Source organism: Meles meles, chromosome 7 (genome assembly GCF_922984935.1).
Source record: "Meles meles chromosome 7, mMelMel3.1 paternal haplotype, whole genome shotgun sequence".
NCBI lineage: Eukaryota > Metazoa > Chordata > Mammalia > Carnivora > Mustelidae > Meles > Meles meles.
In genome coordinates, this window is record NC_060072.1 from 141,778,533 (window position 1) to 141,922,711 (window position 144,179).

The 144,179-nt window shown below is 37.9% G+C and overlaps 3 pseudogenes; 2 read left to right on the top strand and 1 right to left on the bottom strand.

Annotated features, from left to right (window-relative positions):
- Nucleotides 1-17,225: 17,225 nt before the first annotated feature.
- Nucleotides 17,226-17,452, top strand: LOC123947716 (annotated as a pseudogene).
- A 43,919-nt stretch (nt 17,453-61,371) lies between these two features.
- Nucleotides 61,372-111,088, top strand: LOC123946528 (annotated as a pseudogene).
- Nucleotides 111,089-112,220: 1,132 nt separating this feature from the next.
- Nucleotides 112,221-112,406, bottom strand: LOC123947700 (annotated as a pseudogene).
- Between the last annotated feature and the right edge of the window lie 31,773 nt (nt 112,407-144,179).

Consider the following 144,179-nt stretch of genomic DNA (forward strand, 5'->3'; position numbering starts at 1 on the left):
GACTACTCAAACTGAAAAATATTGAAAACCAACAAATTCTGAAGTGCATTTGCATAGTTTTAACCACATGCATGCTTTTAAGAGGCCTATGGTATTAGCCTCAATCCTACATACACTCTGTTTTACACACTAAGTCATGATCATGATAATAGAACGGGGCAAATAGGGACATCTGGGTGGCTCAGTCATTATGTGTCTGCCTTCAGCTTGGGTCATGATCCTAGGGTCTTGGAATGGAGTCCTGCATTGGGCTCCCTGGTCTGCAGGAAGCCTGCTTCTCCTTCTCCCACTCCCCCTGCTTGTGTTCCTGCTCTCGCTATCTCTGTCAAATAAATAAATAAAATCTCAAGAAAAAAAAAAGAATGGGGAAAATAAATCTTTCTAAAGTGGACAGCCAAGTATAGGCCTAAACAGTGAGTATAAAGAAGTCTTTGAAGGGTAAATAAATGGAAAATTAGGTGGGAAGGAGCATGCAGAGAGAAAACAGTGCAATCAAAGACTAACTGAAATAATTTTGCCTAATAACTTGAAGGGTAAGAGCTGACTGCTGGCAAGGAATAAGCCAAATGCAGGTGCTACTGGGCAGGACGGAAGATGGCAGAGCCTTCAAGCTGAGGAGAACAAAATAGCTTTGTATAATTCTAAGAGGTGGAGGGAGGCTATGATTATAAAATGCAAATCCTAATGAGACATCCCAATATGATCCTCTTTCAATACTTTAAATTTGCTTCTACCTATAAATATCAGTTTTTAAGACAATGACCAGCAGGCCAAGAGAAACCATCCTCCCTCTCTTTCTAAGCCATGTCTGATTTACCACTCCTTATAATGACAGTGCCTGGAATGGGTCATCTACAAATTCCCATGTAAAATAGACTATGAGTTTCTTGAGGAGAATATTAAAGATGCATGTATCTTCTTGCTTCTCTGTAGATTAAGAAGATTATACTATAAAACATATCAGGGTGCTTGTACATGGGATTTTTTGTATAGTGAGCAAAAAATGCTATATTCTCAGTGACAAAACATCTTTCTTCCCAAATGCATATTATCACAGTATCCAATGAAGATGAATGCATTCAGATACTGCACAAATCAATCTTTTTCTCTGACTGGAATATAGATATGGATAGGATTATATTAGCAAGATCTTAAAAATACGTTTATAATGTGTAGATGAAAACTATGTCAGTCTATTCAATATGAGATTTAAATGTTTTATCAATTCAGTGGAGTAGTTTTAGTCAGTAATTTGATTTAAGCTAAAATTAATTTTCTTTTAAGAAAAATATGAGTTTCCAAGACTTAAATGTTGTATGAATTTCAAATATATCTTACAGAGAAAACAATATATTAATATAAAACCTCACTTAAAAAGTACAACAAATTACACAGAAAAATATAAACTACAGGAAAATAGACACATTGTTTTGGACAATTACAGAAATGTTTTTGTATTAATAACAGTGAAAATCTTTTGGAGTAAACAGGTTTTTTTGTTTCTATGTTATCCCTTATAACAGCATGTTGTAACGCATATTACAAATTGCGCTAATTTCTTTAAAATATTTTAATTTACATTGCAGCCTTAAAATAAAAGCAAGATGTAGAAATAAAGCTGCTTCTGTATAAATACTCAAAAAATTTTAAATTTTCTATCACAAATTTAATTTTTATTACTTGATGCCAAAGAATGATTTCCTTTTGTATTTGAACCATCACTACACATTTTCCATGTTGCAAGTGTTTCCTAAACACAGGATAGACATATATCTTTATGTGTCCGGGATGGTCCTATAGTCCTACTGTCATTATTAGCGGCTCCCCTTTCTGAAGGAGAGCAACTGCATAACAAACTATGTGGGTCAATCAACTTAAATTACACTAACTTGGTGATGCGGACAAATATTTACAAAAGAAATGAGTACAATGATTTGTGTTTACCAATCTGAAAAACAGTAAATTATACATGCTTAATGGTATTACTAGTAATATGAGCTACTGTATGAATGCTGCAGTTTGTAAGCTGCCGTGCTTTGTCCACATTACATCATTATGCTACATATTATTGTCCCTAATTTATAAAGAAGGAAGGTGGAGCTTGAAATGGAAAAGTAACTGCCCCAAGATTATATAACTAGCAAAGACGAGAATAGGAATTTGAAGCCAGTTCTGATTCCAAAGCCCATATTAAACGGATGACTACTGTGAATACCTACAGTAACATTTATATTATAATGAATGAAGGCAGAGGAGAATGGGAAAATGTCATATAGCTATTTCACTTTTCTAAAGTCAAAAGTTTTGTGGTGACGTTAACTACATTATTTTCCGTTTACAGTTTCCATTTCAGCTTCACAGCTAAAACTTAACCTAGGCCCTTTTACGTACGTGCGGTTGGATTCAGCCATGTTCCTCCCATATCTATTTCTCCTTAGGATCAATTCTGACCTCAGGGGTTTATGCAGTGTGAAAACATTCACGGGTGTTTTGTTGAAAACAACACTGCTCGACCTTGATGCATCCTGTGCTAGTTTTCACTGAAATGTGTAATTGTACCTTATGGTCCTTATTAGAAAATGATACCCACAGTATCTAGGTTTACAAATCCTGACATGCCCATTGAAAGAACAGCCCAGCCTTTAAAATCCTCTCTCCATTAGCTTGACAACCTTGAAGATCTATGGCTCTTTTACTCTATCTCTTTGTCTATCTACCTACATATCCATCTATCTTCCTTGTCTTTCTGAACACTAGAAATTAGCTGCTCCAAAATCCACACAGATATGACTGTGCTCAGCAATGCTTTTCTTTCTGCATCCAATGGAGTGATTAATTCCCTACAATCAGCCCTGCTGTAGTGGGATAGGGCACATGTAAAAACTGCCTCCCTCCCCCTCACCGACTCCCAAATGGAAAGCGAATATAATCTCTTCTACTCTTAGATCTCCATATTTTAAGGAATATCTATCATCCTTCTCAGTATCTTCCCAGACCAAAAAGATGGGGGAGTGGCAGAGTTCCCTTTACCATCCACATGGCTTCCAACTTTCTTGTTTCTCTAGCTATTACTCCTTTCCCTCAGCATGGAGCTTCTTGTGTAGAACCCAAAGGCTACATATTTCAACTCTTCCTTCTTGTACTGCCGGATATGTTTTTGAACCTACGAGCACAAAATCTGTCACTTTTTTGTTCCCTCATTTCACAGTATCCCAGAATGGAGATAAGAACAAAAACAAAAATGAAAAAAAAACTTTCATATACAAGTGAATGAAGGGAAAAGCAAATGTTAATGCTAGTTAATATTTAAAAAGTACTACTGTCTCCCAAAGAGGCAAAGTCCTTTATATGGTTGACTATGTTTGTGAATTTAATGAATTAGTAAAAGGATTAAAGAATAATATTAAAATAACATAAAGCAAGAATGGAAAGAAGACAAAAAAGGAAGAAAAACAAGAAAAGTGACAAGTTGATATGAAAAGATAAGAGAATGAGGTTGAAGGGAAAGAAGATAATTAGAATAAGAAATAGGAGAAAAGAGGAAGCAAAAAAAAAAGGATGGAAAAGAAGAACAGAGAGAAGATACAAGAAGTGATGGAAAGGCACAGAAAAGAGAAATAAAAGATGAGGGAATGGGGGAAGAGAAGGAAACCTCAATGAAGAAAAACAAGCAAAAGAGATAAAACGACAAGAAAATAAAGAGAAAATTTTCAGAGGAGAAAAACACTTACTTTTGAAGCATTTTGAAACATTTACTTTTGAAATTCCTAACTGGCACAAACAATGAACATGGAAGCTTGAACCCACTCTCCATGTTCCTTCTGGTGCCCATAGAATGTTTGCAGATTCTCAGCTTTGCAGCCCTCCACTCTAAGTATAAACAGTTGTAGTGTAGATACTACAACTTTTAACCTAAACTGCTGCTCCACAATAGCTAGCTACATTCCCTCTATTTTTTAGTGTCAACTGAATCCCAGACACTTATCTAAAGGGCTTATGTACATTATCTCATTTAATCCTCATAGCAACTGTGAGGGAGACACTATTCTTTTTCCTACTGTACATATTGAGAAATTTGGGCTTAGATGAATAATCAACCTGCCCAAAACGCATAGCAAGCCAACAATGAAGCCAAAACCTCAGATTATCTGCCATCTTAACTGCTTAGTTGCATTCTCTAATTCCCAAATCATTAAACAACCTACGTACTTACCTACCTTTAATTTTATATATGAAAGAGTAATATAATGTTTGATTCAGTCCATGGTTTGGATAATTGTTATAGTTTTCTTTGCTGCTGATTCCCAGTTCAAAGTTCTAATGGTCATAGTACTGATCAATGGAACTCATGCTAATTAAAACAAATCGTAGGTAGCAAACCATGTTTGGGTGTAATTAGGAGGTATTACTTTATAGTCCCAAAGAGAAGTCATGTGATTAATCTGGGCATGACCCAGCATGGCTCCACAAGGGTAAGTATCTTTAACATAATATTGGATGGGAGTAAAGATGTTGCAGACTCCGGAGGCTAAAATGGGGCAATGACAGGAGGATAATTCTTATGCCAGGAATTACAGCTGTTCCTTATTTATCATGAAGAAAGGCACTTGAGGGATTTTAGCCACCCATCCAACATTCTTTTCAACAATGAAGAGATATAAGAAACATTCCTACAGATCAGGTGAAAGAAAAAAAAAAAAAAAAGCCTAGAAGGATCTGCAGTTTTCTCTAAGTTCAGCAGCAATGCTATGAAAACTCCCTCAAAAGTTCATGACCCACCTTAATGTGATTTGTTTTGTTTTGTTCCCTATGTCTTCCAAGATGCTCCAATTTGAATGATATGTTGTTTGCACAACCCTTAGCTCATGACATATGGCTCCTTGAGGCCTGGGATAGCCAAACATTCAGTCAGGAAGTCCTGAATTTACGTTCCAAGCTACCATCGTTGTCACCTTAGCAAGGTCTTTCCAAGCTCTTAAAGGCTCCCTTTCCCCATCTGTAAAATGGGGATAATAGTAGTTATCAACCCACACTGGTCTTTTAAGTATTAACTAAATCTGGCATGTCAAGTACTTGATATACTCAACAGATTTCAGCAATGATAATAAAAGTACTCATCATTCTTATCTGTAGCCCCAGCATTTGTCACAATACCTTGCACAGCAAACTCTGAACAACTCTTTGCTAAATGAATGAATCCTGCCGTTTAGAAGTAAATGTTGCTTATTATATGTACACGGTGTTACTTAAAAATGACAAAGTAATGATATAATATAAAAACAGAAACGATGCTCTCAACGGACATGAAGTTTCATCAGTTTTGGAAAGCAAATGTAATGATTCTTGGTTTAAGTCTTCCTTCAATGTTCTAAAAAAATGAAAATGAATGTGTGAGATGGTGGTAGTTCCAGTAATCTACAAGTTTCCTGGTGTGTATGGAAAGCTTAGAATGAATATTCTAATAAAATTATATGTCAATAATCAGGTCCTTATTTGATCTACTTTCAGTCTGGTCAGAGAATTTTATCAAGAGCTTCTGGAAAATAGCTTTGTTCTTCACCATTCCTCTTTTGACCTAAATCAATGAGCTTACCTAACTCAACATGTTTTATTTCTAATAAACATTTACACATGCATATATATATATATATATAAAACAAACTTATTCTGTTGAACATAAGATTAAATTACACTGCATCAGTCTTCTAACATTGAGAATCAAATGACTACACAATTAAACAGCAAAAACTACTTTAACATTAATGTTGCATCAAACATTCATTTTTTGTTAAGTAATAGAACCTTGTTTATATCTAGTTAAATGAGACATCTCCATTGACTTAAAACTATTTGGACTTTCTTGACTGATTTTGACCTGTAAGAGTCTATGAAATTCCCGATTGAGATGTGAACAAAGCATAACTGAAAATTCAAAGAAAACATCTTTCACCCCACTACTCCCCCTAAGACAGCTGAATATTAGGACTATTTCCAACTGAACTGTTTATTGCAAATTTTAAGGCAGTTTATTTTCTTATTCTTTGGGCAATTTGTCACTCCCCAAATTAGGCTCCTTATTAATCATCTCCGCACATATTACAGTTTTTAAAAGTATACCGTGTTTTTATACTTTATCTTCCATGAATGCGTGTAGTGTTGCATACCCACTAATATATCATCAATATGTCACCATGGCATGTCCTTCATTAGGCCAGAAGTGTGTACTTACTAACTCTGATGATCTGAAAACTGAAACACAGCCTCTTCCAACATGTAACAATTTCAGCATTTGAGGATTAGTAGTTTCACAAAGCTACACTTCCTCAAATTAGAAGACAAAAATTATGCACTGGGAACACTGATAAAAGTGTTTTTGTTGTATATGTTGATTTACTCTGATTCCAGTTTATCAGAAAGATATCTTCTGTACTGTCACAATCAAAAGTCTCAATAGAAGATGAGAGTATGACAAATACTTAGATTTTAATTTTTATTCTGCTGGGAAGATCACGTCACATTATTCACGTCTTTGTTTTCAGTTATAATAATGCATGGAAATACCACCCTTCTCAATTTTTCCATGCAAGGCTTATTTAGTGATGATTAAGTTCCTGGAAGACAGACTGTTTACGGAGTAAAGGCAGTATTGCCAAATATAGGCTGTGGTACTTCACATCTTATAAATTTAACAATGGGCTACTCAATCAAGAAGGAAGAATTTCAGTTATGAAAGGCCATCTGCATTGCAGGCCTCTTAATTGAGCCAACCCCCCCCCACCCTCTGAGGAAAAGACTCTTCCATATAGAGGTTAGTTCTTGGCTAACAAGGTCATCAAATAATGATGCTTGACTAGATTTTCTTGTAATTAAATAACTTAAATGCAAAATAACTGTGGGTCCTTATCAACTGATCAAGAGGGATAGATGGTTTCAGAGCTGTCAGTTTCAAGACTCTGGTGATGGGCTAATTTCTCTGAAGTGTTGATTTGGTTCTTTTCTCTTGTAAGAATGTATAGAATGATAACCCAGCTGTGCCCTAACCATATGTTCAGATTCACACAAAAGTCAAATCAGCTTTCTCTTTCTAAATTACTTCCTCTCTTGATGTATGGACCTTATTTATAACCTCCCTTTGTGCAGCCATAACACTATCACATAGGGCTTAGTTCCTGAAAACCATAGCAATTGCCTGAAAATTGATTTGATGTCTTTTGCCCATCCCTCCCTTTGGTCCCTGAAGACATTTTAATATGAGCCATGACATTATGATGGATGAAATCTGGCATTTTACTGTAGCAATGCTACTCCCATGTGGAAAATAACAGCTTGTTCAAAAGCTGGTCTTCCAGCCAGATTTAGGATATACAGTAAGACACATTTCCAATCTTCCCCCTTTTCTTTCCTTTCAAAGTATCCTTCCCAAACTTCTTTGTGTTATCAGATTCTCTAGGTGTGAGAGGCTGAAGCTGATGTGACATGATGTGAGTGACAAATATGTCACCAAAAGGCAGGGCTAATTATGAATAGAAGACAATGCAGATATCTGAACACAGAATAATTTCCTAATACAAATTCTACTCTGCAAAAATCTTAAATTTCTGCTGATTTGTGAAATAATTACACCTTTTTAAGATACACTGTAAGGCTGAGAAGAAAGTCTCCAATGCCAGTAGAACAGATTGGGGGAAAAACCTCAGGAGCTTATTCTTTAATAAACCATATGTTCTTATTTGTAAATTATAACTTATATTTTTTTAACTTTAATATTAACTACCACAGTGAACTCTTTTAAGGATAATAAATATAACTGTGTTTACAAATTCCCTATCAAAAGAGGAATTTAAGATTTATTTATTTATTCTTTATTTAAGATTCCACTCGATTGTGCAATTCCTATTACTTATATTCAATTTTAGGTATATATCATGGGCCTTGGTGTTTTAAATGTACTGGTTATAGAACATCTCCAAGGATGATTAACTGCAACCACTTTTCTATTGATTCTTTGGCGTTCTGTATAGACCCATGTCCCCTACTAAAGTGGAATGGTCAGGATAAGGAAATTGTGGGAATATACTGTAATTAGAGCAGTAGTATTTGAATGCATGTAACTAGCACTTATATCCTTCACCAATAGAATTCAATATTTATTTGAAGACTTGCAGTGAGTAGATGATTATTACAGCGAAGGAAGGAGCATGCCTGGTGGTGTGTCCTGAATTCAGGGGGCCTGACTCCCCAAGTGTCTCCCCGCTGCCTTTAGTTCTGCTCCATCTCATTAAAGAATAGCTGTGACATTCCCCACTCTTTCATGTTTAAATGATAAAATGAGGCAATCACTGCCAATAAACATATAACCCTGTGAATTATGTAGCCATATTCATGATTTTAATGTTCACTGGATATTGAACTGAAGATCTAGTTCATGACACTGACATTTTGTATCAGTCCAGTTTACTCTGCGTGCATTTATGCGACTTAATACTTTTCAGTTTCACTTTTATTTTGTTCACTTTTTGCAGCTACCTCCTTCAAATTCCTTTGACAACCTGAGAAAGTCTTGCAGCTGAACGTAATATTAATTACATTTCAAAGCAAACCTTTATTCATTTGGGGACAATCTGTGAAACAGAAATCTGTGACTGAAGCTGCTGCCAAGCCAATTACTGCAAAATAACTCAAATATGCCTCGACAGATTGCATTTTTCCTATTGTTAGATTGTTTATTCCGTAGATCAAAAGTCTACATTTGCTTTAATTAAAATGAACTAACTCGCATAGTTAAATATATCAACCATTCCTTGGAACCACATATGGATTTATGTATAGACAGAGTGCAGTAATAAAAATCCTTGGATTTTTTTTTAACTGTGTAATTCTGTTTTTTTTTTCCTAGACGGTTCCAGGCTTACTTTATGTCAAAGCATTCTCTGTATGAACAAACCAGAAAAGGAAGAACTAATCAGCACTGAGGAACAGAAAGCAAGGAAATTATTTAGTGCTCAAAGAAATTCACCCTAGGCACACATCACATTGCATCACACATGCAGAAGAGATTGGCAAACTGCAACAGGTTCAAGGGGATAAGCACTTGACATTCAGATGCTTATCTGAACTTTATCTGAATGATCCAGATTTCTTAGTTCCACAATTCCAGGCTGCGACTTATTGCTATTATTTTCTAAAGCTCTTAAAACACTTTATGAAGTTTGAGAAATGCTCCTCTCTAAGATGAAACAACATCAATCAATGTATTGATCTACAGAAGAATACATTTTTAAATTTTAACAAATGTGATATATATATCATATATATAATAAAACATTTAATAGATTGTCCTTTCATATTTGTGCTTTTGCCACTCTGCCATTCAGAAGTAAAAAGTGGCTTCATAGCTCCAAATATCATCACCTCTTAATTTTTTTCTACCACTATATTTAGCATTAAATATATAAAGAAGTACATTTAAAGTCTATAAAGGATTTGCAAAATAAAATTATTATAGTTGAAAGGCCCTCATTGCTTTAACAATATCTGACAATGATTTCTCAAAGCAGTTTGCTTTGGCAGGACAAAGAATCTCAATGAAACAAGCTCTGTAAAGTTTGAACCTTTTTTTTAAAGATTTTATTTATTTATTTGACAGAGAGAGATCACAGGTAGATAGAGAGGCAGGCAGAGAGAGAGAGAGGGAAGCAGGCTCCCTGCTGAGCAGAGAGCCCGATGCGGGACTCGATCCCAGGACCCCGAGATCATGACCTGAGCCAAAGGCAGCAGCTTAACCCACTGAGCCACCCAGGAGCCCCTAAAGTTTGAACTTTAAACAGGTGTGGCACCAGCCAGGGGAAGAACAATGGAGAGTGTGTGGACAACACAAACTGGGCTAGAAAACCCCAGACTTACTAGCTCCCTCCTCCCAGTACCCTTCCAGGAGCCCTGCCTCACAATCAGGCCTTTCCATTTGCCAGTACAGTAGATGAGAAGGGAAAGTGTTTCCAAACATATACTGCCATGCCTCAACATTGGTGATCAGTGCAGTCCCTGAATTCCTTGGCTGGGGTGAATTTCAATAATCTGTACCCACTTGCTTCATTGTTGCTCTTGCACTTCTATAGACTGTGACAAAGTTACTGGTCCAGGGAAGCCTGGCTTTCTATCCCACTGTTCCACTCTGGGCTGCTTCTCCCTCTGACACCACCGGAGACTCAGGAATCTTCTGTATCCCCATTTAGAATGGGATGATGTGAGTTGGGCCCAGATAGAAAGGGTTGATTCATCTGTATCTCCGCCACTGCTCTGACATATGGCTTAGTCAGCTTGGGCTGCCACAACAAAATACCACAGACTGGGTGGCTTTAACAACAAAAGTTTATTCCTCACAGCTCTGGGGGCTGGGAAGTGCAAGATCAAGGTGCCAGCATGGTTGAGCTCTGGCGAGAACCCTTTTCTTGGCATGCAGATGGTTGCTTTCCTGGTATATCCTCATATGGCAGAGAGAAAGCCAGCTCTGGTTTCTTCTTTATCGCATAAGGGCTCTTAGTTGCGAGCCTTACTCTCATGACTTCATCTAAATGTAATCATTCCCCGAAAGACACACTTCCAAATACCATCACTCTGGGGGTTAGTACTTCAACATATAAATTGGGTGTGTGGGGGGCAGTAACATACAGTCTATAACAAGAGCTTTTTGTGTTCTGATTCCTTCTGACCCCTCACCTTGAGCTACCTTACAAGGAATTTGCTTATTTCCCTTCTGACACCAGTCAAATTTATCTACAGGATCTGTACCCCACCCTTTCTCTCTCTTTGGCCCCTCAAAGTTGGAAAAGGGCGTTAAATCCCACAAGTAAGCAATTTGTACTTTTGAAATCTGTAACTCAAGTCCAAGTATTTCTGACCATGGGCATTGACAGAATTCTGATTCTCAGGGTTCCAGTGATTAATGGACTGTAAGTGATATTCAACAATACAGAATAAAATTCCAAGAAGACTACATCTGGCAGAAGAAATGATGGGACTATCAGCCAACTTGGAAACTTGACAGTATTTTAAATAAAATAACCCTTATTTTATAAAATTGCTAAAGAATGTGAAACATGTTTATCTATACATAACTTTCTCCCTTCACTCTTTAAAAGTCCATGGAATCATTACAGAATCCTGCAGAAAAAATAAAACGTTGAGAAGATTGCATATAATCAGTCTTAGCTTCAGAAAGACTGAGGGATGACCAGTCTAAAATACATATTTACGTATGTATGTGTTTGGCAGCTTTGGGTTTGCACTCCTCAGGTCTCCCTTCAAGAGAGAACCTGCTGCACCAAAAGTAGTTAGCTCACAGCTTCCTGTCGCTGCACACTGGGGATTCACCCCGCGGAGTTCCGGGCATAGGCGTCACTCTTCCCAGGCTGTCCCTCGCCAATGACTATGCTTAGTGGGAGTACTGGAGACAGCCATGCAGGAACTCTTCTTTTTTTTTTTTTTTAAAAAGATTTTATTTATTTATTTGACAGAGAGATCACAAGTAGATAGAGAGGCAGGCAGAGAGAGAGAGGGAAGCAGGTTCCCTGCCGAGCAGAGAGCCTGATGCGGGACTCGATCCCAAGACCCCGAGATCATGACCTGAGCCGAAGGCAGCGGCTTAACCCACTGAGCCACCCAGGCGCCCTGCAGGAACTCTTCTAATGGGCAACCTTTTTCTGGAGCTTACCATCAGCTTGGGAAGAGTTTCTCAGTGTTGTGTTACAGTCTGAGGCTGTTCTTACTCCATCCTCTGTCCTTCCCTCTCTTCTTTCACAGCTCTCAGACCAGCATCGTCACTGGAAGGTTCCTGCTTAACCACTCCTGCTCCTTCTCTGTTTGACTCTTCACAAAGGTATTCCAATGAATCCCTTACACTAACTCATCTTGGCATAGATTTCCAGAAGACCTGAACTGGTGCAATTGTGTATGTGTGTCCACATTATACATTCTCATTTAAGTGCAAACACATATGCATGTGTTGATATATATGTACCAACATATACACACACACGTATATCAGCATATATACACACATTTTCATGGTTTTATATATATGTGTATAGGTATATAGATGTAGTTGCACACATGAAAACATACTTATATAACCCAGCAGGCTACATTTCAAAAGTTAACTGACCTTCTCACACAGATGTGCTAAGAGTATATTAAAGGTAATATGATTTGTCTTTTACTGTCTTGATAAAGATTCTTACTGATATGGAAGCATTCTTATGTGTTTGAGAGTACGTCGTAATATTTATTGGTGGCATGATTGCTTATACTAAGAAAGGCAAAGCCAAAACTAACCTTAAAACTATGGCAAGACTAATATATATATTCCGTTAAAGAACCTGGTATTTGTTCTAGTAGGTAGGAATTCACAAAAATATTAATTTTACAATTTTAAACTGGTATTTGTTGATGTTACAAGGATTCAATCTTCTATGAATAATCTCTTAGAAGAATGTTATCAAGGACTAAGTCCTGCCCTAGAATAAGAACGATATTTATTTTTACCCAAATAGAAGTTGACATTTATCAAATTACCTTAAGAATCTTTCAATACATTTTTCTTGAGCATTGATAGATTTCAGGCTAGTCATGGCATTTTCAGTAAATATTATCTGATGGTATGTTGATGACTATCAAACTTTTGATTAAAAATCCATGATTTTGAAACTACATTATGCTGAAATTCCTGAAACCAGCCAGGACATACAACTCCAAATGAGATATTTGGGGGATATCTTTTAGATATAACATAATTCCATATGATATTTATTTCTGTATTTTAGAATGGAGTTTACTTTAAGCCTAATTTAAAATATTTCCATAACTTGAGGATTGATGTGAGAATCAATTTCCATGATATATTCAGTAGTACATTTTTATATAAATGTAATGAATTAATACAACCTCCTAAATGCATACTATACTTTGCATTCTTTTCTTTAAAAATGTCTCATTTACCTTTTCCTTTTTAACTTATTAAAGTTCAAATTTATAGGACTAAAATAATTTTTATAAAATTCAATTTTATAATCAAAGAGTGCATTAAGCAAAAGCAGCTTTGTTTAAAATCTGAACTTCTCAGGGTTTACTCAGCACTCAATTCAACAGTCATGACTGGAGCCTAGAAAATTCTATTAGTCTTAATCAGAAAAAATGCAGCCCATATGTTGATTAGGAAATATACTTTTTGAACATCATACATTTTAAAAACAAGAAGACAAATATACTTCAGGCTATTTCACACATTTTAAGTGCCAGAAGATCTAAAAGGAACAGGTACTCTTTCAATGCCTGTTGAAGTAGAAATTTAAAAATTTCAGTATTTATATGAAAGTAAATTTGTTATCTTTAGGTCTTTCACTGATGCTGGTATGAAAGGAAAATGTTACATGTTTTCTTCTTCATTCCATTGCGTTATAATGAAAATTAGATTATGTCTACACACTAACAAATGATAAATGACTTGAAAAGAAATGGAGTTAAAGAGATATCTTGAGAGCTGTCCCTCTTTTCCCCTTGCCTCATTATTGACCTTCAGGACTTTAATGTGCTCTTAACTAGCTCTGTGAAGCAGTACGTTGAGGTTTTTTGTTCAAGTGGATGAGGTGAGTTAGCACATGTAGATCATAAAACATTTGCACTTTTTTGAGGGTGAGAAAGAGCATATTTTAAAAGCCGATAAAACCCTAAAACTCTCTCTTCTCATCCTAGACTTCAAACAGTTCTTCAGAAACCAAAATACAAGAAATGTCTAAAGGAAACACAGGGGTATCATATCCCTTAAATTTCTAGTTTTTTGAAGTTATTAGTGTTATGGCAGCCAATCATGGGATATATATTTAGAAGTTATGGAAAAAAATGATCTCATCAGTTTCCTTATCCATGCTTGGAGCATATGCCCTTTGTAGCTAAAGATATTTAGACAAATATCACTCTAATATCTAGAATTATCTCATGATGGCCAAAAGGACAAAGTAGAGTGCATTAAACGAAAATAGCTATGAATCTCTGCCTTTATTTATTTATTTAGTTAGTTAGTTGAAGAGAGTGTGCAAGAGTGAGGGGAGGGGAGAGGAGGAGGGAGAATCTCAGGAAGAACGCACACTCTGTGCATGGAATCTGACATGGGGCTCCACCTCATGACCCTGAAATCATGACCTGAGCTGAAACTAAGACACAGACACTCAACTTACTGAGCCACCAGGTGCCCCACTACTCAACATTTTAAAAAGTGTAGATTCCTCTATCAAACATTATTTAAACACTGTTATGGACCATATGTTTGTGTTACCTCAACATTCATACGTTGAAGTTCTAACCTCCAGGGAGATGGCATTTGGAGAGGTAACCTTTGGGAGATAGTGACGGTTAGATTGAGGTAATGAAGGTGGGGTCCTTATGATGGGATCAGTGCCCTTCTCAGAACATACACCAGAGACCTTGCTCTCTCTCCTGCCCTTTACCATATGAGAATATAGCTAGAAGGTAGACATCTGCAGGACTAGAAGAGAGCACTCAGCAGAAACTAAATAGGCCTTGGTCTCGGATTTCCAGTCTCTAGAACCATGAGAAATAAGTTTCTGTTGTTGAAGCTACCCAGTCTATGGTACTCATTACAGCAGCCAAAACTAATGGGTATAAATACTTTCCCCCCTTTGTTTATCTGTGTATTTTGTTTCCTATTATGCAAACTAAAGAAGAAAACTATATATTCTAAGTTCCAGTTATATTATTACTAATCCTACCACGGTGAAACTTAAAATAATAATCAGTCTGAGTTTAGAAACTTGACAGAACTCTGATTTATATAAGCCTCTAAGAGACAAGAAAAGGAGTAAAGATCAAAAAGGGAGAACATGCATAATCCATATATTATGGTCTTAAAAATCTACCATCCTCATCAAGAAGGCATGCAGTTTTTAGAAGCAACCTTCATGGCAAACTGGTAGAGGCTGAGAAATAGCTCTGCCATCTAATTAGTTTTAATAGAATGATGGATATTTTGGGCCTATCCTCCTCATATCCAAAGGACATTTCCTGGTAGGTCTCCTGGCTTTAGTCTATGGCTACTTTCTCCCCAAGACTACTTCACTAAATACTTGTCTACTAATTAAGTACAAAAGTCCTCCTGAGCTCTGTTCTTGCCAGATTCTTGCTATTTATTTTTTTAAAGATTTTATTTATCTGAGAGAGAGAGTGTGAGTAAGTGAGAGAGAGCACATGCAGGGGGAGTGGTATAGGGAGAGGGAGGAGGAGGCTTCCCACTGAGCAGAGAGCCTGACAACACCAGGCTCTATCCCAGGCCTTGGGATCATGACCTTAGCTGAAGGCAGATGCTTAACTGACTGAGCTACCCAGGTGCCCCAGATTCTTGCTATTTATAGCCCAACGCCCCCCGCCCCCCATAAAAAGCTTAAAATGGCTAAGCAGGAAAAATATATGCCACATTCACTGGTAATATATCATAGATTAACCTAAAACTTAAAACCAGAAGACAGACTTCTACATCGATTGAACAGATGTTTTTCCTCCATAATTCTTAATCTGGAAAATTTGCATTTTTCTTAATATATTTGTTTATATTTATCTTGACATAGTCTAAGCTACATAACTTTAGATTCTTTGTATAAAAGAGAGTAAATACAGTAAAGACTCGCTAAAGAAACAGGTAACTGGCTATTTTGCATGTTGGGTAGACATAGAGTGGGGAGGATTAAGTACAGTTGGATTCACGGCTCACACAGACATTCAGAGCTCTGTTTCCTTCTCTGCTGGTTTCAAATTCCATGTAGCAACAAGATGGCAACAGTATTGTTTAGTTACACTTCTCAGCTCCAAGCCCAGATAGAAATGTTACTTGCACTATTTCAGAGAGACCCGCAAAATTTTCATGATTTATAATCTCTGAAGCAATCGCTGTGGCCCAGGGGCTAGGCTGATCTCATTGATCGAGTGTGAGTGACAGGATTTCTCTGGGTTCTCTGGAACAACAGTGAGTAGAGGGATTTTCAAAAGAGAACCAGCTGTTAAGTAAAAGCGGAGCAAGAGGACACGTATTGGTCACTGAACAAATATTTCCCAGAGTGCAATGCTTCTGGCTGCTTCTTAACCCATACCTTCTTCCTAATAATCCATGAAAACAAATACATCTTCATAATTTGTACCCACTTCTTCCACTAAGGAAGGGATGTTACTTCTCAGTGACGTTTAAGATCCTTGAGTAGAAAAGAGAAGTGTCTCCGGATGCACTTCATACACAGTGGAGGAGAGAGGAGAAAAACCAACGCCACATTTTAGCTAAGAAAAGGAGGAGGGATTCTGGGTTTCTTGGTTCCTCTGGACATCAATAGTGAGAACCCACTGGCAGTAAGAAGAGTTTCTTAGCTTCTTCCAGGGTTTTCCCCACATGCTGCTGCTTCTCAGGGGGCATCTCCCTGGTTCAAGATATTTCCTTGCCATATATAACATAAAATGTGATTGTGGGACATGCAACAGATGGACCCAGAATTACCTTTGGTGCAATAGAGAATTCAGCTGATACCATGGAGAAGCAAAATTGTGGTATGTTAAGACTAACAAGATTATCAGGGTACCTGGGTGGCTCAGAGGGTTAAAGCCTCTGATTTCAGCTTAGGTCATGATCCCAGGGTCCTGGGATCGAGCCCCACATTGGGCTCTCTGCTCTGCAGGGAGCCTGCCTCTTCTCTCTCTCTCTCTGCCTGTGTCTCTGCCTACTTGTGGTCTCTGTCTGACAAATAAATAAATAAAATCTTAAAAAAAAAAAAAAAGACTAACAAGATTATCAACAGGAGTGTTGGCAGGGTGTGGGGAGGAGAAAGAATGGAGACAAAACAATACAAGAGAAAAATGAAAGAGTAAATATTCAACCTGCAATTTATAGAGGGTTCTGAGAAACATTTGGAATGAAAGATATCCAAAAACAGTTGACACAAAATCAATAACCAAATAAATAATTAAAAGAAACTTTCCTATGTTGAAAACAGTTAATATACAAATAAAACATTTTATTGGGTTTGGCAAAACCAGTGGGGAAGAAAAGATACATACATCTATGCATACTGGAAAAAGCTTTGAATTCTAGGAACCTTTCCAATATAACTGGAAGAGAAGCAAAATGGAAGTCCTACATTTCTTTGCGCACAAATGATTTCTTTCTAAGCTTAAACTCTAGCTTTGCGCAGTGGCAGAATCATAGCCAATGAGGTTTACCCGAGGCGCGATTATTGCTAATTGAAAACTTTTCTAATCTTAAACTCTGCTTGTACATAACTGCTTGAGTTGACTTCCTTCACTATTTCCTTTTTGGAAATACTAGCTCAGGTCAATTCAAACAACAGTGGGCATCTTTTCTGATGAGGATGAGATTGTTATTCTTTGAAATCTAAAATGCGATTAGCAATAAAAGTTATGTTAGCATTTCTCTGTAAGTTCATATGCTTGCATCCTTTCTCCAAAATCTGGAAGATGGGAGGATATTAAATATATATACATCAACTATACCTCCCTATATGTACGTGTGTGTGTATATTCATGTATTTACACATACATATGTATATAAATGTAGTTTTACATACATGCTATTTAAAGGAAAAATACAGTTTAGATATTGTATATAATACAGAGTAGGATAAAATTCTTATCAACTATCATACTACATAACAGAATAAAGATGCATTCATTCAAAGGCATAAACAAGAAATGACTTAACAAAAAACAACTGTAATAATCAAAAACTTACTAATGTCAAAGCACTCGTGCTAAATAGAGACAGTGGCACATTATACGGATAGCACAAGAAAATTTCAGGCAGATATCTAAGGTGAAGAATCACTTCTCAATAGCACCCTACGCTACAGGTTTTACCCCAACACTTTGCATAGTCTGGGTAGGCAATATAATTATGTGCTTCTAATATGTGAGAACAGCCATCTGAGACCAGGAAACCAGCCCTGGATAACCTCAATTTAAGTGAATGAGAGGTGGTGGGTAGAAAGCATCCTTCCCAAGGAGGCACATGTGATTTAGAAAAGAAAAAATAAAAAAAATTCCAAGAGCAGGTGGAAGACCCTGCTGCAACATGCAAGGGGAACCTTGATAAAACATATGCACTACTGTACTGCAGGGCTGGTGGAAAGCAAGAGCGCTCTCCCAGGGCCAGAGAGCAAACAAAGCAACAGCATGCGGGGGGCGCCGGGTGGCTCAGTGGGTTAAAGCCTCTGCCTTCCGCTCAGGTCATGATCCCAGGGTCCTGGGATGGAGCCCTGCATCAGGCTCTCTGCTCAGCAGGGGGCCTGCTTCCTCCTCTCTCTCTCTGCCTACTTGCGATCTCTCTGTCCAATAAATAAATAAAGAAAAATCTTAAAAAAAAAACAAAAACAACAGCATGGGCAAGAAAAATAAACAAAATGGAAACACTGAAATGCAGTAACAAAACCCAACAATATGTTGTTTGCAAGAGATAAAACTAAAATACAAGCTAACACATATATTAAATGTAAAAGGACACAAACAGAGAACAATTATCAATCCAAAGTAGGTGTGTCTAATTATCTTCCTTTGAAACAAAATAAATTTAAATATAAAATCCATTATTAAGGGCAAGAGCTCATGCCAACCATTTGAAGTTTCATGACCTAAAATATTCTAAAAACATACAGCAGAAACCAATGTAACTCTAAGAAGAAATGGACAAAACCATCATCATAGTGAGATATTTCAACATCTCTGAAAAATTATCAGAAGGTTAAGTAAACAGAGAAATAAGGATAGTATAGAAAATTTGATTTACTATTAGACTGATTGACCTCATATATATATTTATAATGCTGTATCCAATTATATATACTCCCCCAAGCAAAGCTGGACATTTTCAAATGACCATTTACATGGACACAGAGGAAGCCAATAAATCTCAAAAGAATAGGTACATATGATGACCACACTGAAATTAAGTTGAAAATCAGTAACAAAAATAACACTTAAAAGAAATACAGTTGAGGGGCGCCTGGGTGGCTCAGCGGGTTAAAGCCTCTGCCCTCAGCTCAGGTCATGATCCCGGGGTCCTGGGATCGAGCCCCACATCGGGCTCTCTGCTTGGCTGGGAGCCTGCTTCCTCCTCTCTTTCTCTCTGCCTGCCTCTCTGCCTACTTGTAATCTCTATCTGTCAAATAAATAAATCTTTAAAAAAAAAAAAAAGAAATACAGTTGAGAATTTTAGACCATTTAATGTATAACTTAGGAGTAAATTATCATAAAATAAGTTTTAAAATACTTCCAACTTTAATCATAATAAAAATAGTTCAGATTGAACTTATGAAAACAAAGTCAAAACAGGACTTCAAAGGACATTTAGGGTTCTAAACGTCTACATGGAAAGGAATAAAGGCTGAAAATGAATTAGTTATAATGTTAGTATTTCAACAGAAATACAAAGTGAAAAGAGGGGAAAATAAGAAAAAAATTAAAGAATATAAAACCAACCATGAACACCATTAATCAAGAGAGTAAATAATTGGTGTTTTATAAAGACTAAAAGAATAGACAACTATCTACTGAGATTGATAAGGAAAAAAGGCAAAGATCCAAATAAACAGTTTCAGGGATGAAAAGAAAGGACATGACTGCCGATGCAGAAATCATAAAGACTGAAGGCATTTCCAGCTTCTCGGTAACAGATTATTAGGCAATAATAGCTACTTCTCTTGCTAGAGACAACTAAACGAGCCTGAAAGAAATAAAAATACAAATTGCTAAATAGTATTCCTGTTCTAACAAAATAGTGACAGATTTCTGGGCAGGAATTCAAAGATGATAAGCACTCAAAAAAATGAGGTTTCAATTCCCAGACTATTCCAGGTCAGAAAAGGCAGCTGAAGAGTCTGAGCACCTACTTGCTAATGGCTTGAGGCAATGGGGACAGGGGTGGGCATCCTAGGGCTGTTTAGGGCTAAGAATCCCTCCAAGGCTCTTTGCACTTCTTTTACCTTTGAGTACAACCCAGAGCTGCAGTTTTGACCTGGGACTGTGTATCTCAAGAGGGATCTAAAAGTAAGACCTACTTGATGGACACCAGATGCTGAAGGAATCAGAAATCTTAGAGCTACGTAATAATCTACAGTGGGGGCATTCCATAGCTTATTAGTGAGAGCCACTGAAACTGCCTTGCTTTCACTGTTACAACCTGCAATGCATTTCCTGCACTGGGCTTGTGCTGTAACAGAGTTTCTAGTGCAGATACCTCAAAGTAGAATTAGCAGATTTAAAATTCCATAAAATTCCATAGATAATCCTCAATTTATGATCAGTTTAGGTTTATTTTCATCTATACATGATGTTACTGAATATTGGAAATTTTAAAATATGACAGGATAAAAGTTTCATCTCATGGTTTTGATTTCTGCCTCCTTGATTCCAATGAAGTTTGAGAATATGGTATTTATTTTATTGGTGTTATTCATTGTTTATTGTTTACCTATGCTATTTTTATTTAATTTCCTATTTAAGCATATGTTATTTATTATTGTTTGTTGCCTAGTTATACTATATTTAATTTCCTGTGAATTGACCAATCATATTAAAAGTCTTTTATGACTTTTTTTTTTTAAAGATTTTATTTATTTATTTGACAGAGAGAGATCACAAGTAGATAGAGAGGCAGGCGGAGAGAGAGAGAGGGAAGCAGGCTCCCTGCTGAGCAGAGAGCCCGATGCGGAACTCGATCCCAGGACCCTGAGATCACGACCTGAGCCGAACGAAGGCAGTGGCTTAACCCACTGAGCCACCCAGGCGCCCCACTACAGGTATCACATTTTAAATTATCACACACATACACACTGAACACACAAACACATCAGTCTGTATCATAGGGTCCATTCAGTGCCATTGGGTTAATTATTTCTGTCCAACACCAAATTGTTTATAGTTCTATGATTTTTTAGTGTGTCCAAAAAATAGTCTGGCAAATATATATCATGTCTTCAAGACCACTTTATATAAAGTAGATATACATATCCAACATATACACACAGAATATATATTTTAATACCATATTTTCATAACTAGCTTAAAACAAAAGTACCTACGTGTTTATGTATTTCCTCCTACATTTTTCTTTACCTACAAAACTATCTTAAGCATCACTGGTCTTTTATATTTTTTAGAATAATGTGAATAAATGTGAAACTTTAAACGCATACATGGACACTGGAGTTTTGAATGAAATCACATTCAATAGATACAGTAATTTGGGGAAAATGGACATATTTTGCATTACTAAATTTTCCAATATATGAATCTGGTCTGTTCCTTGATGATTTAAGTCTTCTTTGATTTTTCTCAATAATGCTATGTAAGTTTCTGTGTCAAAGTCTTCTACATATATTGTTGTATTTTATCTTATATTTTTGGGCTCCAATTATAAGTTTTATCTTATATATTTCATACTCTACTTATTTATGAAATACAAAATGCAAATGATTTTTATATTACTTGCTAAACTAACTTATTTTTAATAAGTATATTATTTTTCTGATACAATCATATATACTTGTAAATATGAATATTTTAGTATACTATAAGATCTCTAGAACTTCGATTTTTCTGTTTTATTATACTAACTAGATGGCCAATCAATGTTGAAAAGTAGCAATTAGAGAATACCTCCAGAATGTTGCTAACTTGAATTAAAGTAGTTATTAGTGTTTGCTTTTTGTTTTATGTTATATTTTAGGCATATAAAAAGCTAGAATTTTTTTGTTTTTTAGATTTTTTTTTAAAAACGTTTTATTTATTTATTTGTCAGAAAGGAGAGAGCACAAGCAGGCAGAGTAGCAGGCAGAGGCAGAGGGAGAAGCAGACTCCCCGTCAAGCAAGGAGCCCGACGTGGGACCTGATCCCAGGACCCCGGGATCATGACCTGAGCCAGAGGCAGCGGCTCAACCAATTGAGCCACTCAGGCATCCCCAAAAATCTAGAACTTTCATATATTGTCAAAATTCAATTTTCATACTTATGAAATGTTCCTCAAGCTCAAGTAATGATTTTTTTCCCTTGAATCTTCTTCATTTGGTATTAATGTAGTTAAACCAGTATTTTTAGTTAATGTTTGCAGAATATAATTTTCCATATTTTTAAAAATTTTATTTACTTAAAGAATTTATTTATTCGACAAGGAGAGACACAGTGAGAGAGGGAACCCAAGCAGGGAGAGTGAAAGAGGGAGAAGCAGGCTTCCCACTGAGTGAGGAGCCTGATGTGGAGCTCGACCCCAAGACGCTGGGATCAGGACCTGAGCCGAAGGCAGATGCTTAACGACTGAGCCACCTTGGCGCCCCTCCATATTTTGTATTTCTGTTTTTGATTTTATAGGTTTTCCTTTCAAGAAACACATTATGAGTTTTGGATTTCTGTCCAGCCTGGCAATCTTTATCTTTTAATTAGACCAGTCTCTTTCATTTACAATTAATGTAATAACTGAAATTCATAGGTTTCACTTGAAAAACTAGTTATCCCTGTTCATTTCACTCTTTGAATGGCTTGTGACTTCATATCCCTGGCTGCTCTAAGACTGTCCCTTTATACTTTTCAGTGGTGTAAATAGCATATATAGAACTTTTAAAACCCTAATTGTGATTCATAGGTACTTCTTGGTCCCCGGCTTGGTTTTATTGTGTGTTTGTTTCTCTTGTTTTTCAGTTATACTCTATTGTCTTCTTACATAAATTATTAGCTTTGATTGGGCATTAAACATAGCATATGAGAAACAGAAGAAATATTTTGGGTCCTAGGATGTTTCTCCATAGAGAGCCACACATTTGCAATACTGGCATGCATTTGGTGACATTGACTATCCTCTATCAACTTCATTCCATTTAGGAACTAAAATGATTACAGGCTTCAGTACCTCTTGAGGGCTTGTGTATCTATGGGTCATTTTTATTCCTATTAAATTCCCTTTTGGTATCCCAATCCCAGTCTCCGTAGACCCTTGACACAAATTTTTGTCTCCCTATTCTATGTTGGCTGAGTTGTGTGTGACCTCTCTGCATATGGTCTTGGGAGAGAACCCTAGCTGCTGAACCTCCAAACCTATTCTGAGATCGTATATACTACCTAAAATAATTACTGTATTAATTTCCTACTTATATTTGTCAGAGTTAGCTTCTGTGGTTCTAACTACAAAACCTGACTGAAATCAGTAAATTTCACTGTCTGTCAAGGGGCGCCTGGGTGGCTCGGTGGGTTAAAGCCTCTGCCTTCGGCTCAGGTCATGATCCCGGGGTCCTGGGATCGGGCCCCGCGTCGGGCTCTCTGCTTGGCGGGGAGCCTGCTTCCTCCTCTCTCTCTCTCTCTCTCTCTGCCTGCCTCTCTGCCTACTCGTAATCTCTATCTGTCAAATAAATAAATCTTTAAAAAAAAAATTTTTCACTGTCTGTCAAGAGTCTCTATTTGCTACCATTCATTTTTCCAAATTATTCTGTGAAATTCTCACTTACATTCTCTCCTGTGGACTTTAAAGTCATTTCAGTTAAGTTACAACTTAGAATTCTGACTGAAATTATCAATATGTGTAAGACTGGCATTTTAAATTTTAGCTCTTTTCAGAATGATATTTCTTTCTAATCTTTCATCCACCCACCTTTTTTCTTGTTTTACTCTTGAATAAAGTTTGGTGATTATCTTATTAAATCTTATGCTTTTATTTATTTTGATTAAATCCTATACTTTTTCTTTATTCTTCAATAAACTTTGGTGATTATCTTATTAAATCCTACACTTCTGTTTTGATTTTTTATTTTTGAGGTTGTTAAGGTCTCTTTTCTTCCATTTCCATTTCAAAATGTTTATTGTTATTACAGAAAGTCTAGACTTTTACATACTTATTATGTATGTGTAGGTGATTTATATAAGTCTTTAACTCTAACAAGTGACTGCTTGTTAGTTTTTAATTATGTGTTTTGAATTTTCCATGTCTGCAATCATTCACAGGCTTCTATCTCATTTCAGGTATGTTTGGGGGCAAAAAAAAATATCCCTTTAATTGGCAGGTGTCTCTTCCTGTTTTACTTGAAAAACATACTAATAATGGCAGGTAAGTTTTAAAATATCTAAGTATTTTGAAATTCTATGTTAACTTTTTATTGTAATGATAAATTAAAATGCATTAACAAATACAACAAACTGTTTTAGTGTTGAAACATCTTTCATTTCTAGAATACCCCACCTAGTCATGGTATACTGGCATATTTACTGAATTTGATTTGTTTAAATTTCATTTAAAAGTTTCATCTTTATGTCTACCAATAAAATACAACATTTTTGTGTAACTTTAACATAGCTAAAATTTAGGTACATGATGGACTTAAAAACAAGCTGGGAAACTATCCTTTGTATGCTTAAAACACATAGATATATTAAGTTAAAATAGAAACCAGCTGAAAAACTCTGACAATTTTATCTTATTATTTTTATTGGATTTTCCTTAATCTTCCTAATTTCTACTATAGATAGTTTGTCTGATTTCCTCACTCTTCTTAGGTCAATTTTGCATGTAATATTCTTTGCTGCTACTTTTAACATTTCCTGTATCTGAGATTACGTATCAATTTATATTCCATTTCCTGTTTATTTTGGTTTCTTTTTTTGTTTTGTTTTGTTTTACCAGGTTTGTCAAGTGTTTTTCCACTTTTTTCAAAGACCTAAATTTGATTTTATTATGTTACTACCTTATCTTCTTTTATTTCATCTGAATACTTCATTAATTTTCCCTTTCTTTTATCTTTATATAACATTGTTTTCATGCTATATATAGAAACTTGTCAGTTTTTCTTTTTTTATAATAAAATAATGTCTGTCTCTAAAGTTCCTCTTAACACCGTTTTACTTTTATACTATATATTTTGATATGGTTTAGGTTTTTAGCTAATTTTTGAAAGATTTATAGGTCAATTTTTATTTTCAGTTTGATTCAAGAATTATTGCGGAGGCGAAGCTGATTGTATCTTCTGAGACCCTGCTCCAGCCACCAGGATTAATATAACTTCTGGTAACCCAACATGGAAGGTTGCCAAATTGAAATCTCTCCTCCAGTTCTGGCTCCTCAGTCTCAGGCTTTCCAGGTGCAGAGGGAAATGGGAAAGGAGTGCGGAGAGGGGGTGAAGACGGGCTTCTTTCAGGGGACTGGCAATGTGGTCTTCCTCTGAACCCATTTCTGCCAGCTGTCTCAGGCAGCTTTGCTTTTCTTCAACAGGCTTCCAGACAACAGAAAACCTTCTGTGCTCCCTCCTCCAGATAATACAAGGCCTCGGAAGCACTCTCTTTTAGTCTAACGTTAGGCTTGTTTTATTAGTCACATTGTTTTAGCACAGGGTTGGGAGGGGAAAAGCTTTGTGAAATGCATTCAGCACGCTGTCTTCGGTAACATACATTATTTTTTTCCTGAATATTTTTGGAAACCCTGCTAATTATCACCCCTTCCATTACTGTTGTCTTAACTGAAAGCCTTATTAGCATTGTCTTGGACTGCTGAAATTATTTCTCAGCTGGAGTACCTCTTGCTCGTATCACCCTAAAGCCACTGTGTCCCTCCTACTTTTAAAACACATACGTGAACTTTCCTGCCACAGCTCTCAGTGGTTTGTGCTGCTTACAAGAGCATCATGAAGTCCAAATTCCTCAGGAAGCCACACAGGCCCCTTTCACGCCGGGGCAGCCTGTCATACAATATTATCTGAGACCCCTCAGCTTCACTTTCCCTCCCCCTCAATCCATTTTCACCTCTTTCCTTCACTGGCATCCTTTTTCACAACCCAAAAGATAAAACCTCCAATTAGTTGTTTTTTTCACCTGAGTCACTGTTTAAGATTTTACTTACTCATTTACTTTAATATCAGAATCAGTTATGACAATTGGACATCTTTGATATATTTTTTAATTGGTCTGGAAGATATTTCATGTCAAAGACCATGTCTAATGTTTATACCGAAAAGATTAAGGAAGTTAATTACATTCACAGAAAATTCCAAAAATTTTTAAATTCTAGTTTTCTATTTTGTATTTATTACTTCTTCAAGGTGGCAAAAGTTTAGGGTTATAATATACACCATGAATTATAGGCTAGAGTATAAAACAAAGAACTGGGATTGTTCTTTATCTATGAATGAAATCTTTTTAACTAAAATCACTCTGTAAAAATCCCACCATCAAGAATAATCAGCAGTGATCATCAGCTATTTAACAGTGTAGCTAAGCACAAAAGTAAACTTGTGGCTGCCATAAAATCTAGCAAGTAGGCCTCGTAAAAAGCTTGATTGGCTCCTAGCCAATAAATTAGGCACTTATTTCCATATGGCTCCTGTTGGAAAAAAGATAAACGTGAGAACCCAGCATCTGTGCCTTGGAGTTGCCAAGAACATCTACCGAGTGACCATTCTCTTGGCTTAAATAATAAAACATACTGTAAGGGCGGACGGAAGTAGACCAACTCCTGCACTGCCAGCAGGAGAAGAGGTGTGGGCCAACCTGGTATTATACTACCACATAACAGCCAATTAGTTGTGTAATTATATTTTGCCAATAAGAAGGCAACATTGTTTTTGGAATATGGCAAATTTCATGCATCTCTCCAGCATACTGAAATTTGAGGTAAAGGTGAAAACATCAATTTTCTGTTATTAGTGTTACTGTTAAGAAATAATTGGTGATTTTAGAAGACAACGAGTTAAACATAATGAAATAGCTAGAACAAACCACTATGATGAGTTTTGTACAAGAGGACCAAATACAATGTCAGAGAACTGTCACTGATCAATGGGACTTTAGGATAAAAAGGAAAGGGTGATCTTGTGACTTTGTGTAAGCAAAATCTATTGCCTTTATGTGCATGCAGGAGGGAGGGTGATTTTTTAAATGGGAGAATAATTACTCCTTGTGAAATACGTACCCAGGATAAGGTAACCAACAAAACAGAAGGCAGCAGTTTTATTTTCAAGAAGCATTATATTCATTTACCTTGTTTAATTCAGGAATCATTAAGGCAAAAGAGGATGGTGGCGATAGAGGAGGATGAGATGACAAAAAGTATCATATCTGGGACTCACACAAAAGAACAATCTATCTAAACTGTGAACAGATTGTATTTATGTCATTATATATTTGTGTATATATATAATATATATATTTGTATACATACTGTATCTATATGTTTGTATTAAACTTATATTTATAATACAAATACATATATTTGTATTATATCTGTATTATATTTGTATTTATTATATTTGTATTGTAGTTGTATGTATTATTTGTATAAAATATAGTTGTATTATATTTGTATTTATATATCATAAATATATTTGTATTTATGTTTGTATTGTATCTGTATTTATTATATTTGTATTTATATATGTTTGTATTATATTTGTATAACTGAGTTACTAGAGTAGAAATGAAATTGAGGAGTGATTTAGAGACAGTTTTGCATAAAATCTAGTAAGAAACATTTGTGAGAGTAGGCACATTGAAAGAATCTTAAACTACTTTTCAGGTGCTGTTGGTGTTAGGTTACTCAATGTATAGCTTGTTAACGGACTCTTCCTTCAGGCTACAGCTTGCAAAGTGTGGTCCACAGAATATTGCCTCAAAGGAAGTTAATATACTCCATGAATAAAGGGTTTTTTGCCCACAGAGGTTCTTAGATTTTTTCAGACAGACAAAGTTAAACAAAAGTTTTACTGTAATACTTGCAGAATCTTAATATGTAAAAATTTCTAAGGAGATTGAAGAGGCAGATTTTCCCAAATTTACTTGGCCAGCAATTTTGTCAATGAACCTCTTATAGGAGAAATCTTCCACGAAACAAATTTTAGAAAACACAGTATTGGCACATGCCCATGGGTCCGCATTACTGAACTTTTTCCAGAAATGTCATACAATATTTTCAGTTGTTTTGTGAAAGTTTTTCTGTTTCTCAAGGAAAAACATGACTTTCAAAGGTATATCTAGAAAGCTAATTTTGTTGGCTAACGTAAGAAGTTTAAGTAGACATATTAAGTATAATTGATACATACTATAGTAGTTTCAGGTGTACCACAGGCTGTACCACAAAATGATTTTACAATGTTATACATCAGGCAGTGCTCGCCAGGAATAAAGTAGTAACCATTTTTCACCAGACATTATTACAATACTATTGACTATATCCCTTGTGTATACTTTTCATCTCTGTAACGTTTATTTTATAATTACTCCCTTTGCTCCATCTGTAGCCTGTGACTTCCAGGTTGCATAAAATTTCAAAAGAGAAAGTGTTTCCCATTTTCAAGATCAATTTTAGAATTAATCCGAAAGTTTACATGAATTCTTTTAATAAGGTTAAAAATACTTAATTTCAACATCTGACTTCTCATCAGACACAATGGAGCCCAGAAAGCAGCTGCATAACCTATTTAAAGGGCTCAATGAAAGCACCTGTCAAGCAAGAATCCTGTATCCATCAAAGATGTTTTTCGGGTGCCTGAGTGGCTCACTGGGTTAAAGCCCCTGCCTTCGGCTCAGGTCATGATCCCTGGGTCCTGGGATGGAGTCCCGCATCGGGCTCTCTGCTCAACAGGGAGCCTGCTCCCCCCCGCCCCCGCCTCTCTGCCTACTTGTGATCTCTGCTAAGTAAATAAAATCTCTAAAAAACAAAATGTTTTTCAAAAACAAATACAAAATAAAGACACTCCCAAACAAACAAAGACTTAGAATTCGTTGTTAGCACAGAACCCTTACAAAAAATACAAAAGTTTTAGGGGTGCCTGGGTGGCTCTGTTGGTCAAGCGTCTGCCCTCGGTGCAAGTCATGATCTTAGGGTCCCGGAATCAAGCCCCGCGTTGGGCTCCCTGTTAACCTGAAAGTCGGCTTCTCCCTCTACCGCTGCCTTTCCCCACCGCTCCTGTGCTTTCTCTCTCTCTCAAATAGGTAAAATCTTAAAAGGAAAAAGAAAAAAAAAATACTGAGGATTTTAGGCTAAAACAAGTGACTGCAGGTAGTAATTCTAAGTGGAAAAAATCAGAGATCACAGGTAAAGGTAATTAGGTAATTGTAAGGTGCCGTACCAATGCGTATCTCTTTTCATTTCTTCACTGATTTAGAAAAGCGATTTAATAACAACAATAGGTAAGCATCATGTTTTGTTTTTTATATCCCTCCTTCCTATGGTACCTTAGGTTTCCAGAGCCACCTGCCTTCTCAACCATCTCTTCTTCCTGTTCTATATGCAGCCGCTTCCCATGTGGATCATTCCGGGGAACGGAAACACATGGTCAGCTCTGCCACATTCGGAAAACCAAACCCGGAAACCCCTCGATTCCGTACTTCTATTAGCCACCACTCTCTCCTTTCCATTCACACTAGCAAGACAAGTTTTGTCTCTTCGCGCTTCCTCCACGTACTCACCTCTTAATTCACTTCGGTCAGCTCGGCTCTGGACACCTCCGCAAGAGCTCTTTCTGAAGACGCGCAGCAGGGCCTGGGCGAGGGCGGGCTGGGACGCGCGAAGCATCCGAGCGCCTCTGAGAAACCGGAAAGCGGGGCTGTGGCTGCCGCGCAGAGACCACGTGGTCCAGGGGAAGCCTAATCTCGCGAGATCTCAGGCGCCGTGCGTGATGCCCGAGAGAATGGGATGGGAAGCACGTGGTGCCCGTGTGGGGTGGGCTCCTGGCGGCTGAGTTTGGCTCGCACCACCCACGCGCAATCCCCAGCGCTAGTGGCTCCTCGACCACCCGCCGCTGGCCTTGAGTTACAGTGTGGGGCTTCTTGGGGGCCCCGGGCGGGTATTGGAGGACGTGCACTAGCAAATGCGGCGCGGAGTGGCCGCCTGAGGCCAGACTGGGGAGGCAGCTGCGCGTAGCCGACAGCGAAACTGTGGCCTTCCAGAACCTCGGGGGCCCCGGGACAGGGTCTGCCAAAACTTAAGGCCTGCAGCCTCCAGAATGCCCAGTTGCACTCCTAAATAAGGCCTGAAGAAAAGCTGAACGAGAGCCTGCTTACTAACATGTGGTCTGTCGGCTGAGGCCGCCTTCCATCGTCCGTGGGCAGCCCACCTCCGCGTTCTCTTCCTGCAGATGTGAGTACTGTGCCCCCTGAGGACCCTTCGCTTCTGTGTCCGTGCGCACCCAAGGCCGTGTCACCCCCTGCCTAGAGCTTCCACTAGCTAACGGAGCAGAGCACCGCAGTTGGGCTGTGACCTGGGGACACACGCAGATGGGTGGGGCTCCTTCCTGGATGCCCTGGATTACTGCTCAGTGAATCTTGGTCTCTGCAGTGCACCAGGCACCCACATTTCACTGGCACGCACCAGCCTTCCAAACCGTAGCAAAGTAGGTGTTCTCACAACTAGATCTGGGCTAAATGGCCTTTGCTCCAATTGAGCTCAAGGTAAAAGAAAACAAAACAAGCAAGCCAAAAACAAAACAAACAAAAACAAACAAAAAAGCAATGGCTCTTACTCCAGGAACCCAAGGTATACCAAGGAGTGCATAGTATAGTCTGGTCCTAAGGCAGCTTGAACTCTGTTTCATAGACACAGATATTAGATATCTATCTAATATAGAATATTAGATATTCAGCCAAATACTGCAGTTGGCTGCAGTACAAGAATAAAATGTGCAAACATGCGTGCCCACACTCATGCACAAATACAAACAACAACACAACCAACAACAGAATCCCCAAGCACTCATGCATACCCTCATGTCCAGTTGCTCCTTGGCAGCTGCTGGATTAAAAAAAAAGAAGTAATCTAAAGCCTGTTTCCCCCTCCTCATTTAGCTTGACTCTTCAGCAGAATGTAATAAGTTGAACACCCCCTATCTCTTTAAATAGTATTTTCCATATTTTGGAAATTTGACACAATATTCTCTTGTTTTATGTTCTCCAATGGCTTGTGGTCACTCTGTCCCAGTGTCCGTGGGACCATTTTATTCAGCTTTTCAGGCATCAATTTCCTCAACATACAGCCCTAGTCATTCTTTTCTCCCTCCCTGGGTCATTTAAACCTGAGTTGTCATGATTTCAGTATGTTGAGGACACATATATAAAACCCACGATTTCACTTGAATTTCAGATCTATCCACGGACCTGTCATCGCCACTTCGATGTTTCGTCAAGTGTGATGTTTTTGCCTTTCACCTCACCTCTAACCCTTTCAGTGCTCTCCTTCTTCATGATTCTTTGAAGTTCTGAACCCGCATTTCTTGGCCAACTGGATTCCTCATAGCCTCTGCAAATAGGGGGTCAGGGATTGACCAAAGATTGGCAGAAGAGTCTCAGTCCTTTTTTTCTATCTTTGAGTGCGTGTTTGCTTCGAATGGACTGACTTTTACTTGAGGTTACGGTCGGTGTTGTTGCTTCTCCTTCCACCAAGGGAGGTTCTTTCCTGGAGGTTCTTTCCTGCAGCTGCAGCAGAAACCCTTTGCATATTTCACAACACTTTCAGGAAGCGCTTCAACTCAGAGACACCAAAAGAGTTGCCAGTGCTCAGTTCTTGTGGCTGTGTGTCCCGGGCCTGTGGGAGCCCAGTCTTTGATTTCAGATACCCTCTAGGCCAGTTGGGATGCGTCCTCCTCAGAGACATATCAGTTTCTATCTTTTTGAGACCCTCCCGGAAGATCCTAGGCTTTTCCTGGTGTTCCTTGTCTTCACTCTGGTTACACCTCTGGGATGTCTTAGTTTTTTTTCTTTACATTTTCATTTTTTAATAATTTTATACCTAGTTTAACATTCTTTGTTAATTTTCCCTCTTGAAACTACAGGTATGTTTCTGTCTCCTCAGTGGACTTTAACTGATGCAGATGCTTAATGTCCTTCAAACTCATGAGTGGGTGGGGATGCCATTCCCTAGGTAAAGAATGTTGAAAGAGGGTTAGGCTTTTGAGGACAGATCATGAGTTAGAAACATGAAGTTTGAAGGACTTTAAGGATCCATGCAGGGATTTAGAATTCACCCCTGACCTTCTCCCCCTCCCTGATCCCATCCCTCATACAAATCATCAGATCCTCTCAGTGTGACCTTTTCTGTCTTTTGATTCCATCCCTTTTTCCCATGTCTGCTGTCATCAGCATCTCTAAAGCTGTCATCATTTCTTGCTAGAGTAAAACAAAGTTTGCTTAGTATGCTTTTTTTTTTTTTTTTTTTTTTTTTAAAGACCAGATCTGACTCCAGCTGTCCAACAGCTTCTTTTTGCTGCAAGAGTGGAACAACATTGTCATAGTGGTTACAGGGCTCTGCTCCTCACCTATTGTGCTCCCTTTCTTCCCATGGTTCTATGCTTCGCTGCGCTGGACTGCTTTCAGAAATGTCTCACATTCGATACATGCCTTCCTAGGCTCTTTACTCTCGCTTCACCTCTATCTGGAATGTTCTCCTTGAGAGTTCTCTTTTGCTACTTGACATATATCAGAGCTCAGTTTGAGGTCTTTTTTTTTTTTTTTTCCTCTTGGACAAGCCTTGCTTGAACTCTGGTCTAGCTTAGTTTCTTTTGTTCTTTAATCTCAGAGCATCAGACTCTCTTCCATCACAACACATGTCTCACCCTCTGCATACCTTCTCTGATTCCTGGATCCATATTTAGCTTCCTCAGTAGATCGTAAGCTCCATGAAAACAGAATCTTTCTCATCATTGTCTTCCCACCTAGAAAATGGCTGCAAAGTGACAGGTTCACATCAGATATTTATTAAATCAAACAGTATATGAATTTATGAATAATTATAAGTGAAAGCAGAAGTACCTTATGGTTGGAGATCTGTATATTCGAAGCAAGGAAATGATACTGATGCTTCCTATCATATGTGAAGTAGCCATTATTTTATTTTAATTGATGCATTTTTAATCTGAAAATAATTTTTCTCTGAGATTGTAATATGTAATATTTTCAGTACTTTGTTTTCACTTAGTTCAATTAAATAATTAATGTTCCTAATATACATTTATTTTTAGTAGTGAAATTATAATTGATGGCTAATCCTCTAAGGATGTCAGGAGGTTAAATGTGGATATAAAAGCTTGATACTCCTAAGTCCAGCCAATAAAAAATACAGTAACTACACTTATGGCTGAACATCTTGTCTACATCTTTACATGGTATTTACAGGTAGGGAAATTGAGGTCAAATATTCCATCGCTCTGGAAATCCTACTATGGTAATGAAACCAGATCTGTGTATCTGTCTATTGGGGAAAGGATGTCCATTAGATAAAGAAAGCAAGAATGTATTTAGGAGGGAAGATATAATTTCAAATATATTTGAGGGTTTTTTTTTTTCCATTTCAAGTAAGCCCTTATACAAATTAAATTTAATCATAAGCTTTTTAAAAAAATTTTATTATCCAAACTGTCATGTAGTTTATATACACAAACATACATGTGCATAATGGATATTGTCTTGCTGGTGAGTATCTTGAAGTTTGAGTTTAAATCTACCAAATAATTTCTCTTAATCTAAAATGTTAGAAATGTTAAGTTTTTTTTATAGTGGGAGGAAAAAAGACCAAATATATTTCAAATACAAAAAGTGGAACAAGAAACAAAACTGTTATCTATGTTTATTATTGCTCATGAAGAAATATCATTTACATAAAATTCACAAAAAAATGGAAAGATCTTGGATCATTAGTTTTGTGCTTTATAGATAAGTTTCAAAATGTGCCTTTCCTACTGTCCCCTTTTACTGTCCCCTTTCAGTCATTATAAAGGAGAGAGACAAAAGCATCTTTTAGAATGGAAAGAATTAAATAGTAAAAAAAAAAAAATCTCTGACAGTCTCTATAACTATGACTTAAAATTACTTGGAAATTAAAATTATTCTTTCTAGTAAGTTATTCTAGAATTTAAATAATATGTTGTGCTAGTTGGGGAAATTATTGAGACATGGTGCAATTTTGCAATTCTACTATTATATGGAATATTTAAACCAGTTTTCTGAAGGCTAAGGGAGTATGTGTTTTAATAGTCTTCTGCATGTTGGGTATAGTAATTCACACACATGTACTTCTACGTTCTTGCAGAAAATCTTGATGTTTTTTCTTTTATCAGTTCACTCTCTTCTTATCCTTAGGGAATATTTCAGATATTATGGTGGTAGTCCACTGTATTGATGAGAGACTAACATAGTAATATGGGCCAACCCGACTTTTGTAATTCCAAGTTAAGAATAGAAATAGCCCAAGCTTTTTGAAATATTTGTACCAGAATAGCTCTTGGTTGTCCTAGTGAAAAATGGCTTGTTGAAGGATCTGAGGATACCACAAAGGAGAAGGGAAAAATTGGGCTGAGAGCCTTGGTTAGGTCTGAAAATGGAAGAGATGTCTTTTTAAAGAATTTTGCAAAGGGGCGCCTGGGTGGCTCAGTGGGTTAAGCCGCTGCCTTCGGCTCAGGTCATGATCTCGGGGTCCTGGGATCGAGTCCCGCGTCGGGCTCTCTGCTCAGCGGGGAGCCTGCTTCCCTCTCTCTCTCTGCCTGCCTCTCTGCCTACTTGTGATCTGTGTCTGTCAAATAAATAAATAAAATCTTTAAAAAAAAAAAAAAAAAAGAATTTTGCAAGAAGTTTTGAGTATTAGCATCAATTTTGAAAAAAAATGCCAAGTGACTACTTTTGCAATTGAAAAGCACTGTACCTAGGCCTATTCTCAAAACTTATACCTATATTTCATCACTTGCAAAATGATGGGAATAAATATCCTAATTATTTAATATTTATTACATGTCTAGGTACAATGTACTAAACTCTTCCCCTTTCCAAATCGTTTTGTACTGGAACTTGAACAGAGTAACTGTACGTGAGAGAAAGAATTAGCCTTCCAGCTAGAAAAAGATCAAGAAGAAGATATTATAATACTTTTAAAGTTACTAAGTTTCCCCCCTCCTTGCTTGGAATGTCACTTTCTGGCTACAGCTCATCTTGAACAGACGCCTTGAGTTCATGAATTAAGCTTTAATATGGAAGTCAATCACTGGGGTAGTAGAGCAAAAAACTTGGAAGGACCTGGTCTCTTCATCTTGCCAGGGACAAACTATCATGCCAGCTTCCAGAGTCCAAGTCCTGTTGGGATGTGTGGGGAGAATATGTGGGTGTGGGTGTCTTAGTTCTAGGCCTGCTACTATGGACCAAATGTGTCACCCCAAAATTTATATGTTGAAACCTAACACCCACTATGATGGTATTAGGAGATGGTCTTTGGGGAGGTAATTAGGTCATGAATATGGGGCCTTCATAATTGGGTTAGTGTTTGCATTCTCTTTCTCTTTCTGTCTGTGCTGTAAGAGGACGCAATAAGGTTTTCGTCAGCAAACTAAAAAGAGGGTTCTTACCAACAACCAAATTCAGTAGCACTATGATTTTGGACTTGGGAGCCATCAGGACTGTGTGAAATAAACATCTGTTGCTTAAGCTCCCACAGTCTGTGGTATTTTTGGTAGCCATAATGGACGAAGACAGCTACCATAACAGGTAGACCCAGAAGCTTAAACAACAGACGTTTATTTTCTCGTAGTTCTGGAGGCTGGAAGTCCAACCAAGATCAAGGTGTTGGCAGGTTTGGTTTCTCCCTAGGCCTCTCTCCATGGCTTTTAGAAGACCATCCTCTTGTTACCTCTTCTCAGGATCTTCCCTCTGTGTATGTGCACATTCCTGGTGTCTATGTGAATGTCATAATCTTTTGTTTTTTTAAGGTTTTATTTATTTATTTGACAGAGAGAGAGAGAGAGCACAAGCAGGGAGAGTAGCAGACTCCCCGCTGACCAGGGCGACTGATGTGGAACTCCATCCCAGAACCCTGGGATCATGACTGGAGTTGAAGGCAGATGCTTAACATTACTGAGCCACCCAGGCATTCCTGTCATAATCATTCTTATAAGGACACTAGTCACACAGAGTTAGGACCCATCCCAACAGCCCCTTTTAATTGAATTACCTTTTAAAGTCCCTGTCTCCAAATACAGTCACATTCTAAGGTACTGAGGGTTAAGGCTTCAAAAGATAGACTTTTGGGAGGCAGGGACAGAGTTGAACCCCTGAGTGTGCATACATGTTCCTGATTTGTTTAAGTTACTGTTATTTTGGAGTTTTGTTCTTAACAGCCAAGTATAATTAATAACTGATACAATAAAAAGAGTTCATACAGGCATATTACTTATAGATGTATGGTTATCATACTTAAAAATTTAACACAGAAATAACAAAGTGCTTTCTTCTGGGGTATTAAACTGCTTGTAAGATTTTCTATTTATTTATAAAGTCATATGCATGTGTTGTGTTGATTAAAAACTAGCAAATTAAAAATAACTATTGCTTAAATTATCTTGAAATGTGGTAGAACTGATAAGCTGCATTTTGGATTTATTTCTAGGGAATACAGCTGAGTTAACATGTCTCAGTTATCCACTCTTGTGGTCAGTATGCCTTTTTAGTACCTTGAAGAAAAAGCAAATATGTATAATCTGATTGTGGTACAGTGGTAATGGGGTGAAAAGTAGTCTGTGAAAGGCTAGCTCATACCGTAAAACAAAACTGTAAAAAATGCAAGCATCACAAATCGTCAGGGGATTAAAACAAAAATATATAAATGTTATATTGGAAAATAGTTTGGCAGTTGTTATTGACTATTGATTATGAGTTGTCTAGTGATCATAAGGTAGTCTATTTATAGCTTCTTTTATGTTTTTCATTTCACTGTAACTTAATATCTTTTAAATTTACTTTTTTCCTTAATTAAATTTGACATAATGTTCTCTGTTCTTTATTAATCAGAAATTGAGTTAATTGCATTGTTTTTGTCTTTTTTTTAATTTAAATTTATTTATTTATTTTTTCAGCATAACAGTATTCATGTTTTTGCACAACACCCAGTGCTCCATGCAATACGTGCCCTCCCTATTACCCACCACCTTGTTCCCCCAACCTCCCACCCCCCGCCCCTTCAAAACCCTCAGGTTGTTTTTCAGAGTCAGTAGTCTTTTATGGTTCGCCTCCCCTTCCAATTTCCCTCAACTTCCTTCTCCTCTCCATCTCCCAATGTCCTCCATGTCATTTGTTATGCTCCATAAATAAGTGAGACCATATGATACTTGACTCTCTCTGCTTGACTTATTTCACTCAGCATAATCACTTCCAGTCCCGTCCATGTTGCTACAAAAGTTGGGTATTCATCTTTTCTTTTTTGTTTTTTATAAACATATAATATGTTTTTTATAAACATATAATGTATTTTTATCCCCAGGGGTACAGGTCTGTGAATCATCAGATTTACACACTTCACAGCACTCACCATAGCACATACCCTCCCCAATGTCCATAACCACCAATGTCCATAACCTCCCCCCAGGAACCCCCAGTTTGTTTTGTGAGATTAAGAGTCATTTATGGTTTGTCTCCCTCCCAATCCCATCTTGTTTCATTTATTCTTCTCCTATCCCCCAACCCCCGATGTTGCATCTCCACGTCCTCATATCAGGGAGATCATATGATAGTTGTCTTTCTCCGATTGACTTATTTCACTAAGCATGATACCCTCTAGTTCCATCCACGTCGTCGCAAATGGCAAGATTTCATTTCTTTTGATGGCTGCATAGTATTCCATTGTGTATATATACCACCTCTTCTTTATCCATTCATCTGTTGATGGACATCTAGGTTCTTTCCATAGTTTGGCTATTGTAGACATTGGTGCTATAAACATTCGGGTACACATGCCCCTTCGGATCACTGTGTTTGTATCTTTAGGGTAAATACCCAGTAGTGCAATTGCTGGGTCATAGGGTAGTTCTATTTTCAACATTTTGAGGAACCTCCATGCTGTTTTCCAGAGTGGTTGCACCAGCTTGCATTCCCACCAACAGTGGAGGAAGGTTCCCCTTTCTCCGCATCCTCGCCAGCATCTGTCATTCATCTGTCATTTCCTGACTTGTTAATTTTAGCCATTCTGACTGGTGTGAGGTGATATCTCATTGTGGTTTTGATTTGTATTTCCCTGATGCCGAGTGATGTGGAGCACTTTTTCATGTGTCTGTTGCCATCTGGATGTCTTCTTTGCAGAAATGTCTGTTCATGTCCTCTGCCCATTTCTTTTTTTTTTTTTTAAAGATTTTTTTTATTTCTTTGACAGAGAGAGATCACAAGCAGATAGAGATGCAGGCAGAGAGAGAGAGAGGGAAGAAGGCTCCCCGCTGAGCAGAGAGCCCAATGCGGGACTCAATCCCAGGACCCCGAGATCATGACCTGAGCCGAAGGCAGCGGCTTAACCCACTGAGCCACTCAGGCACCCCCTCTGCCCATTTCTTGATTGGATTGTTTGTTCTTTGGGTGTTGAGTTTGCTAAGTTCCTTATAGATTTTGGATACTAGCCTTTTTTCTGATATGTCATTTGCAAATATCTTCTCCCATTCTGTCAGTTATCTTTTGGTTTTGTTAACTGTTTCCTTTGCTGTGCAAAAGCTTTTGATCTTGATGAAATCCCAATAGTTCATTTTTGCCCTTGCTTCCCTTGTCTTTGCCGATGTTCCTAGGAAGATGTTGCTGCGACTGAGGTCGAAGAGGATGCTGCCTGTGTTCTCCTCAAGGATTTTGATGGATTCCATTCTTACATTGAGGTCCTTCATCCATTTTGAGTCTGTTTTCATGTGTGGTGTAAGGAAGTGGTCCAACTTCATTTTTCTGCATGTGGCTGTCCAATATTCCCAGAACCATTTATTGAAGAGGCTGTCTTTTTTCCATTGGACATTCTTTCCTGCTTTGTCGAAGATTAGTTGACCATAGAGTTGAGGGTCTATTACCGGGCTCTCTATTCTCTTACATTGATCTATGTGTCTGTTTTTGTGCCAGTACCATGCTGTCTTGATGATGACAGCTTTGTAATAGAGCTTGAAGTTTGGAATTGTGATGCCACCAACTTTGGCTTTCTTTTTCAATATTCCTCTGGCTATTCGAGGTCTTTTCTGGTTCCATATAAATTTTAGGATTATTTGTTCCATTTCTTTGAAAAAAATGGATGGTATTTTGATAGGGATTGCATTAAATGTGTAGATTGCTTTAGGTAGCATAGACATTTTCACAATATTTATTCTTCCAATCCAGGAGCATGGAACATTTTTCCATTTCTTTGTGTCTTCCTCAATTTCTTTCATGAGTACTTTATAGTTTTCTGCATATAGATTCCTTGCCTCTTTGGTTAGGTTTATTCCTAGGTATCTTATAGTTTTGTGTGCAATTGTAAATGGGATGGACTCCTTAATTTCTCTTTCTTCAGTCTTGTTGTTGGTGTAGAGAAATGCAACTGATTTCTGTGCATTGATTTTATATCCTGACACTTTACTGAATTCCTGTACAAGTTCTAGCAGTTTTGGAGTGGAGTCTTTTGGGTTTTCCACATATACTATCATATCATCTGCGAAGAGTGCTAGTTTGACTTCTTCTTTGCCGATTTGGATGCCTTTAATTTCTTTTTGTTGTCTGATTGCTGAGGCTAGGACTTCGAGTACTATGTTGAATAGCAGTGGTGATAATGGACATCCCTGCCGTGTTCCTGACCTTAACAGAAAAGCTTTCAGTTTTTCTCCATTGAGAATGATATTTGCGGTGGGTTTTTCATAGATGGCTTTGATAATATTGAGGTATGTGCCCTCTATCCCTACACTTTGAAGAGTTCTGATCAGGAAGGGATGCTGTACTTTGTCAAATGCTTTTTCAGCATCTATGGAGAGTATCATATGGTTCTTGTTCTTTCTTTTATTAATGTGTTCTATCACATTGATTGATTTGCAGATGTTGAACCAACCCTGCAGCCCTGGAATAAATCACACTTGATCGTGGCGAATAATCTTTTTAATGTACTGTTGAATCCTATTGGCTAGTATTTTGGTGAGAATTGTCGCATCTGTGTTCATCAAGAATATTGGTTTGTAGTTCTCTTTTTTGGTGGGATCCTTGTCTGGTTTTGGGATCAAGGTGATGCTGGCCTCATAAAATGAGTTTGGAAGTTTTCCTTCCATTTCTATTTTTTGGAACAGTTTCAGGAGAATAGGAATTAGTTCTTCTTTAAATGTTTGGTAGAATTCCCTTGGGAAGCCGTCTGGCCCTGGGCTTTTGTTTCTTTGGATATTTTTGATGACTGTTCCAATCTCCTTACTGGTTATGGGCCTGTTCAGGTTTATGATTTCTTCCTGGTTCAGTTGTGGTAGTTTATATGTCTCTAGGAATGCATCCATTTCTTCCAGATTGTCCAATTTGTTGGCGTAGAGTTGCTCATAGTATGTTCTTATAATTGTCTGTATTTCTTTGGTGTTAGTTGTGATCTCTCCTCTTTCATTCATGATTTTATTGATTTGGATCCTTTCTCTTTTCTTTTTGATGAGTCTGGCCAGGGGTTTATCAATCTTATTGATTCTTTCAAAGAACCAGCTCCTAGTTTCATTTATTTTTTTCTATTGTTTTTTTGGTTTCTATTTCATTGATTTCTGCTCTGATCTTTATGATTTCTCTTCTCCTGCTCGGTTTAGGGTTTCTCTCTTGTTCTTTCTCCAGCTCCTTTAGGTGTAGAGTTAGGTTGTGTACTTGAAACCTTTCCTGTTTCTTGAGAAAGGCTTGTACTGCTATATATTTTCCTCTTAGGACTGCCTTTGCTGTGTCCCACAGATTTTGAACTGTTGTGTTTTCCTTATCATTTGTTTCCATGAATTTTTTCAATTCTTCTTTAATTTCCTGGTTGACCCATTCATTCTTTATAAGGATGCTGTTTAGTCTCCATGTATTTAGTTCTTTCCAGCTTTCCTCTTGTGATTGAGTTCTAGCTTCAGAGCGTTGTGGTCTGAAAATATGCAGGGAATGATCCCAATCTTTTGATACTGGTTGAGACCTGATTTGTGATCCAGGATGTGATCTATTCTGGAGAATGTTCCATGTGCAGTAGAGAAGAATGTGTATTCTGTTGCATTGGGATGAAATGTTCTGAATATATATCTGTGATGTCCTTCTGGTCCAGTGTGTCATTTAATTTCCTTGTTGATCTTTTGCTTGGATGATCTGTCCATTTCAGTGAGGGGAGTGTTCAAGTCCCTTTCTATTATTGTATTGTTATTGATGTTTTTCTTTGATTTTGTTATTAATTGGTTGATATAGTTGGCTGCTCCCACGTTACAGGCATAGATATTTAAAATTGTTAGATCTTCTTGTTGGACAGACCCTTTGAGTATGATATAGTGTCCTTCCTCATCTCTTATTATAGTCATTGGCTTAAAATCTAATTGATCTGATATAAGGATTGCCACCCCAGCTTTCTTCTGATGCCCATTAGCATGGTAAATTGTTTCCCACCCCCACACTTTAAATCTGGAGGTGTCTTCGCCTCTAAAATTAGTTTCTTATAGGCAGCATATTGATGGGTTTTGTTTTTTTATCCATTCTGATACCCTGTGTCTTTTGATTGGGGCATTTAGCCCATTAACATTCAGTGTAACTATTGAGAGATATGATTTTAGTGCCATTATTAGCCTGTAAGTTGACTGTTACTGTATATTGTCTCTGTACCTTTCTGATCTACTACTTTTAGGCTCTCTCTTTGCGTAGAGGACCCCTTTCAATATTTCCTGTAGAGCTGGTTTGGTGTTTGCAAATTCTTTCAGTGTTTGTTTGTCCTGGAAGCTTTTGATCTCTCCTTCTATTTTCAATGATAGCCTAGCTGGATAGAGTATTCTTGGCTGCGTGTTTTTCTCATTTAGTGCTCTGAATATATCATGCCAGCTCTTTCTGGCCTGCCAGGTCTCTGTGGATAATTCTGCTGCCAATCTAATATTTTTACCATTGTATGTTACAGACTTCTTTTCGCGGGCTGCTTTCAGGATTTTCTCTTTGTCACTAAGACTTGTAAATTTTACTATTAGGTGACGGGGTGTGGACCTCTTCTTGTTGACTTTGAGGGGGGTTCTCTGCACCTCCTGTATTTTGATGCTTGTTCCCTTTGCCATATTCTGGAAATTCTCTCCAATAATTCTCTCCAATAGACCTTCTGCTCCCCTCTCTCTTCTTCTTCTGGAATCCCAATTATTCTAATGTTGTTTCATCTTATGGTGTCACTTATCTCTCGAATTCTCCCCTCGTGGTCTAGTAGCTGTTTGTCCCTCTTTTGCTCAGCTTCTTTATTCTCTGTCATTTGGTCTTCTATATCACTAATTCTTTCTTCTGCTTCATTTATCCTAGCAGTGAGAGCCTCCATTTTTGATTGCACCTCATTAATAGCTTTTTTTATTTCCACTTGGTTAGATTTAGTTCTTTAATTTCTCCAGAAAGGGCTTTTATCTATTCAGAGAGGGTTTCTCTAATATCTTCCATGCCTTTTTCGAGCCCGGCTAGAATGTTCAGAATCATCATTCTGAACTCTTGATCTGACACATTGCCTATGTCTGTGTTGATTAGGTCCCTAGCCTTCGGTACTGCCTCTTATTCTTTTGTTTGTGGTGATTTTTTCTGCCTTGTCATTTTGTCCAGATAAGAGGATATGAAGGATCAAATAAAATACTAAAAGGGTGGCAAAGACCCCAGAAGAATGCGCTGTAACCAAATCACAAGAGACCGCAAATTGTGAAGGGGGAGAAAGGGGATAAAAAGAGGTTCAGAAAAAAAAAAAGAAAAAATTTAAAAAAATAAAACAAATAAAGAAAAAATATAGAAAAGAAAGAAAAAAATTGTATTTTAGATAAACTATTCAAAAAACATTAAAAAAGAAAAGGGTAAAAGTTTTAAAAAATTTAGCAGAAGAAGAAAAAAGAAAGAAAAAAAATTGAATTAACTGCAAGACTAAAGAATCATGGGCAGAAAGCCATGAGTTCCGTGCTTTGCTTTCTCTTCCTCTGAAATTCCGCTGCTGTCTTAGGAATTGAACCTGCTTTCCTTGATAGATGAACTTCGTCCTGGCTGGATATTTTGTTGATCTTCTGGGGGAGGGGCCTGTTGTAGTGACTCTCAAGTGTCTTTGCCGGAGGTGGAATTGCACCACCCTTACCGGGGGCTGGACTAAGTAATCCGCTCGGGTTCCCTTTTGGGAGCTTCTGTTCCCTGAACGCTTTCCGTAGAGTTCCAGAGGACAGGAATGAAAATGGTGGCCTCCTAGTCTCCGGCCCGGAGGAGCCGAGAGCCCGGGGCCCCATTCCTCAGTGCACCCCCAGAGGACAGTACCCAATCACTCCCGTATCCCCAGCCTCCAGCCACGTTCCGAGCTCACCCAGCCTGCGACCAGTTCAAGGTAACCCCGAGCTGAGAGTTCAGTCCTCGGCTCTGTCTCTGTAGCCGGCTCCTCCGTTCTAACACCTGCGAGCTCTGTGACACTCCGACACCCCCGATCCTTCTGTGACCCTGAGGGACCTGGGGCCACGCTGACTCCCCATGGGCTTCACTCCGGTTCAGCCCCTGGAGCAATGTCCCTCAGTGGAACAGACTTTTAAAAGTCCTGATTTTGTGCTCCGTTGCTCCGCCACTTGCCGGGAGCCGGCCCCTCCCCCCACGGTCTATCTTCCCGTCATTTTAGATTCACTTCTCCGCCTGTCCTACCTTTCAGAAAGTGGTTGATTTTCTGTTTCTAGAATTGCTGTTCTTCTTCTCTTCAATCTTCTGTTGGATTTGTAGGTGTTTGCAATGTTTAGATAAGCTATCGAGCTGATCTCCTGCTACCTGATGTAGTCTCAGCCTGCTACTTCTCTGCCATCTTGACTCTGTTTTTGTCTTTTTAAATTGTTTTTTAACTTTCATTTTTATATTACTATTTCTTTTATTATTATTTGGTAAAGTATCCTTGATGCAACATAAATGTTACTACACAAAATACACTGAAGCCTTTACCTGCACTCTCTCCCTGTCCTCACCGTCAGTCGTCCATGGATTAAAGAAACAATGTTGTATATTTTTTGTTAAAATTCTGTACCACTTCTATGGATATAGAAACTATGATTTAAAGAGATTGAGAAGTTTTAAGCCACATAATTTGTAGGTAATAAAATGAAATTCACTATCAGAGGTTTCGGTTCTAACACAGAAGTTAAATAACACTTTCAAGGAGTTTGCAGTGGAGTGAGGGAGACAGGAAACTATGATAGATTGTAGTAAACAGCAGTACAAAAACACTAGTAGGAGTAGATGAAAAGCAGGTGATTTCAGTTTAGTTGTTAAATTGGAGAAAGGACTAACAATGAAAACATACAGGAGGGTGGGTAACAAGGAATTAATTGAAGTCAAGGACACCGGTATGGACAGAAGCTCAAAGGTTCATCAGTAAATACCATTTTGAGCAAAAGCAAGTAATCCGTTGCAGCCAAAGCATCCTGTAGAGAGTGAAGGGGAATAAAAGCAGTTGAAATGAGAAGAATAAGCTGAAATCCTGCCATAAGTAGTAATAAATGCTTTGCTAAAGTAATAGAACTTTTTCATTTACCAAGTAATAGACTATGGAGTTTTGTTTGTTTGTTTTTTTTTTAATAATAAGGATGACTTGATTCTACCTGAAAGACAAATATTTATAGAGATGAAATAGTATTATTATTGTATTTTTAAAGACAGAGAAACACAGCAGGGAGGGACAGAGGGAGAAGGAGAGAGAGAATCTTCAGCAGGCTCCATGCTCAGTGCTGAGCCCAGCGTGGAACTCCATCCCAAGACCCTGAGATCGTGATCTGAGCTGAAATCAAGAGTCAGATGGTTCACCGACTAAGCCATCCAGGTGCCCCAAGAGATGATCATAGTATTATGGAATGTATATTAGAGACAGGACAGACATTGTATTGAGGAGACTAGTTAACACGATATAATATGATTCAGAATAGATGATATAGAAGTCATAAACCAGGGCACTGGCTGGGAAAAATGGAGGTACTGGAAACATCTTAGAGATTTTATTGACAGGACTTTCTGATTAACCGAGAGAGAAAATAGTCCTATATGATCCAGGGAAAAGCATTCATGGATGTCAGATATTTCATGGAGAACAGGTTTTGGACATGTTGAAATTAAACACCCTCATGACCTTATAGGCTGCAAAGTCCAATGGGTGGGTGAACATTGCAGAAGGCATTTGGGCTTTAGGAATGATAACCTTAATTAAAACTGTAAACACCTGGAAGCCCTTGGATATTTTTTTTCCCACTACAATGCGTTTTATTCGCTCCAAGACATGTTTCTCCACACTTGAACATGTCCGAAATCAGATGTGACTTGCTGTGGACAGAATCTTACAGTTTAATTGCACATAAGATATACAGAAGAGCAGTGTGTCTCACAATCAGTGTATCTTCTGCTTGGTGAAATGTGCCATATGCTGTCCTAGACTGTGAGCTCTGTGAGCACAGTGTTTTTGTTATTGTTGATTTTCTTCCATGCTCTTTGATTCTTTATCTCCAGTTGCCTCAAACAGTGTCTAGTACATGCTAGGTGCTCAGTAAATATCTGTGGGATGGATGAATGATGCAGACTATTTTCATCACTTGAAATTGAGAAAGTGGGTGTTTTTGTGGCAGGAGAGATCAGATACATGAAGGAAAATGAGACGACTTGAATGCTGATAATCTTTTGATAAAGCTCAGGAATGAGAAAGCCTGAAATGCTTGCTCAGGAGATGAAGCTCCCACCTGGGAGGACACTGCATCTCAGGCAAGCAGCCTGAAAAGACAGGTGGTAAAGAGAGTGATATGTAGCATACCTCAGTCATTTGGAATTCCTTGGGGTACCTGGATGGCTTGGTTAAGTGTCTTAACTTCAGCTTGGGTCATGATCCCAGGGTCCTGGGATGGAGCCCTGCATTGGGCTCCCTGCTCAGCCAGGGAGACGCCTTCTCCCTCTCCCTCTGCCTGCTGTTCCCCCTGCTTGTGTGCCCTCGCTCTGTCAAAAACAAAAAACAAACAAACAAACAAACAAAAAAACCACCACCAAAACCAAAAACAAAAAACTTTACCAAACAACCTATGCCCTTTCCTGTGTTTTTAGACTGCCTGATACTAACATCCGTTCCAAATGTATACGTTTTCCTATAAGACATTAAGGATAGTCCTGATAATTATCTCAGAAAACCTTGTGCATTTGCTGAGAGAATGCTCTGAAAAGAGAAAGTACATACTTCAATTTTAAGGATCTATTTATTTGAGGAACATCAGTGTTTACTCCAATATTGGTCCTTTTTACGTCCTGTCAATAATGCACATTCTTCATTCTGAAGACTTTGCCTTTGCTGGCAATATTACTATTATGAGACCAAAAAATAAATAAATAAATAAAATGGATGAAGACAACCTAATTGCAAGTCAAATTCTCAGATTAGCATTCAGGTAGTACTTTACTAGTAGAATGTAACAGTTAATTTGTTTTGTGAGCCATGAACTAGGAGAATTACTCATCTGGTGATGTTGCAAATGCTGACAGCCTATAGCACTAAATGACTTTTTTATAGACTATAAGAATTACTTGTATTTCTTTAGGACATGCTTGTTTTCTATCTTAGAACAACATAGTGCATTTCTATCCTGCCCTCCTAATATACTGATTTCTTCTAACACTCTTTTGGGGATATTTTGCTGCTTGTGGAATCCCTGACTGATGAGAAATAATTATACTGGTGAACGAAAAGTACTTACCATCTAGAGTCTGTGGTCATAGCAGATCACCATTTAGCACAGAAGAAGAGCATGGGATGAGAAGTTAGAGGCTTCTAGTCCCCAGCCTTTCCTGTTGCTGACTCAGTTCCTGCTCTTTCTCTCTCTGGTCTTCTGTTTGTTGCTTTGCAAAAGGAGATGAAAATCGACTGGCAGTTCTTTAATGGTGGCGGCATCAAAATCAACTGTGCACCTTTCCCACAACAGATGAGTTGTTCCTCTTTTTAAGTTGCAGGGTCACGGTCCCTGGGTTGAAGCCTAATCATAGGTATTTCTCGTGTATTGGAATCTGCTGATGTGCACTGCTAGCTAAGAAATATAATTATTTTCAAAAGACTTTTCTAGCACTATCATTTTATGACTATATTTTACATTAACATTAGAATAATGAAATATCACATGAATATAACAACATTCACAGATGTGACAGGATTTGATAATCCCATTGTGTGTCAATAATATGGTATTCTCGATACATAAGTATAGCTACCAAAACGAGTGTGACATAAATACTTCAGCCAGATCAAAGACACAGAAAAGAAGATGGAAGGGGGAGAAATTTTGTGAAGTTCTTTGTTTTTTTGTTTTGTTTTTTGTTTTTGAAGTGACATTACAAGCAACATTGCCTTTCCTCCCATGGGAAGGGAACTGGCTGAGTTCCTTAAGCAAGATAGAAAAGGCTTCAGCAAGATGCCACCATGGTCTGAGGTGTGAGGGCAAGAAACAGGTGTGCTTTGGTGGTGAGGCCACCGTCAGCAAGCACTGCTGCTTTGGAATTGGCTTGCACTCCAGAACGTGTCAGAGCTAAGAGTGGACCATAGTGTAGGGAGAGACAGACGTTTGAAAAGTCCACTTAAGAACTGTGAGGATGGAAGGGATTTCCACATCAGAGTCTTATGTGGAGGGTTTTCTGGATAACCTTAGGAGAGAGTAGGTGGCTTGGGAAACCATCTTGCGGCTGTGTGAGAATCATAGGTGGGAACAGCCCATGACACAAAAATACATCAGACTCTGGGAATACAAAGCCACTAGGTCAAGTAAAAACCAGCTTCTCTCATTCTCTTCCTGCCTGGAGCTCAAACAAAGACTGATAAGAGTAGTTTTCTCACTGAGAAGGAGGCATTTCTCAGGAAAGGAACTAAAAACAGATACGCTCCTTTTTCAAAGCCAGGCAGCCAGCAAGCACAACCTCAGCCTGGAGAGGAAAGATCTCCTCTCCTAACATTTATAGGACCAAGATAAGAATACAAATGAAGCCCATATGTGATAGTTCTAAGTATTTAAAAGTTAACACATCAAGTTAACTGTGAAATAACGTTCTCTTGTCCTACTTTGACAAACCCTTTATAGTGACAATATAAAACAAATACATTTAAATCCACAACATTGTTTTACTTAAAGTTGTCAAAATATCAAAGGTGATAGAATTAGTTACCAGTGTCCAGGATTGGGTGTGCAGGGCTGGACCAGCAATGTTAGATGTGTAATCAAAAAATAAAATGATCTGGGACAGCTGGGTGGCTCAGTCAGTTGAGCGTCTGACTCTTAATTTGAGCTCAGGTCATGATCTCAGGGGTTATGGAATTGAACCCACATTGGGCTCTTTGCTGGGCATAGAACCTGGTTGAGATTTTCTCCCTGCACCCCCTCCTCCCTCTCTTAAAAACAAAAAGAAAAAAGAAAAAAATCTACAAATTTATGTAGTTTTCCATATAATATATTTTTATTTTTATTGTTTTCATTTCAGAAAATTAGCTAGTTATAGTATTTAACATTTTCACACAATCTGATCTATTGGGTAAATTAGACTACCTTTCTTGAATTACTGTAAATAGATTTTTTTAAATTATTACTTTAATTCAGGGAAACTTCACTTGACTGATTGCAGAGAAAATTAACAAAGCAATATTTTTATCAGGATACAATTATGATAACACATATCATACAGAGATAAATGTGATGGACCTAATGTAACAAACTCCAATTATAATGGGAAATGTAACATTTTCATGTATCATGTAAATTATCAGTTTTTATTCTCTCTTAAAGTTATACCTAGACATATACAATATTGTGAAAGATTGTTATCACCTTTCACAAATGTAGGTCCATCTATATCTATCATTTATCTATATACCTTTTTGTCTATCAAGATACTTTAGATTATTCTGAACTGTATATCACTGCAAAATATTCTTAAGTAACTGTTGTAAGTGACAGTTTAATTCGTGAATACTTCCAGAACCATCAACTGAAACATAAAAGCAAGAAAATAGACATTTAGTGCTACCAGAAAATAAGACCTCTGTATGCAAAATCTTTTATGTTAATACTTTCTTGAGAAGGATTTGACAAATTGATTGCTTTTTCTCTTATTGGGAAAGACTGGTTAGGTGGTTGACCACAATCCATTTTTCTCCTATTGTCAGAGCTGGGGTGGGCTGGGAGGAGAAGACAGGCTACCCAACTAAATTTTCTGGTAGACATGCTGCTAATAGAAACCTGGCCAATAAATCAATAGTATTTTCTAGTAGGAGCCCCTGTCTATGACACACTTCCAGCAGGACGATGCAAACTCTACTGATTCATTTATTCCAGCATTTCTACTACCCAGTTATTCCAGCAATCTCATGTAGTGTCTGTCTCTGACATTAGCAATGACACAACCCTTAAATCTTCATGATATTCACAGTTTTGTTTCAAGAACATAGGATAAGAGAGTTGAATATGTGTTTACTGTGCTCTAGATGGTATTAACCACAAGGGTTATGAATGATGCTTCCCCAGCCTTGTGCCAGAATCCCACATGGCAGAGGCACCCATATTCTCAGATAAATCTTCTAGTTAGTATTTTTTGTGAAACATGGAATCTAGGGCAGGGGTCTCTCTCGTGTGGATCCAAAGATGGTATTGGAATAGGAGAGGAATAAATCTTTACTTTGAATGATGATGAAGTGTTTATTAGTGTTCATGATTGATCTTATTTTAATTAGTAAATCAAGCTATATTTTGTGACATAGAATCACCTTATGGTATCTATTTAGTACTAAACAGAAATACTAACGGTTTTTCTTAGTCTTGCATTCAAGCAGAAGAAATTGTTGCCATAGTCCAAATGTAAAAGTAGTATTTATCGGGAAGAATAAGTAATAAAATTGAGTTCATCATTTTCCAAAGGTTATGCACTCAACATATCAGTTGTAAAGTCATAGTGTTTTCCCATTAAAGAAGATGATGAGGAAAATAATCATGGAAAGTACATCTGAAGCGAGAAATCATCTCATCTGAGTATGTAAGCTATCATCCTGGTAGAAATTAAACGAGACTTGTATTTTCATCTCCTTATGTTCATTGTGAGAAGATTTGTCCAGATTCATCAGGTGAAATGTATGTAAGTGTCACTTACTGGATGGTTTGTCTTTTAACCTCTTCAGTGCTTTGGAATCAGATATTTTTAATTATTGCAGCAGAGCTTAGACAAGATATCTTCAGCACCCCCTGTGCTGTTCTAGAAATGAGTAAGGAGACAGCCTGCTGGCATGGAAGATGGCCAGTGCGTTTCTGGCCAGAGCAGTGAGAAGCAGTAGCAGCTGGTGAGCAAACAGCTTTCAGGGGCCCAGCTGGACTCCAGGAGATACAGAAAAGGCTTCTGAGGGGTGGCAGTAGCGTGCCTTTCTTGGAGGCCTTTACAAATCAGATGGGCACCCTTCTGTCTGAGTTGGGTAGGCTGCTCTACCTCCTGATGAATACACAGAAGATAGCAGTGAAATATTCCTGCCAGCTGTTGAATTTTTGTTGAGAATATGCTTTGTGCCAGTTGATAAAGACAGACGCCAAATGGACCAAGCTGATAGGACTGTTGCTCTCCTGGGTCCTGAAGTGCTTATCATTCTCTGAAACAGATACTCAATAATGAATGGGGTTTTGATAACAAGGACATTGCTCAAACACTGCTCTTCATTTTAGTGAGAAGTGGAGACTAAGTGTAGCTTGTGATTTTTTGTTTTGTTTTGTTTTGTTTCTTTGAGTTTCCTAAATCAAATTTCTGAAGTAATGAAGCTTGTTAACATATGAAAAACCCCTTATGAAAACCATTTTGATGTAGACTTGGTTCTCAGTTAAGGGTATTGTGGGAGAAGTTTTACTCCATTAAGTTGCAAATCCTAAACTATTATGAATCTTTCTATTGACGGAATATGCCTAGGGCTGTGCATATCTTTTTTTCTGGACATAAAGAGATTTGCTACACCGTGTTAAATGAACCTCACAGGGAACCAATGGAACAGCAAATATCTCTGGCAGGAAGAATGCAATCTAGTAGAGGCAACCCTGCTCAGCTCCCACAGTGAATGTTTTTTTGCTTTGTTATGTTTTGTTTAAAGAACCACATTTTTAAGAGAAACAGAAACTGGAACCAGAGTGAAGAACCAGGAAGTGTAGTCATTAATCCTACTTCTATTTGGGGTGAGACTGAATTATTGGATAATCCCAAACATTCAGTGTCTTATAGAGGGTTGAACAATACCTAGACCGATGATTAGAAGTTACGTTTTAAAATGCAATATTGTAGTCAGTGTAGCTTTGCTGTGAATCATTTCATTCCTTAAACTACAACTTGAAGGAATCTAGTTTCTTTAACTCCCAGCTAATTTAGAGAACCCAACATATGCACTCTTTGGGTAAGAAAAATATCATCCCAGTTCCCAAGTAATTGCAAAGTGCAGTTTTAAAATAGAATACACGAAATTTTTTGAGGAAAAGGGCAGAGAGAGAGAATCTTGAGCAGGCTTCATGCCCAACGCAAAGCCTGGTGCATTGACCTTGAGATCATGACATGAGCCAAGATTAACAGTCGGATGTGCAACCAACTGAACCACCCAGGCACCCTTGACAGTTTTATAATATAATTAGGTACCTAAGGAGACAGACAACATAAACAAAAAAACAACAAAAATAATAGATAAGGAGACCTTCCAGAGTTCTTGATACTGAAATTTTAGACCCAGATTAAATTGTTGTCCTTGTAGTGTTCAAAGGATAAAAGAGCAATTTTTCTTCAGAGGGAGAGTAAAAAGTATAAAAAACCCCACAAAATTATAACTATGGTAATGAAAAATAGAATAATTAAAATGAAGTCTCAGTGGATAAGGATAAATAGATCAGAAAAAGTTAAAGAGAAAATAAAAATCAAAACATGGATCAGAAGAAAAAAAAGAATAAAAGGAAAGACAAAATTTGGAAAATATGATAGAGTTGGAGATAAAAAGGATAGAGTTGAAATCTCTAAAATTTGTATAACTTGAGTTATAGAAAAAGGTGAAGAAGACATGAGATAAAAGTAAATTTACCAGGGTAAAGACTTACCAACTTTCCAAAACTGGTGAAAGACACTGTGTTACAAATTTAAGATGCCCTATGTCTTCTAGGAGAGTTATAAAAGGATGAAAGGAAGGAGTAAGAATAAAGTTTTCAACTTTATTATGTTATGTATATAACATATATTATATCACTTTATTACATATTATTTTACATGTCATAGTATTATATATATTTTATTATATCCTAGTGAAATGCCCAAAGCTAAATATAAGGAAACTGTCTTAAAAACAGCCAGAGGAACAAAGATTAAAGGTAGTACAAAAGGGGGTCTTTCAGTATAGAGAATAAGGACCCATGTAGTACTTCAGATATGCCAAAAGGAATGGAGAGCAAAAGAAATGGTATATATGTGCATAAATCTAAATGAATATGACTTAAAAATATTACTAATTTCTGGGGTGCCTGGGTGGCTCAGTCACTTGAGTGTCTGACTCTTGGTTTTGTCTGTTTATTTTGTTTGTTTATTTGTCTGTTTATTTTGTCTGTTTGGTTTTGTCTGACTCTTGGTTGTGAGATTGAGCCCCATGTAGGGTTCTGAGCTCAGTGGGGAGTCTTCTTGAGATACTCTCTCTACCTCTCCCCCTCTAAAATAAATAAATGAAAATAAATAAATCTTAAAAATACTAATTTCTTTTGGTATTTGTAACATAATACGAAAAAATTATAAAATCAGAAAGTGGGAAACGGGTAGTAAACAAAGTCAGTATTCTGACCTCTCACGTTGAGAGTAAGATAAATTGCAGATGAAATTTAGGCTCTAAAAAAACAGTTTAGGCTCTAATAAGTGACAAATGCATGTTGTAATCTTCTAGGTAAACACCAAAATGCATAATTAAAGTGTACAATTTCCAAGTGGGGAAAACAGGAAATAAATATCCTAAGACAGAGGACTAGAAACAGAATAATGACCTTGAACCAATGAGGATAAATCCAGATCAAACAAAAGAGAAAGGGTAGATACAATATGCCAGTAGCTATATAAAAAATAAAGGGAATACTTGTCCACATGTATGATAAAAACCAGTAGATAATTTTTTTTAAAGTCAGGTTTGTGATATTTGCAGGTTTTATGTCTAAAAGTAAAGAATACATGAAGTTAAATATTAAAAATGGGAAAAGATACACCATGCAAACAATAACCAAAATTAACTGTGAATGAATTCAAATGTTTAAGGAAGGAATAATGCTAATATTATGCAAACTATTTTAGAGAGCAGAAAATCAGAAACATTCCACAATTTGTGAAGTTTAATACAAGCCTATCTCCTACATTAACACCCAAAAATCCCAAGCAAGTATTAGCAAATTAAGTCTGGCAGTATAAATCCAATAATATGGCAGTGAGCAAAAATGGCCACAGTACATGGCAGCAAGTCCCTTTAAGAGGTAGAACCTATTTTTCCATCTCTTTTTGACCATAAAACTTGCTTTGGCCATTGAGACATTGACAAATACGATGTAAACAGAAGCTTAAAAACCTCTTGAGCACTGGAGCTTATTATTCTTGCAGAATTATTGCTATGTGAACAGACCTAAGTGTGCCTGGCAGGTGATGAGTTACATATGGCCAAATCACATCTGTTGCCCCATGTGGCAGCTGGCTAACTGCCAGTTACGGGAGGCCATTCAGGAACCTACACCCCCTTGCTCTATTGAAAACTACCTGTAGACACGTAAGAGCCTAGTTGAAATAAACTAGCCTCGTCCTAGATGAGAACAACATGGCAGATTTGTGACCTGAATAAATGACTTCTGCTGTAAGCTACTTTTGTTAACTGTTGTGAGAATATCCAAGCAAGTCGGTTCTGTGCCTGAAATCAAAAGGTGTTTTAACTTAACCTTTATTAAAATGTATTCTATTAGTAAGAGTCAAATCAAAGCCAGTGTCCTAACCATTGATTAAATTTAAAAAAAAATGAAACACTAAAAATGTATCTTTCACATTCACTAAATAGCTTAGAAAGCAGAGCTTAAGATATTCCTCCCCTTAGGAGTCCAGCTGTCTTACATAGAGTACTGAGAGATTGAATGTCAAAATAGACATAGGGGTGAGAAACAGAATTATGGTATATCTCAGAAGTATGCCCTAAAACACTGTATATCTAGCAACTATATTGTGCAGTTGACACGAATCAAATATAGAAAATTGAGTTTTTGAGATAATCATATTGCTAATGGAATTCCTGGCCCAAAGAGAAGTAACTATTTGAAATTTGAAGCAACCTTTTATATCCTCTAAACTCTAATGTGTGGGAAGGTAGATGAGAAATTGACGAAGAAAACAGCTACAGCATATTCTACAAAGCTCTATTCAGTTGAAGCCAAAGACCTAATTAAAAAAAAAAGGACCTCCAAGAGGGAGGAATTTAAGAGATTTAAGAGTCTTAAAGTAGAGTTCTAAAAGCAGGGATCAGAGTAATAGTACAGTTTGAAATCAGAAAATGTGATGCCTCCAGCTCTGTCCTTCTTCCTTAGGTTTGCTTTGATAGTCAAGGTCTTCTGTGGTTATATACACATTTTAGGATCTTTTTTCCTATTTTGTTGAAGTATGTCATTAGAATTTTAATAAAGATTGCATTGAATCCACAAATGACTTTGGGTAGTACTGACATTTTAATAATATTAATTTTTAGTAATCAAAACAGCATGGTGCTGCCATAAATATAGACATGGACCAAGGAGGGAAAAATCAAGAGCCCAGAAATAAACCTGTACATGTATGTTCAGCTTCTGTTTGACAATAGATCCAATATACTCAATGGAGAAATGATAGTAGCTTCAATAAATGGCATTGGGAAAATTGGATTCCCACATGCAACAGAATGAAAACAGACCTTACCTTACACCATACACAAAAGTCAACTCAGGATGAATTGAGGACTTGAAAATAAGACCCCAAACTGGAAAACCCCTATCTAGAGCACATAGGGGTAATCTCCTCTTTGGTTCAATCCATAAACATTGATGTCTTTCTGTTTACTTGGGTTTTCTTCAACTTCTTTTACAGAAGTCATAGTTTTGTTACCTTTTACCTACTTAGATTTATTTCTAATTATTTCATTGTTTTTGATGTTGATATTCATTCTTCCTATATCCGATTTCTTGAGCATTTTTATCATGAAAGGATGTTGTATTTGGTTAAGTGCTTGTTCTGTACCTGTTGAGAAGATCATATGGTTTTATCTTTCATTCTGTTAGTTTGGTGTATCCTGTTTATTAGCATGTGTGTTTTCAACCATGCTTGCATCCCAGGGATGGGTCTCACTGGATATGGCATATGATCCTTTTGTTGTGCTGTTGAATTCATTTTGCTAACATTTTATTGAAAATTTTTCATTTATAGTCATCAGGGATGCTGGTTTGTATTTTTCTTCTCTAGTAGTGTCCTTATCTGGTTTTTGTATCAGGGTAATGTTCACCTCACAAAATGAGTTTTGGGGTATTCCCTCTTTTTATTTTTTGTTTTTTGTCTTTGCTTTGCTCTATGTTATAAGATAAAGGCCCACTTTGAATAGAATTAGCAGTAATACTTCTTCAAATGTTTAGTAGAATTCACCAGGGAAACCATTAGGTCCTGGGCTTTTCTTTTTTGGGGAGAATTTTACTGATTCAGTCTTCTTTCTCATTATTGGTCTATTCAGATTTTTAAAATAATTTTATTTAAATTCAATTAATTAACACATAGTGTATTATTACTTTCAGAGATAGCATTCAGTGATTCATCAGTTGCATAGAACACCCAGTGCTCATTCCATCATGTGCTCCCCTTAATGTCCGTCACTCAGTTGCCCCATCCCCCACCCCTCTCCCCTCCAGCAACCCTCAGTTTGTTTCCTAGAGTTAAGAGTCTCTTATGGTTTGTCTTCCTCTCTGATTTCATCTTATTTTATATTCTTGTTTCAGTCTCTGGAAATGTATCCATTTCTTCTGTTTTTCCCAGTTTGTTGGCATACAGTTGTTCATAGTAATATCTTAATATCCTTTGTATTTCTGTGGCACAGGTGAAATGCCACATCTTTCATTTTTTGTTTTATTAATTTGAAACTTCTCTTTTTTCTTCGTCCAGCTGAAGTTTTACCAGTTTTTTTCTTTTTTGATCTTTAAAAAAACAGCTCTTGGTTTTATTGATTTTTTTTTTCCTATTGTTTTTGGGGGTCTCTGTTTCACTTATTTCTACTCTGATCTTTGTTATTTTCTTTCTTCCATTAACTTTGGGCTTAGGTGTTTATCTGACATCTTTTTTGTTAATGTAGTTTATGTACTTTCCCTTTAGAACTGCTTTTGCTTAATTCATAATTTTTGGTATACTGTGTTTCCATTTGTAGTTGTTTCAACATATTTTTTGGTTTCCCTTTTGGTTTCTTTTACACGATGTTTTTTCAGGAGTACATGGTTTAATTTCTAATTTTTTTTAAGATTTTATTTATTTATTAGAGAGAGAGAGAGAGTGAGAACAGGCAGACAGAGCAGCAGGCAGAGTCAGAGGGCAAAGCAGGCTCCCTGCCGAGCAAGGAGCCCGATGTGGGACTTGATCCCAGGACGCTGGGATCATGACCTGAGCCGAAGGCAGCCGCTTAACCAACTGAGCCACCCAAGCGTCCCTAATTTGTACATATTTGTGAATTTCCCAGTTTTCTTTCCATTCTTAATTTCCAGTTTCATATCACTGTAGTTGGAAAAAATATCATGTATGATTTCAGTCTTCTTAAATTTGCTAAGACTTACTTTGTGACCTGTCATATGATCTATCACAGGAGAATGTTCCATGTGCACTCGAAAAGAATGTATGTATCTCCTGCTGTTGGATGGACAGTCTTTTAGCTCTCTGGGTCAAGCAGAACTACATCCTGACCTGACAAGAATTAATTGATATTATTCAGAACTCAAATGAACTTTGAGTTCAAAGAGGAGCTGCATGGAACTTTTGGATTGTTTTAATTAGTGTGAGTGTGAATATGTTCAATTATGTGAGGTTGAACAATCAAGGACAGTCTCTGGTAGACTTTATTATTCTTCAGTTCACTTCTTTTCAGGAAGATTTTCCTTTCTTTCTTTGCCTTGTGAAGTCATGCAATGCCATGTAACATGTTTTAGTTGATGAAATGTGATTAGAACTGGCATGCATCACTTCCGTGTAGAAGCTTCAAGAGCAAATGTGTCTTTGCCAATTTTTCTCCCACTCCTCACCAGTGGTGCATCCGGGAACCCTCCAGATAGTAACTGCTCTGTCATACTGGGTGTTGAAAGAAGGTTGATGACTCAGGTGGTAAATCAGCAGCTGGTCTGCAATGGGCATGAAGCATGAGTGAGAGGCAATCTTGTTGATTTAGACCATGGAGACTTGAGAATTCCATTTCCTTGGCATGACCCAGCCAATACTGATTGATATGAATCTCTGTGTATGCAATCAGTAAAAAAATTTAAAAAAATCATGTTCTAATCATACCACAGAATATTACATAACAATTAAAAATAAACGCACTTCCCAACGGTTAGAATAATTTCCACAAACATAATATCAATCCATATTAAAGATTATATTCCATATAATTCAATTTCTATGAAGTTTTTAACAAGCAAAACTATAGTGTTTTGGCATCTTAGTTTATGTGGTAGGACTATAAAGAAGATTTAAGAAGTGATTACTGTGGTTATCTTTAAGTGGAAGGGAACATTAAATAATTGGGAAGGGGTGTGAAAGAGGCTTTTGGGATTCCATATCTTGATGTGAACGTTGGTTTCAGGTGTATTTGTTTAGTGATAATTTGTTGAAGTGCATTTAAAAATAATTTGAAAAAGTGATTACATAGACATAGAAGGTGAAGTCATTATATTAATTAGATTTTTACATGTAATACCTTCTCATTCTGATAAGGCCCATTAAGACAAGCAAGACCAAAGTTGTATATTAATTACCAGTGTTCAGTTATAGACACATGCAGAAAGGAATTCCAAGCATCTCGTCTGCTTTTGAAATTACCAGTGATTTTCAGATATGTTTTTATCTTTTAATGATTGTTTTTGTTTGTTTGTTTGTTTTTAAATATTTTATTTGTCTATTTGACAGAGATCACAAGTAGGCAGAGAGGCAGGCAGAGAGAGAGGGGGGAGACAGGCTCTCTGCTGAGCAGAGCGCCCGATGCGGGGCTCGATCCCAGGACCCTGAGATCATGACCTGAGCTGAAGGCAGAGGCTTTAACCCACTGAGCCACCCAGGCGCCCCACCTTTTAATGATTGTTTTGAAGCTCTAAAATACAAACTATAAATAAGGTTATATAAAGCCACATTCCTAGTCAGTTTCTTTTAGTATACAACCAATAATTTTGAGCTATTAAATGAAGAAAAGGTCACCATTTGTTTTACTCTATTGACTAGGAAAGATCGATAATGTGATTTTTTTTTTCTTTGCAAATAACCAGTTGTCCTCCAGCAAAACTCTCAGAATATTATTTATATCTTCTTGCCATTTATATCCATTAGTTAATGAAAAACTTTGTCATGTAGGCTTGTGACTGTCAGCAGGATTCTATTAAATTAACCATAAAGAAATATTTTTCAGGGCACTAAAATAAAATGAGCAAACTCTGATAACACCTTGATCAGGCCTTGTTATGCAATCAAAGTCGACTTCATCAGTGATCTCCTGCTTCAGAAATGAATTCTATCACTTTGTGTTACATTCAAAGTTCCTGAGTTTCTGAAATGACATATATTTCTCTTTTTAGCTTCTGGCACTAACCTGAACACATCCTCTTTATTCAGCAAGACTGAATCTATTCCTGACTCAAGGATCTACTCTACGTGTTCATCCTGTACTTTTTTTTTTTTTTTAAAGATTTCATTTATTTATTTGACAGAGAGATCACAAGTAGGCAGAGAGGCAGACAGAGAGAGAGGAGGAAGCAGGCTCCCTGCAGAGCAGAGAGCCCAACGCGGGGCTCGATCCCAGGACCCTGAGATCATGACCTGAGCCGAAGGCAGCGGCTTAATCCACTGAGCCACCCAGGCGCCCCCATCCTGTACTTTTTTGTCTCTGCATCTTTGTTTATATGCATCCGACCCAAAGAGCATATCTATTATTTTCTTGTTAAAAATGACACAGTATTTTTTCTCTCATTAACATTAAAGATTGGATTATGTCAGTGCATATAAATGATGATTTAATTTTTAATGATGTTTAGAAAAAGTATAAAAACAGTAGTGGTTCTTTAGAGGTGAAGGTGGTTGAGCAGTGGACTGGATCCTGAATATAACTGTAGGATATCATGAAAAAGTCAGGAATAACTACAAGTCTGCTTGCTAGTCACTAGAAGGATTAAGTTGGAGGAGAAACAAAACTGGATGTTTGGAGAGGGGAATGCTTGAAAGTGAGGCTATGAAAAAGATTGCATATTTTCACAATTACAAAGTCTACCTAAGACCATGACAACAAGTAGGTTTAGGAGTGGAAAGACTGAGTTACTGGAAGGATAATCTGTATCAGGATTGAAAGCATCAAGAGTTATGAAAGGAAGAAATTGCACAGAGAGAATGGTGAACACCAGGAGGTAAATCTTTTAAAGGAGAGGGGATTTTCTCAGGCCTTGGAAGACCACTGTAACACAGTAACACAATGTGTAGTGTAATTAAGAGACATACAATTCAAGCTGGCTTTTTAGGGAAGAGGAAGGAGGGCATCTGATTCCTTTGAGGTCTGTTGTCAGAAGGCGTATGGAAAAGAACATACTGCAAGGAAGTATCACAGGGAAATGAAATATTGGAGAATGTAAAGGGACGTTCGGAGAAGAAGGTGTTTGTTACTCTGTAGCCATGAGACCCAGAAGGTGTAGTGGAAGGGTGTCAGAAGCTGTGGTGGAGTGGAAGATGGGCCAACAGAGGGTTTGAACATAAATCTATATAGGTTAGAGTCTGAGCGAAAAGGGCTTTTGGTGTGTCCCACAGCTTCTGGTGTGACTCTGATGAGATTAGTCCAAATGGTCTCTAGGTGTATAATTGTCTAAGACTGCATTTTAAGGAGGGAAGGGTGGAAATCTTGTCAATGACTCACCAAGTTCTGGTACTGCTTGGATTTATATATTGATAAAAGGTGCTCATACTACAAACATGGGTTCACTGTTGACTTCTAGCCATGCCAACTAACACGTTCATTCATTCATTTCTCAATGGGTTTGTTTTTGCTTTTGTTTGAGTGTTCTAGGTGCTAAGGGTATAGTGGTAAGCAAGACAGAAAACTCCTATTAATTATGGAGCTTACATTTTTATATTGAGGGTGTGGTGGTGGGGCTGGTTGAGATAATTAAATACTCAAATAAAAAGAAAATATATAATGTTAGGCCTAAAAGTAAAGCAGGATAAGTGATAGGGAGGAGCTGTTTTATGTGGGGACCTTTCTGGAGAGGTAGTTTCAACAGAAAACTGGATGAGGTGAGAGGGTGAACTCCATGACACCTAGCATAAGAGTCTTATCGCAGAAGAAACAGCAAGTGCAAAAGCCCTGTGGTAGGAATGTGTTTGGCTTAAGTGAGAGTGAATGAAAATGTGGCTAGAGTTGATGAGCAATGGACAATTGATAGGCTGTGAGTCAGAAAGGAGTCTGGCTGTATGGCTCAGAATTTCCCAGTTCCAGCACTGTTCACATTCATGGGTATCCTGTGCATTTTGGATGCTTTTCAGTCTCCCTCATCTCTACTCACCACATGCCAATAGCTCCCCTCCTCATGTAACACCCACAGATGTCTCCAGGAATTGTGAAATACCCCTAGGAGGGGAGTTGGAGAGTCAAAATTGCCCCCCCCCCCATTGAGAACCACTGCTTGAGGGTGTTTTAAGCGTTGCTACGGTGGTTATTGGAAAATCATTGTTAGGCTTGGAGCAGATTAAGGAGAAAAAGTCTCATTTAAAATTTTAAAAGATAGGGTGCCTGGATGGCTCGGTTGGTTAAGCATCTACCTTTGGCTCAGGTCATGATCCTGTGCTCCTGGGGTGGAGTCCCACATCAGCTCCCTGCTAAGCAAAGAGTCTGCTTCTCCCTCCCCCACTCCCCCTGCTTGTGTTCCCTCTCTCTCACTCACTCACTCTCTCTCTCAAGCAAATAAATAAAATCTTTTTTTTTTTTTTTAATAAAGGGTTCAAAGATAACACTAATCATAGTATGGAAAATTAATCATGGGGTAAACAGTGGAAACAAGTATAACGTCTAGAAAAGTGTTTCACTTGTTCATTTTTTTGGTAATCCAGGTGGACAAAGTGGCATGTGGGTAAAAGGATGGTGTTGAAGCATCGATGGTGCCCAGTGAGACACGGTTGAAGTGGAGACGGTTTCTGGAGTTACAACCAGCGAGGCTTCATGATGTCTCTGGATGTGAGTACTCAAAGTGTGACTTCATGGTTTTTTACCTCAGCAGTTGGGTGCCATTACTCAGATGTGAATAACTGGGAGAGAGCCAGGTTAGGGTGTGGATGAAGAATGCAGAGATCAGTTTAAGACGCCAGTGAGAAGGCCAAGGAGGCGATTGCATGTAAATTTTAGGAGAATAATGAGGCTAGAGATACGAATTCTTCATATCATTTCAGATTAAATTTATATTTGTTGGCTAGGGCAGCTGTAACAAGAGTATCAGAAACTAAGGGGCTTGAAAATAAATAATTTGTTTCACCATTCTGGAGAGCAGAATTAAGTTTTCATGGACAGGGATGGTTCCTTTCAAGAGTTTTATAAGGAAGAATTTGATTCATGCTTTTCCACTACCTTCTGGTAATTTGCTGGCAATCTCTGGCATTCCTTGACTTATAAAAACATCACCTGGATCTCTGTTTTCATCTTTGCGTGGTTTTCTTCTCATGTTCTTGTCTGGGTTTGAATTCCTTCTCCCCTTCCCCCCCCCCCCTTTTTTTTAAGATTTATTTATTTATTTGAGAGGAAGAAAAAGAGCAAGTGAGTTAGGAGAGGGACAGACGAAGAAAGAGAATCCTCAAGCAAACTCCCCACTGATCATGGAACCCACCCCCTACAAGGTGGGGCTAAATCTCAGGACCCTGAGATCAGGACCTGAACTGAAACCAAGAGTCAGCTTGTTTAACTGACTGAACCACCCAGGTGCTCAGAATTCCCCTTTTTTTTTTTTTTTTTTTTTAAGATTTTATTTATTTATTTGACAGAGAGAGAGATCACAAGTAGGCAGAGAGGCAGGCAGAGAGAGAGGAGGAAGCAGGCTCCCTGCGGAGCAGAGAACCCGATGCGGGGCTCGATCCCAGGACCCTGAGATCATGACCTGAGCCGAAGGCAGCGGCTTAATCCACTGAGCCACCCAGGCGCCCCTCAGAATTCCCCTTTTTATAGGAACACCAGTTATTGGACTAGGTGCCCAGCCTACCTCAATATGATCTCATTGTAACTTTACTAACTATAATGGCCATACAAAGTTTAACCAAAACATTTAAAAATGATACATGTCTGCATGAAATTAACAACCCCTTGTAGGTCTAGAAAAATATTTCCATATAAAGTCACATTTTGACTTCCAGACTGTGAGTATTTTTTTTTTTAAGATTTTATTTATTTATTTGTCAGAGAGCAAGAGCTCATAGGCAGGGGAAGCAGCAGGCAGAGGGAGAAGCAGGCTCCCCATTGAGCAAGGAATCTGACATGGGACTTGATCCCAGGGCCCTGGGATCATGACCTGAGCCGAAGGCAGACACTTAACCAACTGAGCCACCCAGGCGTCCCTGAGAAAGTATTTTCTGTTGTTTAAGCTGCATGTGATACTTTGCTATGGGAGCCCTAGCCCATGAATATAGATTTGATCTGACATGATATACTTCAAAATATACATTTGGGGAGGGTTAAAATTCAACCCAAAGCAATATGCAATACTGTAGATATGTAGATGATGTTTGAGGCGGTGGTGCTCGTTAGGTGATCTGGGCAATGACATAAACTGTAGCAAAAACAGAGTTGAGAATGAAGCCCTTTGGCATACCAAAATATGTAGATCAGAAATAGATGTCTAAGAGAAGTGTCCACTATTAGAAGAAAAACAAGGGAGTGTTGGTCCAGAAACACAGTGACCCAAGTACCTCAGGTAGCAAGGGCATCATCAGTTGTGAGAAATGCAATAGCAATAAAATGGGCCTTGAGAATCACCTGTTTGAATTACCACGAGGCAGGGCTTTTGTGAGCTAGATAAAAGCATTTGAGATAGAAGTCTGATTGAAGGGAGTTTAGGAGAGAAAATGAAATAAGATGAAGAAAGTACCTACAAAAAATTCTTTAAAAGAGTTTCTGGGGATGGAAGAACTGAGTTACAGTTATCAGTGGGTTATCAATTTTTCCTAAGTAATACCACTATGGATATACTAATCATGTTCTGCAATCAGATAATGGCATACTTTTTAATCCCAGATCATTCAGTATTTTATATTCCCATATATTCATATAACTTCCTGTTTTGTCTGAAAGGTGAACCTGAAATTAGTGATACATTATCTATTGTGATCATTTAACATAAGAAATTATAATACATGAAGAATACTTTAAATTATGTTAAGAAATGGCTTCAAGTTATAGGCATGAAGTGTGTTATGTTCTTAATAGTTTCTAATTTATTCAGCTAATATAAATTAAGTGCCTTGTATGAGCCAGCCAGGTTAAAATGGTGAAGCTTTTCTTCCTATACATGAAATTTTAAAAGTACATGAGAAAATATGCAAGTATAAATAATCACCTAACCATATTATCAAATATTTAAAATTATTTTCTGGGACCTATATTTACATTTTAATTTGGGGATATATGAAAGCCCCATAAGATTAGCAACCATTTTGGGGGTACAGAAAATCATTTAACTGTCCTATACTCATGAATACAAGAAAAAGCTGGCTTTTTCCTGCTAATTCCTAACATCTTCTGTTTCAAGTTATTTCTAAAATCATTAGAATTAGACCAAGAGATCATTTTGCTTCTCTAGCTCACACCTGTCTCTTGAACATGAATGCAGCTGAAAAAGTTATGCTCTGATATTTTCTTCTTTAATTGAAAAAAGATATACTTGGAGCATCTTGATGCCAAGTTAATACATCCTGAGGAAAGGATTTAATATCAGGAACATGGATATAAAGTTGGAATGGACTGAATTGGCTCTACTCTAATGAACTGTGACATTTAATTCATAATGGCAGAAATTGCAGTTTAAATCCTCTTAATCAGAATGGAACTAAATCACAAATCACTAATCATGACACTCTCCTTGTTCCCAAAAAGATTTTTAAAAATAATGCAAAGAAACTCACAGTAGGACACACTGGTTTGATGTATCTCACATGCTTTTATTTAGCAGGGAAGGGAGGAAGAAAAGAGAAGAAAAATTAATCCCCAGTGAACTTTAAGTCTCTATTCTTACATAAGTGGCACTTGACTTTTTATGTCTGTGCATGCATGTGTGGGAGTGTGAGTAATCAATGCTTTTTAAAGACTCTATCAAAGGAAGCACTCTTCCAGCATCAAGTAAATACATTCTGTGGAAACTGCCCAACCTCCAGGAAACTATTGTTTCCTACTTTTTTTCTCTGGGTTCCTACTTACTGGCCCAGCGTGATGGGATTACTAAGGTTACCAACAGAGAAGAAGGACACATCTCAACCGCAGAGGTGTTTGTCTGAGAACACTGGTGGATCACGCTGAACAGAAGCTGTCCGCAGCAATAATCGCACGCTCCCAGATACAGAAGGAAAGCTGTAGAGCTGACTTTACTGCCCTCCCCCAAGCATGCGGGGCCAGGCCCAGAAGCCCTGCTCCCAGCTCAAGGCTCTTCCCCCTCAAGTTATTGCATTGTTTTTCTATGGCTTCACAAGGATTGTTTGTGATTTTGAATTTTCTCCAGTAACTAAGGTGGTGTTTTCCTTAAGATAGGATGGTATAATTCTTGAATCCTACAGTTCCACTTATATAAATCACCCCCAAAAGACAAATGTATGGAGGCCAGATCAGTGATTGTCTAATCTGGGGTAGTGAGGGTGAGGAGGGGGACTGCAGACTGGTTCAGGGGAAATGTTTGGACTCATGGAATAGCTCTAAATCTGGATTGCAGTAATGATTTCACAACTCTCTAAATTTTCTAAGGCAAACAAACAAACAAAACACCCAAAACATTGCATTGCGCCCTGACAATGGGTTGATTTCATGGCCCATTAAGTATACCTCAGTAAAGCTATAAAACGTGAGTGTGTGTATGTGTGTGTGTGTGTGTGTGTTCTTTGGTTATGAATGTCTGCACAATTTGACAACATCAAATATATTTAAATGCTTGTCTTTTACTGTAACTTGTGTAAAAATGTTTATGTATTTCATAAGAATAAGATGTCGTCTTACCAGTGAGAACAAGTAGCAGAAATACATAAACGTGGAATGAAAATTTTTAACGAATTTTAAAATATTACCAACCTTCTTCATTCACAAAGTGTATATGTAGTTGTCGAGTGGTGAAACTCATTGCAAAGAGCAGTGATGACATGCGTTAGAAGAAGGTATAACCAGGCACCTTATGTTGTCCTGAATATTCCTCATCTTGTACCGCTTCATACCCATTTTAGTCAGAGCTTGCTTTTCCATGTCTGTTCTCTGAGCAGGGAACATGTGGGTTTGCTGCGATATTCGTTACTCTGCATAATAGGAGTTCGTGTCTTTCTTTACCAGTCTGTGGGCTTCTTAGGGAAGGGTTGATGTCTTTCTTATATTTACATTTGTTCCCAGAAATTCTTGTGCAATATCTGACACAAAACACGTAAGGAGTAAGTGTTCCTCCAGTATGTATTTTTATTAACAAAGGGCTTATTTTCTCCATGGGTATCAAAAGAGGTTATGTTATTATCTCTTTTCCAGTTTTCTGTATTTGAGTAAATAAAAAGGCTCGTTCTTGGGATGCTCATTTGGTTTCCTATAAGATTGAAATAAATATTGAAATAAAGGTTAGGGGCATCTGGGGGGCTCAGTCGGCTGGGTGTCTGCCTTTGGGTCAGGTCATGATCCTTAGGTCTTGGGATCCAGTCCTGCATCAGGCTCCCTGCTGAGTGGGGAGTCTGCTTCTCCCTGTGTCTGCTTCTCCCTCTACCTGCTGCTCCCTCTGCTTGTGTGCTCTCTCTCTCTCTGATAAATAAATCAAATATTTAAAAAAAAACTTAATCTAGTACTGTGCTAATATGAAACCTTTAGCCACATGTGACTATTTTAATTTAAATTAATTTTTTAATTTAAATTAATAAATTAAAATTTCAGTTTTTCAGTCACACTGGCCACATTTCTGGTGATCAAGAATCACATGTAGTTAGTGTCTGCCATACTGGAAAGCACTGAGGAACTTTCATCACTGAAACCGAGAGTTCTAATGGACCATTTATCTAGATCCTCATCTCATCTATGTTGTGAAGCTGATCTGTATTAAAATTAGGTGGCTTTAAACCAGATACGACTATCAATTCAAGACATGCTGGGATAATCATCACTGTACCAAACCACTAAGATAGTATGGAAGGGATGACAGATGTCCTGTTTTATCTTCTTTCATCTACGTTCTGTCTCCACCATATATTACTAAGAAGTGCACTAGGTACAGGATACCTCTAAAATTATTAAACAAATTCCAAATTTATATATTAGAGAAGTTGATTTTTAGCTCAAAGAAATAAACAAAAATGAGGTCAAATAAGCATCCTTTATGTAGAGCTGCTTTTGAAGAAAATGCATAAAAACATGGCCCACACAGGGGTTGTGTAGCTAGAACGGGCATGATGAACACATTCTTTAAGAAAATTTGAAAATGGATCCGTTCTTCTCCTGGATAAATGTTTTCAAAACAAGAGAGGGGAAATTCTGCAAAAGAAACATGCTAAGATTCATTGAGGTCTTAAGCCCTCGAGACCATTATCACTGAAGATACTTTAAGAAGCTGATAATTACAAGGCCACTTACATTGTGTAGCTATTCATGCTAAGGATGTAAAGGAGGTAATCAGACCCTAGGCATCCAATGACAAGCCGATTGCCTGCAGAGGGAGCAAACCAATGTTCTTGTTTTCTCTGTCCTTATTTTCTCTGGCCAGAGTCATTATGTATTTTTCTGTACCTCATTTGAGCCACCGGGTCATGACCACTCTCAGCTGTAGGGTACAAAGTGTTAAGGGAGACAGATCGATTTACTCCTTATGTCCAGGAAGAATGTTTGAAGCACAAATCGCTGCTGCTGGAAAAGTGAAAATACGTATGGCTTGTTCGAGTCTAAATTAGCTAAATTCTGTTCTGGGTACTCTCAGTAACTATTCTCTGATCATTTTCGTCACTTAGATTTTATCAGGTCCATCTTCTAGATGAATAAACCTAAGGGACAGAAAGGGTGAATAACTTCCTCACAGTCTTATGTCCAATAAGTAGTGAAATTGGGATTAGAATTTAGGTCTGTCTGATTCAAAAGCCAAGATCCCCTTCTCTCTTGACCCCTTTGAGAGAGAACCAGGAGGTGTTTAGACATTTCTGTTTAGGAATAAGTGTATTATTCAAAACAATTTTTAATAATTGCCGTGAATGTTAGAAATCAGAGATGCATTCAGAGGGGGAGTTAGTCCTGGCATACCATTTAGAACTGCTCCCTCTGGGTCCTGCAGGTTCCCCTGAGGCCTCCAAAGACTCCTGTCTACCACGAAGGAGGTGGCAAACATAACCACATCCCTGGCACCTGCCTTTAAATATGTCTCCCACACTCCCCGTTCAGAGTAGCTTTTATTCAGCCATCTGTTTATTCATTTACTCATTTACGAAAATACATTTGATGTATACTTTGTGCCATCCACCGTTAGGTGTCAGAGATACGATAAGGAAAAAACAAACCTCCCACCCCTCCAACAGGCTCAGGCCCTACCGAGGTGAGGCCCAGCCTCTATCCAAAGGAAGCGGAAAGAAGTCTAAATAATGATCTCTCCTGGGATTTGTTCCCTTGACAGGAAGGTTGACTTAGAATATTTGTTTTAACAAAAGACTTGCTCGGATTTTAGTATTAGCGTGGCTTCTCTTACATGTCAGAAGAGACCAAAACACAGCATCCTTACTAAACTATGTTAATCAAACCGTACCTGTTAGATTTGATTCTCAGAAATGTCAGGAAATTAAACACCAGAGTTCCCACAGCAACTCTTCAATAAAACACGTTACTTGTAAGAGGACTCAGAGTACAATTAAGAACCATCCTTTTGCATTAGCTTCTTCTCTCTACCCCCTCTCCCTGCTTTCAGATTTTCCACATTCTTGTAAGGCTTCCCTAAGAGCAGGTTTATGGCAGTGTCTAAAACGGAGTTGGAGAAACAGTATGGAGAAAATAAAAGGATCCTTCTTGTCATGAGAACCTTTTGATAGCCTAGTAGCACATTTTTATTATAAGCATGACTTTGCAGGATCATAAACTTATTAATGTTATATAAATAAAAGAAACATTTTCACCTAAGCCTTAAAAATGACTTGATCTGGGGCACCTGGGTGGCTCATTCAGTCAAGCATCTGCCTTCGGCTCAGGTCATGGTATCAGAGTCCTGGGATCGAGCCCCACGTCTGGTTCCTTGCTTAGCAGGGAGTCTGCTTTTCCCTTTCCCTATGCCCTTCCAACTTTCTCTCATGTTCTCTGACTCTCTCTCAAATAGGTGAATACAATCTTTAAAAAACAAAAATTACTTGATCCATGTCTTTTGAGATTTCTTACATATTCCAGTATACTACATCAGCTGCCTCTATATTTGGAGCTTATCTGACAGGAAGTTTGGGATATTGGACTCCAAATTCCAGAATATTCTAATTTCTGAAATCTTTCATAGAGAAGGTCTGTAAAACTTACCAAAGTAGTTCTGTGCCCTCCCAAGGACCTTGAGCCCCACAATATCTTTGTGAGAGTAAGAATGAGAAATGTCTCCTAATTTTACTTTTTTTAAATGTTACTTACATACAGTGACATATACTGTTTACATTATGATGAATGCACCATTACATTTTTTTACAAATGCAAAACTCTGTAATCATAATGACGATTAAGATGGAGACCATCACCTCCCAAAATCCACTCCTGTTTTTTTTTTTTTTGTATGATTTGTAGCATACATCTTTAATTAATCACAATTTGACTTTAAATGGTATTATATTGTTTCGCATGCAGTTTAAAACCCTTGTAACTAATCTCAGTTCCTCCCTTGTATCTTTTCTGATACGGTCACCATTCACTTTATTCCCCATGTGCTGTTAATCAACAGTGCATTGGTGTATTGCTATTGTTTTTTGCTGTAGACAGGACAATTATTTTTCAAAGAATTATAGTAAGTAAAAAGTCTACCATCCTTACCTTCATTTTAGCCATTTCTTGGGCAGCCATTTCTTCATGGAGCTCCAAATGACTTTTTGATATATTCTTTCTGCCGTAAGAACATCTCAACATTTCTTGTAGTGCAGTTCTACTGTTAATGAAGTCTCTTTTTATTTTATTTGTTTATGTGAGAGAGAGAGAGAGCGTGTACATGTGGACATGAAAGCAGGGGGAAGGGCCGAGGGGGGGAGAGAGATGTGCCTGTGCTGAGCGTGGAGCCCAACGTGGGCTTCGGTCTCATGACCCTGAGATCATGACCTGAGCCTAAACCAAGAATTGGCAGCTTCGCTCTCTGAGCCGCTCAGGCACCCCGTTAATGAATTGTATTAGTTTTTATTTGCCTGTAATCGTCTCAGTTTCTCTATTATTTTTTAAAGACATTTTTCCTAAATAAAATGATTCTGGATTGACAGATTTTTATCTTTCAGCACTTGCCTTCTAGTTCCCATTGCTTCTAACAAGAAATTGGCTATAATTATTTTTTGTTGTTGTTCCTCTGTATGTATTTTGTCTTACTTTTTTTTTTTTTTTTTGGACTGTGGTGAAGATTTTCTTTTTAATTTTGCCTTTCAGTAGTTGGAATACAAGGTGTCCAGGTGTGTGAGTGTGTGTGTGTGAGACACATACACACACACACACACACACACACTACCCTGCCATGATTCTTTGAATGGCTGAGTGTTTACATCTTCTCTAGTTTCTGAAGATTCCTGATTGTTGTCCCTTCAGATATTTCTTCTCCCTCTTTTCTTTCTTATTCCTCTTGGATTCCAATTTCATGTGTTTTAGGCCATTTGATATTTTTTATCGTTCTTTAGTGCTTTGTGAGGTTTAGATTTTCCTGATGTGTTCAGCAGTCTTGTCACTCTCTCAGCGTTTGGAGACTTGCAGAGTTCTGAGCGAAGGAAGATCGTCCACCTCTCCCTCAAGACTAGAGTGTCTGTTTTCTCGTCCCTCCCCCCCAGCCTCTACAGGTCTTGAACTTTGCTCTGTGGGATTTTCTACCCCTTCCTGAGTAGATGAAGATTGGTATTTTGTAGGGGCAACAAAAATGGTTGTGGCCGTGAACTGTTCCCACAAAGGTGTTTGCTCTCTTCTTTGAAACTTGCACAAAGTGAAGGTTGAAGGTTTCTTTTGTGCTTGATTTTATACACCCACTTTTTCTCAGTAGCTCTTCCATGAAGAAGAGGAACCTGTAAGTTGATGTAAATTCCCCTTGTGTCTGCCATTCTGTGTATTCTGTATTTTCATGCTAACCTTTAACACTGCATTAACAATTTTACCTACATTCTCCTTGACACTTTCTATGGAAGCTACGCTTTTCTCTCAAGCTGTGAGAACTGAGTCAGTGTCTGCATTCCATTTCCCCTTGCAAACATCTGCTTTTTCTTGGATTTCAGCATATTTGGTTGCCCTCTGATAATCTTTGATAATTTCAAGAACACGTATGCTTTTATAAATTATCTGGCTTTTCCTTGTTACGTTGTATGTGGCAGTCTTTCCAAGTTTTTACCTCTTAGGTGATGGCCATTAGTGCTCTCTTGTGACATTGTCTCTTTGTGGTGACTTGCTAGAGTTAGAGATTTTGCTTAGAAGTATAACCATAAAACTTGTAAAAATCCACATAGTTCGGGGAGCTTTTCAGAATTCATTTAGATGCTACTTAATGCCTATGAAAGTGGCATTATCCTATCAGCCTTATATAAAGAATATGGAAAACATGTAGGATCCCATTAAGTTCAGATATCATTCAGTATTTAAGTCATTTGGTTGCCAAGGGAATTCTAGTAAATTAAAGTCCTCTCATATCCTGGGTTATTTGTAAATGTCCATGATCAGACCAGGGAACTGGGCTATGTGCTTCAGAACCTCTTAGCATAATTTCTTTTTTGAGTTACAGAGTCCTTGTAATACCCTGCAGTGGCAGCTTAGCATGTCTCGCTAAGTTAAATTAAAGGAATTCTCCACGGAGTGCTTATCAGAAATTTTGTGTAAAAGTAACCTCCATTAGGTGAGAAAAATTTTCGTCATAAAGCCTTAAGATCCCTTGAACCCAGGAAGATTTATAATTCAATTTGGAGATATTTGGAACCGAAGCCATATTGTTAAATGCATATTTTAATATAAAACCAAGTGTTTATTTGATCATTTATTTACTTTTAAGGTTTAAGACAGTTCAGCATGCTAGAGTTATATGGTGAGTTGAATTTGAAGTTGTTAGCAAATAATTGATCTAGATTTGTAACTTTAAAGATCTTGTTGAGAAAAAAAGGAATCTTACTAAGTTGAAATATACTGTTGAACATTTATTATAACTGGTTGTCCATACTTATAAGTTTAATCTCATAAAGCGAAAGTATTACTTAAGTACTTGGGAAGTTTTATCACTCAGACCACTGAAATACTTTAAAATGAAAAGGACTATATTAAAATTATAAATGAGATTTAATTGTTAATGGCATTTAATTAAGCCTTTAAATGGGACCAAATTTAATCACTGGCACACAGTGAAATATGCGGGTGTTAATATTTATTCATTCAATAAAGCAAGAAATAAGACAATATGACAGCAAAAATTTAAGACTGCAAAGTTTTTATTTTTATTTCTGTTTGCAAATCTTGCTGTTGTATTTATGCATTAGCAAATTCTAAATAAAAACTTTAAAGAGAGGGGCGCCTCAGTGGCTTAGTGGGTTAAGCCTCTGTCTTTGGCTCAGGTCATGATCTCAAGGTCCTGGGATCGAGCCCCGCATCAGGCGCTCTGCTCAGCGGAGAGCCTGCTTCCCTTCCTCTCTCTCTCTGCCTGCCTCTCTGCCTACTTGTGATCTCTGTCAAATAAATAAAATCTTAAAAAAAAAAAAAACTTTAAAGAAGAATGTTTTTTAAATATGTATCTTAAATTCTATAGTAATTTTTAAATAAAATAATCTTTTTGACACAGAAGTAAATTACTCTATACGGCACCCAAACTCTGATCTTCCCCAGTTCTAGAAAGAAGGCTATTATTAGTAATAATTATATATATTATAAATTGTTGAAAATCAGCATCAGGCTACTTGCTTCTACTCTTCTTAGGGATCCAGTATGATGGAGATTCTGTTATTTGAAACAGTATCAGTTTCCTTCAAGGCAAAGAAAATCTATGAATCTAAAAAGGTTTTCTTATTTCTGCATTTCAGATGTCATATTCCATTGGCCAAAGCAAATTACATGTCCGTACCCAACTTCAAATGAACAGATAGTGCCCGCCAACTATGGATATGGTATATTTGTGAATAACCCTAGTGGTTACCACACATTGTTTCAGTGATAACACACATCTTTGATGCCATTTTCTGACTAAAATAGATAAATTTATTAAATTGTGTGACATCAATAAAACCATTATGACACTAAGCATGTTACCTTTTATTTGTCATTAGAACCTAGAGGCCCTCTATATAAAATATCAAAAGTGAAGTTTAGAAAAGAGTATTGTTAGTCCTAGTATAATTTCAGATATGAAAAGGAAGAAATAATTACCTCCTACTCTAACGCATGTAATATTAACCAGTTTGATAACGCATACTATATCTTTGTTGATTATAAATTCATGAATATGTTTGCTAATATCTTTGCCTCTGTGTTAAGATTTGTTCTCAGAAGTTAATTCAAGCTACAGTACAGTGTAGGAAGAAAGAGTGGTGGTTTTCCCCTCCCTTACACTGCAACCATGACAGTCCCTTCAGTCATGCACAGTTCTGGCAAAAGACGGCATCTGAGAAAAGGCTACAGTTTTGATTGCTGGTTATTCTGATAGACTGACTTGCTAATGTAACTTGCTTGCTCTGTTAAGATCTACTATCTGATGGCTCAGTGGAAGCTAGTATTAAGTTATAAGAATGCACAGCCCCTTAATCTCCATATGAAACCACAGCAGTTCTTCACAGTTTTGGAAATTCACACCATGCACACACAAGTGTGCCTTCCCTTCTGTTTTCATGGTGGAAGTTAAACATTACAGCGAGAAATAATGCTTAGGAATTAAAATGAACTTAGGTGTGTGAGTGCTGGTGCCACAGAATCATGGCTTGATAGGGCCGTTTGAAATTGTTTGGCTCCATTTTTTATGTTAGTGCTTAAAAGAAAAGTTGATCATTATTTGGGAATGTAGAGTAAGTGAAGAATTTGGGGTAAAGTATGGGAAGGGAGTCTAGGCAACACTAGCATAGGAATGTCTAGTTCTTTTTAAAATGCAGGGTATGACTAAATGTTCAAGTTTTCACACAGACAATTAAATTTTTTGAGTCCGTTTTTCCTAGCTCACATGGCATAAATGAACTGTAAGTCAAGCACATTGTTAATTCTTATCACTGATTATTTAGCTAGAACTGACATTTTCTTTCCTCCCAACCCTGAAATTTTATTTAGTGTTTGGTCATAGAGCCCTTATTTCCCAGAATTTTCCCAAAGGATTTAAAATACATGAGATAAAAGGGATATATTAAGTTTGAGAAATTATAGATGGTGTGGATGTGGTGACAGGTTCTGCCAGAGCAAGTGGATTTCTTAGTATTAGACTTGAAAATAAGCAGATTAAATTTGACAGGGATCTGGGAATAATATATATACATATTTATAGACTACATATATCTGTAAAGGGAAACACTTTAATATTTTAATGTAGTGCATGAATCTGAAAAGAAGAGTATCAGAAAAGATAAGAAATTAAAATGTGTTTGAAGAAGAGTCAAAGGCTGTAACTGGAATCTGGATTTTACATACTTTTGTTATATGTGAAGAGACTTTCTGGAGGTAGTATGCCTTTCAAGTGGATCAGTTCATATACATAAAAATAATTTTAAATACATAATTTACAAGTGCTATCGCAAGACTCCAAATTTTTCAGCTCCATGTTACAAAAAGTATGGGTAGGGACGCCTGGGTGGCTCAGTGGGTTAAAGCCTCTGCCTTTGGCTCAGGTCGTGATCCTAGGGTCCTGGGTCTCTGCTCAGCAGGGAGCCTGCTTCCCTTCCTCTCTCTCTCTGCCTGCCTCTCTGCCTACCTGTGACCTCTGTCTGTCAAATAAATAAATAAAAAATCTTAGAAAAAAAAGAAGTATGGGTAAACATCTGGTTTAAGAAGGTTGACTGTATTGGGGCACCTGGGTAGCTCAGTGGGTTAAAGCCTCTGCCTTCGGCTCAGGTCATGATCCCAGGGTCCTGGGATCAAGCCCCACATCGGGCTCTCTGCTTGGTGGGGAGCCTGCTTCCCTTCCTCTCTCTCTGCCTGCCTCTCTGCCTACTTGTGATCTCTGTCTGTCAAATAAATAAATTAAATCTTTAAAAAAATATATTAAAAAAAAAGAAGGTTGACTGTATTATAACACTATAACATTATGTTGACAGTTGTAACAAACCTCATGACCATGGCAAAGACAATGTATTAAAGAAAAAGGATATGGTAAAAATATATATGCAAAAGAAGAAAAAGATAATAAGTGAAACAGCTATTCTGAAACATTTCCAAAGAACAGAAAGCAAATTAGACTGTGGTAATTAAAAATACAAAGAAATAGGAACCATAGACATGAAACTACAACTCAGAACAGACACAGAAAAAAACTAGAGTAGAAGCAGGAAACTTTCTCCTCAGAGGTGAAGCCATGGGGAGGCTGTGAATTTGGAGTTCTTAGGTATAAAAATCAAACATTAGGAAAGAGGAATGTGGTAGAAGTCAGTGTTATTAATCAGTGTACTCTAAATGAAATGGCAGAGTAATTCAACCTCATCAACCCTTTGTGTCTATCCCTCAGCGTCTAACTAAAGTATTTACCTCCAGATTAATAACAAATTATTATAATATATGTAAATAAAATTATCCTTCTGGAAAGAGTTTGAACTTTTAATTGATTTGGTGACACTCCAGAGTAATGTCTTCCCTCAAATTTCCATTGGAAGTTTGGTGTGTATTTGTAGTGGGGGGGAGGAGGAAGGGATAACAAGCCTTAGTATTTGCTCTTTACTAATGCAGAGTGAATTAGAGTCTGTGGTGTTGACGACTGCCAGCAGCTATAGAGCTCACAATCAGCCAGGTGAAACCTGGCAGGAAAAGAACTTCATGGAGCATAGGGAACTCATACAAAACACCTACTGTAGGCAGTCTAATCTAGCATTGTCTATCTATCTAATCTGTCATTATCTAATCTATCAATCTATCTAGGTATTTTTGTCTGACCATCAGTCATTTGACATCAGAAATCAGCATCTGACCATCAGATGGAAATAGTATATATGTAGTCAAGTGCTAACAGGTCCTGAAAGCATAAGTAAGTTCCATTATCAAGTGGCTCAGATAAGATAGCCCTTACACCCACTGCATCACGTCCTCTCATTCTTCACCTTATCTTCCTCATGGGGAGTTTTCTATGATCAAATAACGGTGGAAAGAATCATAAGGGTCTGTTTTTAGGGTTAAATCTGCATGTAACAGTGGCACTCTCTGGAAGTAGATCGCTATATCTTAGCCTCAGTCTGGAGGGACCATGAGGAGTGTGGAAGAAGCACTCTCTCAGTCAGCTGAATTTCAAAAACCACCTGGTGATGGGTATCAAGGAGGGCATGGGTTGCATGGAACACTGGGTGTAATACGCAAACAGTGTATCATGGAACACTACATTAAAAACTAATGATGTACTGTATGGTGATTAACATAACTACCCTTTCAAATTCATTTTGTTTGTTTTATCTGAAATGAGGGGAGTGGAGCTACAGCAATCCAGACAGTAGCTAATGATTTGGCTAGATAGTCAAGGATTAGAAGAAACACAGTTGGAAAATCAATAACAAGGAGACCTTGGGAAGAAGTGTTGGCTGGATTTCTCTAAAAAGACGCTGCGTATGTCCCATGTGAATGTCTCTTGTGAATTTTCAGAAGTGTAGAATTTTAATAATGAGGTAGATAAGATAAATAATTCTGTTTATGTCATAGTCTTTCCAAGCCACCATTGTTCATGGTCAAGAAGCTAATGAACAAATTAACCGTGGTGGTGTGAATGGAAGTTACGCATGGTCTCCCCAACATGGACTTCCACTCAAGAAGGCTGATTTGATCTTAGCTAAGGCTGATGGACCAACCTGATGACAACAGAGATCAATTCTGTGCCCTGATATAGCACCATTTTCCAGGGAGATCGGACAGTCACCAGTTGACATTATTTGTACCATTCCTATCATGGAAGGGAACACTGTGTTCCCATTGAAACTTTCTTTTACTCCGTATATATAAATTTGCTTATCTTGTCAAGAATATTTCTCTTAACCGCCATTCATAAACATGTGTGTCTTACTTACTATCGTAATATTCCTTGTAGTATTATCTAAGAAAAAGAAAGTTCCTTTAAAGAAAATTAAGTCTGACAATGGACTTATACTTGTGGAATTTACTGGTCTCACTAGGTGGCTCATCACTTTGAAATGATTGTGCTGATGGAATGGTGTAATGATCTTTTTAACGTCCAGCTACTGTGCTTTCTCAGTGGCAGTATCTTACAGGGTTGTAACAAGTTCATGGGTCTGGAGAATCAGGAGTTGGAAATGGAAGTGTTTCCTTTATTACTCTAAGTAACCTACTAACAATTTCTTTCTTGCTGTCTCCACAAACCTGTGCTATAATGGTCTAAAAGTCTTGGTTCTCAAGGAAGAAAGGTGACTACCAAGAGACACAGTAATAGTCCCATCTAACCGAAACTGATGGGTTGTAGAATGTGGAACCTGGATACATTGGTCCCTTCATGCCAGTGAAACCACAGGGAAAGAAGAGGATTATTTTAAGGGCTGGGGTAATTGATCCCACCTACAAGGAAGAAATTGGATTGCTGGCACACAGTGGGGGTGAGAAAGATTAGTGTCTGGTGCAGAAGATCTCCTTGGGCACAACTTAGTGCCCTCATACTCTGTGATAAAAATTAATGGATCGCCTCCCCTCCCCAATGTCCATAGCCCGCTCCCCCTCTCCCAATCCCACTTCCCCCCAGCAACCCCCAGTTTGTTTTGTGAGATTAAGAGTCATTTATGGTTTGTCTCCCTCCCAATCCCATCTTGTTTCATTTATTCTGAGACTATGGACTCTGAAAAACAACCTGAGGGTTTTGAAGGGTCAGGGGTGAGAGGTTGGGGCAACCTGAGGGTTTTGAAGGGTCAGGGGTGGGAGGTTGGGGGAACAGGTGGTGGGTAATGGGGAGGGCACGTTTTGCATGGAGCACTGGGTGTTGTGCAAAAAGAATGAATACTCCCACCCCTGACCCTTCAAAACCCTCAGGTTGTTTTTCAGAGGGTCAGGGGTGGGAGGTTGGGGGAACAGGTGGTGGGTAATGGGGAGGGCACGTTTTGCATGGAGCACTGGGTGTTGTGCAAAAAGAATGAATACTGTTACGCTGAAAAAATAAATAAAATGGATAAAAAAAAATGAATACTGTTAGGCTGAAAAAATAAAATGAAAAAAAAAGTGCATGAAAATATACAATGACCAAAAAAAAAAAAAATTAATGGAAAAGTAACAAGAAGAATGATTTCAGAAGTGAGGATTTGGAATACCTTACCAGGCAAGGAGCCTTGACCTCCTGCCTGCTTCCTAAAAGCACAGGGAATGTGAACAAACAGTGGAGGAGTTTGAAACACTGGCTGTGACCTTGTGATCAGTTGCACCAAGGAAGACTATAATCATTCTTTCTGCCTTCTTAGTTTGGTATTTAACATTTGTATACATATTATCTAGTTCTTTTCTTTGTGTTTCCCAATGGCCCATGCCCCTATCCATTAACATAAGGTGTGTTACTATTAGCCTTAAATCTTGGGATTTGTGTTGTAGGGTATCAAAAGGAAAATGTCACTTAGATACAAGATAAATCACTCAGAGAAGGATCAAATCATTCTGAAGAGGGGGTTAGCATGTTTTCATTTGTAAGGGTAAGCCATTTCATTTGGAAGGGTAGTTGATCCATGTTGGGTAGAATTGTGACTTTTCTGTTACCTTTATTAGGAAGTTGTATTAAGGTGAAATGTATGTGGATAGCATTTCAGCAGGGAACAAACTCTAGTGGCATTGTACTGGGTCAGTTTATCTTAGTGAAATTATGGGCTTTGTTTGTTTGTTTGTTTGTTTTCAGAATTTCTTTACCTGTAAGTTTCTGACATAGGTTTGGCCACAAGAAAAATTAGTATGCGATTTGGAAGGTGAAAGTAGGGCAGCATCCTGGATGGTCTGAGGATGCCATGAAATTCATGAATGCTGTGACTTATCTCTTGGTGCTCCTGTCAGGTGAGGGTGGGGGCAGCTGCCAGGCCTGTTGGTCTTCAGACACCTACATGCCATCTCCCTCAGCTTGCCTGAGTCCCAGCACAGGTGCCTCTTTGCTGGACTTGCACGTCCTTGCATTTTGGATGTGGTGGGAGACAGCCACGCGTTTTGGTTGGTCTTTGTGGGTTTCACTTGTTCTCTGGTGGCCCACTTAGTCCCTGTAATACTGTGCTTGCTGTCCACAAATGCATGTCCAGCTTTTCGTTCAGACCACTGACCCTGCTCTCTTACAGCAAATTTATGCCCACTACATATGCAGAGAAATGAGCTTTCCACTTATTTCTTGAACGGTTCTCAGAATTTTGTAATCCTGACTCCCTGTACTAAATCTAACATTCTGTGTCATTCACAGCGGATTTGCCTCCATATCAAACTGTCAATGATATGCCTTGTATCGATAAACATTTGCCTACCTTAAAAAGGGTGAGAAATCACACATTTATAAACTAAGGAAACAAGAGGAACTAGTTACTGAAACAAAGGGAGTTTTTTTGGTCTGTTTCTTTATATATTTTCCTGCCCTCGTGAGATATTGACATATAACAGTGTGTAAGTTTAAGGTTGTACAACGTCTACATTGACAGACAATCACCACAGCATTAGCCAACATCTGCATTACCTCACATAATTATTGCTTATGTGATGATAACATTTAAGATCTACTCTCTTCGAGACTCCCAAGTGTATGATACAGTATTGCTAATAAAGTCGCCGTGCTCTACCTTAGGTCTTTGGAACTTATTCAGTCACCTTACAACTGGAAGTTTGTTCCCTTTGAACAACATCTTTCTTCAGGCCCTGGCAATCACCCTTTGCTCTCTCTTTCTGTAGGTTTGGCTTTTTTTCAGGTGCTACCAGGTGGTATGTCCTTCTCTTTCTGACATATTTCACTTCGCCTCATGCACTGAACATCCATCCATGTCATCACAGATGTCAGGATTCTCTTGTTTTCTTGTGGATAATGTTCCCTTGACTATACCAAATGATATTCTAAGTGTGTTATTTATTCATTTGTTAATGGGCACTGGGACTATTTCCTTATCTTGGCTGTTATGAAAAATCTGTAGTAAACATGAGTGCAGATATCTCTTTGATATCCCATTTTCATTTTCTTTGAAAGTATACGCAGCAGTAGGATGGCTGGTTCGTGTGTTAGTTCTACTTTTAATTTTAAAAGACACCTTCATGCTCTTTTCCATTGTGGCTGCACCAATTTACATTCCCACCAGGAGGGCACAAGGAGGCCCTTTTCTCCACATCCTCATCAGCATTTGTGAGTGCTGTTTCCCAAATTATATATGAAAATATATCGTGCTTTTCCTGAGAGTAGAAGATAAGTTGAAATCCCTTTCCAAATCTTCCATAATGCTCTAAGCATACTGACTGGGCACTTAAAGTTGCTCTTTGTTCATGGATCAAAGGAGAATATCTTAATGAAGATGGAATCCGTGAATATGCTTATGCTCCAGTTCTAACATTTTATGATGGTAGCCATCAAGATTTCTGAGCCACATTTCACTCTTGGAGCTTCTGAAGCCAAAGAAAAATATTATCAGCTTTTCATAACCTGCATCCCCCTCCGTTTTATGGCCTTTTTCTGGATGTCCATAGCTCTCTTCTTATAGGGTCACTGTGAGGCTAACTGCAGAAATGTGAGTTGGAATTTCATGAACACCTTGGGCGAGGGCAAAGGAGAGGGTGATTCCTTAACATCAGACTATTACTGATATTAAAACCAATATATCTTGTGCCATGCTAGACGATAGTACCTAAAAATACAGTTGATAGTACCATCTTAACCACAATTAAATCCTAAAAAGCACAACGTGAGCGTTTTTGTTTTAAATCCAGTTGTGTATTTGCCATCATCAGTCTCCCTCAATTCCACACCCGAGTGACCTGCTTTCAGTTATCATACACCACAGGGATGTTCGGGTCCCAGGGCAGAGGGTCTATTGTGTACTGTCTATTGGTGGTGTATTGGTGAATAGATCAAGCATTTATGTGTGACTGTAGCTCAGCTTTGCAGGAATATTGAATTCTGCAAATGGAAAAACATTTTGAAAAAGCAGTGCAAGAAATGATCATGACTGAAGGCAACAACCAATGACAAAGAAGCCATGGTTTTCCTATACTGTGTGTGTTGTTCTTTCTTTTATTTATTGTGAGATGTTATATGACATGATAGTGTGCATTTCACACATTTTTAATTTGGAGAGAAACATAGCAGCAGCTCCAAATAAAGGAAGCTTTCACATCTTTTCTTTCGGGTCCCCTGGGCTGTAGCCACCTACTTTGTAGAACAGAATTCTGGTTCCCTGCGCACCTGTTTACTTTGATGTAAGCTTATCACAGGCACTGCCGGCACGGGTTTGCTGTGTGCAAGATTACCGCATGGCTAGGATCATCCTTAATACTTCAGAAATATATTTATATATTTGAGTATATATCTATTTGAATATATACATGTACACACACACACACACATATGTGTGTGTGTGTGTGTATTCTACCCTATGTTTTCATTTCAGTTCTAAGGCTCATCAAAGATAAGAGTCTCACTGGAATTGCTCAATTCTTTTTAATGTTTTTTTTTTTTTAAGATTGTATTTATTTATTTATTTGACTGACAGAGATCATAAGTAGGCAGAGAGCCAGGCAGAGAGAGAGAGGAGGAAGCAGGCTCCCCACTGAGCAGAGAGCCCGATGTGGGGCTCGATCCCAGGACCCTGAGATCATGACCCGAGCCGAAGGCAGAGGCTTTAACCCACTGAGCCACCCAGGTGCCCTGATTTGCTCAATTCTTGACTTCCCAGTTTTATTTTTGTAAAACAGTATGTTTTGTACACTAATAATAGGAAGTATAGAATGAGAGTTTTTAGATAAATATTTTAGAGTAAAGCTTAGTTCATTATACCTTTATTTTATCTTTTTTCACCAGGTAATTCACAAGTAGGGACATACATAACAGAAACATAACTTATAAGGGATAATTTCCCTTTCTGCTGACTCAATAAATAAACTTTATTAACACAGATCATCAGTTATAATGTTATTTTTCATGTTTTGGCAGGCTATACCATAGAATTCCTTTAAATAGCAAATATTGGTAGTGCAGATTTTTTTTTAAAATTGAAGTATAGTTAACACTAGCAATGTAGAATTTTAAAAAAGATTTTAAAATAATAAAATTAAATAAATGATTTAATTTCTAGGACGTTTCATAGTTATCAGCAATAAGGTTGGCGTGTGCAGTCCTGTCTCTTTCCTGAAGCCCACCATCCATGCTGGCCACACTGAATTTATCTTTCTGGCTGATATCCACCATCTGTGCTATAGCCAATGAGAATAGGAGCTCTGTTCATGCCAGTAAATTAAAAAAAAAAAAATGTAAAAGTAGGAGCCTGGGTGGCTCAGTGGGTTAAAGCCTCTGCCTTCGGCTCAGTTCATGATCCCAGGGTCCTGGGATCGAGTCCCGCATCCGGCTCTCTGCTTGGCAGGGAACCTGCTCCCACCCCCACCCCCGCTCTCTGCCTATCTCTGTCTGTCAAATAAATAAATAAAATATTTTTTAAAAAATTGTAAAAGTAAGAAAATTTTCCCCCTGGTGTATACAAATGGCTATGGTCTTAGATCCCTAGACTATATCTATAAACCTGGATCCTAGGATGTTCTATCCTAATCTTCCTAAGGTCTTTATTTTGTTCTGGTTCTTTCATATTCTCTAGTCATTTGAATAAAACCCTTATCTACTTCCTTCTGATAGTTTTCCACAATAAAATCATTTTCTTATGTGACATTCATGTTTTGTTACACCCTTAAAAATATAGATTTCTTGTGTTTTTAAAAAATATTATAAGCTCCTTTACATTACAGACTAGTTTGAATACGTCAAGTGTATTTTCTGCAGTTTTTATATAGAGAGGTATTCTGAAAAAACAATTGTATTTTTGTATGTAATTATATCAAGTAAACATAAAATATGCACCTACGATGATATGTAATATATTGCTCTTAGTGATATAGGTTTACTTTGTCATATAGATTGCATATTATAAACCGACACTATACCATAAAAATCTGTATAGATAAAAGGCTGGGATAACCTGAGTACATATTTCTGGCCACAGTTTTCTGAGGACTGTGAGCTTCTCAGAATTATATTTACCAGTTTTTTATATTTCCTTTATGTCCTTGAAAACACTACATTTTTTTTTCTGTAAGCTTTCTACGTGACCTATCTACTTCTAAGTTTCATTAATCATCACATGTTAATCACATATTTTAGGATTTGCAACCCATGTGTTATTGTAATCAGTTTAATAATTAGCCACATGCCTGTCGTTATTCTTCTTAGATTTGAGACAAATTACAATAGTAGATTTGTTTGTATTTTACCCTCTTTTGAAGTCTGTCCACATATTGTTATTTTATATGTTTTGGATAATGAAGGCTATCTTCATTACCTTCATTATGGTAAACATGGGTTTATTTTGTTTGTTTTTTGTTTGTTTGTTTTACATTCTCATCTCATCTTAAAAAAAGTATCAATACATAATCAATTTACTATTTAGTGCTTCCTGTTCAAACTGAATCTCTCTTAAAGCCATTTCTTGTCCAGGATCCACAAAGAAACAGCTTTTACTCTCTGCATTCCAGTTAACCAATTTATTTATTTATTATTTATTATTTATTATTATGTTCAATTAGCCAACATATAGTACGTTGAGTTTTCGATCCAGTTAACCGATTTACCTATGCAGTGTTGTTTAACAGAAAGCGCCAGTCTATATATTACTATGATCTTGGGAACTTGGTTATTTGGGAACTCGGTTATTTGCTTCCATGATCTAGCAGAATTGCCAAGGCCCTTACCAGTCTCTCCAGGAAATCTGATGTTACTTCTTAACCTGTATCTTCTGACACTGCCTACTTGCTAGAATACCATGTTGTCTTATGGGGTACGGTTTCGGAGAATCCTGTGTTCTTACTGAGATGGCCACTAGCCAGATCTCTAGTATCTCAACCCCTCTTCTTCACACCCTTTTCTGCTTATTATTTACAACATAATTTAGAGATCTCCTCACCTCCGTGGTCCTGTGACACCATTTGTTTGCCTCTGCTCTAAGAGAAAAAATATTATACTAGAATTATTTTCTTCTGCATCTGTCTTTGCTTCTTGCATGCAAGCTTTTTTAAGAATAGGGACTGAACTTGTTAATTTCTGTACTGTCAACACTTAGTAGTTCTCCAGTATATGTTTGTTGAATTATATGGTAAACTTATCTCTATATTGAGGATAACCTAAACAAAACATCACTAAGGGAAAGGAATAGTCCAGAATGTACAGTCATTTAAGATGATATGTTTCAGTAGTTCTCAAGATTATTTGAATGATGGAGCACCTGGAACTCACAATGTTTTTTTGAGAAAAAGTACACAGTAATTATCTGCCCTCCAATTTATTCCTCATTAAGCTACACATTGTTTTTACATTATGATTGTGGAGAAAAAAACAAATAAACAAGGTAAGCCCTTGAGCCCTGTAACTGTCCTAACTTACTTCCTGGAGAAAGGTTTTGGGCTCCAGGCAGAGGCTGAAGGTTTCCCTGGGTTGAGCAAATGGAGGCTAGGGAGTCTGGAGAGACAAAGGGAGGTAGGTAGAGTTATAGGTTAGAGCACCAGAGAAGAGGGAGATGCACGGAGTGAGAAAAAGCCCCAGAGATGTGAAGAGTTAATTTTCAGCTGAATACCAATCTATTCATGCATCTGGAGAAACTATTAGAGGTCAAGGACAGGAACATCAAAAAAGGAGAATCATTAGTGGGGCCAATGTATGGCCAGGGATAGGTCGTAGTTCATCAGTCAGCATGAAAAATGTTGTAATTCAAGGGGCCTTGTTTAGAGTAATCACAAGAGTAATGTACCAATAGTAAGACAGAGCTGTTATTTCTGAAGGAGAAGAGATGGAAAGGGTAGGGGAAAAAACATGTTTAAATAAATAATGGCCAGTAATTTTCTAAATTTTATGTAAACTATAAACCTAATTTTCAAGAAATTCAGTGAATTCGAGGCATGACAAACATAAAGAAATCTGCACAAAGAACCATTATATCATGTTGCTTGTAACAACCTGTCTTAGCTCATTGGGGCTGCTATAACAAAATACCACATTCTGGGGGGCACAAATAACATGCATTTATTTCCCAGAGTTCTGGAGGCTGGAAGTCCAAGATCAGGTTGCCTCCTGGTGAAGCCCTCTGTCTGGCCACTACTCAGTGTGTCTTCATATGGTAGGGAAAAAGAATGAGCTCTGGTCTCTTTTCCTCATCGTATAAGGACGCTATTCCCATTTTGGGGACCCCACTCTCATGGTTCCATCTAAACCTAAGTACCTCACAAAGGCCCCACATCAAAACACCATCACATCAAAGGTTTAGGGTTTTGGAGAGACACAGACATTCAGTCCATAATGTAAGAGTTAAGAGAAAATTTCAAAAGCAGCTGGAGAGAAAAGACACATACCATGCAGAGAGACAGACATGAAAATGACAGCATACTTCTCATCCAAAAACATGCAGTCTTGAATACAGTGAAACCACATCTTTAAAGAACCAGGAAGGTAAGCGGAGAACACTGTCAACTTATTATTCTGTACCCAACAAAAATATCTTTCAACAAAAAGGGCAAATAGAGATGATTTTAGACACATACAAGCTAAAAGACCCCAGCCCCAGCAGACCTGTGTGAAGGAGATGTCATAGCCCTACAAGTGGGAGGGAAGTAATACCACAGGAGAGTAGAGATCTCCACAAGGAACAGATTGCACAGGAATTGGCAACTTTATGGGTACATATTTTAAAAAGTAACTGTTTAAAGTCCCTTTAAAAGTTGATTTTTAAAAAGGTTTTATTAATTTATTTGTCAGAGAGAGAGAAATAGAGGGAGAGCACACACAGTGGGAGCTACAGGCAGTGGGAGAAGCAGATTCCCCACTGAGCAGGGAGTCCGTTGTGGGACTTGATCCTAGGACCCTAGGATCATGACCTGAACTGAAGGCAGACACTCAACTGACTGAGCCACGCTGAAAAATCCCTAAAAATTGATTTTTAAATGAATGTGGTTTGCAAGATATGTACAAGTAAATTTCAAGATAATAATATCACAGAGTCCGGGATGGGTACACTGAGTGAGCCAGGACTGTTGCAAGTTTCTTTCTTTCTTTCTTTTTCCTTGAAGATTTCTTTATTTTAGAGAGAGTGAGCAGAGGGAGGGGCAGAGGGAGAAGGAGAGAAAAACCTAAGCAGACTCTGTGCTGAGCCTGGAACCTGACATAGGGCTCGATCTCATGACCCTGAGGTCACAACTAAGCCAAAACCAAGAGACAGATGCCCGACTCTCAACCAGCACCCCTGTTGCAAGGTTCTTATGCTGTAAGTGAAGTGATACAGTATTTTTAAAAAGAAATTTCTCTTTCTTTCTTTCTTTCTTTCTTTCTTTCTTCCTTTCATTTGCCACAAAGTGGCATAGTATGAATTAAAGGGGAATTATGCCAAATTAAAAATGTATGCCATAATCTATAGAGGGGCTGCTAACCACAGGCAACCAGATGTTTTATCTAAGATGCCAAGAAAGGAAATAAAACAGAATCATGTCAAATATTCAATTCAAATAGGGGGAAAAGGTGAGAGAGAGAGGGAGGAGAACAAAGGGCAGGACAAGTAGCCAACAGAGTAAGAAGATAGGTTTAAATTAAAACTTACTGCTTGTAAATGGTAGAGACACTTGATTAAAAGAGATTTTCAGATGGATAAAAAATTGAGACTCTGATATTTGTTGCTTTAAGAAACCTTTTGTTGGGCGCCTGGGTGGCTCAGTGGGTTAAGCTGCTGCCTTCGGCTCAGGTCATGATCTCAGGGTCCTGGGATCGAGTCCCGCATCGGGCTCTCTGCTCAGCAGGGAGCCTGCTTCTCTCTCTCTCTCTCTCTCTCTCTCTCTGCCTGCCTCTCTATCTACTCGTGATCTCTGTCAAATAAATAAATAAAATCTTAAAAAAAAAAAGAAACCTTTTGTTATGAAGACGCAAGTAAAAAGTAAAATAATGTAAAAAATATGAACTGTAGAATCGCAGGAAGTTTGAGTCACTACATTAATATCAGACTAAGTATATTTCAGAGCAAAGAGAAGTAGGTCATTTTATAATAAGTCAATTTGCCAAGTAGATGTAAGAGTCCTAAACACCTGGGACGCCTGGGTGGCTCAGTAGGTTAAGGCCTCTGCCTTCAGCTCAGGTCATGATCTCAGGGTCCTGGGATCAAGCCCCACATCGGGCTTTCTGCTCAGCATGGAGCCTGCTGCCCTTCCTCTCTCTCTGCCTGCCTCTCTGTCTACTTGTGATCTCTGTCTGTCAGGTAAATGAATAAAATCTTAAAAAAAAAAAAAGAGTCCTAAACACCTAACTTCTACTTACAAAGTCTCAGAATATATGAAGCAAGAACCATCAGAAGAAAATAAAACTGGAGAGATTCACAATGATAGTTGAAGAGTTTGATGCCTCTTCTTCAGTGATTAATAAAACAAAGAGACAAAATCAGGAATTTTGTAGTAGTGTTGGACCAATACTGACTTGACCTAAATGGTATTTTGAAAACTCTCCTGACAACAGCACAATGTGCATTTTTCCCAAGTATTCTCAGCTAATTTAACAAAATAGATGCATTCTGATACATAGAGCGTGACTTAAGAAATTCAAAATAACTTAAATCTTACAAAGTAGTTTATTTTGTCATGTTGGGCTTAAATAGGAAATTAATAACAGAAATATACTGTAAAATCTTCAAGTACATGGAAACTAAATACCACATTTCTAAATAATCCCTAGGTAAAATAAGAAAAGGGAAATGAGAAACTATTTTGAGCTGAAATCAAATGAAGTACAACTTATCAAAATTTATGAATTGCAGTTAAACAGAACTTAGAAGAAAACATATAGCACTGAAATGGTTATATGAGAAAGAATTGGACTCAAATGAATGATCTCCGTTTCCACTGTAAGAAACTAGAAAAGAGCAAATTAAACCCCAAATAAAGAAAAAAAAGGAAGTAATAGTTATAAGACCATAAATAAATAAAGAAGAGAAAACCATTAGAGGAAATTGGTGAACACAAAAGCTGGTTTTTTGTTTTTGGTTTTTGAAGAGATCAGCAGAATCAAGTTTTAAGTCAGATTGGTAGGAAGAAAAGGGGAAGACAGAAGGTACCGATATCAGGGAAGTGACAGCACTATAGATTTTACAAATATTAGAAAGATAAGTAAATAGTGTGTCCAACTTTGTGTCGCCGGGTTCAAACAACTTAGACAATATGGCCAAATTGCTTAAAAGACACAAAGTACCAAAACTCACTTGGGAAGAGACATATATTCTGGACAGTCCTGTATTTATTCAAGAATATGAGTTCGTAGGCAAATGCCTTACAGCAAAGAAGACCCCGGATACGATGGCCCACCTGCGGAATTTCACCAGACATTCAAAAAAGAAATAGCAGCAAATATTAATAAATTACATTTCTAAAAAATTGACAGGTGGAATTGCTTCCTAAAACCCATTCTATGAGACCACACTTACTCTGTCACCAAAAACAAAGGTGCTCGGTAACAAAAAAGGAACAAAAAAACTTTCTCATGAGCAATAACCATATTGGTGTTTAACATCTATATCTATATCTATCTATCTATCTATCTGTATATGTATATCTTGCTAACAATTGAACAAGACAGGTCTTAAAGTATAAAAACATTTAAAGACAAGAATCGATAACTGAATAGAATTTCTAATTTATTAAGTTGAATCTTCTCTGAAAATTGGGAAAAGACTTCCATAATCTTCCATGCAGGTGAACCTATTTTAAATATAAATTCCCTAAACAAACACCTATCAGATTGATTTTGAGAAAAGAAATAAGGGAAATTCCAAATGAATTATTTTTTTTACTTTAGTGGAGCCAATATCCAAACTTTTAGGGAACCAGATGTTTTCAAATTTGTGAGAAAAAAAAATTCATAGTTTTATTTTATAGTTTAAATCTCTGGAATAGGGGCGCCTGGGTGGCTCAGTGGATTAAGCCGCTGCCTTCGGCTCAGGTCATGATCTCAGAGTCCTGGGATCGAGCCCCACATCGGGCTCTCTGCTCCGCAGGGAGCCTGCTTCCTTCTCTCTCTGCCTGCCTCTCTGCCTACTTGTGATCTCTCTCTGTGTCAAATAAATAAATAAAATCTTTAAAAAAAAATAAAATAAAATAAAATAAATCTCTGGAATAGTATGCATAAAGAGTGTTTAAAAAGGAAATACTGATTATAAAATCACAAATAAGTCCTGTCAAGCATGTGGAGAGATATATGGAAAAATTCATCTATGACATCTTCAAAGAGATTAAGTTTCTAAAAAGAAATATTTAAAAAATTAAAATGGCGTGTATTGCATGGAGCACTGGGTATGGGGCAAAAACAATGAATTCTGTTATGCTGAAAAGAAATTTAAAAAAATTAAAATGGTAGCAAAAATAATTAAAAATGCTGGGAAGCCATGAGTAAAATGTCAGTAGACCTAAAGGCAGACTAACTCGTAACTCACTAAAAATCCAAAAGAAAGTAGAAATGGTCTTATGAAATCCAGGCAGAGCACCAATCAAATTGACTGAGTGACAGATTCACCACTGAGGTGGGTAGAGAGTAAAGTTAAGGACTCAAATGCATTCCTACTCATCATGCCTAGAAAGGAAAACGAAGGCAAAAACTAATTCTTACCCTGACTCAGAAGGTCCTTCCTGGCCTCCCTCTTGCCTACCGTTTCTTTCCTACTAGGGCTCTAGCTTTGCTAAGCTTCCTATTCTCTCAGTGGGACATTCTGCCTCCCATCCAAGCTCTCAGAAGAGGATGTGTCCTTGATCTTACTGTTCTCTTTCCTCGGTATTTCCTAATCAATTCTTGCACATCCTTCGTATCCCAACTTAAAGGTGACTTGCTCCCCTAGCACAGGTTACCACTGATTTATAATCCTATTTAATTGTGACTTTCTTTCATTGCATTTGTGGTGCTGTTATAAATTTTTTTAAGTGTTTGCTTCATGTCTGCCTCCTCTACTAAACTGGGAACTCCTTGAGTAACAGATTATATCTCTGCCCATTGTGTCTGTACCCTTTTTTTGAAAGATTTTATTTATTTGAGAGAGAGAGAGAATTTGAGCAGGGGGCAGAGGCAGAGGGAGAAGCGGGCTCCCTGCTGAGCGTGGGGCCTGATATGGGACTCAATCCCAGGACCCAGAAATCATGACCTGAGCCAAAGGTAGATACTTAACTGACTAAGCCACCGAGGTACCTTGTGTCTATACTCCTGATCTTAGACATGGTACAAAGTAGGAATTAAAAACTATTTAATGTTAATAAATAACAAAGAGAGAGAAGAATCAAACTGTAAATAAAATAAACTAGAGTGAATAACATAAACACAAAAATGAAAGATTAAAGCCCAAAATAGACCAAGGCAGTAAAAAAAACTGTAACTCTGGTCCTTGTGCTTGGATAACATTGTAAGGCATTGAAAGAGTTGTCGGGGGTGATTGGTTGGAGTGAAAGGCTTACTCCTGCTTGCGGATAACTGGACCTCCTTCTGTCTGTTGTACGCTACTCTTCTTGTCTGTGCTTGCTTTTCACAGTGTCCTCTGCATTTTCGCTTAGCTAGGACATGGCCTGCACATATTCAGTGAAAGATAACATCATGAGTAGATAAATGGATGAATGGCAGTGGTAGAGGTCCTCCTCATGCTCACGAACGCCACCCAATCTAAGAAAGAGCTTGAAGTGAAGGAATGATGCCATCAGGATACGCAGCACTCTGGGAGTCTAAAATTCAAGGGGAGGCTTTTGTTGACATCCTTGACTTTTCCTAGTGTCACTGGCCTTATTTCCATGACAGTGGTATTTAGTGCGGGTAAAACTGCTAGCTTAGAAAACATCCAACTAGTTATAACAAAAGATAAAAGTTCTGTAACCACAGCTGTTCTGTTCATCACAAGGCACACAGGGTAACCTTGCTGCTTGAATAGTTGTTAGAGGTCTGTCTGTATTTTAAATCTGAAACTTAGGGGGAGAAATCCAGTTTGTTTTGTTAGCTTTCTGATGTAATTTTATTGGCTAATAAGTGCTAATAACACAAGCCATCATACTTATAAGAGACATCGTTATGTATAATTTTAATTATATAAACAATGTATATAAATACAATCAATTATATATAATTACATATATAATTATATAAACATGATTTTAAAGAATTTATATATTATTTTAATAATTATTTTCATATTATATGAATTTTTTAAAAATGAAAGTAGATGTCATATCCTATTTATATTTTAGAGTCAGTATTACATTGGCTGAATTTACAACTATAGGTTCATAGAAACAGTACAATATTAAGAAATTATATGTATATAATGTATATTATATATATATATATTTTTAATTTACCCTATTGTGCCATTTTATAAAGTGTATGGGCTTCATTTATGGACAAGTGTACTTTCACTGAACCATTTCTTCTTTGTTAGTAGAAAGCCCACAGTTTCAGATGCTTCACTTTTTTATCTTTGGCCAAATAATGAGTCCTTTTAAGCACAAGTACAACTGAGCCAAGGACCCCATGAGTTATTCACATCTGGTGGACAAATGAAATAACCTTCCTTCTGGTTTTTATTCTCTCTGGCAACATGCCTGGGATGATAGTTTCCATGTAGAAGTAAGAGATAGGTTTTATTACCTGCCTTTTCCATACTATATATGAAGAACCCAAAGTAAAAGCTTTATGGAAGCACCCATGACTAAGCTGATATATACCACAGTGACTTACATGAAAGCATCTCTCACACAGATGAACTGCTCTTGAATACAGAAGACTGATTTCAGTTCCGGACAGTCAGGGTGGGAATTGTATCTGTGATAATAATGGCACAAGGCAGACAGAAGCTATTTTTAAAAGAACTGCCTGGAGGCCAGAGGGTTACTCCCAAGAGGGGGAAAAAGAAAATCAGCATTTCCATCTTCACTTTTGAGTGTGGAGCTCTGACTCTCCCAGCCTGCAAACAGTAAAAGCTAAACCTATGCGTATTAGTAAAAACATGCTGCAGAGAATAGCAGGGAGGAAAAATGCAGCCAAACTGTTCTCCATTGTGCATCATCTATAAATCTGTGGTTAGCATTTGAACAGCTTCATGTGGCAAGGAGAAAACCCAGTACATACAAGGAAAACTTGTAACTAATTATGCTCAGTCTGTTGCATTGTTACCAGTCATTGCTTCTGAACAATGCTTGCTTCTAACAACTATCCAAGTCATACATAATGCATTGTAGATTGGAAAACACATACCCAAACTCGTCATATTAAATCCACAACTCAAAATAGAAACGCTTGGCTTATTCACATCCCTCTACTTCTGACGTTAGGGTTCCAATTTTATTCATTTATTTGCAGATATGTGGTTATCTGTTGGTTTTCAGAAGTAAAGATCATTTCTCCAAGCAACAAGAACAAACAAAAAAACAAACAAAAATACTTTAGCCTGAACTAAACTGCTCTTCTTCCAAATAAGTTTGATGTGAGGTAATCTCATTACTCTACAAATGATCCCTTTCCCTCTCAAAGCTCACATCAAATAGCACGAAACATCTGCGAACAGAGAGGAGAATAATTAGGGATCTAGGGAGAATTTCATAAACACAGTACAACGTTCAGCCTATGCATCTCAACCAGGGAACTGTTCGCTCAATAGAGTAATATCCTTTATTCAGTGTCATCCTTTCCAGTCTTTCTGGAGAAATCGCTGCTGTTAAAATGCTTAATCTCCTTTGAAATAGAGATATTGAAGCCAGCATCAGAGTTAAAAGCAAAGATTGATAGTGCCTGTCAGAAAAATGAGGTATTTAAAAGTCAGGCATTAAAAAGGGTACTTTGTGTGTGGCACTGTTGTTCTGGGGCTGTGAGAATAAGAATAAGAAACATCACAACCTCTTCTAAATCTTCTGCAGCTCAGTTTTCTGTGCTGTTTTCTCTCTTTAATAATTGAAAAGAACTTTTGGTTTGTTTAAATCACAGCATGTCATAGTAATATACATTTGTTGAGTATCTACATTTCCTGCTGTAAACACAGCTAAAACAAACCTGCATCAAACATATCAACTATTTGCTTTAAAAACCGTATTATCTACTAGTCACTGGCCTATTTTGGCCACCACTGCCTTTACAGATAGACTTCTTGAAAGAATGTTTCCACCGTTTTCTCCAGTTATTTCTCACTCATTCGTCAGTCTACTGATCTGGAGCTTCTTTGTCCCCAACTAAAATCCAGATGATCAGTTTGTCAGCTACAGTTGATGTTCTTAGATCACGATGGGTATAAAATTGCACAAGTACTACACAATTCAGGATTGTTCTCACTTCACGTTCTCACTCCTCTTGCCACCTCTGACTTAAACCCTGCCAGTCGTTGGGTAGCTATCTTCCTCTTCCCCTGACTACACATTTATGTATGCTTATGCATAACACAGGTAGACAAACTGCTTTCCATCGTTGGCCTTCTAATCCCATAGGGTATCTAGCACATTAGTGTAGGTGGGGAATCTCCATTCTTTCTCATGATTGTGGTGTCCTGTGGATGCTCTAAGAGGTATATAAGCTCTTTGCTGCTGATGAACCTTGAAGTTGTTAACACTATCATTTTTAAACAGTGCAGCGACCATTATTGTATGGGGTTGGTGAGTGATAGGTAGTGCACTTTAAAAAATTTCAGATGTTGTCCAGTACCAACAAAGTAAACTTTACTCACTGACAACATATACGAATGTGTATCCATATTCCTTCCTGGGAAACATACTTCTTTGTTCTTGACTGTCTCATGGTGAAAAATATCTTCTCTCCATGATTATAAGTGAGATTGGTCATCCTTTCATATATTTTACTCACTATATTATAATGTTGTTTTCTACTTTATAATCTTTGCAAAATTTCTTATAGCATGATTTGCCAATCATATTGAGATTGATGTTGGAGATTTTAACTTTAAGGACCTTCATCATTTATCTTTTATGTATTACAGGTATTTCTTACATGATGTTGTTGAGTTTTGGAGATTTTGACGTTATACCATGTTGGACGTGCGTCTCTTAAATGTTATATAATCATATCTGAGGGTCTTTCCCTTCATGATTCTTGGACTATGTGACTTGCTTCTGAAGGTCATAAAATATTACTTTGTAGGTTATTCTATTTTTCTAGTTCTTTAACCCATTAGAACATTACTTTGGTATGTGTATATTTGCATGTCAGATATGTAAAATATGCATATATATGAAATCAGCATTCTATTTTTTCTGCAAATGGAAAGATAGTATCCTAAACATTTATTACATTATTTAAAATTGTGTAATTCTTTTTAATATTATCTTTATTATAAAAATTAGCATATCTCATAGACCTATTTATGAACACTCCTTTTTTATGCTGACTGCTTGTTTACATCTGCAAAAATACCATGTTATTTCAGTTTTTGCTTTTTAATACCTAATTTTCATACTAGTAGGGTACAATCATCATGTTATTATTTTCCAGTACTGGTGGACTCTTTTAATGTTTTCGTTTTCAATTTAATCTCACACCACTCACAAAAATTAACATGAAATAGATTAAAGACTTAAATATAAGACTTGAAGCTGTAAAACTCTTAGAAGAAAACAGAGGAAAATGTTTCTTGAGATTGGCCTTGGCCACAATTTTTTGGATATGCCATCACAAGCACAAGCAACAAAAGCAAAAATTAGTGAGACTATATCAAATTAGAAAGATTTGTACAGCAAAAGTAGCAGTTAGCAAAATGAAAAGGCAGCCTACAGGATGGGAGAAAATATTAGCAAACCAATCTATCTGATCAAGTGGTTAACATCCAAAGTAAATTAAGAATTCATACAACTCTAGGCAGTATAGACATTTTAACAATGTTTATTCTTCCAATCCAAGAGCATGGAACAGTCTTCCATCTTTTTGTGTCTTCTTCAATTTCTTTCATGAGTGTTCTGTAGTTCCTCGAGTACAGGTCCTTTACTTCTTTGGTTAGGTTTATGCCCAGGTATCTTATGGTTCTTGGTGCTATAGTAAATGGAATCGATTCTCTAATTTCCCTTTCTGTATTCTCATTGTTAGTGTATAAGAAAGCCACTGATTTCTGTACATTGACTTTGTATCCTGCCACGTTACTGAATTGCTGTATGAGTTCTAGTAGTTTGGGGGTGGAGTCTTTGGGGTTTTCCATATAAAGAATCATGTCATCTGCGAAGAGAGAGAGTTTGACTTCTTCCTTGCCAATTTGGATACCTAGAGCAATCTATACTTTTAATGCCATTCCGATCAAAATTCCACCGATATTTTTCAAAGAGCTGGAGCAAATAATCCTAAAATTTGTATGGAGTCAGAAGAGACCCCGAATTGCTAAGGAAATGTTGAAAAACAAAAACAAAACTGGCGGCATCACGTTACCCGATTTCAAGCTTTACTACAAAGCTGTGATCACCAAGACAGCGTGGTACTGGCATAAAAACAGACACATAGACCAGTGGAACAGAGTGGAGAGCCCAGATATGGACCCTCAACTCTATGGTCAAATAATCTTCGACAAAACAGGAAAAAATATTCAATGGAAAAAAGACAGTCTCTTCAATAAATGGTGCTGGGAAAACTGGACAGCGATATGTAGAAGGATGAAACTCGACCATTCTCTTACACCGTTCACAAAGATAAACTCGAAATGGATAAAAGACCTCAACGTGAGACAGGAATCTATCAGAATCCTAGAGGAGAACATAGGCAGTAACCTCTTCGATATCAGCCACAGCAACTTCTTTCAAGATAAGTCTCCAAAGGCCAAGGAAACAAAAGCAAAAATGAACTTTTGGGACTTCATCAAGATCAAAAGCTTCTGCACAGCAAAGGAAACAGTCAACAAAACAAAGAGGCAACCCACAGAATGGGAGAAGATATTTGTAAATGACAGTACAGACAAAAGGTTGATATCCAGGATCTATAAAGAACTTCTCAAACTCAACACACACAAAACAGATAATCATATCAAAAAATGGGCAGAAGATATGAACAGACACTTCTCCAACGAAGACATACAAATGGCTATCAGACACATGAAAAAATGTTCATCATCACTAGCCATCAGGGAGATTCAAATTAAAACCACATTGAGATACCACCTAACACCAGTTAGAATGGCCAAAATTAGCAAGACAGGAAACAACGTGTGCTGGAGAGGATGTGGAGAAAGGGGAACCCTCTTACACTGTTGGTGGGAATGCAAGTTAGTGCAGCCACTTTGGAGAACAGTGTGGAGATTCCTGAAGAAATTAAAAATAGAGCTTCCCTATGACCCTGCAATTGCACTGCTGGGTATTTACCCCAAAGATACAGATGTAGTGAAAAGAAGGGCCATCTGTACCCCAATGTTTATTGCAGCAATGGCCACGGTCGCCAAACTGTGGAAAGAACGAAGATGCCCTTCAACGCATGAATGGATAAGGAAGATGTGGTACATATACACGATGGAGTATTATGCCTCCATCAGAAAGGATGAATACCCAACTTTTGTAGCAACATGGACGGGACTGGAAGAGATTATGATGAGTGAAATAAGTCAAGCAGAGAGAGTCAAGTATCATACAGTCTCACTTATTTGTGGAGCATAACAAAGAACACGGAGGACATGGGGAGATGGAGAGGAGAGGGAGTTGAGGGAAACTGGAAGGGGAGATGAACCTTGAGAGACTATGGACTCTGAAAAACAACCAGAGGGTTTTGAAGGGGCAGGGGGGGTGGGAGGTTGAGGAACCAGATGGTGGGTAATAGGGAGGGCACGTACTGCATGGAGCACTGGGTGTGATGCCAAAACAATGAACACTGTTATGCTGTGAATAAGCAAATAAAAATAAATAAATTAATTAAAAAAAAAAAGAATTCATACAACTCAATACAAAAAAAAAATCTGATTAACAAATGGACAGAACATCTGAAATTCATTTTTCCATATGACATATGGAAGACCTATAAATGGCCAGCAGGTATATGAAAAGGAGCTCAACAGCACTAATCATCAAGGAAATGCAAAACAAAGCCATCTCACCCTTGTTAGATGGGCTATCATCAAAAAAAGACGAGATAAAAAGAGTTTTCAAGGATGTGAAGAGAACTCTTATGCGCTATTGGTGGGAGTGTGAAATGGTGCAGCCACTATGGAAAACAGGATGGATGTTACTCCAAAAAAATAAAAATAGAGACCATATGATCCAGCAAGCCTAATTCTGGATTACTATCCAAAGGAAACAAAAACAGGATCTCCAAGAGTTATTTGTAGTCTCCTATTCATTACAGCATTATTCACAATAGCCAACATATGGAAACAACCTAAGTGTCTGTTAATGGATGAAGGGATAAAGAAATTGTGGTATATGTATGCAGTGGAGTATTATTCAGCCATGAGTAAGGAGGAAATCTTTTTATTTGCAATAGCATGGATGGACCTTGAAGACATTATTCTAAGTTAAATAAGTCAGAAAAGGAAAGACAAATTGCCATTATTCTCACGTACACGGAATTTTTAAAAAGCTGAATTCATAGAATGTTTTAAGGGCCTGAGGGGCTGAGTTTGGGGATATGTTGATCAAAGGGCACAAATTTGCAGTTATAAGATGAGTAGTTCTGGTGACCTAACATACAGAGTGGTGATGGTAGTTAATATTTTACTAAATATTTTCCAAGAGAGTAGATTTTAAATATTCTTAACACACAAGTGCACACACACAAAGGTAATTAAGTTATGTGATGGAGGAGTTAGCTAATGCTACCATGGAAATCATTTTGCAGTATGTAACTATATCAAATCAGGACTTTGTACACCTTAAATTTATACAGTCTTACATGTCAATTATATCCCAATAAAGCAGGAGAAAGGGAAAAAAAACCCTTTCCCTCAAAAAGAGAGACTGAGAGAGCCATAAACCCATCTTCTGGATTTCTCTCCATTTGAAAGAAATTGTATTTACTATGTTGAGATTTGCTCAACATACAAGCTGTGTCTTGTATCTTGTGTCTTGTGTTCTTTATTTCAAAACTGCCTTCTTCAGCTCAACATGTAAATTAAAAATGACAATTAGATATTCAAAACTTACTGGGCATGGAGAGTACATTGGTCCTGTAGAATGAACTAAAAAGAAAAAAGCTAATGCAAAAAATAAAGATAAATTTACATCTATAAAAATATGCAATAATATTTTGTTAGTTACATTCATGTAGACTAATCTTTTGTATTGTTTTTAAATATAGCATTAATTTTGCCTTGCTATACGTCATTCATATGATTGAGTTTATCAATCTGATAGTCATCAAAGGAAAACAATACTTCTAAGTAGTCTGGAAAGTTGAGGAAGCTGCTCCTGTCTGTTCACTCTTTTACTGTTCCCTCTGATCCAGTTGTTACTCATTGCCTTTCAGGTTGACCCAACTACCTACAGTGCTGTGACAACCTTAAGATACCTGTTTCCCATTCTCCACCTAATTTTTCACTGGGAGTGTATGCTTCTCAAGTTCACAGGGGATCCTCAAACCAGACGTAGGATTTGCTAATGATTAATCTGCCGATGCAGGTGCACTCGAGTCAGAAGACTTATGGGCTTGTAAGTGGAGCCCTTGCTACCCTGTGCTCTGAGAGCTCTGAGAAGGTGAGCGTGGGAAAGGAGCAAGCTTTCTGGGGATTGGAGGGCTCTACCTGGCTTGGGAAAGACGGTCAAATAATTACTGGAATACATTTAAAGGAAACTGTGTTATTTCCTGCAAGAAAAATTGCTCTGTCAGCGACTACCCTCATAATATTATTGGCTACCAGATTAAGGCTTAAAGGCTTATACAGTCCTTCGATTTTGGAAGTTTTCCCTCAATACTGCTTAACCTATTTCCCACATCTGCATTTTCTAAGAATCAACAGTTCCTTATGTTCTACTTCTGATGTCGGCACAGCCTGCCTGCCTCCACACCAAATAACCATAACCAGATTTGCTAAATGGATGGAGAAGGCTGCTGGAAGGATTTCACAAGGCATTAGGTGAAAACCTTTAAAAGCCAGCAGACTCAGTAAATGGTAATGTCAGTTCCTCCGACACCCCAGGGTATTCACACACCTGAAGAAATTTGTAAACGTGAAACAAAGGCTCAAGAGCAGAGCATGCGATGACAAAAACTGTCACTGCCTCCCACCAGCCAAACAGGTGAAGGGAGTTACCGCTCCACACATACAGCGCAAGGGTGTTGCCAAATAGAGAATGACAGAGAAAAAACATTCTTTACTTTTATTACTTTGTCTCATGATTCCAAACACCAAGTTTTTATGGAAAAGGAGTAGGAATATGTGGAGAAGGGATGGGGATGGTGATAAAATCAGAAGCTTAACCATTAGAGTATCTGCTTCTGAGCGTTGTGCCCGCCAGCCTCCTAGTTCCACTTAGAGGTCACAGGAGATGAGGGACCTCTGATTCTGAGAAAAGCTAGTCAGGTTTAGCTTCTTTCCTCTCGCCACTGTGCACTAATTCTGCAAAATTAGATAACAGAACGAGTTCTGCACTGACCGTGTACAGGCAGGCTGAGCTGTTGCAGTTGAGGACCAAACAGGGCAGTCCCAGAAGGGATTGCTTTTCCTTTCATTGACAGGATGGGAAAGAGATATTGCAGTGTTGAAATAAATTGTTGAAAATCTATTTCTTAAGTCTACAGTGATCTTTGTCAATCTGACTTCTGCGTGCCCAAGAATGCAAAATTTCTGTACAGAACTGACTATTAATAGAACAAACACAACTTGTTTTTTAAATTCTCCTTTAGTTTAACCTTGTCTTTTTTTTTTTTTTTTTTAACAATTTGGATGCTTTCCTTCAAGGATTGAGAAAACAAGCCAACGATTTCCTTCCAGAGAAATCTTGAAAGGTCTTCAATAGACTTTAGCTTTCTAGTATGCCACTAATTAAAATTAACTCTTGGGGATTCTTCAGAAAAAGTATTCTTAAATTATAGAGGTGCTACTACATGTGAGGGTTTTGTTTATTTAGGTCTGAAATTTCTATAAAACATCACCCTTGGAAAATGTCAGTGTATTGATTATCTTCCCTAAAATGATGCCATCCCCTTTTATTAGACAGTGTCTAGGAGGCAATGAAAATTTATCTTATCTCTTGTGACATTCAGAAAAACAGTCTAGAAAACTAGGAGGAAAAAAAAAAATCCAAGAGCTATTTAAAGCAATGGTGTGTGGCCTTAATAATTTCTTATATCAGTTCTACAATTGCACAGACATTTCTTACTCTTAAATGTTTACTTTAGTTAATAAAACCACTGCAATTAGATTAAGATTAGATGTCATATCACAGTCCTGTTCCATATTCTTGTTCCAATTGGTACAGATCCTTTTTGACCCATGGCCAATATCAATAAATGTTAGCTTATGTTAGTTGGGGAAAGCTGACGAAAAAAAAAAAAAATCAAAAAATGTTGAAGTATAAAGCATGATATGAATAATCAAAGAGACTTCCTCCTTGTTTTTGGAAGTCTGATTTACCAGAATATGTAGTGAGGTCCTCTTCAGTGGTGCTGGAAATCAAAATGGATGCCATAAAAAAAGGGGGTAAAGTGTTCTCACTAAGATTTGGAAGAGAGGAAATTCACCAAAAAAAATCTAGGTTGGATCCTTGCCCTCGCATGTAAAACCTTATACTGATAGACCTGAAGCTTGAGATCAGAGACCGAGTATAGCAGAGGAAATTCTTTTCTCCACCCATCCCATTGTCTTTGCCTTGGCCTTAGCTGCCTTACTTAGTTGTTTTGTTTTGTTTTTTTTTTTTTTGTTTTGTTTTCTGGTTTTTGTTTCCCTATCAAATTATGCATTAGTTGTAAATTTAGACTCCTGTAATGGGTTGAATTGTGTTTACCCCAAATTCATATAAGCCTCAGGTTGTGCCCTTCTTTGGAAATGGGGTTGTGGAAGATCTACTTAGTTAAGATGAAGTCATACTAGATTAAGATTGGCTTCTAATCATTATAAAAAAGGAATTTTGGACACAGACATACATGCAGGAGAGAGCACCTGCACACCTCTAGAAGCTTAGAGGAAAGGTATGGAAGAGATTCTCCCTCACAGCCCTCAGGAGGCTCCAACCTTGACAATATCTTGATCTCAAACTTGTAGGTTCCAGGACTGTGAGATGGTACGTTTCTTGTAGAGAAGTCACTTACAGGGTGGTACTTTGTTAAGGAAGCTGTAGAAAACTAGTACATCGCTCTCGATATAGATTTTCTGTATCACATTTCCCAGACTTATCATCAGAATTACTTGTGCAACTTTTTTTTCCATTTTATTTATTTTTTCAGCGTAACGGTATTCATTGTTGTTGCACAACACCCAGTGCTCCATGCAATACGTGCCCTCCCTATTACCCACCACCTGTTCCCCCAACCTCCCACCCCTGACCCTTCAAAACCCTCAGGTTGTTTTTCAGAGTCCATAGTCTCTTATGGTTCGCCTCCCCTTCCAATTTTTTTTTTTTAATAAACATATAATGTATTTTTATCCTCAGGGGTACAGGTCTGTGAATCGCCAGGTTTACACACTTCACAGCACTCACGATAGCACATACCCTCCCCAATGTCCATAGCCCCCTCCCCCTCTCCCAATCCCACCTCCCCCCAGCAACCCCCAGTTTGTTTTGTGAGATTAAGAGTCATTTATGGTTTGTCTCCCTCCCAATCCCATCTTGTTTCATTTGTGCAACTTTTAAAAATACAGATTCCAGTGGAAGTTTCCACAAAAGATTCCAATTTAGTGTGTTTGGAGTGGGTCTGCCAATCTTTATTATAGCAAAAAACCAACCAAACTAAAAAATTTCTCTGTGATTCTGCTGCAGTGTTAGATTTGAGAATTTCTACTCACGGAAACAGAATTAAAAGAAGTTTACAAATGACCCCCCCCAAAAAAGGCATTATTTTTTCTATAATTTACTTGGTGAGGTTAAAAAATATATATATTATTTTTATTTCTAGGACTTGATTATCTCTTTCATAAAAGGAGAAGGTTGGACCTTTGGAACTTATTGTAAAAGGCAGAAATTTATAGTCCAGTGTCCTCTCATTAACACTTCTTGCCTATTTTGATCAGTAATGAGGGTACGTACAATGTTTTCAGAGACAGCCATTGTTTAGTGCATCGTGGTGGTTTTGCTGGGGTTGATTTGTCCCCCTTCCCAAAAGCCAGCCCCTCCTTAAAGCTGGGAGAGGGAGCCAGTCCCTGACTCTGAGCACTCTACAGTTCCTGGACAGGCCACCATGAACCAAATGGAAGGTACTGCAGAAGACCTTCAGTGGGGAAATCACCCACATTTTTGCAGAACTCACAGACTTCCAGAAGAACGTGAATGAGGCCATCCACAAGGACAAAGCTTATGGAAAAGAAGCGTCTCTTATAGCAAAGTACCCATACAAAATAAAAAGTGGAGCAGAAGCTAAGAAATTGCCTGGAGTAGGAAAAAAACTACTGAAAAGATTGATGAATTTTTAGCAACTGGAAAATTGTGCAAGCTGGAAAAGATTCAACAGGATGATATGAGTTCCTCTATCAGTTTCCTGACTTGAGTTAGTGGCATTGGTCCGTCTGCTGCAAAGAGGTTTGTAGAGGCAGGAATTAAAACATTAGAAGATCTCAGGAAAGAATGATGATAAGTGAACCATCATCAGTAAATTGGGCTGAAATATTTTTGAGGAATTTGAGAAAAGAACTCATCCTGAAGGAATGTGGCAAACGTAAGCCATTGTACTAATTCAGTTTTAAAAAACTGGATTCTGAATTCCTCGCTACAGTCTGTGGCTGTTTCCCCAGAGGTACAGAGTTCATCGGTGACGAGAATGTTCTTCTGACCCATCCAGAATTTATTCCTGAATCCACCAAACAGCCAAAGCTGTTACGCCGTACTGCGGAGCAGTTACAGAAGGTCTATTTTATTACAGATGCTCTGTCAAAAGGTGAAACAAAGTTCATGGGTGTCTGCCAGCTTCCCAGTAAAAATGATGATAAAGAGAATCCACCAAGGAGAATTGATATCAGGTTGATCCCTAACGATCAATATTACTGTGGGGCTCTCTATTTCACTGGGAGTGATATTTTCAGTAAGAATATGAGCGCTCATGCCCTAAAAAAGGGGCTTCACAATGATGAATGGACCGTCCGTCCCTGAGGAGTCACGGAGTTGCTGGAGAGCCTCTGCCAGTGGATAGCAGGAAAGACATCTTTGACTACATCCAGTGGAAACACGAGAACTCAAGGATTGCAGTCGGTGAGGTCTCTTCTTCATCCCAGGCACAGCTTAATTCAAAAGGAGTCTCAATTTATTTCTCTGCCTTTGCTTTGTAAGGGTCTTTGGTGTTTTTAAACGATTGTTTCTTCTCCCCACGTTCACTTGCACTGTAGTCCACACAGCCTCTTGTACTATTAAGAAAAGAAAGCATATGCACAGTGTTTCATCCGTCACCGTGCAAGCGCCAGTTAGCAACCACCATTTTGCTTCATAGGTCAAGTTCCACCATGGAACAGACTCTCAGTTGAAGTATAGGAGGCTTCTTAGAGAAAGAAGAAATCAGGATGGGCAGAGCGGGAGGTAGAACTTTCACGGAGTCACCTCAGGGCTCTCAGACAATCTGTGATGCTGGCGTATGCATTCTGATATGTCTAAAACGGAGGTGAGTGGTCTTGGACTGTGGCCCTTCCTTGCAATGTGGGTTGCTTTCAGAGAAGGTGCAGAGGCTGTGTGAGGCAGCTTCCTTCAGTTGAAAAGTCCTGGCTAGGGAACCAAGCTGAGAGCGGTCAGCAGGCTACAAACAGTCTGGGTAGCCGGTGAAAGGAGTTTCTCAGTTCTGTAGATGGGTGGTCTCTTGGAGGCTTATCACAGCATCTGCTACAGTTGACCTCTTGTCTGGTTAATTTGACTTGCTTTGTATATTCACTCAGTCTGAGAACAGCTGCTCTGGGATTGTGGATGATCTGTCTTCATGGGCAATTTAAGGAAGAGAGAGGTGAGCTGGGTGAAGTATATCGCCCTCACCACATGGAGCTTACAATCTGATGCCTGCTATCTCTTCCCTCACTCTAGTCTCAAATTCCAGGGTCTCTGGGTGGCTCATCAGTGAAGCATTTGACTCTTGATTCAGCTCAGGTCATGATCTCAGGGTTGTGAGGTTGAGCCCCATGTTGGGCTCCATTCAAGGTGTGGAGCCTGCTTAAAATTTTCCCTCCCCTCTGCCCCTTCCCCCACTCATGCTTGCGCGTGCTCTCTCTCTCTCTCTCTCTCTCTTTGCTCACTCTTTCTGTCAAAATAAAGAAAATAAAATCCCTTCACCTCTGCTGGTCTATGTGTCTTGGCTGCAGAGATGAAGCTCTGGTCACTCAGCCTTTTTCAGGTCATGGCCACTGCACTGCTCTCTTTACCATAACAACTGGACAGAAGAATGTCAAGAATTGTCCTCTGGGAATCCCCTAGATTCTTGAGTGATACACCACAGTACTTGCTACCATTGTCTGAATATTGTTTCCTTTTATTTTTTTCCCCCGGCATTGGTATGTATGTACATGATTTTTGTATCCCCTACTTTTTACATAATGAACAAGGGGAAAAGACCATAGTTACTGTATGTGGAGCTGTCATAGGAGAAACATTCGACACTTCCTCCCATTATGTTTCTCTCGTGTGAATGTGAAGAATGTTGTGGTAAGCTAGCTACATTCTTAATTTCTTGGTGGTGAAATTGATGTCAGGCAGCAAAAACTGGAAGACTGTCACCTGTCACACGAGAGAAGGATTTTTTTTCTCATTTTTGTACAATCTTCATCCAGAATTACTTTTGGAGCTAGCTGGGAAAAGTCAAGCTCTGTCACCCATTGTGAGAGATGTATATTAATTGTTTTAAATCCTAATTTTGCATGATACAGTGTCTGTCTTAAACTATCCCAGGACCCAGACGTGACATAGCTAGTCAAGTTCAGATACCCATAATAAACATAATATTAAGGTCCTTTAATTCCATATTCTGCGTATTTCATATAGAATTCTCTATCAGGGTACAGCTATCACCAGTGATAAGGGAAAGAAAATGTGATCCAAACAATTGACATATTTTGTTCTGTATGTTTTATCTTCTCTGAATTTGAGAAGTACATTCTGTCTTATAAAGCCTCAAAGCCTTAGAGGATAACTCTAAGTGATTGGTTTATCACTCTGTCATGTTGGCAAAGTTTATTTCCAAATATAACAAGGAAACATATGATTAAATGTTACAATAAATAGGAACTATGTTCCCTAGTGAAAATGAAACATCTTTGTATGTACCATCCTAATCATTTCTCTCAAGGCTTCTTAAAGCATTTTATCAGTCTGAAGTTTCAAACCAGTGGTGAATCTCAATCTTGATCTTCACGTGTAGTTTTACGAGGAAGAGCTGCTTTTGTAGGTTACATTACTGAATGCAAATTGCAAACAAGGTGTGTTCCAAAATATCATCTTCTTAATCATACATTTCGTGCTCAGAACATATTCGCTTAAGGGTCAAAGTTGTATACAACACTTTTATAGATCAGTTTTCCAAGACCTGTTTTCTCACATGGCCAATCATATAAACATAACCAAAACATCAGATGTAAGCAATATTTTAAAAAAATAAGCAACATTTTGTGAACCAAGTTTTACATTTAATGAACTAAAATTTATGGTTTAATTCCATTGTGAAGCTACCATGTACTTGTGTTTCTTAGGAAAAATGCATTTTGAATTTCAAGTCACATCATCATGGAAAACAAACATTTCCCATCCTCCTTCATGCCTTTCTTCACTCACTTCCTTCATTTTCCTACTCCCTTACTTGAAATCCTTCTTTCCTTAAATATTTATTGAAATTTAATTATGTGTTAGGTCCAGGCTCTGGAGGTAGGAGGATAAAATGAACTACCCTTCCCTTAAAGAGCTCGCAGCGGTAAACCAGGCAAATGCATTTGTGTGTTACATTATGTGAGTAAGAGGTGTGTAAATGAGTAACTACAGTAGTGGGTAATGTGGCAAACACAGTAACAGGAAGATACATTTTCGTCCTTCCTTCCTTTCTAAGATTTTTATTGAGAGGGTGAAAGAGAGCTCTTGCAAACAGGAGCTGGGGGAGGGGCAGCAGAGAGAAACAGGCTCCCCCACTGAGCAGGGAGACCAATGTGGGGCTGGATCCCAGGAGCCTGAGTTTGTGATCTGAACCAAAGGCAGATGCTGAACTGACTGAGGCTACCCAGGTGTCCCAGGAAGACGCATTTTTTAAAATTTAAATTCAGTTAGCCAACATGCACTAAAGCATTAGTTTCAGATGTAGAGTTCAGTTATCCCTCAGGTGCCCAGAACACCTAGAGCTCATTACATCATATGCACCCTCCTTAAGGCCCATCACCCAGTGACCCCATCCCTCCACCCACCTCCCCTCCAGCAACCCTCAGTTTGTTCCCTTTGGTTAAGAGTCTCTCATGGTTTGTCCCCCTCTTTGATTACTTCCCATTCAGTTTTTCCTCCTTCCCCATCATGCACAGAAGAAGATGAATTTTATCTTACTATTATTTTTAAAGATTTTATTTATTTATTTGACAGAGATCACAAGTAGACAGAGAGACAGGCAGAGAGATGAAGGGAAGCAGGCTCCCTGCCGAGCAGAGAGCCCAACATGGGGCTCGATCCCAGGACCCTGGGACCATGACCCGAGCTGAAGGCAGAGGCTCTAACCTACTGAGCCACCCAGGTGCCCGCCCCCCCCCGGAAGTTGAATTTTAAAAAGAAGGGGGAAACACCCTAGTGTTGCAAAACTTTGCACAAAAAGATACTGCCCTAACCTAACTGAGATGAGAAGTTGTGTGTGTGTGTGTATGTGTTTCCATTGAGAAAATAGAAAATAATTGCTTTATAGTCAGAAAGAAATCCAAAAACCAAAAGGAAACACACACACATACATGCACATCCCATTCAGAGACAGTAGTGCCAGTGAAGCATGATCTTTTTGGAAGATACAAATATCTTTTTGTCACAGGGTTTAGCCCAGACTTGGATTAGAGGCAAATGAGCAAGATGGAGTAGGTTGAGCTGAAATGCTGGGGTTCCTGGGTTTCATCCCATTGACAAAAGATCAGTAGAGTTGTTTTTGTATGAATGACAATATTAGGAAGAGTGTGTGTATGCATGGGTGTATGCATGTGTGGGAAAACTGATGACAGTTACGAGGATGAGTTTTAAAGTTGGGGAGTTAGCTAACCCTGAACGCAAAGATACCAGTTTCAGGTAAGAAACTATAAAATACCCTAGAAGTTGTCTTTTATGAGACTGGTAATGTGACAGTGAGAGAAACTTAAAAGTCGTGGTATAGTCCTTCATTCCAACTTGGAAATCTGAATGGATAGTAAAGCCATTATTCAAAATAGGAACTCTCAGAGAAGGAGCAAAAGCTACCTTAGGACTCACTGAATTTGCAGTACTCTATAATTGGTGTGTTCATGTTTTGTTTTGTTCTGTTTTGTTTTTAATCACAGGAAGTTTATTTTGCCCTGTATCCATTTTTCATTTTAGCTATGTCAGCACAGCAGTGGAGCTCGCTTCATTCTTCTGGGTAACTGTTGCCATTTGAAAGAGTGATATCAAAGGTGTTTCTTGGGATACTCAGCATGCTACTTTGTGCAAATAGATCCAGTATGCCTTTGGGTGAAGGCTTTACCATGAGCTACCCTAAAGTTATCCAGAAATGGACAGTGACAGGTTTTTTAGCAAGTTGTCACCTGTTTTCCTTCTACTTTCTCACTATCATCGAGTATAACACCTCTGACTTTATAAAGTGTTTTCCAATTGGTAACTCATGTATCTTCACACCCTTCTCATGAAATACAATTGTGATGAGATAGCCTGCTATGTTATGAGAGGCAGGTGAGGAGAAACAAACACTCAGACAATTGTCTGTATCTTTAGTAAAGATTCCAGGGGAGAATTATCACAGGACTCTTTGTTTCAGACTGAATTACTTCAGAACAAGCTTCTCTACTTAATTGTAATGCTTGGTAATCGTTCCTTCACTGTTACAGTCTCTAATTCCCATCAACTTTATCAATTAAAAAAAAAAAAGAAACTAAGCGTGATAGCTGTTCATTCCAGAAGAAGTAGCATTTCTGAATGCCATAACTTGATCTATGTCGTATTTTCATCTTAAGAAGAGTGACAGAAGCTCTCCTTTCCCTGAAACTCTGGAGTAACATCTCAAGTCCTCTTCTAAAAGAATAGCACTAGTGTAGGCACAGAGTTTTGAGGAAGACTTTAGTAAAATAAGATTTAAAAATTTGAGACATATGCATAAACACCATGAGACTTTTCAGTTTCTCTTACTTACGAAGAGTCAGAGTGCTGATGGGCTCATATCTTTGAATCCAAGAATACCTCATTCTTCATGCTCTTATTCCAGTAGTTGCTACTGTTCAAAGTACTGATTGACTCCGATACAATAGAATGTTGTCAGTTCTTGTACATCAGGGAAACACATGCTAATTTAGCAGATTTCAGATTTTCAGATGCTCGTGTTTTAGGACTCAATTGTGCTAGCATACATGGGTCATTATTTCAGGAGTGACTTTCAAAACAAACCGTGCTCCACATTAAAGCATTAAACTTCAGATATTCACTGAGTGACTCACTTCACAGCTGGAATACAGCTGGGATGCTGCCAGAACTGAATAAAATGGAAGAGTGGGAAATTTTTTGTCACGGGCAATAGTTCATATGACTGCATAAGTTTGAACCCAGGTTGGCCTGGATAGCCAAGCTTGCTCCGTCCAAAAGGAGCTATTAATTCCAATTCCAGTTCTATCTCTTTTTAACTGTGTAGCTTTGGGTATCAATTAACCTCTCTGATACTCAAGTTTCCTACTGTGCAAATATTGAGTATTTGGGTCAGCACACTGTCTCAACAGAATTATTCACTCACTGGGGATTGTCTTAGCTGTACAAGTGGAGAGTACTTCTCATGGGGTTGACTTCCCAGCAATCCCTGTCTTTATGCAGAGGCCATCACCCAGACTAGGTACTGAGCATGCTAAGAGTGTCTGCTTAGCAGTCTGTTTCTGACAGATTACACAAAGCATGCGGGTTTAAGTTTTCACATTTCATTTAATTGCCGGCCATAAAAACATTAATGAAGATTGTACCTATTAAATATCCTCAAAGTAGACCAATTAGTAAGAGTTTATAATTAGCATGACCATGGTATTATTCTTTCTGGTCCTATCCTCTGACCTAGAGGAGGACTCAGGCTATGACTAATGCCTGTATATACCTGTGAGCCTTTGCACAGGCCCGAGAGCCTTAGGCTCCTTTCTCTTGCTACAGCTGTGCATTATAGAGTCTGACTAAACTGTTCCCTTCCCAACCAAGACAAAACAAAAGAGAAAGAAAAGGAACACATAGGTGCATTGAATATTTAGTAGGCCCCTTGCCATCAGCAAAAAAAACAAAAAAAAAACCCAAAAAAAACTGTTTTGCCAAAAATAGAAATATTAGGGATGTGCAACTGTGGTGGCTAAGGGATTGGGAAGGTTATTGAATAAGCAAAGTTGAACTGAAGAACTAGATCGGACACCACGTCCTAAGAACAGATGTGCCCGGGCTCAGAAAGATGAGAAAGAAGAGCATATTTGGAAATAAACTTACCACATAAAGACTAATTAGAGATTATAAGCAGGTATGTCTCAGATCTATTTTTAGTCAGATTTATAAACAGGTACCAAATGTTAAGGTAACAGTAGCATCTATTGCTCTGTATTCCTAGGTTTGGCGAGACCACAGGAAAAGAAAAGATAACTGGAAGGTATAACAGAATAAACAACAGGATCAGACTTTAAGAAATCTATTAAGGAGACTTTAAAAAGGGGGGGGGGGCGCCTGGGTGGCTCAATGGGTTAAAGCCTCTACCTTTGGCTCGGATCATGGTCCCGGGGTCCTGGGATCGAGTCCCACATCAGGCTCTCTGCTCAGCAGGGAGCCTGCTTCCCCCCCACCCCTCTGCCTTCCTCTCTGCCTGCTTGTGGTCTGGCTGTCAAATAAACAAATAAAATCTTTAAAAAAAAAAAAAAAAGGATTCTTCAGTTACTAAATATTTCTCTGTCTATTAAGGGAAAAAACACTTCTAATAAACCAACACTAGTCATACTTTACTTGATTGTATTTCCTCCATGGTCTTTAAAATTGCTTTTATCATGCAAAAGTGGAAAATTAGAGATAGTCTATTCTATGTAGTCAATTTGTCCTTGATCTTTAATCTTCTTTAGTCTAGGAAACTACTCAGGGTATATTTATTATTCTCAAAGCAAACTCACTGTATGATTTTATTATCTTGAAGATTTGCTGGATATCGTTTGAAGTATCCTTCCCCTTTTTTAGACAATAATCAAAGATTCAGAAATTAAATTGAAGTTAAAACTAGTAAACCTTATAAATAATACTAAACTATGCAAAGTAAACTGGTCCAAATCAGTTGGGAGCCCCATACATTTCTGGGGGAAATGAAAGTGCTACAGGCACTGTGAAAAATGGTTTGACAGTTTCCTAAAAAAACAAAACAAAACAACAACACCACACACACACAAACACACATACAATTACTATAAGACTATGCCTTTCCTCTCCTACACAATTCCCAAGAGAAATGATAGTGTGTGGTCGTGCAAAATGTCCATATCTCCATGTTTATAGCAGCTTTCTTCATAATCACCCAAACTGGAAACAACCAAGATAACCTTCAGCTAGGGAATGGATAAACTATGGTACATACAAAGAATGAGATCCTACTGAATAATAAAAACAAATACTAATTCATATAAAAACATAATCTTGAATGCATACTACTAACTTAAGTCTGCTATAATGATTGAAGTATTGAATGATTCCACTTATATGATAGATTTGAAAGAGGAAAACCATGGGAAGGACAACAGGGTGATCAGTAGCTTCCCGGGGTTGGAAAGGAGAGGGGAGTTCTCTGCAAAGAGACGGCAACAAGAGAATTTATGGGGTTGGCTGAACTATTCTGTGTACCAACTGTGATAGTGGATATGCAGCGCTGTGTATTTGTTGAAGCTAAGCCATATATCACAAAGACTGAATTTTACTGTATGCAAATTTTTAAAAATCAAACAAAATTTAAGGAAAACCCAAAACAATACAAGCTTTACCAAATGAACTAATTGTGTTACAAGTGAATAACAATAATACACTAAAGAAGAACATAGAAAAAAGAAGGAAAAGAACTAATAGAACTTTGGAAACCATATCGATTGGGTATTTGGAGGCGAAAGACAAAAAGTACTGTAAACAAATTCTCTAAGTCTGAATAAAGTTTCTCACAGGAATTAAGTTAGTGATTCTAAGACTTGTTAGGGGAACATTGGGGTTAAACAATTAAGTAAATATACTGTAGAGAGTTGAGCCAGAATTCTGCTGTTGAAGAAAGAAGTTACATAGAAGAAGAATAAAACAAAACAAAATAAAAAAGGCTACAATGAACTCTTTATGTTAAGTTTGAATTGGAGGCATCAGAATTAACTCACTTTTTTTTAAATAGGTAGATAGGCAATAGCTAACAGAAAAGCAGGCAGAAGTGTAGGCAGAAACATGCATGAGTATAAAATAACTATGAATGTATATGCAAATATAGATAAGTATGCAGAGAAATATTAACAAATTTTATTAATAAAACCTAGAAGCAAGGACACCTCAATGTCAGTGAGCATAGCATACTGTCAGATCTTGGTTTCCAAGTCCCAACTGCTAATTAAAAACAGCAGCAACAACAACAACAAAAAAAAAACAAAAACAAAACAAAAAAACTTAAGGATTGGCATATTCCAGATCTGGGGCAGGAAAAATTGGCAGAGGAGCCTGGAGTATCTTGTGTTGCTAGAAACCACGGTGCCCCTGCTTTAAAAAAAAGGATAGAGAGCATGCTGAATGACACAGGAGTCACCCTGAAAGAACTCTGAATGCCCCAAACTGGAAAATTTGGGGTGGCAAAATATAGTGATAGATTAGAACTCATACGTAAAATAGCTACAATTCCTTATTCTTGTAAATAAATGGATAAAAAGCATAGCTCTTCTTTATAAAGAATTCCAACTAATAAATGCAGAAAGAATAGAAAGATAGAAATCATGATTAGAATCCTAGAATAATAGTTATTTCAGGTCAGATCCACCATTGGAAGCAAAATTAGTGAGCAAAATTTGAAGAGAGCACAGCACCCAAAGTCAGCTTCACGCTCAGGAAGGAATGTTATGCCTCCTCCTTGTGGTTCCGGGTACACTACAAATTCAGAGAAACTTCTCTAGTAAAAAACTATAGAAATGATCCCTGTATATATACACAATGGAATACTATGCAGCCATCAAAAGAAATGAAATCTTGCCATTTGCGACGACGTGGATGGAACTAGAGCGTATCATGCTTAGTGAAATAAGTCAATTGGAGAAAGACAACTATCATATGATCTCCCTGATATGAGGACATGGAGAAGCAACATGGGGGGTTAGGGGGATAGGAGAAGAATAAATGAAACAAGATGGGATTGGGAGGGAGACAAACCATAAATGACTCTTAATCTCACAAAACAAACTGGAGTTTGCTGGGGGGAGGTGGGATTGGGAGAGGGGGAGGGGGCTATGGACATTGGGGAGGGGAGGCGAACCATAAGAGACTATGGACTCTGAAAAACAACCTGAGGGTTTTGAAGGGTCAGGGGTGGGAGGTTGGGGGAACAGGTGGTGGGTAATAGGGAGGGCACGTTTTGCATGGAGCACTGGGTGTTGTGCAAAAACAATGAATACTGTTACGCTGAAAAAAATAAATAAAATGAAAAAAAAAGTTTGAAGAGAGACAGTATACTTGCATAGTCTTGAATCATTTATTCATTACAATGGGGAAAAAATGGCACATTTTCAGTGGAAAAACCCAGTGAAAGCCACCTTAATGAGATGATCAAGGTTAAGTTCATCACTAATAACACATGTCAACATTGTGTACATCCTGACATGATGCACTGAGAAGAGCACACCGCCTCTGTAATGTTCTTGTTAAAAATAAATATGCAGACCCAATTAATAATTAAATGAGATAATATTTGCCAAGTACTTAGAATGGTGTCTTGCACATGGGAAGCCCACTACAAGATCTGAATTGGAATGAAGGGAAAAAAAAGAAAAAGGAAAGGGGAAAAACAAATCTTAGAAACTGAAAATTAGTGTTGGGTAGATAGCATGGTTTTAAAATACTTTACCAAGCAATATATAAACAAGCACAAATTAGATTTGATACAAAGAATAAGTATTCAAAATGCTGAGTGAGGGAGTGATCCCAGTCAAGTGGTGTTAATCAGGGAATGTTAAAGATAAATCATTTTTCCCCATAAATATTGTGTTTCTGAGGAACCTATCCTCAAGGGTACTTCATCATTTTTAATAAAGGCAAATCACATTTCCTCTGTGTATAGTTAGAACACTGCAGTGCTAACAGGAAGTGCAAGCAGCCGTTTCACTTGACAAGGTATCTGAACCAGCAGCTTTTGCAAGTTCTGTAACTTTCGCAGCTGTAAACACCCACCATCTTTCCTTTCATCACCTCTTGTGGCGACTTAACCTCCAACTCTGATTTCTCTCCCAGCACATAACACAGGCTATCTCCAAAGAGAGCCTGCCAGTGCCTCAGTTCTGCTGATTGAAAATGAAGATTTTTCATAGTTTTCTTAAAATCAATCCTTTCCACATCATTTTTTCCCGCAATTACATACATGTAAAGCATCACATTTTGGAAAACTTTTCCATTGAACTGAATTGGTAAATGCTTCTTACTCCTCATTTACTATGATATATAGATAATTATTTCATTATATATATATAGCTGACCAGTACCAGGCATTTGGCTAAATGATACAGATTCAACAGAGAACATGACATTGTCACTGAATCCTTGGAGGTGTCACTTAGAGACTCACTGGGTGTTTCATCTCTTCCTTACATTCCCCATTTTACTTGCTGTTAGGCAGGGCGGTGAGACCAGTCCTGGCCAGGTTGCTGTGGGAAACGATGACACATGTGCCCCTTGAGCTGACATAGTAAAAACCCCGTGTACAGTTCCCCAGTAACTCTTCATTTGTCCTGGTGACTAAAAACATCATGCATTAAGACTTTGAGCTACATTTGCATGTTGGAGGTTTATGCGGAAGCATCCTCTGAGGGGCAGAATGTGAAGGAACAAAGAAAGAAGGTTAGACTGAGAATAAGATGCATTTTCAACAAAAGCTTCCGCTGATCCCAAGGATCCCTGGAGTTCGGAGGGCTTGCGGGTTGGTCCCAGTTTGAGGCAGCGGTTCTGAGCCCTTGTAGTCCTTTATCAACCTGTTACTAAATGTGGCTGTTCCTGCGGAAAGGCAGCTTTGGCCTAAGTCTGGGGAATTTATAGAATTGGATTATAGAATTTGGATTCAGGTCTGAGTCTTTAGCAGGGAACAAACCTTCCAGGGAGCTGGAATAATGAGTGTCCTGATACTGAAGGGGACAGGGATGGCCCAGCACCAGCTACTGTCCTGAAAACCCTTAACTTGTCATTAGGTTGTTTCCAGTAGACCAGTATTTTCAAATGAAGCTATCTGAACATTCGTGTCCCAGTCTATGCAAAGGCATATGTTTGAACTTCTTGCAGATAAATACCTAGGTAGCATAGGTGACCTTTGTAATCTGGTAAAAAATAAGTTACCTTTTAAGTACATGTCTCTTTCTTCATTTCCTATTATGTCCCGTATATGTGTTTTCCTGCCTTTACATCCATACCATATTGTTTTGATTACTATAGCTCCATACATCTCAAGTTCAGCTAACGTGTGTCCTCAAACTGGACTTTTTTTCCAAAGCTGTTTTGATTCTTTTAGTTCCCGTGCTTTTCCATATAAATTTTAAGATCTTCAGTTTCTACACAGCACTGTATAAGGTTTGTATTGAGTTTGAATAAATAGACACATTTGTAGAAAAATGACATCTTTATATTATTGAGCTATTCAATAAGTAAACATGGCATATCCATTTATTTATAAGTTCTATAATTTTTTCAGCAGTATTGTTTCATAGTCAGTATAAAGGTCTTGTGAATCAGATTTACCCATAAATACTTTATATTTTGATGCTATTGAAAATTATGGTGTTTCAGTTTTAATTTCTGTTTATTGTCACTATAATGAAAGACAACTAGGGACACCTGTCTGGCTCAGTTGGTGGAGCATGTGACTCTTGATCTAGGGGTCATGGGTTCAAGCGCCACATTGGATGGAATGATTACTTAAGAAAAAAATATATATATAAAAAGATTTTAGAAAGATAACTGATTTTTGTATATTGATTTCATATTCTGCAAACTTGTGAAATTCACTCTTTAGTTCTAGGACATTATTTGTGGATTCCATAAGATTTTCTACAGAAACAATATTTTGTCCGTGACTAAAGAGATTTTTTATGGATATTTATTTCTATCACTTTACTGCCCTAGCTAAAACTTACAGAACACTGTTTAATAGCAATAGTGAGGACAGACATGTTTACCTGATTCCTCATCTTGGGGGCTTTTAAAAATTAAATAGGACTTTACAGTAAGAGAAAGACAATTATCATCTGATCTCACTGATATGAGGAGTTTGAGAAACAAGACAGAGGATCTTAGGGGAAGGGAGGAAAAAATGAAACAAGATGAAACCAGAAAGGGAGATAAACCATAAGAAACTCTTAATCTCAGGAAACAAACTAAGGGTTGCTGGAGTGGAGGGGCTAGGAGAGATGGGGTGGCTGTGTGATGGACACCGGGGAGGGTATGTGCTATGGTGATTGTTGTGAATTGTGTAAGACTGATGAATCACAGACCTGTACCTATATACTGAAACAAATAATACATTATAGGTTAATAAAAAAAATTAAATAGGACTTTAGCTGAAGATTTTTTTCCTTGTCCTTATCAGGTTGAGAAATTTTTCTTTAATCTTAATTTCTGATTTTAGATGTTGTTAAAGATCTAATATTTTTTTGCATCTATTGAGATGATCAGATTATTGTTCATTTTTGGAGTACTTATAAATTACACTGGTTGATTTTATAATGTTAATACAACCTTGCATTCATTAGCTAAACTTTACTTACTTTTTAGGTATTATTATTTTTACATATGTTTGGATTCAGTTTCTTAAAACTTTGTGAAGACTGTGCATGTGTGTGTAGTGTGGCCCATAAAGCTTACTGGTTTCTATTATTCTCTTTTTTAATGTTTTTGACAGATTTAGATATTCTAAGGTCATTTATGTATTTAGTAACATGCCCTCCTCTTAGAATTTATGGAATACTTTGAGTAGAACTGATATTATTCCTTCAAATGTAGCTAAATTCACCTTGAAGACCTCTGGTTCTAGCATACTTTTATCAGAAAGCTTTTAGCTACAAATCTTGTTTCTTTAATAGATATAAAGCTACACAGTTTTTATTTGTTTGTTCCTTGAGTGAACTTTGGTCATTTGTATCCTTTAAGGAACTTGTCTGTGTCATGTAAGCTGGGGAATCTTAATGCCATAAAGTTAATGGGCATATTTTTGTATTACACTTTCAAGTATATAGAATTTGTAGTAGTGTTATATATTTCACTCATATTTGTGTCTTCTTTTTTTATGATCAGTCTGCTTAGACATTTATCAATTTTATCTTCCTAATGAGCAAACTTCTAGTTTCACTGATTTTCTCTATTTGTTTTCTTTTCTTTAATACATTAATTTTTCTTCTGATCATTATTATTTCCATTCTTCTGCTTTGTGTTTAATGCTTTACTTTTTTTAAATGGGAGAAGTTTAGATAATTGATTTGAATTTTTTTTTTTTTGAGAGAGAGAGAACATGAGAATGAGGTTGAGTAGGGGGAGGGGTGGAGGAGAGAGAGAATCTCAAGCAGACTCTGTGCTGAATTCAAAGCCCCATGTGGGGCTGGATCTCATGACCCTGAGATCATGACCTGAGCCCAAATCAAGTGTCAGATGCTTAACTGACTGAGCCACCCAGGCACCCCTGGAATACTTCTTCTCTGATATAGGCCTTTGGTGATACCAATTTCTGTTTTAGCTACAACCCACAAATTTTAATATATGTGTTTACATTTTCATTCTGACTAGAATAATTTCCCATTCTCTTAATTTATGTCTTCTTCGGCTCATGGTTTTTTGAGAAATATGTAATTTATTTTTCAAATGGTTAGTGATTTTCCAGATATATTTTTTATTTATGTTTAGTTTAATTCAACTTTGGCAAGAGACTATGCTTCCTATCTTCTTAAATTCATTCTTCTTACATTTTTGGATCTGTCTTATTACTCAGAATATAGTATCTTCTGGTAAATATCTTGGAAAAAGTTAATTCCACTGTTCACTGAGGGGTTTTATGAACCATCAGTTAGGTCAAGTTGGTTGACAGCATGATTCCATCTTCTATATCCTTATTGATTTTCCGTGTCCTCATTTTATCAGTTATTGAGGTGGTGGTATTAAAATGTCCTATGTAATGTGGATGTGTTTAGTTCTCTTTGCTGTTCTATCCATATTTTGTTTCATGTCTTTTGTACATCCAGTATTATGTGCAGAAACATTAATTGTGTCATCTTGATGAGTTGATTCCTTTCTCATTTTGATATAGTCCCCTTTATTCATATTAATGTTCTTTGCTCTGAAATATACTTTATCTGATATTAATAAAAATATTCTGGCTTTGGAAAAAATGGTATTGACATGATATTTGATTTTATATTCTTTTTTCTTTTATGATATTTGTGCCTTGGTGTTTAAATTGAATTTCTATAGGGGTGTTTTATTAGGTCTTACTTTGTTACCCAGTTTGACAGAGATTGCCATTTAACTTCAGGGTTAGGACCATTCTTACTTGTATGATCATTGGTATTGTTGGCTTTAATCTGGTTTCATATCTTGCTTTTCCATTTGTATCATATGTTCTTTGCTTCATGTTTCCCCTTCTTCTATTCTTTGGATTAATCGAGTACTTTTTGCAATTCCATTTGTCTCCAATTTTGGCAGTTTATACCTTTTCTGAGTTATTTTAGTGGTTACTTTTGAGCTGTTAGTATGCGACTTAAATTTTTGTACTATTACGGTGATTTTATACCACCTTCCATATAAGAATTTTTAACAGTCCTCTACCTCATCCCTCCTCCTTGCATTGGTCTTTGTGCTAATCTTTTTTTTTTTTTTTTTAAGATTTATGTATTCATTCATTTATTTATTTTTAAGATTATCTATTTATTTATTTATTTGTCAGCAAGAGAGGGAACGCAAGCAGGGGGAGTGGGAGAGGGAGAAGCAGGCTTCCCACAGAGTAGGAAGCCTGATGTTGAGCTTGATCCAGGACCCTGGGATCATGACCAGAGCCAAAGACAGATGCTTAATGACTGAGCCACCCAGATGCCCCTATTATTTATGTTAGAGAGAGAAAGGAGTAGAGGGGAAGGGCTGAGGAAGAGGAGAGGGCAGACTCCCCTGCTGAGTGTGGCGTCCAAATCTGGGCTTGATCTCATAACTCTGAGATCATGATCTGAGCTGAAACAAAGAGTTCGATGCCCGGTACAGCACCCCTGTACTACTCTTGTTTATTGTTTTTATTTCTTTATATATCCTACATTGTTGTTATTTTGCTTTATACAGTCTTTATTTAAAAAGTCATACATTAAAGAGATTAAATATTTTAATATGCCCACAGAACTACCATTATTGTATTTACCCGTGTAGTTAACATTTTCCTACTCTTCATTTCTTTATGTAGATCTGGATTTCTAGCTGGTACCCCATTCTTTCTGCCTGGAGCATTTCTGTTAAATATGTCTTGTATTCAGGTATGGCAATGATGTATCTTCTAGCTTCTGCTGTGTGAAAAGATCTGTATTTCATCTTTATGAAAGGTACTTCATTGGATCTATATATTGTAATTCTATATACTGAAATTCTATCATTTCTTAATGATCCAAAGTTTTTGTTTTACTCTCTTCTGGTTCACATTGTTTCCAACGAGAAACATGCTTTTAATTTTACAAAATATTTGTATCTAGTGTCTTTTCTTGCCTAGCTACTTTGACTGAATTTTTCCTTTATTGCCAATTTTAAGAATTTGGTTATTAAGTTATTAAGTTTCCTCATATTTCCTATTTTGGGAATTTATCAAACTTCAAGCATCTTGTATTTTAAGAGTATTCTTGTCAATTTATTTTTTTCCTGTTCCCATCTGTCTTTTTGTTTTAGGACTCAACTTATACATGTGTTATGCTGCTTGAAAGTTTGCCACAGCTCTGTGATGCTCTTTCATTTTCTTCTTTATGTTTTATTTCAAGTCATTTTTATTGTCTTTTTGTTCACTGGTCTTTTTTCTGTGATATCTAATCTGCCTTTAATCTCATCCAGCTTATTATTTTCTTATCTCAAGCATTATATTTCTCGTATCTCTAGAAGTTTTGATTCTGTTTTATGTAGCTCTGCTTAAATATTCAGTCTTTCCTCTAGCTTCTTAAATATCAGAAATACATTTATAATAACACTTTTAACAACACTTCATTGTGTCATCTCTGGGTTTTGATTCACTGAAGTTTTGTTTGTTTGTTCATTTTTTTTCATCATCATGGATTGCATTTTTTAGCTTTTCTTTCCTATCCTGGTATATTTGATTTGATGCTAGATCTAGATTTTTCCTTGTTGAGTGGTGGATATATTTATATTCATGTAAATATTTTTGTGCTATATTCTGTGATGCAGTTAGGATACCTGAAAAATGTTTAATCCCTTCAGGTCTTGCTATGAACATTTGTTTTTGTTTTTTTTTTTAATTTTTTTTTTTTAATTTTTATTTATTTATTTATTTGACAGAGAGAGATCACAAGTAGACAGAGAGGCAGGCAGAGAGAGAAGCAGGCTCCCTGCGAGCAGAGAGCCCGATGCGGGACTCGATCCCAGGACCCTGAGATCATGACCCGAGCCGAAGGCAGCGGCTTAACCCACTGAGCCATCCAGGCGCCCCCTTGCTATGAACATTTGTTAGCCTGGAACAGAGCAACATTTCCTCTTTGGCTAATTTTCCCCACTGCTGAGGATTTAAAACATCTGTCCAACATAACTTCAGAATTTGCTGTAATTTGGTAACTACTATGAACTCCCTTTCTTCTTCTTTTTGAGTTGCAATATTTATTGAGGTTGTTTTACTGCTGTACTTCAATTGAATGTGTAGATGATGTGGCGGAAAGATCTCTTTATTTTTCCTTTCTTTAAAATTTATTGGTCCTCACCAAAGTGAGTCATAGATTGTCCTGCTGCAGAGCCTGCCATAAGTCATTGAGATCCTGGACTCTCATCTCAATATGAATGGGTGACTTGAGTTGTATCCCTTGGGAGGAGTTGAGTATCTTGTGCATGTTTTACAAAAAAGGAAACAAAGCTGAGATTCATAACCACAAGGACATTCAGAGCCAGGAAAGTGATATTCACCAAACATTCATCTCCTTAACTGATTTCTCAGTCACCTTAGTTAAGTGAGGCTGTGTAACCAATGCTTCTGCTCTGTATGTAGATTAATACAAGTTACTCTATGGCTGAGGTTATTAAAAAATCTATTTGCTATTTTAGTCTCTCTTTCTGAGACCCTTGCCTTTGAGAAAGCCATGTTTTCAAGATGGTACAGCAGCAAGAGGAAGGTACTCTGTCACTGTGAATAACTGTAGAGCAAAGTTTCTTTTATAACTGGCACTGAGCATGTAGCATGGGTAAGAAATAAACTTGTGAAGAGGAAAAAAGAAATAAATTTGTGTTACGCCATTGAGATGGGGGATTTTTTTTTTAAGTAAGCATAACTTACCTGAGCAATAATGAACATAGTAATATATAAAATTGGGGTATCATTAGTAACTGTCTTTGTAACTGAGTCCAACCCCTTTCCACTTGCCATATAGCAGGCCAGTAAGTTGGGAGGCAAGATATTGGGGTATTGAAAGCAACTTTGTTCGGAAAGCCAGCAAATCGAGGAGATAGTGGACTAACTGTCCTAAGGAACCATCTCCCCTAAGCATGATATTCAGCTTCGTATATGTTAACAAGATTAGGGAGAAGAGTGAGGAGGAGTTGAAGTCAAACGATGACTTATGTGTGTAGACATCAAGGCAGGTTATGTAACTTCTTTGTCCCTAGTTGAGCTTTTCATACAGGGATCTGATCATATCATTCCTGTACATCTTAAGCATACATAGTCATTTCTCTATGTACTTCCTTATCTCCTTGGGTGAGGTAGGTTTCAGATAAAGATCAGTGCGTGTAAGTGCTAGCTTGCACCTGCATGCCATGTTAAGCAGAAGTTTCTAAGCTTTAGGTCATTGCCACAAAGGTGATAGAGAAAATGTGGATGCAGACATGACAGAGTTCCTCCTTGCTACATCCCGAGTCAAGGGTATCAGCCTAGTTCATTTGTTCACTTGAACAAGTATGGGAAACTTCCCATTCTTGCCATCCTTCCTACTCTACAATAAAGATAACCTGTTAAGGTCATTATTGTTATTCTCTTTGCTTCATCTAAAGACTTTCTTGACTTCTATGTGTCCTGGTGAATTATAAGAGGTAGATGTCCATATGGGATTGATCTGACAGTAACTAAGCAAAATCTTAAACCTCAGAGGTACGTCATTCCTTTAGGCAGTAATTTGACCAGGTAATGGAAGCTAATGCGAAGTACACAAGTATTCTCTGAGTACTGGTGTTAGGTGGTGCTAACCTGAATGAAGGGTACTTTCTGAATGGTGATCAATGTATCAGGCATCTTCAAAGTGAGTGAACATTGTGCCCTTAAGTCTTCCCAGGAAGCAGTACATTTTCCTTCTCAGGTAAATAACCCAGAAAAAAATTCTGGTTTTGCATTTGTCCTGGTAGTTTCTCAACTCCCCCAACTGTAAAACCAAGAATAGATTATGTACTTCCAATAAAACAAAACAAAACAAATCCTTCTACCTCTTTTGATTAATTCCTTCTCCATTCTTATTTTTTTTAATTTATGAAGATTTTTGTTGTCCACTAGATTTGAAGCTAGAACCAACCCTAAATTAATTCCCACATACTTAAATGCAAGGGAACAGTGGGGAGAGAGAAGTTATCCTTCCAACTCTTGAAATATAGAAAACTAGAAAAGTAAGAACATTTAAACTGCCATATTCGCATTGTTTGCCACTCAGATATATGTACCTAAAGGTCTAGATGTCATGATAAAGATGTAGACACTACATGCCAGAAAGAAGGGCAGGTTGGTCTTCCCAGGAGAATCAGGAAGAGATTCATGGATGACGGGTTGTTTTGAGGTGGGTATTGGAATGTGAGTATAAATTCACCAGACTCACGCAGGGGAAAGGGCATTAAGGAGAATATGAACGGGCTAGAGTCCCATCACAAGTCATTTATTTATGTCTTCTCGTTTAACTTTCACAAGAGCCTGAGTATGGTTTTATCACCTAAAAGTGTTAACAGACGCCGAGAGGGAATATTACCCACTAAAGATTACATAAACAGAGGAGAAGGGTCTCAACACTGGCCCGGCTGACTTCAAACTAATAAGCAGCACTACACAGCCTTCTTGTGAAGTGCCCAGGAGATGCCAAGGGGGAAGAATGACTCACCCAGAGACTGTAACCAAAATCTCGATTGAGACATGCCCATGGATTGTGGCAAATAGAAGGCTGTGGTTGACTTGAGCAAGAGTGACAAACGCACACGCAGCAGCTCGGCTGTCGTGGACTGAAGGTCCATTGACAGGAAGCAGTGGCAGCAGTGACCGCAAGGCTCAACCGGGATAGACACCCTGGCTTGATCCCAACTCCATGGGTCCAGACTACTTGCTCCCTTAGAGCAGCTCAAGTTACTGAGGTGGATTTGGAAGGAGCAACTGAGTACAGTTAGTTCTGATTCTCTTTATCCATTCTCTTCCTGTGTTTGAGACCTGCTGGTACAGGCGATTCGTACAGGAACTATGTTTGAAAAGAGCACGAATGAAACTACTGTTAAGACAACTATTTTTTTATTCTTTTTTTTTAAATAGAGTATATATGTAATGATTTACATGTTAAATAAAGTAAGGAAATATGCGGTGAATTTTATGGGTAATTAATACACTGAGATAACTGGCAAGAGGTGATGGATGTGTTCAACACGTGAAATTGTCATTTACATGAGGAATGAACCCTTGTGTGCAGAGACGAGGGAACTCCCCCTTTGCCTGGCTTCCCTTCTAGTAGAAAATCATAGAAATTACAAATTTAATATTTCTGCAGAACTTTCTCCACAGTAGCCACCATGTCCTAATACTCTCATCTCTGTCAGGACACAAGGCCTCCTGTACTCTCAACCAGCAGGAACTCCAGGATACAGGCTCAAGCTGGGCAGGCTAAGAGGTGGGGAAATGTGGTGGTACAAGCCACAATCCCACTATTTATCCCCTTACCACATAAGTCTGTACAGAAATACAACATCTGTTGGAGTGTTGTGTTTAGCTAGACAGGATAAGGAAGGAAAAATCCTTAAACTGTTATAAATGTGAGTTTTCTTATTGATCAAAGCAATACACTGGAAATTCATTGTCTTTAGAGACAGCTCTCTGCTGGGCACATGCTAGTTCCCAACACTTTCTCATCTGTGTCTTTTCTCTCAGGATTCCCTTTCCTGTCATTATCATATGGTTCCCCATCCATAAAAAAAAAAGTCACCTTTTATAAACTCCTCCCATAATCCTAGAGATTAATATCATCCTCAAGAAAATATGGCTCTGAGTTTGTGAAATGCAATCTAAAGTATGTCGTGTACATGTTATTCATGGGTTAGGCATAGGGATGGTTGCCTTTATCACTCCAAGTTCTGAAGAATTATTTGTGGGAAAAGTGATATTGGAAGAAGAGAGTCCTGCGAGATGTGGACACTCTAAGATATCAAGAACATTTGTGTGTGGGTATGAGCTTCTCATGGCCCCTTCCAAAGAGTATGTTAGAGGAAGTTCTCTTTTTTCTTCTGATTATTTAGTGACACCCGTGGATCTCTCTGTATCTCTTGCATGCACGTATGTGTGCGTGTGCACACACAAACACACACACACACAGAGCTTTCTTTACTGATGACAAGTATTCTGAGATAATAATGACCATCGTGACTAAGGAAAACGTGCTTTTTCTAAATGCTCAATGTTTTGCTATTTCTAAGGCAACTGCTCTCCAGTGGAGAATGATTTTATACACTGGAGTGTTTTTCCTCTCCCCCTCTCTGCCCCTGCAACTTTTATAGTTGGACCTGGAGAAAAAACGATCCCCTGCACTGAGCCATATTATTCTTAATGGAAACTCTTGGCTGCTTATTGCGACCATATGAAGAGATTAACTTGTATCCTAGCCAAAGGCTAGTCTTATTCCAAATATTTTTTTGGAAGGTGGAAAGAGAATTGTTTTATTTCTTAGTTACAAGAAGAAGGAGGCTGTTATAATAAGGATTTAGTTGTATTTAAGGTAGAGGAAGATAAATGGAACTTTGATACATTTTCTCTTGGGTAAATGGTGTAGAAGAGAGTCACGGACATTTGAAATGGTCAGTGTAGAGTATGAGAGAGGGCCTTGATAAAGATAAAACAAATGGTTTAAAATGGTTCTGGTTAAGGCATCCAGTTGAAGGTGGAGATTGTATATTTGTCATGACAGTAATCTGCATGGTTGTGACTTGGTTCAGGAATGAGAAAACACAGGTGGCCAGATGGGTCTACGGTTATGAGTTTGCAGGAGAGGGGATTGCAGACCTGAGAGAAGCACAGGCATGATGTTGCCCTCAGGGGTTGATTGAGATACTGGGAGTACAAGGCCTTCCTCAGCAAAAAGGGAAGGAAAGTCACACGTGTTCCCCAGCTCCTTTTAGTCCCACTGTGACTAGCTAAATCTTGTTGGCATCCTTCCCAGGGGTGTTCACACTGGCTCGCAGTCTGCCTCCTCTTGAACATACGTGTTCTGGCAACAAACCATAGTGCTGGGTTAATCTTCCTATTGCAACGTTCCAATTAGGAACCGCCCCACCCCCTCTCAAACACATGTGATGTCTTCCCTTCACCTTTTCAATGTCTTCCATTTTCCTTATCGGCAACTTAAGACTCTCATATGGATTGTGTTGTCCATAGAACATTCCAGTTTGAAGTATGATCGACTCTATTCACTGTGTCTCTGTATGTCAGTTAAGGTAGTTGATTCTGACTCTTCACAGGAAATAATCCAATGGAGGTTGACCCCACTGTTCCGATCTCTTGATGGACAGGGACAAGAGGAGAGACTGACTCAGTTCTTTTTAATTAATTTATCAGAGAGAGAGAATGAAATCACACTAACAGGGAAGCAGCAGGCAAAGGGAGAAGCAGGCTCCCTGTTCAGCAAGGAGACCCATGTGGGACTCCATCTCAGGACCCTGGGATCATGACCTGAGCCGAAGGCAGACGCTTAAGTGACTGAGCCACCCAGGCGCCCCCAGAAACTGATTGTGTTCTGATGGACAAGGCAGGTAGGCATAGGGAGCATAATAAAAACTTAGATCATTGGCCCCAAACGGGGGTGTGTGGTTGGTGCTAAATCCATCTCCCCACAAAGAGTAACAGACCTAATTTCATTTTCCAGCCTTTCTGCAACTGTTTCGGTGGCAGCATCAGCAGCATATGTAGCTGTGTATGATTCACAGACTTGTTAAAATTATTTTAATTGCTAGATCAGAAGCATCCTAAAGAGAAAGCATACGTTCTTTGCATTTTTCTCCAGGGTTGAAAATGTTGCCTTGGGGAATGTTGTCATTTTTATCTTTTTCACATATGTAATTAGGATTCTTTTCTTTGTTACAACTTTTAATAAGTAATAGTCTTAAAGAGCACTTAATTTAGATGAACCATGCTAGTAGGCACAGGGAATTGAAATATCCTATAAATTATTGAAATTAGCCTATGGAAAATAAAATTCATTAAGTTCTTCAGCATTCTGGAAAAACTCTATATTCTCTACATCCCCTCCATTTGGAATCTTACCTGCTCTCCAAGGCCCAAACCCAAGGGAGCTTTGTGCATAAATCTCCCCCATCTAAACATATTCCCTTTCTCCTTTCAATTCAGGTGACACTTTGTACTTGAAGCTCATATATTTTATGTCATAAAATATTTTTCTAGAGACCTTATCTTCCCAACTATAAAATCATTAAGTAGTTCACATTGATACTTAGAAACATTTATATAAAATTAATAACATTGTTATTTAATTTGAATAAAGTTTTTATGCCTTTCTTATTGTAATCCTTGCTATCACTCTGTGTAGATATTTTGAAGACAGTGATCATTGTATATAGCATTTAAATGTGAAGTTTTGGAGTAAGAGTTGTAGACTGTATTCCTGCATCCAAAACTTAATTAACTTTGTGACTTTAGGCAAATTGCTTATTTTTTCTGAGCTTTATTGTCCTCATCTTTAAAAGTAGAATGATATTTATAACTTAAAAATTGTATATGCATTTATATATTTATATAATATATCACTGCTCTAAGGAATGAATGATTGTTTACATATGAGATAACATATAAAATGCTAACAAGTTAGGTATTCCTAAAATTTTCAGGGACCTCTGGGAATAGTTTGAACCATTTTTTACTCTGTATATTGGATGCCTACTAACTCTCAAAGTAACTATTGGGGTCCGTTAGCAAAGGAACAAGACTGAGATGAAGTGAAAGTTATGTAGAGCTTTATTCTATGCCAAGCATTAGAAATCAGACTGACCAGCCTGGGCTGCCTCCAAAGAGAGCGACCCGCTCCCGATCTCACAGGCTGGTTTTATAGGGCATAACCACAGACCCAAGGTACATGACTTCTATTGTTAAGGCATTTACTCCCGGAATTGATACCCGGAATCATACCGGGAACTACTGGGGCGTTTATTCCCGGAATGAAGTCCGTGGATGTAAACAACAATATGGCTACCGAGGCAATATGGAGCTGCTCTGGCTAAGCAGACCCTAACAGTTACACAGGTTTTAACATTAAATTGGCCCTAACAGTAACGTCTACCTGTGCTTGACTATCACTAGGTAGGGGGTAAGCCAAAATGAAATTTAAAAACCTGGAGACCTGTATTTTCTTCTTCTAGGGAAGAGCAAATCCCACAGTCTTAGATGTCATAAAAATCAGAACAAACTCTAATAGAGTAACAAGTGTGTACATATATATGAGAGGCCCAAATAATCTTAACAGATATAAATGTTTTGAATCATAAAATAACAGCCATGAAAGACAAAAACTCAACATGAGAAAACTCATGAGAACTCATGAGAAAAACTCAACATGAAAGACACTATCGATAAAAACACTCATTTAGGGGCGCCTGGGTGGCTCAGTTGTTGGGCTTCTGCCTTCGGCTCAGGTCATGATCCCAGGGTCCTGGGATCGAGCCCCACGTTGGGCTCCCTGCTCAGTGGGAGGCCTGCTTCTCCCTCTCCCACTCCCTCTGCTTGTGTTCTCTCTCTCAGTGTGTCTCTCTCTGTCGAATAAATAAAATCTTAAAAATAAAAATCACTCATTTAATAAATTCCCTAATATAATAAGCACACACTTTTACGCAAGGGTCAAGACAAAGCAGGCATAGAGATCCTTCAAGATTATTCTCAGCACCAAAGAGGATAAGAAAAAAAGTTTACAGAGATGACACAAACAACACTAACTTGTGAGGGGCATTGTGTGTCTGACCATGCTCATTTTAACCGCTTTTTTTCCCCCAGATTTTATTCGTTTATTTGCCAGAGAGAGTAGGGGGGAGGGGCAGAGGAAGAGGCACAAGCCGACTCCACACTGAGCTCAGAGCCTGACTTGGGGCTTGATCTTACAACCCAGAGGTCATGCCCCTGATACCATGACCTGAGCTAAAACCATGAGTCCGACACTTAACTGACGGGGCCACCCAAACGCCCTCATTTTAACCTCTTTACTTGTGCCTGTTATAGGAAAGAGAACATGTCACACATAGTAGGGTGGGTCTGGAGACTAGTTATGTACTTAGGTACTTAGGTACGACCAATGAACAATGCTTTGGCACTGTTTGACTATCAGACTCATTTCAACTTATTTTCAGAAAGAAAAACAGGGCTGTTTCACTGAGAACAATGAAACAAACATGGGCTATGGGCAGTTCGACACAGAGTGACCAGTAAGATAGCTTCCATAGAAGTTGGCTTATTTTAGAGAACAACAGACCACAACTCATATTGATCGAAATGGGTAGCCATATCAAGATGGCCAATATAATTTCTCAAGACAATAATATTTTATTGGGTGGCTTTGGCAGTCCTCTGGCATGTAATCATAAAAAGGATTAACTTTACACGGAATGATAAAAGCGTACATTACCACACTCGCAGAATCATCGCAAAAATAGGGTTATCAATGGGAAATTAAACAAGTGCATAAAATATTTTGAACTCAACACAAACCTAATTATGTAGTTATAAGCATGTAGGGGTTTTATTAACCCAAATAATGTAATTTCCAACAAATGTTTTAACATTTATAAAGCCTTAGAATGACAAATACAGGACTAGAGAAAAAGTATTTTGTCATGGATATAATTTGCTCCTGGACCTGCCACTTTCTAGCTGTTACCTTCAGAATATACTCTGATAAAGATGCCCTATACGCTTCTGGTTTCTCTTATAAAATCTGTGCAAGATTACTGTTAAGAAAGATGCATTCCTTAATGGAGTTAACACCGCCTGCTGTATCGTAGGGACACGATAAATGGTAGATTTTCATCATTAGTTTTACTGTAATGATACAAAAAAATCCCTGAGTTGAAAAATCCATCATGAATTCACATTAACTTTCTGGCTTTTGATACTAAAATTAAATATTACCTTAATAATATCCTGAGAACCAGGGTCAGTAGGGATGATTTCCTAATGCACTGGATAATAATTTTCATTTGGAATTTAGAGAGGTATGTTCTTGCCCTCCCTTATTTTTATGAACCTTAATGATTTGATATCACTTTTGGATGAGCTAAGTGTCCTTCTCTGTCCCCTTAGAAAACAGAAACGGTATAAGCGTTCACTTGTAGTTAGATGACATGGTTATATTATCACAAATTAGGGGTAGCTTTAAGAGATAACTGGTACTTCTGCATAATTACTGTTAGAAATAATTGCTTAAAATGAAGTATCCCAAGGTCAAAATAATTTTTGGTAAGTGCCCTTCAGCTTAGAATTAACAACTCCACCGAATAAATCAATCCATTCAATTGCCTCAGAGTACTTTTTGTAATGTGTTTATTTTAAAGGATTAAACCTGTGCTGTACATTATTGGAAGTTACATATTCTCCAGGTGCACCATTGGGAGTATGAGTTTAGTAGCAATTTAACATGTTTCAAGTTAATGTTATTGCAGTTATGCCCTAAGGGGAGAAAGAAAAAAAAAAAAAACACGGAGGCCTTAATTGTCCATTTGTCAGTTTGTTGGTATGAAGTTAACATTTCGATCCCTAGAAATCTTGGCCCCATTCACCCACACTGCCTCAGCAACTCCTCCAAGCTCAGATGAGTTGTTTGGGCTTTTTTTGTTTTTTTTTTAATGTCAGGGGTACATTCTCTTCATTAATAGCACAGAGTTTTATATTCCACTACTGTACAATATTTTTCAGTAATGTTCATGGAAGAACACTTATTGAGTAATTTATTTATTTAGAGATATAAATCTTAAAATTTGGTGAAATCAGGCTGTTATAAATATGCCGCATATATACATTACTCAACGGAAATTCGGTTTTATAAAATCAGGCAAGTTACACTTCTTCCTCTCATATCTCCTGAAGATGTTAGTTATAGCTCAGAACATTCATTTTTGGGTTATACCTCACATCTCAGTTTTAGAAATGGTTTTAATCCCTCTGAACAACTACATTTAATTAATTTGTTGGCAGACCTAAGTTACATAACCAGTGGTCCTTCTTTTTCTTATCTTCTCTCTCTTTTTTTTTAATTGTTAAAATCTCACAGAAGAGTTTGTAATCTGCAGTGTTATGGGATATTTTGCCTAAACTTATCTCCAGTTTCGTCTCTAAAAATATTTTTTATCACTCTAAAAATCTTTTTTTGTTGTTTTTGGAGCACCTGGTTGGCTCATTCACTCAAGTATCCAACTTTTAATCTCAGCTCATGTCTTAATCTCAGGGTCGTGAGATCAAGCCTCACATACGGTTCCACGCTGGTCATGGAGCCGACTTTAGAAAAGAAAAAAATTTTGGGGCGCCTGGGTGGCTCAGTGTTTTAAGCCGCTGCCTTCGGCTCAGGTCATGATCTCAGGGTCCTGGGATCAAGTCCCGCGTCTGGCTCTCTGCTCTGAAGGGAGCCTGCTTCCCTCTCACTCTCTCTGCCTGCCTCTCTGCCTACTTGTGGTCTCTCTCTGTCAAATAAATAAATAAAATCTTAAAAAAAAAAAAGAAAAAAAATTTGTTTCTTTGCATCACAAGAATTTGTATGTATACAGTATTGTGGTAGATATGAAAATGTATGGCTCTGATCTCTGGGACAATCAGGTGGGGTTGGATAGTTGATCAACATATCCATTGGATCCTCCATCATTCATGGAAAGACTACTTTCTCCCCAGGGCAGTCTCCCCAGGGCAGACTAAACCAACTAAAGAAAAGACAGAAAGTTTGAAGTTGGTTTATGGGTGGGTTGACTCGGTATATGAAAATAACCTTGTAAAAATGGACAGTGGCTGCAATAAAGTCACATTTAAGGTAATCTTGAAAAATAATAAGGGGAAAAACTTAAAAATGGATAAAGTTTTTAGCAGTGTATAGGTCATCAGCCTTCTGTGGAAGAAGTGGCCTAAGGTTAGACTGTATATATTCCTGGCCACTGGCCAGTGGCCTACCCAGCTGACCAGGGGCTCATTGGAAAACCACTAGAAGAACAGAATCAGGAAGGACCTAGTTAGAAGCATGTACATAGAGATGTGGAATACCTTGAGAATGTATCCCATGTTAATGCCCACCCGAAACATACACTGTGGAAGTGTCACTGAACAAACAAGTAGGGAAAGGGCTTGGCTGGTTCACATTAGTCAGTCTTCATCAATTATTGATCTGGAACTGGAACACGAAGAGAGTGGTCATGGCAGCAGACTTGGAGGCCCCTCAGTGGCTCGTCAACATGGGTTCTTGCTTACCAGGACCGCACTACCCCTGCCCTTGAACTTCCAACCTTCCAGGAGGCTGGAATAATACATCATTATTCCATGAGGAAACCAGCCAGTCACTTGAAAACAAGTCTATTCCAGTGGGCCCCTTGGATCCAGGAGCAGCCAGTGCTTCCTCCTCACAGTGATAGAGGCTTGTGTCCTCTTGGTAGAGGTTTGCCTTTCTCATCAGCAAAGCCTCAGAGAGCTGTACTCTCCAGGGATATAAGGAATGACTGATTTACTGCTCTGGAATACCACAAGATAGTATGGGCCAGGAGACCCATTTAACACTGAAGGAGATTCATGAAGGGGCCCACGAACAGGGGCTTCTCTAGTTATTTTGTATCCCTTCCTTGAAGGACCCCTCTTCATCTGGAGAGAAAGATACACGGGGGGGGGGGGGGGCGCTGGCAACATGTGTGGGACTTATCATCATAATTCACTAAAATCATGCAAACCAAAGATAAGCAGCCCTATACATACAGAAAAGAAGAGCAGAAAGGGAATTTTCATCTGTGGGTCTTAGCAACATGTCTTAAGACATAGGTGTGGATGGATTATCATTAGTCATAAAGGTGGGCATCCCTCATTAAACTGCTAACGAGAATGAAAGTCTCCAGGGTTGAGAAGGTTCAGAGGCCTCCCTAACATATACTTCCACACTGAGTGCTTTGTGCCTAATTGTGTCATTCACATTACCAGGCAATAAAGGTGGTATGACTTAATATAAATGTGGGGTTCTGTGAAGACAAAGATTCCTTTAAGACACAATGCATTCTTACTGTTCTTAAGCACAGTTGTGTAATCTCTAGAGATCCGCCTGAGTCTGATAAAGGCATCACATCAATAATGCAATGATGAGGCTGTTAATAGAGTCTCTATCATATTTCATTTTCACATTTCTGTTTCCTCAGAGCCATTTTGGAATTTGATGATAGTGCTCTCCATGGGGGATTGATACTGATATTTTTATGTTGATGAAAATATATAATGAAGGAGTGTTTTGGAAGTATTCTTTGACTGAACATGGAACCAAATGCTCTCAAATTTAGAGGATCCATTCTAAATACTTACTTCTTTGTCCATATCCTTAATAATAGTAATAGAAATAATAAAAAATAAGTATTTATTATATGATGTAAAAAATGATTGCCTGTAGTACAAAGAATAAGGAAGGAAAGTCATAAAATGCACTGAATACTTGTTATGTGCTCATGCTGGGGTGCTTTTACTTGTTACCATGTTTGAATTTTCACCCTAAGGACAGCATTTGTTTTAAAATTTTTATTTATTTATTTATTTGACGCAGAGAGAGAGAGATCACAAGTAGGCAGAGAGAGAGAGAGAGAGAAGCCGGCTGCCTGCTGAGCAGAGAGCCCGATGTGGGGCTCGATCCCAAGACTCTGGGATCATGACCTGAGCTGAAGGCAAAGGCTTTAACCCACTGAGCCACCCAGGTGCCCCAAGGACAGCATTTTTACCTAAAGTCTGTATTTTATTTTATAATCAACTGTTGTCATTCAGCTTTACATTAATTCCTGACACCTTATTCATCCTATAAGTGAAAGTTTGTATCCTCCAGTCCAAATTTGAGACACACAGAAACTAGGAGACTGAACATTTAAGAAACTTGCTTGCCCCTTGTTTCATAGCTCTGTAGTGGGATTGTCCTTAACTTAAATGTGAATTCATTATTTTCTGACTACAGTTACTATATTCTCTCTACTGCATCATATTAACTAAAATATCTTTCAAAATTTCCAATATATTTGCAACTGTAACAAGACTTTTGTTTTAACATAGTAACAATGGCAAGGCACCTGAGTGCCTCAGTCAGTTGAACATGGGACTCTTGATTTCTGCTCAGATCATAGCAGAAGGTTGGTAATTTGAAATTGGGTAATGAGTTTATTGGTAATGGTGTTTATTACTGTATTCTTTCCACTTTTGCATATACTTGAAATTTTCCATAATATAATTTTAAAAGCAAAATATCTTTCAGTCTGACACATGTAAAAAAGTAAAACACAAGAGTGTCTTTCATAGACCTGTATCAGAAGGAAGACATGATATTATGGTGGGAAGGCTGGGGTTTTACAGCTCTCACAGACGGAAGCTGGGAAGTGTCCTATGAAAATAACAAGTATTTTAATGTAGTGGGAGCACAAAGAAGGCTATATTAGTGAAATGAAGACCCTTTCACTTCTAATAATTCACATAAAAAGGCAGTGTGAGGGGGGAGGAGTCAAGATGGTGGAGAAGTAGCAGCCTGAGACTACATCAGGTAGCAGGAGATCAGCTCGATAGCTTATCTAAACATTGCAAACACCTACAAATCCAACGGGAGAGCGAAGAGAAGAAGAACAGCAACTCTAGAAACAGAAAATCAACCACTTTCTGAAAGGTAGGACTGGCGGAGAAGTGAATCTAAAACGACGGGAAGATAGATCGCGGGGGGAGGGGCCGGCTCCCGGCAAGCGGCGGAGCAACGGAGCACAAAATCAGGACTTTTAAAAGTCTGTTCCACTGAGGGACATTGCTCCAGAGGCTAAACCAGGGTGAAGCCCACGCGGGGTCAGCGTGGCCCGAGGCCCCGCAGGGTCACAGAAGGATCGGGGGTGTCAGAGTGTCAGAGAGCTCGCAGGTATTAGAACGGAGAAGCCGGCTGCAGAGACAGAGTCGAGGACTGAACTCTCAGCTCGGGGTTACCTTGAACTGGTCGCAGGCTGGGTGAGCTCAGAGCGCAGCTAGAGGCTGGGGATACGGGAGTGATTGGGTGCTGTCCTCTGGGGGCGCACTGAGGAGTGGGGCCCCGGGCTCTCGGCTCCTCCCGGCCGGAGACTGGGAGGCCTCCATTTTCATTCCCGTCCTCCGGAACTCTACGGAAAGCGTTCAGGGAACAGAAGCTCCCAAAAGTGAACCCGAGCCGATTACTTAGTCCGGCCGCCGGTAAGGGCGGTGCAATCCCGCCTTGGGCAAAGACACTTGAGAGTCACTACAACAGGCCCCTCCCCCAGAAGATCAACAAAATATCCAGCCGGGATGAAGTTCATCTATCAAGGAGAAAGCAGGTTCAATTCCTAAGACAGCAGAGCAATTCCAGAGGAGGAGAAAGCAAAGCACGGAACTCATGGCTTTCTCCCCATGATTCTTTAGTCTTGCGGCTACTTCAATTTTTTTTCTTTTTTCAATTTTTTTTTCTTTTTTCAATTTTTTTTTCTTTTTTCTTTTTTCTTCTTCTGCTAAATTTTTTAAAACTTTTACCCTTTTCTTTTTTAACGTTTTTTGACTAAATATATATATATATATTTTTCTTTCTTTTTTATATTTTTTTATTTGTTTTATTTTTTAATTTTTTTTTCTTTTTTTTTCAGAACCTGTTTTTATCCCCTTATTTGCCCCCACAATTTGGGGTCTCTTCTGATTTGGTTACAGCACATTTTTCTGGGGTCTTTGCCACCCTTTTAGTAGTTTATTTGCTCCTTCATATCCTCTTATCTGGACAAAATGACAAGGCGGAAAAAATCACCACAAACAAAAGAACAAGAGACAGTACCGAAGGCTAGGGACCTAATCAACACAGACATTGGTAATATGTCAGATCAAGAGTTCAGAATGACGATTCTGAACATTCTAGCCGGGCTCGAAAAAGGCATGGAAGATATTAGAGAAACCCTCTCTGGAGATATTAAAGCCCTTTCTGGAGAAATTAAAGAACTAAAATCTAACCAAGTGGAAATCAAAAAAGCTATTAATGAGGTGCAATCAAAAATGGAGGCTCTCACTGCTAGGATCAATGAGGCAGAAGAAAGAATTAGTGATATAGAAGACCAAATGACAGAGAATAAGGAAGCCGAGCAAAAGAGGGACAAACAGCTACTGGACCATGAGGGGAGAATTCGAGAGATAAGTGACACCATAAGACGAAACAACATTAGAATAATTGGGATTCCAGAAGAAGAAAAACAGAGAGGGGAGCAGAAGGTCTATTGGAGAGAATCATTGGAGAGAATTTCCCTAATATGGCAAAGGGAACAAGCATTAAAATCCAGGAGATGCAGAGAACCCCCCTCAAAGTCAACAAGAATAGGTCCACACCCCGTCACCTAATAGTAAAATTTACAAGTCTTAGTGACAAAGAGAAAATCCTGAAAGCAGCCCGAGAAAAGAAGTCTGTAACACACAATGGTAAAAATATTAGATTGGCGGCAGACTTATCCACAGAGACCTGGCAGGCCAGAAAGAGCTGGCATGATATATTCAGAGCACTAAACGAGAAAAACATGCAGCCAAGAATACTCTATCCAGCTAGGCTATCATTGAAAATAGAAGGAGAGATCAAAAGCTTCCAGGACAAACAAAAACTGAAAGAATTTGCAAACACCAAACCAGCTCTACAGGAAATATTGAAAGGGGTCCCCTAAGCAAAGAGAGAGCCTAAAAGTAGTAGATCAGAAAGGTACAGAGACAATATACAGGAACAGTCACCTTACAGGCTAATAAGGGCACTAAATTCATATCTCTCAATAGTTACCCTGAATGTTAATGGGCTAAATGCCCCAATCAAAAGACACAGGGTATCAGAATGGATAAAAAAACAAAACCCATCAGTAGGTTGCCTACAAGAAACTCATTTTAGACGCGAAGACACCTCCAGATTTAAAGTGAGGGGGTGGAAAACAATTTACCATGCTAATGGGCATCAGAAGAAAGCTGGGGTGGCAATTCTTATATCAGATCAATTAGATTTTAAGCCAAAGACTATAATAAGAGATGAGGAAGGACACTATATCCTACTCAAAGGGTCTGTCCAACAAGAAGATCTAACCATTTTAAATATCTATGCCCCTAACGTGGGAGCAGCCAACTATATCAACCAATTAATAACAAAATCAAAGAAACACATCAATAATAATACAATAATAGTAGGGGACTTGAACACTCCCCTCACTGAAATGGACAGATCATCCAAGCAAAAGATCAACAAGGAAATAAAGGCCTTAAATGACACACTGGACCAGATGGACATCACAGATATATTCAGAACATTTCATCCCAAAGCAACAGAATACACATTCTTCTCTAGTGCACATGGAACCTTCTCCAGAATAGATCACATCCTGGGTCACAAATCAGGTCTCAACCGGTATCAAAAGATTAGGATTATTCCCTGCATATTTTCAGACCACAATGCTCTAAGCTAGAACTCAATCACAAGAGGAAAGCTGGAAAGAACCCAAATACATGGAGACTAAGCAGCATCCTTCTAAAGAATGAATGGGTTAACCAGGAAATTAAAGAAGAATTGAAAAAATTCATGGAAACAAATGATAATGAAAACACAACAGTTCAAAATCTGTGGGACACAGCAAAGGCAGTCCTGAGAGGAAAATATATAGCGGTACAAGCCTTTCTCAAGAGACAAGAAAGGTCTCAAGTACACAACCTAACCCTACATGTAAAGGAGCTGGAGAAAGACCAAGAAAGAAACCCTAAACCCAGCAGGAGAAGAGAAATCATAAAGATCAGAGCAGAAATCAATGAAATAGAAACCAGAAAACAATAGAAAAAATCAATGAAACTAGGAGCTGGTTCTTTGAAAGAATCAATAAGATTGATAAACCCCTGGCCAGACTCATCCAAAAGAAAAGAGAAAGGACCCAAATCAATAAAATCATGAATGAAAGAGGAGAGATCACAACTAACACCAAAGAAATACAGACAATTATAAGAACATACTATGAGCAACTCTACGCCAACAAATTGGCCAATCTGGAAGAAATGGATGCATTCCTAGAGACATATAAACTACCACAACTGAACCAGGAAGAAATAGAAAACCTGAACAGGCCCATAACCAGTAAGGAGATTGAAACAGTCATCAAAAATCTCCAAACAAACAAAAGCCCAGGGCCAGACGGCTTCCCAGGGGAATTCTACCAAACATTTAAAGAAGAACTAATTCCTATTCTCCTGAAACTGTTCCAAAAAATAGAAATGGAAGGAAAACTTCCAAACTCATTTTATGAGGCCAGCATCACCTTGATCCCAAAACCAGACAAGGATCCCACCAAAAAAGAGAACTACAGATAATATCCTTGATGAACACAGACGCAAAAATTCTCGCCAAAATACTAGCCAATAGGATTCAAAAGTACATTAAAAGGATTATTCACCACGATCAAGTGGGATTTATTCCAGGGCTGCAGGGTTGGTTCAACATCCGCAAATCAATGTGATAGAACACATTAATAAAAGAAAGAACAAGAACCATATGATACTCTCAATAGATGCTGAGAAAGCATTTGACAAAGTACAGCATCCCTTCCTGATCAAAACTCTTCAAAGTGTGGGGATAGAGGGCACATACCTCAATATTATCAAAGCCATCTATGAAAAACCCACCGCAAATATCATTCTCAATGGAGAAAAACTGAAAGCTTTTCCGTTAAGGTCAGGAACATGGCAGGGATGTCCATTATCACCACTGCTATTCAACATAGTACTAGAAGTCCTAGCCTCAGCAATCAGACAACAAAAAGAAATTAAAGGCATCCAAATTGGTAAAGAAGAAGTCAAACTATCACTCTTCGCAGATGATATGATAATATGTGGAAAACCCAAAAGACTCCACTCCAAAACTGCTAGAACTTGTACAGTAATTCAGTAAAGTGTCAGGATATAAAATCAATGCACAGAAATCAGTTGCATTTCTGTACACCAACAACAAGACTGAAGAAAGAGAAATTAAGGAGTCAATCCCATTTACAATTGTACCCAAAACTATAAGATACCTAGGAATAAACCTAACCAAAGAGACTAAGAATCTATACACAGAAAATTATAAAGTACTCATGAAAGAAATTGAGGAAGACACAAAAAAATGGAAAAATGTTCCATGCTCCTGGATTGGAAGAATAAATATTGTGAAAATGTCTATGCTACCTAAAGCAATCTACACATTTAATGCAATCCCTATCAAAATACCATCCATTTTTTTCAAAGAAATGGAACAAATAATCCTAAAATTTATATGGAACCAGAAAAGACCTCGAATAGCCAAAGGAATATTGAAAAAGAAAGCCAAAGTTGGTGGCATCACAATTCCGAACTTCAAGCTCTATTACAAAGCTGTCATCATCAAGACAGCATGGTACTGGCACAAAAACAGATACATAGATCAGTGGAACAGAATAGAGAGCCCAGAAATCGACCCTCAACTCTATGGTCAACTCATCTTCGACAAAGCAGGAAAGAATGTCCAATGGAAAAAAGACAGCCTCTTCAATAAATGGTGCTGGGAAAATTGGACAGCCACATGCAGAAAAATGAAATTGGACCACTTCCTTACACCACACACGAAAATAGACTCCAAATGGATGAAGGACCTCAATGTGAGAAAGGAATCCATCAAAATCCTTGAGGAGAATGCAGGCAGCAACCTCTTCGACCTCAGCCGTAGCAACATCTTCCTAGGAACAACGGCAAAGGCAAGGGAAGCAAGGGCAAAAATGAACTATTGGGATTTCATCAAGATCAAAAGCTTTTGCACAGCAAAGGAAACAGTTAACAAAACCAAAAGACAACTGACAGAATGGGAGAAGATATTTGCAAACGACATATCAGATAAAGGGCTAATATCCAAAATCTATAAGGAACTTAGCAAACTCAACACCCAAAGAACAAACAATCCAATCAGGAAATGGGCAGAGGACATGAACAGGCATTTCTGCAAAGAAGACATCCAGATGGCCAACAGACACATGAAAAAGTGCTCCACGTCACTTGGCATCAGGGAAATACAAATCAAAACCACAATGAGATATCACCTCACACCAGTCAGAATGGCTAAAATTAACAAGTCAGGAAATGACAGATGCTGGCGAGGATGTGGAGAAAGGGGAACCCTCCTCCACTGTTGGTGGGAATGCAAGCTGGTGCAACCACTCTGGAAAACAGCATGGAGGTTCCTCAAAATGTTGAAAATAGAACTACCCTATGACCCAGCAATTGCACTACTGGGTATTTACCCTAAAGATACAAACATAGTGATCCGAAGGGGCACGTGTACCCGAATGTTTATAGCAGCAATGTCTACAATAGCCAGACTATGGAAAGAACCTAGATGTCCATCAACAGATGAATGGATAAAGAAGAAGTGGTATATATACACAATGGAATACTATGCAGCCATCAAAAGAAATGAAATCTTGCCATTTGCGATGATGTGGATGGAACTAGAGCGTATCATGCTTAGTGAAATAAGTCAATCAGAGAAAGACAACTATCATATCAACTGTCAGAAGCTACTGTATGACACCATTGCAGAAGGTCAAATATTGTCATAATAGAAGCAAAAGGTTTATATTAGATGAGGAAAAATCTCCCTGATATGAGGACATGGAGAAGCAACATGGGGGGGTAGGGGGATAGGAGAAGAATAAATGAAAGAAGATGGGATTGGGAGGGAGACAAACCATAAATGACTCTTAATCTCACAAAACAAACTGGGGGTTGTTGGGGGGTGTGATTGGGAGAAGGGGAGCGGGCTATGGACATTGGGGAGGGGAGGCGAACCATAAGAGACTATGGACTCTGAAAAACAACCTGAGGGTTTTGAAGGGTCAGGGGTGGGAGGTTGGGGGAACAGGTGGTGGGTAATGGGGAGGGCACGTTTTGCATGGAGCACTGGGTGTTGTGCAAAAAGAATGAATACTGTTACGCTGATAAAATAAATAAAATGGGGAAAAAAAAGAAAAAAAAAAGGCAGTGTGAACTGCAGCTACAGTGAGCTCCTGGCTAATATATATAAGGAATTCTATAAATGAAAAGCGTTGGTAAATTACGACATCAAGACTTGCTTTATTACCAGCATAATATCCCTTTCTCTTCCAGCTTTTCAGCATTATTTATACATTTTGTTTACTGTAAATAAGTTCCTTACTTCTATTCTGATTCTCTTGTTATTGTTTCTATGCATATATTTTTAGCTCTTCTATAAAGTGTTTTGTTAGTTTGAAAAGGCTATTATGTTATACGCAGTCTTCTGAATCTTTCTTACATTATATTGTTATGATACATTCATAGTTGCATGTCTTTGTGGTTAATTTATGTTCACTAGTGTATAATATTCCATGGCGGGTGAAGATGCTGAAGTTCATTCCTGTATTTTCTCTTTTTTAAATTTAATTTTATTTTTTCAGTGTTCCAAGATTGATTGTGTACCATAACCAGTGCTCCATGCAATATATGCCCTCCTTAATACCCACCACCAGGCTCACCTAACCCCCCACCCTTCCCCTCATTCTTCTATTCTTTATTGAAAGGCATTTTGCGTTTTCCAGGTTATTTTTATTTGGAAGACTTCTGTTGTGAGCATTTCTTGCACTGTTTTTCTGATCTATTTTTTTGAAAGTTTCTTTTGGATATAAAGTTAGGAGTGGAATTATTGGGTAACAAGAAATATGAATATTCATGTTTATAAGAGTGTCAGTTTTTAAAAAAGTGTTTTATAATATGTATTCTGCTTAGAAGTATAATAGAAAACCTAAAATTAATATCTGAACTCATATCTTCTTCAAATTGATGAATTTTGTGGAACACTTGATTATGTATGAGAAACTTGTTTTCAACATGACCAGTTGTGTGTGTGTGTGTGTGTGTGTTTAATAGATTACTTGGTGTTGGCCTTGCCTTTTCTTCTTCCTTTCTTTCTTTCTGTAGCTTTTCTCGTCTACTGCTTAGAGTAAGGTTACTTTCCAATATATCTTACAAAAATTTTTCTGGAATAGAGACAAAATTGTTTCCATTATTCTACTACTAATAAAATAATATTAAATAGATCATAGAACCATTATTTGAATGAACCTTCCTTAATTTTTGGAGACAAAATTAGTAATAGACATTATTAGTTGATGATATAAGCCCTTTCACATGTTGATAGTAAGCAATCATTTTATTTTTATTTTTTTAAGATTTTATTTATTTATTTGACAGAGAGAGGCAGAGAGTCAGGCAGAGAGAGAGGGGAAAAGCAGGCTCCCTGCTGAGCAGAGAGCCTGATGCAGGGCTTGATCTCAGGACCCTGAGACCATGACCTGAGCTGAAGGTAGAGGCTTAACCCACAAAGCCTCCCAGGCACCCCAAGCAATCACATTTAAACTATAATAGAATAATCTGTTCACAGGTAATTCTTCATATATCAGTGACATCAACAGACATCCAAAATATGAAAAACTTAAAGTCACATCTGCTAATGTCTATTAGTCCTACTGAATTCCCTATTTTTTGTTAATAATTCAAAACATTTTTCCAGTTTCATGTAATTTAAAATACCTTTTGAGCACATTTTTTACATCTTCATTTTCCATATCCAATAAGGAATAAGGAAAAAAAAAAGGTAAAGATTACCTTTCAGCATAAGGTTGGAAGAATCCATGTGATTGTAAAAGAATTTACACCACCAGTGGATTTTTAGGTCCAGTTTTATTTCATCGTCCACACTAAAATTATAGCTGACTTGTTGCCCAACTGTCAGAAGCTACTGTATGACACCATTGCAGAAGGTCAAATATTGTCATAATAGAAGCAAAAGGTTTATATTAGATGAGGAAAAATAACTGACATTTAACTAATACAATTACTAGCATTTATTGCATAGTGAGTGTATCACAGTTTTTAAATTGCTTTATATGGATTAAGTAGTTTAGTTTTCACAAGACCCTGTCTGTGGTTACGGTGTTCTGAGGCATGATTTACTCTGCATTTCTTCTACACCAGATTTGCTGAATTTCTTCAGTTTGAAAACTTAAATCTTCTTCCTATTTGGGAACATTTTGGATCATTATTTCTTCTAATGTGATTTCTGCTTCAGTATGTCCTCTTTCTGGAGCTTCAGTTACATGTATGTTCATCCTTTTAATATTGTCCCACAATTCTTGAGGCCCATTATTTTTTTCTCAGTCTTCAAACTTTCTTTTTTTCAGATTGAATAATTTCTTTTGCTTATATTCAAGCTTTCTGTCATATTTGTTATGCTGTTAAGCCTATCTAAGGATTTTTATTTCCATTATTATCTTTAGCTCTAAAATTTACATTTTATTATTTTTGTAGTTTCTATTTTAATTTGGATGGTTATAATATCTGTTTTTAAGTACTTAACTTCTGATCCCCAACATCTGTTTCATGTCATTGTCATTCTGTATTGATTTTATTTTCTTTTGCAAATGAGTTTCATTGTTCTGTTCTTTGTGTGTCAAGATATTTTTGGATAGTGTCCTAGACATTGTGATACCAGGTTATGAAGACTCAGGATTCTATTATGTTTCTCTGAAGAGTGTTGATTTATTCCTTTTAGCATGCAATTAACTTGAATAGACTCAAACAAATATTTTTGTAAATACTGAGTCAGTTTTACATTTTATAGTCTTGGTGTGAAAATAGCCTCTGTTCTTCTTCTCCCTCAATGATAAGTTAATCCTGACATGTGACTAAAGCTTAAGGCAGCTTTGCTTTGAAGTTTTCATTTTCTATAAAGACAAGAGTATAGCACAAGTATCTTCATGAATATGCTTCTCAGGCATTCAGTTTCTAGAAAAGTCATGCTGTCCTTAACAAGCAGCATGTTGTCAGTAATGGTTTGTAAGTAAATAATGTCAACATAAACATCCACATAAAAATTCTCATCCATGTGGGAAAGGCAGCCTCATTAACCAACTACCTTTTCCCCCTAAGATTTATTTATTTATTTGAGAGAGAGAGAGAGAGAACATTGTGGGAGGGACAGAGGGAGCGAATCCTCAAGCAGACTCCCCTTCTGAGTGTGGAGCCCAACGTGGGGGACCTTGAGATCATGACCTGTGCCAGAATCACGAGTCAGATGCTTAACTGACTGAGCCACCCAGGTACCCCTAAAAAATTAGCTTCCAAAAAAGCTTTTCAAATTATTTGGGCTAGAAATCCTGAATTAATATGAGCCATAAGATATAAGCTTCTTAGCAGTATTTTCAGTTTTGGCTGTAAAAGGGTGTAAAACTGTCTGTGCCCAAATATTTACTTCTTACTGCTAAAATCTTAATTCAGACCATTATTCCACAGATAGTGCCTAGAAATCCACATAATTTAAAAAAATTCCGATGACAATCATAAGAGAGCTACAAAGGTAACTAATATTAGAAAAGCTGAGATACCAGAAAAACAAAGCATTTTGATGAAAACTGGCCCTGTATTGCTCTTCGCAATGAGACATTTGCAGACACATAAGAAGCATAGTTTTGAGAGGCTGGAAAACTCAGCTGGATGTTGTGGCTGAGGGGGTCCACAGAGCAGTCCTATGTGGCTGTGGAGACTAAAATTTGAGTTCAGGGCTAACATGGTAACCAAGACATAAAAGGCAGACGATCTCAGATCTAAAGGGATTATAGAGGTGGGATCAACAGGTGGTACCATTTTTATTTTCAATATATTTGCATTTTTTAATTAGTATTTAAGTATAATAGCTGAGAAGATAAGTACACTTGTTACATTCACTACTATTTGAGTAGTATTGAAATACAAGTTATAATAATTGTTTCTCCTATTTTTATCGGGTTGTAGTTCATCTATTTTGGCTCTATATTGTGATATATTGAGGGGCATGTACATTTAGATTGTTTTTCTGTATTACTCATATATTTACTCCTCTGTCACTGAGAAATATCTCCATCTCTAGTAATATTCATATTTCTTAACATCTATTTCTTAACATTTATTTCTTAATATAGCCCCTCTAGCTTTTGATGATTATTATTTGAACAGTATATCTTTTTCTATCCATTTACTCCAACTTGA